At 36.9% G+C, this 144,179-nt stretch overlaps 2 long non-coding RNA genes across 2 annotated transcripts; one reads left to right on the forward strand and one right to left on the reverse strand.

The window, feature by feature from the left end:
- The first annotated feature begins 13,724 nt into the window (after positions 1-13,724).
- LOC141520428 (uncharacterized) lies at positions 13,725-112,002 on the forward strand. The gene is made up of 5 exons (XR_012477621.1): positions 13,725-13,848; positions 23,049-23,169; positions 32,681-32,769; positions 74,577-74,690; positions 111,839-112,002. It is a non-coding gene; the product is annotated as an uncharacterized LOC141520428 (long non-coding RNA).
- LOC141520429 (uncharacterized) lies at positions 16,813-26,743 on the reverse strand. The gene is made up of 3 exons (XR_012477622.1): positions 26,667-26,743; positions 21,178-21,253; positions 16,813-17,651 (listed from the first exon to the last, which is right to left on the reverse strand). It is a non-coding gene; the product is annotated as an uncharacterized LOC141520429 (long non-coding RNA).
- Positions 112,003-144,179: the final 32,177 nt, after the last annotated feature.

A 144,179-nucleotide genomic window follows, 5' to 3' on the forward strand; every position in this document is an offset into this window, starting at 1 on the left:
TAGTATAATCCTCTCTATATCATACATCTCTACTTTAATCTTATTATTTTAGAGCTAGTTGCCATCTGTAAAATGAGGAATTTGAACTAGATGATCTTTAATGTCCCTTCCAGTCTAACACCATGGGTCTGCACTAAAAGGATCAGAGCAGTTGCTAAAGTAAATAAGGCAAATTAGTCAATTATTTGGCCTTAACAAATCAACCAAAAAAAATTTCCAAATTTTTTTAAAAAAGGAATTGTAGAGTTAGAAGGGACATTAAAGATTATATAGTCTAACCTCCATACTTTATATTTGAAGAAGATTAAACCCAGAAAGATAAATAATTTGCCTCAAGGGGCAGCTAGGTGGCAAAGTGGATAGAGCACAGCCCTGGAGCCAGGAATACCTGAGTTCAAATGTGACCTCAGACACTTAACAGTTACCTAGCTGTGTGGCCTTGGGCAAGCCACTTAACCCTATTGCCTTGCAAAAACCTAAAAGAAAAAATAATTTGCCTCAAAATTAAATTCTGGATTTTTTTCCGATCTAGAAGTAATTTAATACCTCTCCCACATCAGTCCCATATATAAATTTAATAATTTAATAATATCATGGATATAAAGATAGTATGAAATACTGTTAGTTTATATAAACAGATTCTGCCAGCTGAGAGGCTGGTCTGAGAGAAAGCTTATTCTGATGGAATTTTTTTGTAGTGATCTCAGTAAGGATATAAAGGATTGTCTAGCAAGATATCCAGTGTCTAGGGAGCAGATGGCTTTCATTGATATGACTGTTGTGGAAGCATATTAAAAAACCTCTCTTTTTAGTTCAAATGAAAATATTAGGAAATACTATTTCTCCATTCTCTTCCCAGACTTTTTTCCCCTTAAGAAAATGTGTATAATTTGAAAAAGCAATTAAGCATTTTCAGAAAATGAATTGGGGGTAGAAAGGATTAGAGTATTGATCCTAGGATGATACCCTCCTTTTTTTTCTATTTTTTTTTAAGTTAGGATGTTCCCTTTTTGATTGCTTTAGGAAGACACATATGGTAAACAGTAAAGGAATAAATCAGTTGTTAAGTTATTGTTATCCAATTAGATGGAGGAGAATGCTGACCCCGAACTATGTTTTAAAATATTATGACTTTTTCCTTAAACAAGATTTCTATAAATGTTATCTCAAATTTTCCTGTGGTAAAAAGATGTCTGAAGGCACAGGGAAGTTATGGGAGATGGGAGTTGGGGAACATTTAGTTTGGATATTTCTCTCTTTAAACTGGAAATACTGAGATATGGAATACATTTATTACTTCCACATCATGGGGGCTAGGGGCATGGTGCCCCTCCAAGATCTAGAAAATCCACATAAAATTTTTCAACCTTCCCTTCATACCAGAGAAGAAGTTTGAATTATAATGATATTAAAAGATGAGATATGTTGATATTATATAGTACTATATATACATATATATATAATGCATTTTTCAGTTTCTCAAGTTTTTCTGTATTCTCTGCTGACCTTTGAACATCATCCGAAGCTTCTGCAAAACTCTTCCCAAATTCCTTCTTGATTTCTTTTACTGACTCACAATATATCAAAATTGTGATGAGGACAGTCACAATGTGGAAGGGATAACTGTATTGTTAAATTAATTTAAAAATTATTTCTGGAAGGTATGCCTAAAAACACAAAACAGAGGATTAATATTTTTTTCATCCAATCAACTCTCTTGAATCAATCAGAACTGGGTCCAAAATTTCACTGAGCATGGAGGGAGTGGGGTGGAGCGAATAGAGAACTGTGATGGGAAGCAAAGTTTTAGTAATAGAGGAATATATCAAACCTTTGGTCAGCCAGAGAGTTCCAAGTCCATGTAAGGAGGTGTCAGTACTTTTGCAAAGGTGTCACAGAATCAGAACTGGAAGGAAATCTAGATGTCTTATCATGCAAACCATATCTGAATAAGAATCTTCTCTATCACTGACTCACCTAATGAGTGGTTATCCAGTCTTTGCTTAAAGACCTCTAGTAGAGAAGGAATCTGCTCTTTTGGTTTTCTTAAAGAACAATTATCTAATGTGGATGAGTAGGAAAGCATCTAGGTGACCATAGATTTGTGTTTATCTGTCCCCTTTCTAGGTGTAAAGTGCTACATAAGCTACATATTGAGTTAGAAAACCACAAATTTTCTATATTGTAATGTACTTTCATTTATTTTAGGAAATATTTCCCAATTATATTTTAATTTGGTTTAGGCAATCCTCAAATATAAGTGATATCCCTTTCCTACAATACTAAATTTAGCACAGTGCTAATAAAATGCTTATTTGTTTAACTTCAGCAGCACTTGGCATAGTCCCTGCATGGCAGATCAGATTTCTGGTAAGGTATGTTTGAGAACTCAGAAATGACAAATAATCCCTTTCTTCTACTTTTGGGAAGACAGTTCAATAAGCAGAGATGTCTCCATAGATTAGCTAAGCAAGCTTTTGGGAAATATCATCCAGATAAATAAATATCACTATTCTTCCTCTTCTTGGAGGGACTGAGACAGTTGCTAGTTCTAGAAGGAATATGGTTGTTTCAGCACAAATGGTAGGAGTTTGAACTGATTGCTGGTTTGTTGGTTTGGTTTAGGAGAGAGAGAAATGCTGACCTGAATAAGAGTCAAAGGAACAAAAGAATGGAAAGGAAACTAGAAGTTGGACTGGGAGAATGGAGATTGGGGGTTGAGACAAGATGGATTTCTTTGGTTGTATGTTGCCTTTTGCTTCAGGGACCCTGTTGAGAGACTGTGCCCCAAACTAACTGAGACTGACCAAACTGTTCCTCTCCTGGAGATCTAAGACAGTAATATACTCTAGTTGCCTTCACCCTCTTCCTGAGATGGAACAGAATAGCTCCAAAGTTACTCCAATCTTAAGTCTGTTCATAATTCTGACTTTAATTAATACTTTTGAAGCTGAGTCACTCTAGACATAAAATTATGATTGATCATAAATGATTTTTGTTTATTTCATTATTTGAATACAGGGAATGAGAGAGAGAGAGAGAGAGAGAGAGAGAGAGAGAGAGAGAGAGAGAGAGAGAGAGAGCGCAAAGGGAACCTCTGCCCCTTGTTTAAATACTAGGGAATTTTGTCCTATCTAAGGGACTTCAAGCAAATGAGAGAGAATTTCAATGAGTTTTGATTTATCAATATTTGATAGACTTCCTGAGGCAGAGCAAAGCTGGATCCAGGATTTTTCTGCCCTCAGGCTAAAGAAAAAAAAAAAACCTTGCCAGCACTGGAAGAGTTTGGGTGAGTAAGAGACCAGAGCCTCAGGCAAATTCATTCTCTCCATTATTCCATGAGAAGGTTCATGTGCCCTTGAATGAGGGGGTGAGTAGAAGCTTGGACTAAGGGAAAGTTACAGCTAATCAAAGATTTGGGAAAGCATGACTTCCCCCATATTCAAAAAGTAACAGCTAGCTGGTTGGCCTATTTTTAAAACCTCAACCCTCATTCCTAGCTACGAGAATCTTAAGCCATAAACCAAAAACTATTATCAAACCACTGTCATTTCTGAGTGATAGTATAAAGCAAAATGGCCAGTTATCAATTATAACATGCAAAACATTTATAATAATATATTTTGCTATTATTATTTTTAAGGCATACTTTTGCTGTAGAAAAAGAATATTAAGTTAAGCACAGCTTTGTTCATATGTTTAATATAACAAAGAGTGAAAAACAGTTTTGTGTTTCTAATATTTTATAACCTAAAAACCTATATAAACCTATAAAAACCAAAGAGAATAAATATCATATATGACATTTCAGTCAATAGTTAATAAACATTTATTAAGAGCCTGCTGTATTTCAGGTACTGTGCTAGAAACTAAAATAGCAAAAGAGGCAGTCAGTCCCTTCCCTCAAGGCGTTCACAGTCTAATGGAGGAAGCCACAAGCAAATAAATATTTACAATATGAGCTATATATATAGTATGAACTGAATGCAGAGGATTGTATCAAGAAAGGGAAAGAAAAAAGAAAGATGATACAAAAGAAAGAAGGAGTCATGGACCATTGAAGGAAATTTCAGTGTTATTCATTGTCAAAAGAAGCAAGAAACCAAAAATGGCCTTGCCCTGCCCTATTTAAATTGTCAAATTAACTTGTGTATATGGTGTAATTACAAATTAATGGTCCTTTAAAGCTTGACCTCCAATTTATTTTTAGTTAAATGCTCATTTGGAGGAGGGTGGGAAGAGATTTCAGCTGTGATAATATTTCATTAGCACAGTGTAAAATGTTAAGACTTTAAGGATTCTGAAAGAATAATGTAAAAATAACAAGCCTGTTAATTAGAGTAAAGCATTCATGGGTATAGAAGAAGAGGAGACCCATTGAGAAAATGGGTATTCTAAGGAAACAATATTTGATAGTATAATTCTAGCAAAATTACTTAGCAGATGATATTTCTTAACTTTTATGTTTTTAAGATCCTTTAAAAAATTTTAAGTTTTAACAATGTCATAAGTGACAACAGTAAGGACCATCATATATGTATGTATGTATATATATATATATATATACACATATGTAAAGAGACAGTGACAAGAGTAAAGACCTTGAGGTAGAATGGTATTTAGTTTGAGAGTTTTATTAGACTAATTCCTAGCTTGAATTCTGACTCTACTACTGGCTAATCCCTTCTTTGTGGGCAAATAACTTTCCTCTGAACTTCGGTTTTCTCATCTTTAAAATGGGAATGATGAAACTTGAACTGCATACCTCACCAGTTCTTAGAAGGCATTAAAAAATAATAATATTAGAGGGCCTTAAGATTTCCAAAGTTCTTCTCATTTTTATCCTCACAACAACTCAAGGAAGTTGGTGCTATTATTACATCCAGTTTACAAATGAGAAAAGTAAGGCAGACAGAGGTTAAATGATTTACCCATGGTCAGTCACATACATGCCTGGGGCTGAATTTGAACTCACCTTCTTAAGTATGGGCGCTACATTCTCTACAGTGAGAAAAGCACTTTGTTGGTAAATCTTTAATAGTCAACTATGTTCAAAGAAAACCAACCTCTTGGAACCAAGATGTCAAGATAAGCAGTGACAATGAGATCCTATAGAACTGGGAAGCTAAGAAGGCCTGGGAACTTCCATTGGAATATTTAAGAATAGCAGAAAATAGGCAAGCTACTTGTTTATGAATAGTGAATATAAGAAACATTATTACACTGTATCTATTTATGGGAGAGTAAGCCTCTGGCTTACAAAGGGGAATATTTTGTTACTGTGGTTCATGCTACATAATTGAGTAAATGTCATTGCTAAGAGTTAATTGAGACCACTAACTGATAGTTAATGGGAAATATGCCAATAAGGGCTTATGTACTATAGTTTTAAGAATACAGATTCAGTTACTCCTATTACTTGGAGTAGCAGTTTCCCTATGGCAAACTCAACCTGATAGGTCAAGCTCAGATTAGGGAAGTATCTCAGAGGGGATACTAAAATAGGATCATAGTTCTAGAATTAAAGGAGATTTCAGAGACCAGACATTCCAACTTGCTAAATTTACAGATGAAGAAACTGAGACCCAGGAAATTGAGTTGCCCAGGCACTTAATCTCAGGTCATCCAAGTTCAAAACCAATACTCTTTCCATTGGACCATATTATGAGGGGGATTGAAGAGCTCTCCATGGGCATCTGTGTTGATCTTAATTCATGTTGAGTAAGGAGGTGAAATGATTGCATCTGCACTTTAGGAAAATCATGTTGGTGGCTGAATGAAGAAAGGATTACAGCAGTTAAAAAATTGAGGCAGGAAGACTCACCAGTAGGCCTTCACAATAGTTTAGGAATGAACTAATGAGGACCTGCCCTAGATAGGTGGTAGAATCAGAGAAAAGAGAGCATATTCAAGAGATATTTCAAAGTTGAAATCATCTGACCTTAACAACAAATTGGAAATAGAGGATAAGAGATATTTAGGAATCCAGGATGATTTCTAGGTTGCAAGTCTGAGAAATTTGGAGGACAGTGTTGACTTCTATAGTAAAAGGGAAGGTAGGGTTGGGGTTTAGGGGGCAAAATAATGAGTTCAGTTTGGGACATATTAAGTTTCAGATGTCTACTCAACATTCAATTCAAGATGTTTGCACAGATTAGGTGTCAGGAGAGTATTGGAATAGGATAGCTCAATTTGAGACTGCTCAGCATATTTTTTATTTGTTTCACTCAACAGTACTAAATTTGAGAATCATCATCAGAGAGATGGTAATTAAATCCATAAGAGATGATGGGATGAAAGAAGAAAAGGACCTAGGATAGAACCTTGAAGGATACCTATGGTAAGAGGGTATGATACCAACAAGAAAGACAGAGGAAAAGTTAAATAGGTAGGAGAAGAACCAGGAGACAGTGATGTTCCTAAAACCTAGAGAGAAAAGAGTATACTGAAGAAGAGGTGATCATTAGTATCAAAGACTGCTCAGGGGTAGAGAAAAATGAGGATTGAGAAGAGGCTATTAGATTTTGCAGTTAATAGATTATTAGTAACTCTGGAGAGAGCAGTTTCAGTTGAATGGTAAGGTCAGAAGTTGAATTATAAGACATTTAGAAGGGAATTCGAGGAGAGAAAGTAGGGCCCTTATTATATATGGTCTTTTTGAGAAGTTTAGCTACACTGGGCTAAAGAGATATAGTTAGAGGGAATGGAAGGATCAAGTGAGGATTTTTTTCAGGAAGGAGGAGACATGGGTATGTGTATAGACAGTAAAGAATGAGGCAATACAAGGAGAAAGAGCATAAAATAAATGAAAGAGTGGAGAGATCCACAGGGACAATCTTTTGGAAGAGATGAGATAAAATGTAATCACATGAACAAGTAGAGGGTTTAGCCTTGGTAAGGATTAAGGCCACTTTATCATGTGAGACAGAGATGAAGGAGAAGACACCTGAGTAAATAAGAGATGAGGAAGTGGAGAGAAGTAGGAATTCACAGTGAATATCCTTAATTTTTTCTTGAAAATATGAGGCAAGAGAGAGTAGGGGAAGGGAAGTGATGAGAAGATTGAGGAAGAATAAAGTTTTGAAAGAACTACTGTAGAAAATAGGATTTTCAGTTATAGCACCCTGTGTGACACCATTTGGGACTTGGCAAAGATATTGGAATAATTTGCCATTTCTTTTTCCAGTTCATTTTACAAATGAGAAAACTGAGGCAAACAGGGTTCAGTGACTTACCCAGGGTCTCCCAGCTAGTAAGTATCTGAGGCAAATTTGAATTTTAACTACAGAGTCATCATTCTCTCCTCTATGCCTCCTAGTTGCCTGTGGAGATGGGGATAATGAACTGATAAGAGACATATAGTAGACTGCCCAGCCTCAGTGGCAAACCAGTTGAGGTTGTGAAACATAAATTTGTAGTAGACCCAGTTAGAACAGTTGAGTGATTTTCTCCACTTTCTTTCAGCAGCAAGTATATAGGAGATGCTGTATGCTACTATGTTAATGGTGGGAATGATCAAAGGCTGCAGCTTGGTCAGAAGTAACAGGTAATATAAACACACACTACTCCTGCATTCTAGATAGTTAACTTCAGGAAATCATCACTCTCTTTTTTTTTTTAGGTTTTTTTTTTTTTTTTTGCAAGGCAAACAGGGTTAAGTGGCTTGCCCAAGGCCACACAGCTAGGTAATTATTGTGTCTGAGGCGGGATTTGAACTCAAGTACTCCTGACTCCAGGGCCAGTGCTCTAGCCACCCCAAAATCATCACTCTTATCCTTCTCTAGAAACAGTATCTGAGAACAAAAGAAGTATTCTGATAGAAGGTCTAGACTGGAGCTGACATTGTTATTGCTTTCTTTCCTCTGAAAGATTTTTTAAAATTATTTTTATTATGAACTTTAAAAAACCCTTATGTAAAACAAATTTTTATAATGAGTTCACAGTTTCATGTACAAGCCTATTTTCATATATGCAAGGTGTGTGTTGATTAAATCTACAATAAAAAGAAAATAAATAAAATGTTTAAAAGGAAGTAAACTAACAGAGAAGCAACTAGGTTTCATTCTTTGTTCTCTTTCTATAAACTGATTAAAATGCTTTTCCATCCTCTCTTCCTTCCCCAACCCCCGGGTTCTGCCTGTCAAATATTGCCTGAATTGGATGCTAGATAAGGGTACTGGTTTCTAACTGATGCTTATTCACTTTGACAATATGGCTAAATGTTACAACCATGCTGTAATTTGCCCCTGAGATTCATAGTTCTGGGTATTGGAGGGCTTGTAGCTACCTTCTTAAGTTCCATTCTATGTTCTTCCCCCCACACACACACACATGTATCTATATATCTATATATATATATATATGTTCTTCCCTACATATATACAATATATATGTATGTATGTTATCTATATACTGAATCTGTCTTCTGGGTCTGCGCAGATTTTATAATACCTTTACACTAGAAGCATTGATCATAGACAGATCTGTGGAAGTCCTTTTCCTTCCTTGCCTCAGGACTAATTAGGTAACAAAGTCTCCTCATCAATCCAATACTTCTCTACTATGCTCAAGTTCAGCAAGGAAAATTCCCTTGGCATTATCTTCTTCTAGAGATCTGAATGGGGCAGTTAGGTAGTACAGTGGATAGAGCACTCTAGGCCTGGAGTAGAGAAGACTCCTCATCTTCTTAAGTTCAAATTTGGCCTCAAACACTTATTAGCTGTATGACTCTGGGCAAGTCACTTAATCCTGTTTGTCTCCATTTCTCATTTGTAAAATGAGCTGGAGAAGGAAGGGCAAACGATTTCAGTATCGCCAAGAAAATCTCAAATGGGGTCACAAAGAGTTGAACTTGACTTAACAGAGATCTGGAATGTTCTAGGATCTGGAAACTCTCCCTAGTCCTCATGCTATTCTCTCTGTTTAGTTTTGCCAAAAGCAAACGAACAAGTTGGATGTTATGGTCAAATCTGTTTTAGTTCCTTCTATTTGCAAATTAGTTCCTTTTTTTTAGTTCTTCCTTTTGTCCTATTGCTCTAGACCATAACACTGGATGAAAAAATCTGTATGCCAACATAGGGTAGCTAAATAGTATAGTAGTTAGAATGCTGCACCTGGAGTTAGGAAGATTCATCTTCTGAGTACAAACCTGGCTTTGACACTTACTAGCTGTGTGACCAAGTAAAGTCACTTAATTTAGTTTGCATCAGTTCCTCATCTTCAAAATGAACTGGAGAAGAAAATGGCACCATTCCAGTATCTTTGCCAAGAAAACCCCAATAGGATCATGAAAAGTTGGACATGACTAAACCAACTGAAAAACAAAAAACATGCTACTGGACCTGGAGTCAAGAAGAACTGAGTTTAAATCTGGCCTCAGATACTCAATAGCTGGATAACCTTAGGCCAGTCTCTTAACCTCTATCTGCCTCAGTTATCTCATCTGTAAAATGGGGATAATAATAACATCCATCTACCCAGCTTGTTGTCAGGTTCAAATGAGATATTTGTAAAGGACTTAATAAAATCCTTTGTGCATAATGGGTAATTAATTAACGTTGTTCCCTCTCCTTCCCACTTTCTATAATAATTCCCTTTCCTCCCTCCCAAGTCCTCTTCCTATTTCTAACATTGAGCCCTCCAGATTCCTTTTTTCATTTTCCTTGTGGTTCCTGGTAGACTTTACACCAATTTCCTCTTTCTGGGCTTTCCTGGACTCTCAAATAATTGGCAGAATTGAAATAGAACAGAGGTATGTCCTCTGGATACAGCCATGATCCATTCACTTTCTCACTCTACCACAGCTGATGAGTTATCCCTAGTTAACTTTTTAGTCCAGCCTTCCCACAGCTGCAAAAAGATCTGGTCACATCACTTCCCTGTTTTAAAATTTTTCATTGATTTCCTGTTGCCTCTAGGATGAAATACAAATTCCATTGTTCTGGCATATGAGTCCCTTTACTATATGGCTTCAACCTGACTCTTCAGAGTTCTTTCACATTTGAATCCAATTGCTCTACATTTTAGCCAGATTATACTTCTCACTTTTCCCTGAACTTAACATGCTTTCTTCCACCTGTTTTGACCTAAAGAAACTCATAAAATTATTTACTAAAGCACAGGACCTCTGAATCACAGATCTTCTGAGTATACAGAGGTGTGCTGGAGCCAGATCAAACTGCTTGTGTGAGCCAATTGTTAAATTTTCAATATGAACACTTACATTTTGGAAATCAACATACAATAAAAATGAAGGCTTACTTTATTATTTTATTGATTTCTAGACTTAAGAAAGTGATGGGAAAATAATAATAATTCAGATTAAACTTAAAGTGTTAAATCAAATAAGAGAGGGGCAGAGACAAGATGGCTACAAGAAGGCAGCATTTCCCAAGAACTCTGACCTCCCCAAACCCCCACAAAACAAGTAAAGGATGGCTCTAGTCAAAATTCAGCGGGGCAAAACCCACAGAAAGACTGAGTGATACATTTTCCCAGTCCAAGATAACTTAGGAGTTCCATGGAAAAGGTATGTTTCACCAGGACCAAGGGTTGGAAAAAAGCCACAGCACAGCCCAGTGCAGCCCAGTGCAGCCCAGCCCAGCCCAGAAATCACCTGCAACAGTTTGAAGGGGTGGGGAGAGAACTCTGCTGCACCTGGGTGAGTGTGGAGTGAGGAGCAGTGGCTGCAGAATCTGCAGCGAGAATTGGGAGAAAGCAGCCTGCAACCCCAGAGACAGTAAGGGAAGTCTGCAGAGATTTCTCTGCTCTCCCTGGGGAAGGACTCTGCTGTTTGCCTACACTCAGATATTGCACTTTGGGCTTCCATACTAAATAACCAAGCTGGAGCTTTCCTTATAGCCCCAGGGCAGAGGGAAGTGGGGGGGGGGGGGCATCTACATATCAAAGCACAGGCTAGAGAGCATAAGACCTTGGAGGAATAAAGGTCCCAGTCGGGTGTCCCCCCCCCATAAAAACCCAAAGCCTTGTAAGTGTTGTAAATTAGTTTTGTGCTGAGGAAATGAGTAAACAACAGAAAAAGAAGAATCTGACCCCAGAGAATTACTTTAGTCCCATCAAAACACATACTCAGATGATGACAAAATCAAAGCTTCTATATACAAAACCTCCCAGCAAAATAGAAAATGGGCTCAGACTATGAATAAGCTCAAAAAAGACTTTGAAAAGCAATTAAAGGAGGTGGAGGAAAAATTTGGAAGAGAAATGAGAGCAATGCAGAAAAATCATGAAAACCAAATCAAAAGCTTGGTGAAAAATATACAAAAAAAAAATACTGAAGAAAATAATATGTTAAAAATATGTTATATGTTAAAAACCAGTTTAGGCCTAATGGAAAAAGCAAAACAAAAGGCAAATGAGGAGGAAAATGCCTTAAAAAGCAGAATTGGCCAACTGGAAAAGGAGATAAAGCTCTCTGAAGAAAATAACTCCTTCAAATGCAAAATGGAACTAAAGGAAGCTGATGACTTTGCAAGAAATCAGGAAGAAATAAAACTCTTACAAAAAAGCCAAAAATTAGAAGAAAATGTGAAATATCTCATTGGAAAAACAACCAATATTGAAAACAGATCCAGAAGAAATAATTTAAAAATTATTGGACTATCTGAAAGCCACAACAAGGAAAAGAGCCTAGACTTCATTTTTCAAGAAATAATACAGCAAAATTGCCCTGAGATCCTAGAAGCTGAGGGTAAAATAGAAATCGAGAGAATTCATTGATCACCCCCTGAAAGGGATCCCAAAAGAAAAACTTCCAGGAATATTATAGTCAAATTCCAAAACTCCCAAATCAAAGAGAAAAATCTAAAAGCTGCCAGAAACAGACAATTCAACTACCAAGGCTCCATAGTCAGGATTATACAGGATCTGGCAGCATCTACATTAAGGGCTCATAGGGATTGGAATATGATATTCCAGAAGGCAAAAGATCTTGGTTTACAACTGAGAATCAACTACCCAGCAAAACTGAACATCCTCTTTCATGGGAAAATATGGACTTTCAATGAAACAGGGGACTTTCAAACTTTCCTAGCAAGACGACCAGAGCTGAACAAAAAGTTTGATCTCCAAGTACAGGACTCCTGGTGGGAGTGGAAGAGAGGGACTAACTATGAGGAACTTGATGATGTTGAACTGTTTGTATTCCTGCATGGGAAGAAGAGATTGATAAATCATATGAACTTTCTCATTTATAAGAGCTGTTAGAATGAGCATATGTGGACAGGACATAGGAAGGAGTGGAATATAATGGTATGATGTGGTAAAGGGATGGAGTCAATGGGTGATGGGGAAAAGTGCTGGGAGGAAGGAAAAGGAGATGAAGAAGCTGAGAGATTTCACAAGAGTCAAGGAAAAGCTTTTTTCAATGGGGGGGGGAAGGCAAGGCGGAATGAGTGAGCCTTCATTCTCATCGGAAATGGCTCAGGGAGGAAATCTGTCTTGTCCTGGAGAAGGATGGGAGGAAAGGGACAGGATGAGGGGAATGGGGGAGAGAAGGAGTGAATAGGTGATAGAAGAGAGAGAAGATCAAGGGAGAGGGTACTCAGATGCAACACACTTTTGGACAGGGCCAGGATGAAAGGAGAGAGAGAATAGAATAAATGAGAGTGGGGAGAAATAGAGTGGAGGTACAGCTAGTAATAGCAACTAAGGGAAAAATACTGAAGCAACTTCTCTGGTGGACTTATGATAAAGAAAGCAGCTCACCCCAGAGAAAAGGCCATTGAAATCTGAACACAGACTGAAGTACATTTTCTCTCCTCTCTCTCTTTCTATTCTTGATGTTTCCCATCTTCTTGGGGGGATAGGGTGTTTATGTTTATTCTTATGTTTACTCTTATAACATTCAATTTACATCAATGTATGGCATGGAAACAATGTAGAGACTGTCAGACAGCCTTCTGTGGGGGGAAAGGGAGGAGGGGAGAAAAATTGTAGAATTCAGAGCTTTGCAAAAAATGATGGATACTTATTGTTATTGTATATAACTGGAAAAAAATAAAATGTTAAAATGTTAAAAAAATCAAATAAGAATGTGATTTTTGTGGACTTTTTTTAAAGAATACCAATACACTTCTGGATATTCTTTAATACTTTGGACAAGCAGATTAAGGGAGACAAGGTTACTCAAATGTATTTACATTTTCTACATACTACATCTACATTTTGGATACCTATCAATTGTAAGCCCTGGTACCTTTCTCTAGAGAGAGGAATTATGTTAACAAAACTCTATTGTAAAAATGTTCTCTTTTCATCTCCAACTATTGAAAACTTTTTCTTTTTTTCAAGGATGCCATTTCTTCATTGAACTCTTCTTTTACATTCCCCTATTTCCACTGGTCTTTCTATATTTAAATCTTCTGAATTTTGTCTTGTCAAGAAATTAAAATATATCCTTACTTTCCAGAACTAAGACCCAGAAAGCAACCTGTGCCCTGAACTTGGCATAACATCAATCCTTTGTGCTTATCCTCTAGATGATCTCATCCTCTAGCAAAATTATATAATCATTGCATTGCTTTGACCAGCACTAGGAGTTCTCTGAGCTTGGACAAGCACTGGACAAGTACCCATGTTCTGGTCATGAAGCCCTGCTATGATTCATTCCTGTCTCATTGTTGCTGCTGTTTCTCATTGTCATGGCTACAGCTCACTCCACAGTCATTAGTATTAAGATCTCCCTACATTCTGTTGGATCCCCCCACTAGGGGTGGGGTCCTGATAACATATGTTCTTGCTTGCAAGTTGTTTCCTTCACTTTCAAATTAAATTTCTGTTTGACTCCTGAATCTCCTGTCAAAGCCTGCTCTGTTCATCTATCCACAGGTTAGAGGTTGCTTTACTTGTGTACATATATATGTCATGTCTCCCCTTGTAATTTTCTTCAAAATTGTAGTTCTTCAAAATAGTTTAGTTTTCTCTATTTTCCCAGAATCTAGCACAAAGTATTCTCTTAAGATCCTTTTTTACTTTTTAAGTGTTTTCTTGATGCCCTTTTTAAAAGCCTTCATAAATGTTTATTTTTTTGTGTTGAAGATAACTTTATCAGGGAAAAATTTTTTTAAATTCCCTTTCAATATAGGATTAGACTAGAAAAAAATATCCTAAGTATTTGCTATTGTTGTAGAAGTGTGGTCTTATCAGACTCTTCATGACCTCATTTAGAGTTTTCATGGTAAAGATATCTGTGTGGTTTGCTGTTTCCTTCTCCACAGGTTTCCTTCTCCAGGGTCACACAGCTAGGAAGTGTGTGAAGCAGATTTGAATTCAAATATTCCTGACCCTTGCCCTGGTGCTTTATCCACTGCACCATCTGGCTGCACATCTTAAGTATACAATAAATATGCATGGAATGTTATCCCCATAAATAAAGGTCGTGGAATCACACAGGTTGTTTTAGACTCTAGACAACATTTTCTCAAGGGTTGGGAACTCTTCTAAGGCATATCCCAAATATTCATTCATTCATTCATTCATTCCCTTGTGAATCAAATCTGTGGAAGAGGAAGTTATGTTTAATATATTACAATGAGATAAGAAGCCTATGCAATCAACCTGGAAAATCTAGGATGGGGCACTCTTTGAATCAGGATCTTAACTCATGGGAATAGAAGTTGAGGAGAGGGGCGGCTAGGTGGTACAGTGGATAAAGCACTGGCCCTGGAGTCAGGAGTACCTGGGTTCAAATCCGATCTCAGACACTTAATAATTACCTAGCTGTGTGGCCTTGGGCAAGCCACTTAACCCCATTTGCCTTGCAAAAACTAAAAAAAAAAAAAAATAGAAGTTGAGGAGAAAGGGAGGTTGGCAATGTTCTTTGTGTTCTCTATTAGCACCTATCTCTTTATAATTTGATTACTAAAAATATAAATTTCATTTACTATTGAGAGGTGCAGCACGGCAAGTGGTTAGAGTACAAGACAGTTCTTACACTTACCAGCTGTGATCTAGCACCTCCTCTTTAACCTTCAGCTTCCTAATCTATTAATTAGAGATTACCCCCCTCCAGTATTTATCTCATATTAGGAGAATCAAATAAGATAACAAAATTTAATGAAGTATCTTGCAGTAGAGAGTCAAAGCTCTGTATAAATACTATTATAAAAGTATTATTGTTTTTTCAACTTTTGAAAAATTTAATAGTATTTTATTTTTTCCAAATTCATATAAAGGCAATTTTCAGCATTCATATATAGAAAGATTTTGAATTTCACTTTTTTCTCCCTCCTTTTCCTCCCCACTCTCCAAGATGGAGCTAATCTAGGTTATAAATATGTGCAGTTGTATAAAATATATTTCTACATTAGTCATGTTACACAAAAAGAAATAGAATGGGGCGGCTAGGTGGCAAAGTGGATAAAGCACCGGCCCTGGAGTCAGGAGTACCTGGATTCAAATCCAGTCTCAGACACTTAATAATTACCTAGCTGTGTGGCCTTGGGCAAGCCACTTAACCCCATTTGCCTTGCAAAAACTAAAAAACAAAACAAAACAAAAAAAAGAATAAAACAAAAGTAAAAACAGTATACTTCAATCTGCATTCACACTTCTCTGAATGTCAATAACTTTTTCTATCATGAGTCTTTTGGAATTATCTTGGATCATTACATTGCTGAGAAGAGCTAAGTCTATCAGAACTGATCTTCATACATTCTGTGTACAACATTCTCCTGGTTCTGTTCACTTCACTCAGCATCAGTTCATGTAAGTCTTTCTAGGTTTTTCTGAAATCTGCCTCACCATCATTTCTTTTAGAACAATAGTATTTCATTATATTCATAGATCACAATAATTTAACTATTTCCCCAATTGTAAGGCATTGCCTCAATTTAGAATTCTTTACCACCACAAAAAGAGCTTCTATAAGTATTTGTGTGTGTATTATATATATATAAATATAAATAAATATAAATATATAAATATATATAAATATAAATATATAAATATATATATATATGTCCTTTTCTATTTTTTTAATTATCTCTTTGGGATAAAGTATTGCTATTATCAATGGCAGACCTCTGCTTTGTGATGACCATACTCTACAGAGCACATATATCTGCTGTGGCTCACTCACCACTGATTATCAAATAAAGTCCAAACTCTTTTCATTGGTATTCAAGGCCCTCCACAATCTGTCAATAACTTATATAGCTTCTCCTTTGACAATATTTTCCTACCCTATGCTGTGAATAAATCAAACAAGTCACTGTTCCATGAACACTAGGGATTCCTGTATGGGCCTTTACGACATTCTTGAATCCTGAATTCCTTCCACTTGCCCAGCTCCTCCCAACTCCCCCCTCTTTTGCTATCTCTGTTATTGAAATCCTACCCATCCTTTAGGACCAGCTCAAATGCTACCTCTTCTCTGATTTTCCAACAAGGAAAATATGGTTCCCTAGTTAACAACCATTAAAGGATGCTGTTTGTGCCTTTCCAGTGTAGTTATCAAGTTCTATTCTTCATTATAATTATTTTTTCCATTATACATTCCTATTAGACTGTAAAAGCTCCTTGAAGACAAGAACTGTTTCTTAATTATTTTCATATCTCCCTCAATGCCTAGCAAGCTTAATACAAAGTACTAAAGAATCAATAAATGTTTGTTGAATGAATACCTGCATTGAAAATGAATGCAATATTTGCTTTAATGTTCTTGTTCAAATCTTTCTCATTAAAAAAAAAGTCCCTTGAAAATTTCATACTGTTAAAGTCCTTGAAAAATACTCTGTAGAGAATTTTTCAGATTTTTTTAAAAGATAGTTATATAAATCAATTTTCCTTCCTAACCCATTAGACTCTTATTTTCTTAGAGACCTAGAGGAAGGCTAGCAAAACAAACCAAAAGATAAGGGTTAAACTAAAGCATCCCTAACAGAAATCTGTTCTTTGTTATCCAAATAGTCACTTTTGGCAATGTTGCCTGATCCTTAGGTACTTACTACCTTTCTTTAGAAGCATCTCAGGCAACATTTAGAAAATTCTCTTTCTCTCACCATATCCTGACAAAGGCAGGGACAGGCAAGGCAAACAGCTTATGACATAACATTGAGGGGACTTAACAAGATTTCTTTTTAATATTACTTTTTATAAGTTCACATATTTTTCATTCAACTATTCAGGGGACATTTATTTTGTGATAAGCCAAATTGTATGTGTAACCCTCAAGAAAGCCCTCTGAAAGATACACTCATGTACAAAGTTCTCTTTGAGACGGTATTTATTCAAATACATCCTTTATGTGTCCATATCCATTGTACTCCTTTACTTGCCAAGTCCTACGATAAATGAGTTCAAAGTGAGAAGCTCTGAATAAAACAGAAGGGCAAAGAAATAACAAGGGATTATTTCAAATAGCGGTTCGTGGCACCTCTACTCAGTTGGCTACTCTCACACCTCCAAAGGAAACCATGAGTCAGCTCTCCTTTCCATTTTTCCTGTGTCTCCCACATGGGGAAGAAAGGGCATAGATAAGTTTAACTCATGGTGCTAGATCAGGAATTTGTCTTGCCTTATCAGCTTCTCTCACTTCTCACTCCAGCAGGGCAGAGAGCATTGATTATCTCAAATCCTGATGTTCTTTCCAAGGGCCCCAGCCATCAGCATATCCTTGTTGCTCAGGGTTACTGGTCAGGATTAAAATAAAAACCATTATTTGTAGATAATTTTACATCCAGGAAAAAAAAAGAAATTTTCTTTTTAAAAAATTTTTTATTTATTTAAGGTAATGTGGTTAAATGACTTGCCCAAAGTCACACAGCTAGGCAATTATTAAGTGTCTGAGGCTGAATTTGAACTCAGGTCCTCCTGACTCTGGGGCCAGTGCTCTATCCACTGAGCCATCTAACTTCCCCCAAATTTTCTTAATATAATATGAAAAAGGGGTGGCTAGGTGGTGTAGTGGATAAAGCACCGGCCCTGGAGTCAGGAGTACCTGGGTTCAAATCTGGTCTCAGACACTTAATAATTACCTAGCTGTGTGGGCTTGGGCAAGCCATTTAACCCATTTGCCTTGTAAAAACCTAAAATCTATACATATATATATGAAAAGGACATTTAATAAGGATATAGCATAGTTTCAATTAGGAACAGTTTTCCTATTTCTATTTTTGCCATAGTGACACATCAGTCAGATCACAGATCAAGCTTGAGAAGTGTTCAGGAAGCTGTCAATGGTTAGTTTCCCAGAGCAATTAGATTATGAAGGCAATTTTACTACCATTTAAAGAACAAAAAACTAAGATAATGGTAACTGGTCTCATCACTTCCTGGCAAATAAAGGGAGAAGAAATGGTAGCAGTAGTATATTATATTATATATTCTTGGACTCGAAGATCACTACCAGTGATGACTGCAGCCATGAAAATAAAAGATGTTTGCTCCTTGGAAGGAAAGTTATGGCAAATATGGACAGCATACTAAAAGGTAGAGACATCATCTTGTTGACAAAGTTCTGTGTAGACAAAACTTTTCCAGTAGTAACATATGACTGTGAGATTTTGACTTTATGGAAACCTGTTTGCCATTGAATCAGTGATTTTGAACTGGTGCTGGAGAAGACTTTTGAGAGTCCCTTGGACAGCAAAAAGACCAAATCATTCTATACTTAAAGAAATTAATTCAGACTATTCGTTGGAAGAATAAATACTGAAGTTGAAACTTCAGGCTCACTGTTTATTCACTTAAGATTAAAGAGACACAAAGCACAAGGTACCCAGAGATTCATTTATACCAGAAAAGATTAGCTGACATGTGAACAGTTGCCATTTCCAAATCAGAGTCAGAGAAGATGACCAGGGTGTGCTCTCTCATTCATCCCACATTTTTAATGAATTGCCAAATCTTGTCAATATCCCCTTCTACAAAAATCTCTCCCAAAGCCATCCCAGTTTATGTTCCCCATCATCTTTCACCTAAAATATCAAAATTAGCCTTCTATTTGAATTCCTTGCCTCAAGTCTCTCCAAGTTCCCATCCAGCCCCTTAAGACAGGGGTTCTTAATGTAGAATCCATAATACCGCTTTGAAAATATTTTGATAACTGTGTATTTCAAAATAATTGCTTTCCTTTGTAATCTCATGTATTTTATGTTATACATTTAAAAACATTATTCAGACAAGGGGTCCATAGACTGATTCCCTGCTATAAAGCAGTATTCTATCTTCTTTACATTTATCTTATTATACTAATTGATGTAATTATTATTGCTACTTGAAGTTCCTTGAGATCAGGTACTGATTTTTCTTTTCTTTTCTTTTCTTTTCTTTTCTTTTCTTTTTTTTTTTTGTACTCCCAGTGGTTAGTACAGTGTGTAGCATGTAATATGCCTTTAATAAATCCTTTTTTTTTTTTTGACTCACCTCATCCATTCAATAGGGAACCTTCCAGGATGGCTCTCCCAAATGTTCTAGGTCTGATCTGGAGTTGAGTTTGGAAGTAAATGAGATACTCACAGACTAACAATCAACAAAGGGAAAACAGCCTAATACTTACATGGAAAGGATTTTCAACAAGGATATGGCATTGATTCAGTTGGGTAAAATTTTCCCTGCCTCCATTTTTGTCATGGTGCATGTGTCAAACCTAAAGATGAAGCTGACTTCTGTTCTGACCTTTAGTACTAAGGCAACCAGAAAAGTCCTGCCAAGCAGTCACCTCTTAAGGAAAAACTATTTGTATAGGGATAGATTTACTTCTGGGATACATGATCACCAAGCTTCAAAATCTCTAGATGCAGCTACCATTTCTTTTCTCTCATATCTCTCCATCACACTTAATAATTAACATAATAGCTAGTATTTACTGTATATTGTAAAGGCTCAGTTGAAAAACAGAAAAATTGTCATTAAAGTTTGGAAAGTACTTTACAGATCTTATCTCCTTTTATTCTCACAATAACCCTGGGAGGTGCTGTTATCAAATCTAATCTACAGGTGAGGAAATTGAGACTGAAGAAGGTTAAATGATGCCCAATTTGAAGTCAGGTCTTCTTGAATCCAAGTTTGGAACTCTATCCACTGCTCCACTGTATGGTGCTGACCACCTCTAAGTAGGCACTTAGTACATGTTTATTAACTGACCTAACTGCCCCAAAACCACTCACAAATTTACTGCCTAAACCTGGGATTGACTCAGGGACCTTTTTATTTCAGTCAGTTATACTCAAAAAGGAAAAATGAAACCAAAAAAATTCTGTTTTACCAGTTTCAGCTTTTCCAAATTATACCTTTAATAAATCCTTTGCTGATTGACCCACCCTATCCATTCAATAGGGAGCTTTCCAAGATGCCTCTCCCAAATGTTCTAGGTGAGTTCTGACATAAGCAAGGTCTAGTTGAGTTGACCTAAATAGTTTTTAATTTTTTTTCATATATGACATGCTGCAGAATTTATATACAGGCTTCACAGACAAGTAGTCCAATGAGTAAGACTCTCAGGTTTCATGGGATTGAAGAAAGATTCAAAGCCTCCCTTCAAGGGAAAATAATAGGCTTGTGTATTTTAAATGTAGGGGACATGAGTAAGCCAATACCATACCCAGTCTACGATGCACAAATGCCCCAGCTTTAATCAGAATAGAATATAAATATGTTTACTATCTCTATTTTAGGCTTAAATTGGTGATATAATTAGGAAGAACTTTCAGGTCTTCTGATTATTTCCTCAAGATTTGTCTCATTTGATCATGCACCCTTTATCCACTTCTATTTCCTGATTCTGTAGGCTGGATGTTATAAAGGCCTAGTTGAAAAATAGAAAAATTGTCTTGTATTTTCATAACCCATTCCTAGGCTGTATACATACTTTTAATCATGATCATACCAGCTAGAATGACTCAAACTAAAATAGCACAAATAATAATTTCATATAGGTTCTTTCATGCAAATATGTTAGAAATATTTTGCCAACTTAATAATAGAGTTGTAGAGTCATATAGCGGCATCACAGAAGTAAATAATAGTGGATGCTAATAATTAGCCTAACGTATGGTCCAATGCAGCTGTCACAGTTAAGACTGCTTTCCCTTCTCCTTTAATCTTTCTGCCTTTACTCCCTTTTCTCTAGCTTTAATCTCACTGCAAAGTCACAGCTCAGGCTATGGTATTATAACCAGTAAAAAAAAAAATGGTATCTCGCATCTTTTCTCTTACCTTCATTTTTTTCTCTAAGTCAGTGATTTTCAATCTGGAAGTGGAGCACACTGTCACAACATACATTTGCCTCTTCCTAAAGAGATAGAGTATTGTAAATTTACTTTATTTATGAATAAATATAAATTAATTTATTTTTGAGAATTTTGCAACAAACCTCAAGGTCATCAGAGAAATCTTTGACTTTTACAAAATCAAGAGTACACCAAAGAAATTCATCACACTGAAACTACTCAGGAATTAGAGTTGACTCTGCTTACTATACTCTATATAGTACTAGTGATTTTTCCTCATCCCCACCTCCACTTAATAATAATAATAAGAAGAACATTTATATGGTCCTTTATGGTTTTCAAAGTGCTTTACAAATATCTCATCATATCCTTACAGCAACCAGAGGTAAATGGTAATATTATCCTCTTTTCTTCAGATGAGGAAACTGAGACACACAGAGGTTAAGTGATTTACCCAGGGTCACACAGCTAACAAATGTCTGGGGCTAAATTTGAACTTAGGGTTTTTTTGACTCCTGGTTCAAAGTTCTGACCACTGTGCCACCTGGCTGCATCTAAAGAGATTTCAGTAATTTTCTATACATCTATAATTAATATATTGTACCCATTTCATTATATCCATCAATAATCAACCTTCAGCAGCCAAGGCACTAAGAGTTCATTTCCAGTTTCTTGTCTAAGGCTCCTCTTGGAATTTTTTTCTGAACTGATTTTCCATATGCCACACATGACTAGAAAGTAGGCCTGCCCTCCAATCAAAACCCAGCATCCTCCTGAGCAGGATTATTTCAGAATCATTGAAAACTCCACTTCCTCAGGAATATTTGCAGGGAGTCTTTGCAGACAGAACTGTTTTTGTTAACTCACTCAGCTGCATCAACCAAGGTATTTCCTCAGTGTGTACACTACCTATGATAGTAGGTTGAGTAGATTTAGTTCCTTGGCTAGCATAGCTTTTTTGGTGTCCATTCTGCTTAAGTAGAGTGACCAACTCATCTGAGTGAAATTCATACCAAGAGCCCTTATGCTCTCTGTAGAGCAGTTCACTCAGCACAAGCAGTTACATTTTATGTGCCTTTTATTATTACATAAAAGTGATTAACTGGCCATTTATCACCAGGTTGAGATATCAAAACAATAAAAATGGACATAAAAAATTCTAAAACAGTCACACTTTTCCTGGTTCTCTGATAGCAAAAAGTTCAGAGCATATGCCTTTGTTATAAAATCTCAGAGTTGGATAAATACTTAGAGGTCATCTCTTTTGACCTCTATTTGAATGGGAATCAGCTCAATTCATTCCACCCAGCTTTCCCTTGAAGACCTTCAGGGATTGAGAACTCACCTTCTCCTGACTTTCGGTTTTTGGACAGTCCCATTTATTCTGTAGTCTTTACTATATGGTCCTCTGCCTCTTACTCCATTTCTATCTTTCCCCTTTGCATCTAAGCAGAATAAGTTGAATATATCTTTTCTATTACATGATAGCCTTTCAAATACTTGAATAACTATTATTCTTACTCTCCCCTTTCCCCTCAAATCTTTTCTTTTCCAAGCTATATGCTCCCTTTGTCTTCAACTTAACCTAGTTTGGTATATTTTCCAGTCTCTTCATTGACTCAGTCACTTTCAACTAGTTACATTCTAACTTGTCGCAAGTCTTCCTAAAATGTGATCCCCAGAGCTGAATACAATACCTTAGGTATCATCTGATCAGAACAGAATATGGAAGGATTATTCATAAAAATAAATATTTTACTTTAGTTATGTACTACCCAAATAGTTTTCTCTAGGTCCTTGCCTTCTAGCAAGGGGTTGAGCTCCTCTCTTTGTTGGTGGTTATGCTTTCTGATACAGAAACTTCCTCTTTCAACTTGAATCAAGAGACCCAGGATTTCCAGATTCTTCTTACTCTCAAGACTACCTCTAAGATTGAACATGTCCATCTGGGAATCACCATTCAAACACCTGCTATAAGGTATAAGAGGCAGTCCTTGTTCAAGTTTACTGAGCTGAGCCCTAGTTCTGGCTATGATATAGTCTTCAGCCACTAAATATGCTGCTGAGGTGGCTTGCCCAAAAATTCCCCCCCCCCAGTGGGATATTCAAGGCTCCCCCAAACAAGGGGTCCAATTCAATTACAATAAAAGAGGCCAAGGAGCTCTGGATTGAATATATATGTAGGTTAATAATCAAAACAATCAAAAATAATTGAATATTCACTTTGGGGCAGCTAAACAACGTATTGAAATTCTTGCAAAGACCCCCCCCATGGCAATTTTAGAACTCAGACAAAAGGAAGAGGAATTTTAGATTATGTTAGTGATTATATATGTAGTTTAATAATGAAAATAATCAAATACTCATATTGGGGCAATTTAGGGTGGCAGTTGAAAAACATATTGGAATTCCTACAAAGATATCCCAAACCCCTATGGTAATTATAGAAATCAGACAGGAGGAATTATTGACTATAACATAGTCAGGATGCTTTCTTTTGATTTGCCTTAATCTTGGTTTACACTATTTATAGTTATCATTGATAAGGACTCTAAATTATTATTATTATTATTATTATTATTATTATTATTATTATTATTATTATGGCTTTTACTGATAGGAAACCTACATCATGGCTATTACTATTTTAGGGGTACACATTGTTATGGCTTTCATAGACTTGTCATAGACTCTCACATGGAAGCATCTGAAGAGAATGACTTGGAAACAGTCTCTGCTTTTTAATTGCCATAGTACCTTAATCCCTTACCACTGGCATGGAATTGTAAAGAGAACTAAGGAACCAAAGAGGGTTTGTTGCATCATATCAAAGTGCCAAATCCTTTAGCTAGTTCCTCAACATGTGCAGCTCCTAGGACATACTCCTCATTCTTCCTTAACTAGAATGGGGGGAGGGGGATGTCCTTGTATTTTCTTTCCACTTCCATGTTCATCAATTCCAAAGTACTATTATATGATCATATTTTTTTATGATTCCATCTTTCCCTAGTCTTACTTCCCCTAATCTTCACTGTTGTTTTCAGTTCTTCAGTACTTAACCATATCCATCACCTCTGCTTCATTCAACCTCCTTCCTTAGTTATAAATTTTATTGAACCTGTTTAATTCTATATAACCCTCTATTCTTTGTTCCTTGACCTAGCAATGACTATGCCTTGTCAAATCTTACCCTGAATTTCTTCCCTCAATGGCTCAAGTACTACTGAAAAGAACTGGAGTCAGAAAATTTGGGTGGCAAAGATATTTTATTTAATCTCAACTGGATTCTCAGTGAAGCAAGACAATCTTTCTCCTTAATTGAGTCACTATCTTACTCACCACCAAAGTTATTCCAGATCTTCTTTTTTCCTTAGGCTTTCTCCCAACACTCCTGCACTTTAACCTCTGTACTGAAGAGCTTTCCTCAAACTCCACCAAGAAAATTGAGGGCAGTCACCCAAAATTCCCTTTTCTCTATTTCTCCCTAACATATATCCCTTCCAAAAAGTCATTTCTCCTATTTTCACTTGCAATCCAGTCTCTGATAAAGAGCTGGTCTTTTATTTGTAATCAAGGTCAAGTCCTCCACCTATAATCTTTAACCCATTCCTCAAACTCATCATATCCAAAAGAGAATTTATTATCTTTCATTGTTTTTTTCTGAAAGGTAGGTCCCACTTACCTCCCAGGGTTGTTGTGAACATCAAATAAGATAATATTTATAAAGCCCTTAGCATAGTGATTTGGCAAAGAGTAGGCACTTAATAAAATATTTGTTTCTTCCTTCAAACCTCTCTCCTTGCCACTGAGTTTGGGATGTACATGGATGACCTAATTCTAGTTCATGGTTTAATCTCTGAAGGTTAGACTAAACAGATAATGGTTATTTGCATAATAATTATTAAAGAATCTGAAGTTTATAATTCCAGTTATTCAAACCTAAGCCTCTTCTGTTCTCCCATGTAAGGAAGGCCTAACAATACGGAGAAAAAAACTACCCCCAAAGTCAAAGACATTGTGACTTCTTTCTGCTTGGTTTCATTCCTGGTCCTTTGTATAAGGAAGATATATTGGATAGGATATATCCAGTATCCCATATAGGAGGATACATCCAATCCAAAGTCTCAAAGGGGCTTTGAGACACACCATTCCACTTGTAAGGGGAAAAAAAAGGAAACAAAATCAATCAAGTTACTGTGTCCAATAATATATGCAACATTTCACAGTCAAGAAAAAGGTAATGACCTTCATTATCCATTGACCATGACTAAAGATGCCTTACTGCAAATTAATCTTCATTCAGTTGCCTGTTAGTATTTTTATTGTTTGTTTAAGCTATTGTGGTCATTGCATATATTTTCTTGTCATTCTCTTCTCATCACTCTGTATAAGTTCTTACAAAGAAATAAAATCTTTTTAAAATATCCTAGCTTTATTAGAAATAAATCAGATTCATGTGAGAAGGTGAACTTAGCAACTTTATAAGGAACAGAGTTCAGACCATGGAAAAAGATCCACAATCACAATCCTTAGTATGCATTTCACCTTAGTACAATAATTAATTACTTGGAGCGGTTGTTTATTTGAGACCCTATCACCTCTTTATGCCAGGGAATAATTAACTCAGTCAAAAAACTCTTACTCTTAGGCAATAAACTCAATGAACCATAAAATCTGCTATCATCAAAGTTGATTGCCCCCACTCTAAGCCTGCAAAGCCCAGTATTACATAAGAAGACACACTACTTGTAAATATTCGTATTCTATGATCTTAAGCACCTTATCCGAAAGCCTAGAATACTTTTATCAGAACCAATAAAATAAAATTGGAGCTTACCAGGCTCTCTTGATCTTTGTGGAAGGAAAACCAATTAATAAACATTTATCCAGGATCTTTCATACAATCTAAGGGCCAAACATACTTGAACTAATTTATTCACAAAATTATGATTTTAAATCCTCCCCAAGCAGTCCATACATTTTAGAATGGCCTGAAGAGGACAATCTTTTATGGAATCACAGATTTGGAGGAACCTCAGAAGCTGTGAGGAAGGGAGAAAATAAGCATTTGTATTAATGTCAGCACTCCCTAAGTTCTAAGTATTTTTACAAATTTTTATAAATATTATCTCAACCCTGTGTGGTAGGTGGTATTGTTATTCTCTTCTGAAGGTTAAAGAGACTAAAGTAAACAGAAATTAAGATACTTGCCCAGAATCAAACTAGTATATACAGCTGGATTTGAACTCAGGTCTCTTTGGACTTGAAGTCCAGCACTCTATCTGATGTTCCAGCAGCTACCTCCCCAATTACCTTGTCCACCTAAGCCTCAACAATAATCCCCTCTATGACACTGTTAACAAAAGTCCTGTCCATTATTTCTTCAAGCCTCCATTGAGGGGGAGGAGAAGAAATGTACTAACATTCATGGTAATCCATTCTATATTTTTAAGATTCTATTAAGGATTTTATTACCTCAAGGTAAGATCTGTTTCTCAGCCACTCCCTTGCAGTGTTTCTAATTCTGTCTCCTGGAGCCAAGCAGAACAATCTTATTCCTCTTGCACATGACAGACAGTCTGTTAAAAACAGCTATTAATCAGTAAATATTTATTAGGTACCTACTGAAAGTCAATAAACATGTATTAAATAGCTACTGTGTATCAGACTTTGTACTAAACTCTAAGCCATTGTAACCCTGCCTGATTTTCTCTTCTTCAGGCTGAACAGCTCCAGATCCTTCAACTTAGCTTTATATACCATAATAGAGAGACAGATGGCTCAATATATAAAGAATTAGACCTGGGCTCTTACTTACTAGTTCTGTCCCTCAATTTCCTTCTCTGTAAAATGGGAATAATAATAACACAACTCTCAGGTTGTTGTGAGGATAAAATAACATTTGTAAAATACTTTCCAAACCTTAAAGCACTATATAAATGATAATTATAACAAGTATTATTGTTTTCCTTAGGTATTTCACAATTTTACTCTTTTTATGTTATTATTAAATTATATAATTATATCACCGCATTTTGCAAAGTTTTTGTTCTTATTAGAATTCCTAGTCACTTCCTAACCTTAATTACCCTCCTATAGACAGTAACTAGTTCATGTCATACAAATAGTTGCAGGGTTGAGATGTGAATCCAAATCCTCTTGACCACCAAGTTTAGTGTCTTTTTCCACTGGAAATGCCCTTAGTATTTCTCCCAATGTAGTTATTGTGGTACCCCTGGTAGGTTGTGATGATTCTTATAATTTTTATGTATAAACCTTTTTAAAAATCTCTTTCAAGTTAACCCTCTCAATTTTTCAAATGAGGCTGCAATACAAAGGGGATGTAAGTGATGACCACACCTAGAGAAGTTAACAAAATTTTATTTGAGAACAAATAACAATGAGGAACAGTGGGCACACAGCATCCGTTGACATTAGTCTGAGGGCAGTACATAGTGGAGTGGCTTCAGATGGGTCAAAGTACCTGTACTCTGATCAAAGGTTCCAGGATATTTAACAAGCATATGTTTTGAAGATACTCTAATAGGATGAACAGCTAGATGGGGTGGAAGATAGAGCACCAGTCTGAAATCAGGAAGATCCAAGTTCAAATATACTATCTGTCCATAAAAATGTAAGCAAAAAAGAAAGTTAGTCACTGTCTTCAAAAAGACATTTTTTTATATTCTAAAGGCTCTAGACACTTATTAGCTACGTGACCTTAGGCTAATTACTTAACCATGTTTGCTCAGTTTCCTCATCTGCAAAATGAGCTGGAGAAGGAAACAATAAACCACTCCAGTGTCTTTGTCAAGAAAACCCCAAATATGGTCACAAAGAGCAGGATGTAACTGAAATAATTGAAGTACAATAGCAGAAACCTTCTTGGCTCTGATTTGTCTACCAAGATCCACCAAGACAAGTCAAATCAGGGCAATGAGCAGATTTAAAACATTTGTGGGGTAAGTGTTATTATTATCATCATTTTTACAGATGAGGAGGTTGAACCTTACAAAGATTAAGGGGCCTGTCCAGAGTCACATATCTAGTAAATGTATGAAGTTGAATTTTGAGGTCAGGTCTTATTGATTCCAAGTCAGTGTACTACCTACCTGTCCATAAAATACAAGCAAAAAAAGAAAGACAGTTGCTGTCTTCAAAAAGGCATTCTTTATATTCTAAAGGGGACAAATTATAAAAAGAGGTAGAAAACAGGTAGGAAAAGGTACCAGTGCAGGAACATTGTTGTGAAGTGCAGAGAATCAGAAGCTGAGCCAGTAAAAGGATGGAGAGCTGGACTGGGCCTTTCTCAAAAATGAGGGTTCTTGGATAAGTGGAAGAAAGGGGTTCCAGCAGCAAAAGGATCTTCTAGGTTGACAAGACCACAGGGGTGAAAGGGAACTTAAATGAACAAGGCATCAGAGTGTACCTGGAACTCTTGTGATGGTTTTGTATTTGAATACAACACCTCTGAACCTTTATTCCCCTCAGTCAATCAATTCTCCAGGATTGTTTCAAAAAATTTTAAATAAAGAGCACTGGCATATAGAAAAAAGAGTCAGAAGACCCAAGTTAGAGTTCCAGCTTTGTTGTATATTAGCAAAGCCAGGCAAATCACTTCAACAGGGTCATAGCTAGTAATTCTCATTTCTAGGAGAAATACAATAAAATATGGTTAGGGAAGCACCTTGAAAAGTATCCAAAACGGCTTTTTAGATAATGTCAGTTGAGGTGAGTTCTAAATTTTTGGGACACGGGGCTCTACAGGAAGAGGATTCCCAGAATGTTACTGCTAATAGCTTCCCTAGTGTGAAACCAAGATTATCTGATAGCTTTGTAATTTGATTATTTTGGGGTTTTGGTTTTTGTTTTTTAGGTTTTTGCAAGGCAATGGGGTTAAGTGACTTGCCCAAGATCACACAGTTAGGTAATTACTGAGTGTTTGAGGCTGCATTTGAACTCAGGACCTCCTAACTCCAGGGCTGGTGCCACCTAGCTGCCCTATGTAATTTAATTATTTAGTGCTGAATTTTGTTGTTTTTGCCTGCTGAAAAAAATATAAGCATAGTAAATGCCCTCCAAATTGTGGTAGTCTGGGACAGACAAAGTTTTGATTACTCTGTGCCCTGGTTACAGCTCTGTAGTCTACTTCTCTTGGCCATATTTCCCTTATCTGTAAAATGAGGGGGTAGAGTTACAGCTTTAAGGTCTTTCTAGATCTAACATTCTACATTTGAGCTGTCAGAAGTTGAATTAGATGATCTTTAAGGTCACTTCCAGCTCTAATATTCTGGGTTAGAGAAGTCAATGAGCAACTTAGTTAAGACAGAATTCTGAAAAGGATAACAGAGCTCTAACATATATGTCTATATGCATATAGACATATATGTATGTATGTATATAACACTTCATCCTTTTTAAATTTTACATTTATCTCATTTCACTTTTATTAGACACTATTATTTTATTTCATTTTCTCAATAACCCTGTGAAGTTGTTTTCTAAAAAGGCATTATTATCATATAGATTTGACATAAGAAAATTGAGACACAGAGACATTTATTTCTGTAATATCACAAAGAAGAGTGCAGTCTAACCACTTGTCCTTTGCTGTTTCTACTGGCTCATACATACTCAGTCCAGCTCCCCATATTAGCAACATCAAATGAATGTGAGCATGGATTACTGCTACAATCATAGAAAATTCATAGCTAAACAGTCCTCAGTCCTTTCCTTTCCATATTCCTTTAGAAATGACACTCCTCAGGTACCTGCTGCGAAAGCTAGACTTCATGATTGAAGAGAGAAGATGGCAGAAACTTGACAAGGATATAGATGAGGACCTAACACTAACAAGAAAGCAAAGCAGAAAAGATTGTAATCAAAAGTTAAAGTATAGCAGAACACTGCAGGGTCGGGAATGGTCCTTTGTGCTCTTGGCAACATGTGACCAAACTAGAGGCCAACACTAGAAAAGAATTAGACAGAGTGCTTTAAGTAATCAAATTGGCAGGACCAGAGCTCCTTTGGCAGACTGAAGGACTCCGGAAACAAAATGTGTTGCGACAAGCATTTGGGCAAAGTAAGGCATTAAAACAGCTGTTCAGATTGACCAAGATTGAGCCTTCTACTGCATTAAAGAAGAAGTGCAAGGATTTAAGCAAATACCCAGAGGTCCTTAGGCTCCCCTAAGGCTTTTTGTTTGCTTTTTTGTTCTTGTTTTTCTTTTGCTAGGGGAAAAAAAATTGGTTTATAATCTGATTATAATGTAACATTCAATTGAAACTAATTGGTAGATGTAACTTCTTCAAGTTTTAACAAGAATTTTTTTTTTATGAAAATACCCTATGAGGTGGTAAGATATTCTGTTTTGTTATTTGTTGTTTGGTCCTTTCAGTTGTATTCCGCACTTCATGGTTTTCTTGGCAGAGATACTGGAGTGGTTTTCCATTTCCTTCCCCAACCTCACTGGAGGATAGGGAAAACTGAGGCAAAAAGGGCTAAGTCATTCTATTATTATACATTTATCTCTTCCACATCATGACTCTAATCATTGTAGTTTCACTGTCTCTCCAGTCTGCATAAGAAATTAATAGGAATTTTGAGAGATTTTTACAGAAGGTCCCAGAAAAAATATTTTTACTAAACATTAACCTACATGTTGCCTATGACCAAATGTTTAAACCCCAAATTTACAATAAGGTACTATAAACACTCCATTAAAAAAAGAAAAGAGAAAATTCAGACTTCTATCGTTCAAAGAGAGGGGCAAAATTTTTTACATAGATTTTCCAGATCAAGGGGACTCTGCACTCCTAAACCTGAAGAGATAATTGTATTTATTTTATAAATGAGGAACCTGATACTCTGAGGGTTTAATTGCTCTACTATAAGTTAGAAAGTTCTAGGGTCAGAATTCAAATTGGTGACTTCTTATTCCAAGTTCTTGCCACTACCCCATGCAGTCAGTACCATCATTTTTCTGAGGGAATGACTAGACCTCAGGTTCTGATTTGTTAGGTTTAGATTAGATGTTATATTAATTTGCAATCTTTCAATAAAGGCCTTGAATAAATTAGCCCAAGAAATGTGGTGGCCAAGTTTAATGAGATTTCAGATTTATTAGACTCACATTAAAAAAGGCCTCTGGACCTAAATGGAGATTAAAAGTAGTACAAGATTTTTTTTTTCTAATTTCACATTTGGGAATCATGACCAGCATGCCAATCAAGTTGAGCAAAGGTGTTCATTTTGAGTAGCCCCAAATCCTTCAGGGAGAATTATATCAGTTTTCTCCAGATTCGGATAGCAAATAGAATACCCAAGAGAGGAAACTCTCTTGACCAAAATAGGTTGATACTTTCTCATCAACTTAAAGTTTTAGGAAGTTGCCTGGAACGAGTGATTTGCTCAGTCACACAACTAACACTAGAGGACTTGAATTCATGATTTAACTGACTTTTGTGCTCCAGAAAGTGAAAGGAATAAATTGAAAATTTATATTAGAATTTTGTCCAAAAGAAAAGGGAGGAAAAATGGGGAAATGATTTCGAAAGATGGATCTTAAAGTTGAAAGGAGAGAAATGGGGGGATGGAAAGAGGAAAAGCTGGAGCTGGTGTCTTTGTGTTTCCTTGAACTCTCTTGATGGAAATTATGATAAAAGCAAAGTGCCTGGTACTTTGGACCCAAACCCTCCCTATAGCACCTAGCTATAGGTGTTAAAGGGAGTGTTAAAGGGTGTTGTTCTTTCTCCTGCTCTTTCTCTTTTCCTCTTTTCTTTCCAAAACTTAACAGAGCTTAGTCCTATTCCCTTGGTTCAGATGGGGCCTTTTCTATTATTTGAAAATGGGCAGTAGTAGGTTAATCAAAAAAATTAATTTCTGTTAATGGATTAAGTAACCTAGATTCATTTCCAGGCTTGGTGAAGGCTAGAAGAGGTAAATTCAATGATGGAAATTTCAGATATTATGAAAAGTAGGAGAGGTATATTTCATATAAGACCACATAGGTGACTATTTACTGTGTGACCTAGTTATTACTGATTGCTTAACCCTCCTGAGAAGTCTGAAATTACTTCATTTGCTTAGAATGATGGGGCAACACACCACACAAAAAACTTTTTGAGGGAAGGGATCCTGTGTGAACCACACTTTTTAATCTCCCCAGCTTTAATATGTATGTGTTTGTTTTTTTAAAGAAAGAAAATAACTAACCACTATCATCTGCATATTCTATTCCCATGAGTTGATCCAGGTCTTTTATAGCTTTATCTCATGAATACTCAATTTTTGTGTGTGTTATATCTGCAAAATAAGGGAACTGAATTAAAGGATTTCTGATGTCAATCTCAGCTCTTCAATTTTATGATCCTTTTACCTCCATTTTGAAGCTTATAGACATAAGAGTTTGCCCAAGTCTGTGAAATAAAGAGGAATATAATACCTGTTGTCAAGGCCTACTGATTTCACCTTTGCAATATCTTTTCTAGGTACCTTTTTTCCTCTTCTGACACTATAACCTACTGAGGTCCATGCCTGCCTCAAGTCTCTGCGATTCAATCTCCATTCATCTACTAAGGTGATTTCCTAAAATGCAACTATGATCATGTCATCCCCATTAGTCATTAAACTCCAATGTCTCCCTGTTGCCTTTAGGATCAAATAAAAATGTTCTCTTTGGCATTCAAAGTTCTTCTTACCATAGTCCCCTCTTACCTTTCCCTTTTCCTTACACTTTAATTATTAACCCAGCATTTACTCTTTGATCCAGTGACACAGTCTTTGAGGCTGTTCCTCAAAAAAGAGATTCCATCCCTTGATTCTGGGCATTTTTTTCTCACTGTCATCATACCTGTAATACTCTTCTTCTACTCCAACTATAACCTCCATTGTTGTTGTTTGATCATTTCAATCATGTCAGATACTACATGACCATATTTGAGGCTTACTAGACAAAGATACTAGAGTGATTTGCCATTTCCTTCTCCAGCTCATTTTATAGATGTGGAAACTGAGGTAAACAGGGTTAAGTGACTTACCCAAGGTCACATAGCTAGTAAGTGTGAGACTGGAAGATGATTCAGGAAGATGTGTCTTCCTGACTGACTCCCGCTAGGACATTCTATTCACTGAGCCACCTAGTTGTCTCCACTGACCTTTCTGACTTCCTATAAGTTTTAACTAAATTTCCCTCTTCTGTAAGAAGCTTTCCTTAACCCTTCTTAATCCCAATGCTTTCTCTCTTTTATTTATCTTTTCTCCATTCTCTATATAGCTTGTTTTGATTTTTTGCATATTTTGCATATTGTCTCTTCTATTAGATTGTAAACTCCTTGAGGGCAAGAACTGTCTTTTGGGGAATATTTTAAAAGGAAATTCACTGGGTTTGGCACAAAGAAATGAATTTTATTTCTTTAACCCTTTTTTTTTTGTTTGTTTTTGCAAGGCAGTGGGGTTAAGTAACTTGCCCAAGGTCACACAGCTAGGTAATTATTAAGTGTCTGAGTTCAAATTTGAATTCAGGGCCAGTGGTCTCTCCACTGTGCCATCTAACTACCCCAATTTCTTCAACTCTTAAAGATTGTTAGGGCTCTTTTCATTGGCAGCTAGTAAAAGACATATTTAACAGTAGATTCTAATCTAGAGTACATGAACTATAAAACATATTTTAGATTTATATTATATGTAATATTAAATATAAGTGATTTATATGTATATGCAAACATACATATATATGTATATATATATTGTCAACCAGACAAAATCGGCCTTTAACTTGTGGATGGTCAGAGTGAAGCAGAACAAACCAGAGACAAGAGAGTCAGGTATTAAATATAAGTTTAAATTCAAAGTGTGGGAAATGGCTCTGGAAAACAGGTGACTCCTTATATCTTGACAATGCACACATGTATCATATATAGTTCAATATAATTGGTTTCTTTTGAAATCCTATGTATTTTATTTTATGTATTTATAAACATTATTCTAAGAAGTGGCCCATAAATTTTGATAGACTGTCAAAGGAGACTATGACATCAAACAAAAGTTAAGAACTCCAGACCAGATGAACACAATCCTTGACTTCTCTCCATAATCATTAGCAGCTGGTTTAAAGTCCAAGTTTGTCAAACAGGTTTACAAGAATATTTAAAACAGGGAGTTGCCACCTTTGTTTATCTCATCAGGTACAATACAACCTGTTACTCCAAAACAACTTCACCAATTCAGATAAGTATAGGAAAAAAAGCTTTTCTGTATCAAATTGGAGGTTATTGCATGGTGCAAGAAGAGTACAGTGAGCCCTTAGAATAAAGAGAACTTCCTGTTCTTAGTTACAAACCTCTAAAGCCTCAAGTCAGTGCCCACTGCCCCTGAGCTTGGGAATAGTTAAAAATTCAGTTGAAATTCTCAGTCTTTATCTTTGAGAAAGTCATAAGAAGAAAGTATGATTTATATATCCCATCACAAGCCAGGACTCTAGAGAGGCTCCAGAGAGCCTGAATATTATTCTTGCCCTGATTACCTGAAGCCTTGGTGTCCAAACATTTTTGACAATGTACTCCAGTAGAAAATAATTATTTATTGCATATTCCCATTATACATATATATATATATATATACATATATTCACTTATTTGCATATGTACTATTATACTAATAACCATACATATTATAAACGTGCAAAAGTAGAAAGCTTTTAAAAGGATGAAATAAAAGTGAAATGATATTTGATTCAAAGGTCAATGGGGAGTCACTGCAGTTTACTGAATAGAGGAGTGAGGAAGTCAGATCTATGCTTTAGGAAAATCACATTGGTGATTCTATGGGAGATAGGTTGATGAGGAGAGAGAACTAAGACAGGGAGAACAATTGAAAAACTAAACACTCTGGGTGAAAGATGATACAGGATTGAACTGGGTTAATGGTTATGTTATCAGAAAAACCCCCAACAGATACAGGAGATATGTAGAGACAGAAATGACAAAATTTTGGCAATTGATTGGATATGTGGGGTGAGGACAAGTGAAGAGTCAAGAAAATTAGTAAGAAAGATTGTGAACCTGGGTAACCAGAAGGATGATAGCATTCTCAATAGAAATAGAGAAGTTCAGAAGACAGGGATTGATTGATTATCACTCCATGAAGTAATTGCCCAGTCCTCATTTTGTAGACAACTGACCTAGAGAAAGATATATTTTACTTTCTATGCCTTAGTTTCCCCTTCTGAAAAACAGGACTATTATTAGGAAAATAGATTGAGAACTGAGAGGTACCTTAGAAGTCATATAGTTCAACTCCTTCATTTTATAGATGGGAAAACTGAGGTCCAGAGAATTTAAGTGGCTTAGGTTGGTAATTGCTAGGAGAATAACCTGAGAACCTGGGTCTTCTGACTATAAAACCATTACTCTTCCTCTATCTTGTATTGCTTCTTAATTGTATAATTACCCCCTTGCCTTCAGGGGATTAGAAGTTTCAGGCATAGTGCCAAAAATTTAAAACCATTAGCCTTCCCCACACCCCCTGAGTTTCACATTTACAGATTGAGGAATACTTGCAAGCCCTTTGGGTTATCTCCACAGAGATGCTCCAGAGACTTTCCTCTAGGTCTAAGATGGTAAAGATTCTAATAGTTTTTATTTCTATTCAAATTCCACATTTATTAAAGGCTTACAATGGGCAAAGGTTCTGAGAATATAAAGATGAAAACAATAGCAAATACCTTGCCCCGGGGACCTTATAATCTACTGGAGACTGGAGGAGAAAGAATATGACAAGTATACAAATAGCTGTGATACAAAATAAAAAGTAATAAAAGACAAGTGTGAGGTGCAGAAAATCTGCCATATGAAAATTTGAGAGTCACATAGGCATACAAGAAAGGAATGGCATGCTGAGGCAGTTGTAAAAGTAGAGAGAAGACAGGAAAACTACATCTTCAAAGAAAAAAAGGGCCAAGCATGGTGGCACACTTTTATAAATCCCTGTTACTAGGGAGCCTAAGACTGGTGAATCACTTGAACTCAGGATCTCTGAGGTGCAAGAGGGCTAAAGTCCATAATGAGTCCAGTCCTAGGCATAGTGAGGATATGGTGGGGTGGCATCTACCAGACTGCTTGAAGAGGGAAAAACCAACTCATGTCAGAAATTGAGCAGGTCAAAGCTCCCCTTCAACTCAGCAATGGGACAGGGACCATCAATAGCTTCTGCCCCAATCAGAAAGAGAAGATGAGATAGAATTTGGGCAGTTAGGTGGTACAGTGGATAAGAGTGCCAGGTCTAGAATGAAAAAGACCTGAGTTCAAATCTAACCTCAAACACTTATTCCCTGTATGACCCTGACAAGTCATTAAACCTTTATTCACTTCACTTTCCTCATCTTAAAATGAGAACAATAACAGCACTTACTTCACGGGGTTATTGTGCCACTCAAATAAAATCATAATTATAAAACACTTAGCACAAAGTAAGCCTATATAAATGGTAGCTATTACTATTATTTTTCATAATTTCAGGCCATGGGGTTGGAGTATAGGAAGGTTTTTTCCCTAATGTTTCTGAAAAAAGGGGAGAGGAAATAGGGAATTTATTCCAGAAAGGAATAAAAGAGCTTAGAAAATAATGTTTGAGGGCAGCTAGGTGGTGTAGTGGATAAAGCACCAGCCCTGGAGTCAGGAGTACCTGGGTTCAAATCCAGTCTCAGACACTTAATAATTACCTAGCTGTGTGGCCTTGGGCAAGCCACTTAACCCTATTTGCCTTGCAAAAACCTAAAAAAAAAAATAATTAAATAATGTTTGTTTGTTCATAGTTGTGCTTAGAGTTGGCACTTCTCAACTTCCAATATGTCAGTAATCCAGCAATTTGGGGTTCATATAGGATCCCATTGCCATGAGCTGGTTGCAAACAAAGGTGGTCATTTCTCAGATTGTGAATAGAGAAGTAGATATGAGTCATTGCTGAAGGTTAAGATAGAAACTAATTTTGTTCCAGGGTCTTCCTTGTTACTCACATTGTTCAGTTATTTCAGTTCTGTCCAACTCTTCATGACCCCATTTGGGTTTTTTTTGGGGGGTGGGGGGCAAAGATATGAGAGAGGCTTGCCATTTCCTTTTCCAGTTTATTTACAGATGAGAAAACTGAAGCAAACAGGATTTGATTGGATTTGAACTCAAGATGAGTCTGCCTAACTCTGGACCTGGTACTCTATCCACTTGGCCATCTAGTTGACCCAGAGGACCTTTTCTAAGACCACCATAATACCAACCAAAAGATATTGTAGGGACTTAAATGGAAGAGGAGAGTAGCTACTTTCAGACCGCAACCTTGGTCCCCTAGCTCTCCTTATCAATTCTGGCAGCAAGTCCATTTGTCAAATTGTAGAAGATCAAGTCATTTCCCTCTTTTAATCTTAAATTTCTAATTATTTCTGAATATATCCCAATCTTCTTTGCCTATCAAGGCATCTCTTGTAACAAAGAATAAACTAGGTGGGGGGTGGGGGGAGAAGCATGTTAAGCAAACTGACAAATCTATCAAATGAGTGACAGCATTTGCAGTGTTCTACATTCACAGCCCCCCTCTTCTGCAAAGAAAGGTTCGTCTTCTTTTCTTTTCTTGAAAGACAAATTCAGTCATTATAATGACGTAGCTTTCCTTATCTATTTTTGTTTATTAATAGGACATTAAAAATATCATAGAATCATCGAACTAGTTGATATTTTAACCTCATTCCCAAATGAATTGGTCAAAAGAGGGATAATATTATTTTGTTCAGTCATTCTTCAATTATGTCTGACTCTTTGTACCTCTTTGCTGGTTTTCTTGGCAAAGATACTGCAGAGGTTTTCCATTTCCTTCTTCAGCCCATTTTACAGCTGAGAAAACTGAGGCAATTAGGGTTAAATGACTTGCCCAGGGTCAAACAGCTAGGAAATGTCTGAGGCCAGATTTGAATCCAGGAAAATGGCTGACTTTAGACTCAACACTCTATCCACTGAATCACTAGCAGGGGCTGCTAGGTGGCACAGTAGATAGAGCACTGGCCCTGGAATCAGGAGGACCTAAGTTCATTGTGTCTAGGTGTGTGACCTTGGGCAAGTCACTTAACCCTGTTACTTCGCAAAAATCAAAAAAGAAAGAAAAAGAAAAGAAAAAGAAAGCACCCTTTTACTATAACCACACTTTTCTTGGGAATCTCTCAAACACAAAGCTAGTTCTAGTAATGTGTGTATCAATCTCATCATCAATATGTACATCCCTGAAAGTATACTGCCAAGGTAAGTGAATTTATCTACAGCTTTCAACATTTCTCCTTTTACTATAACCAATTTTTAAAACTATTAAAGATATCATAAGTTGGCTACTCTCATTCTTCACATTTCAGCTTCAGTAGTGGGGGGGGCGGGGAACTTCCCATTTTGCAAAAATAGAATCTCAAAGGAAGTTTAGGAAGAAGACAGAGGAGATAATCAGCCTAAAAGGTTTCTCAGAGGCTACAGAAGTCGACTATGGCAGAGCTAGAATAGGTTTCAGGATTTCTTTGCTACTTTGTTTTCTTAGGTAGGCACAGCAGCTCTATGTTCAAACTACTTGTGTGCAAGACATCTAATTTCTCTGTATTTCATTTTTTGCATCTGTGAAATGGGATACTGGGCTAGACAGTCACTAAAATCCCTTCTGATTGATTAGCCTATTCTAGTGTAACCACAGAAACTGAGACTTTTTCTGTATTGTATTCATATTCTTTTGCAAAATTCAGGACAATACTAGACATGCAATATGTATTTATTAAATATTTGTCAATTTGTTATAACCTATTTATAGCATTATAGAAATACCACAGCACTGGCAGTCAGCAAACATGAGTTTGAGTCACAGCCCTGATCCTTGGTAAAGTTTACTTGGTAAACTTCTATGAGTTTTATTTTCTTCATTATAAAATGAGAGGTTTGTACTGAGCTTTGAGTTGTTTTCTAGTTCTGAGGCATTGACTTGAGCCTCCAAAATGGTAATCAGAGGATAAGAAAGCTGGTTTATCATATATACATATTAACATGAAACTGATCTTTGCCCCTAAAATCCAATTTATTATTTTCTAGTGAGATCATTTTTTTTCAAAAGAATGAATCTCCAAGGTTTTAACCAAATATAGAGCCTATGATTTATGAATGTTTATTTCAGCAAAGCAAGGCATCTCCTTCTCATTGTCAAGGTACTCAAAAAACAATAGCAATTCAAATTTATGTAATAGTTTAAGTTTTGCATAGTAATTTCCTCATAATTTTCTAAGGCAAGTAATTAAATATCATGTTCATTTTATCTGTGATCAGCATGTAGTAAGTCTTCCCATGCATTACTTTCCTTCCCTCCAAAAGGGGTGGGGTGGAGAAACTGGAGTAATCTCTGAGGATAAAGAGGCACCAGAACCCATGGGGAATTTAGTGTGGTGAAAGCTATTCCCCCTAACTTTTCACTCAGTTATGATTCAATTCCCTATCCAAATGACCCTTTTGGATCTATACTCAGGGTCTACGTTCAAGTTACTGTGAAATTACATTGTAAATGCATTGAAATGATGGGAATTCAGCTAAACTTGGAAAAAATTGTAAAACAGGAAAAGAGGAGGAGGGAGATAAGAGGAGGAGGAAGAAAGGGAAGGAGGAAGAAAAGAAGAGAAAGGGAGAGAGAGAGAGAGAGAGAGAGAGAGAGAGAGAGAGAGAGAGAGAGAGAATAGAAACAGGCTTTACAATTTAGAATTGCTTTGCATGGCTGCCAATCTACTAGACCTCGTTGGTTTTCTCCTTACTGCCAATCTTTATCCCTAAGTTGTGCATCTAACTGGTCAACTTCCCTTACCTACAAAACTAAGTTTATTATATTTTATAGAAAATGTAAGAAATGTAAGAGATAGGATAGATTAGCAATATGTGATTTTTTACCTTACATGTTTAGAACCTAAGTCCTTTATGAAATGTGACTCCATTGCATTCTCCATGAACTCTTCCCCAGCCCCCACTCAATGACACTTCCTTTTCTATGGATCTGGTTGCTGTTAACACACCACTTAGATTGCACAGCCCAGCAGAACAAATAGTGTAGCTAGAAAAAACATGGTAATGTCCAATTGTGAGTAAAATGAGGCAGTTATGTGATTTTTCTCTGAGTCATACAGCTAGTATCTAAGGCAGAATTTAAACTCAGGTCTTCCTGATTTCAGGCCGATACTCTTTTTTTTCAGTCTCTTCAATTATAAAATGAAGACAACAGTGACATCTATTTCACAGGATAGTGAGGATCAGATGAGATATGTAAAGCATTTAGTACAGTGTCTGGCAAACAGTAGGCACTTAATAAATATTTATATCTTTCTTTCTCCTCTCCTTTAACCCCCACCTTTAGGACTTCCAAGTTTTCCCCATTATCAGAGCAGCTGACTTCTCTTATGTTATCTCCTTCAACTAGAGTGTGCTCCTTGAAAACAGGACTTAGGTCAATTTTTTTTCTTTGTGTATTCATGTTTCTAGGCACATGGTAAAAGCTTAATAAACTTTCTTTTCTTCTTTCTGTCAATAAGTAATTTGCATTTCTTTGGAAGAAAACCCCAGCTGTTTATACATGCATGCATGCATACATACATATAGATACATATATGTGTGTATATCTATCTATCTATCTATATGAAATACCTTTAGGTATTTGTCTACTGGGAACAGATTTTGGTCTTACATATTTGCCTCCTATCATTTTTCAAAGCCAGCTCTCTCTCATGGAGTTAGTCACCAATTGATTAAGATTTTGGCCTCCACAATTTAGGAATGCTTTCTCCTAAAAATGAGTAGGGATTACAATCTGTGCTGGTCAGAGGAGGACCCCTACCAATAATCACACATCTTTTGAAGTATCAAAGTAAGCTCTCTCCCATAGTGCTGACAAGTTGTAAGGTGCCAGTATTTTATTAAATTTCTCTACAACCTCTTCTTGCTATCTGTTAAGGGTTCTTGCTCATTGAGAGAAAATAATATCATTTCCAGACCAGATGGAGATAACTTCAAACTCCTTGTCTCCAGTACTTTCATTCTAGGCACATAGCAGAGCCTTCACTCACCCTGTGCAGAGTGTCTGTGACAAAAAATGATTTAAGCCATTCCTCTAGAATCCTAGTTTTAATTCATTGTTGGCATCTCTGAAATGGTTTTGGTTGAACGTCTGAGATGAATGAGTCACCTCACTCCTTCTCTTTGTTCTATTTCCCATATATTTTTAAAACTTGAATGTTTCTGGGCTAATGGTTCATATATCCTTCCAACCTTGATAACAGGCAAGTCATTCTGTAAAACATATTGAGAAACTAATGAACTTTCATTCTGGGAGAAGTAAACAAAAGGAAATAATATATATGCATATGTATCTGTACAGACATAGTGCTGTGAGCAAAGAATTGCTAAATAAAGCCACAGTTGTAATTAAATAGGAAAAGATACCAAATCAACCAATCATCCATTTATACTAAAGTTTCTAGTTGGAAGTAGAGGGGGAAAATATTTGCTGTGCCAATAAAGAATCATTGGAAATATATGTATGTATCGTGTGTGTGTGTGTGTGTGTGTGTGTGTATACAAATCCCTAGAATCCCTTCATATATCACATACATATATAAATACAAACAAGAAAGTTTTCTGGGTCAATAAGGGATGTGTATATGTGTGTGCATGTAATATTCTCATACATATATGTAGCTGTGGGATATAGAATATAGCTGAATATATTTCTATATATGTTATTTATAATAGTATATTGAAGCTATATATACATAGCACATACGTGGGAACATACACAAATACACACAAACTGTATACAAGTATGAATATATATCCTTTTGGGGCCCATTTTTATCTCTGTTGATATGTGAGATATATGTATGTCTGTGTGCACAAATATATATATATATATAATCCTATATATTATATTACATACCTATATTGCACATAGGGTATATATATATATATATATGGCTATTATAATATGTTTTATATAATATATATTATATAGTTGTAATTTATCTTGTACTATACCATTTTTATACATACAAGTTTTCTATGTATCCAATAATCTCAACCATAGATTGAGGGCATGTAAGATAGATAAGGGATATGTATAGGAATTTTTACATACATACATTTTTAAACACACATATCCTTAACTGACCCAACAATTTTTTGTGTGTATTTATATATATATATATATAACCTCAGCACTTTAAGAAAATATGAGGCAAATTTTTTTTTCTTCTTTTCAACAATTTGGTGGTTCTACTATATCAAGTAGATTAGAATAAGTTACCCTCATGAAACTACAATACATGTACTGGTAACAAAGCTTAATCTCTCAAAAATCTTCATTGATTCCTTACTATCTATGAAATAATTTTCATCTTCCTTTGCTTACTATGCAAGATTCCCTAAAATATGGCATAATTCTGCCTTTCTTATTTTACTATTATTCCTCCTTCATCATCATCATCTTCATCTTACTAGTAGTTATATAACACTTTAAGATTTGCCAAGTGCTATACAAATATCTCATTTTATCTTCATACATGAAATGACTTGTCCAATTAATGACGAATATAATTAAGGACTAAGGCAGGATTTGAATTCAGATTCTCCTTATTTCAGGTACTCTATCATTGTGCCACCTACCTAGCTATTTATAATGCATATTTTGAACAAAGTATTCTTCAGCTAAGCTAGAAGAAACTGTTCTTTCCTCTCTCAAACATATGCTATACTTTCTCATATTTATGCATTTATTCATCTTGTTGTCTCTGTCTGAAATGACCTCCTTCTCTCTCTATGCCAGATGAATTCAATTCAAATTTTACAACCTACCTCAAATAACATTCCTTCTGAAGCTTTTCCAGATTCCCCAACCCTCTACGCCAAGCTCATCAAACTTAACAGGATACTGTGCTTTTCTTTCCTTTTCTTTTTTAAATGTTTTATTTATTCATTTTTCCAACTATTTGCAAAGATAGTTTTCAACAGTTTCTTTTTGGAAAGGTTTTGAGTTTCACATTTTTCTTCTCCCTTCCTCCCTCCTCTCCCTGACAGAAAGCATATATCTATATATCTAATATATATAACTATGTTAAACATGTTTCCATATTAATCATGTTGTTAAAGAAGAATCAAATCAAAAAGGGGAAAACATGAGAGGGAAAAATACATAATTTTTAAATAATTTTTTATAAAATAAATTTTCAAAATAGAAAATAGTAAGCTTTGGTCTGCATTTCAAGACTCTATGGTTCCTTCTTTGTATGTAGATAGTATTTTTCTATCACAAGTCTTTTAGAATTATTTTTGATTATTATACTGCTGAGAAGAGTAAGTCCACCACAGTCGATCATCATACAATGTTGCTGTTGGTGTGTACAATGTTTTCTGGTTCTGCTCACCTCACACAGCATTAGTTCATGCTGTGTCAGGTTTTTCTAAAGTCTTGTCCCTCATGATTTCTTATAGAACAATAGTACTCCTTCACATCCATATGCCACAATTTGTTTAGCAATTCCCCCAATTGATGGGTATCCCCTCAATTTCCAATTCCTTGCCACTATAAAAAGAGCTGCTGTAAATATTTTTGTTCATGTAGGGCCTTACCCCTTTTTTGTTATACAAACCTAGTAGTGGTATTGCTGGATTAAAGGGCATGCAAAGTTTTATTGCCCTTTGGATGTAGTTCCAAATTCCTTTCTAGAAAGGAACATATTAGAGTCCATTTTCTCATATCCCCTCCAACATTTATCATTTTTCTTTTTTTGTCAAATTGACCAATCTGATAGGTATAAGGTGTGAGTTGTTGTAATTTGTATTTCTCCAATCAATAATGATTTAGAGTATTTTTCATATGACTATGAATAGTTTTAATTTCTTTATCTGAGAACTGTCTGTTCATATCCTTTGACCATTTGTCAATTGGGAAATGACTATTTAGAAATATATTTTAGAAATATTTTAGAAAAATACTAGTTGTTAAAACTGTTTCCCAACTAACTGCATTTTAATCTGTTGTATTGGTTTAATTTGTGTAAAAACTTTGATACTGTACTTTTCAATACAATGGATTTGTGACTGGACTTCTTACCAAGCCAGGGGCATTTTGTCTGCTGCTGTGTTGGTGAAGATTGACTTTTGCAGAGAAAATGTTGAGCAAGACCCTAGTAACTGCTAAAAGGACTTATGGTTCTGAAAAAGCTTCTTCAAGGAGAGAAACATGGATCTAGAGACATTTTTTTAGAGCAATACATGTGGAAAGAGAAGCTAGAGACATGTAGGGGAAACTGGCTCCTCCATAGTTTCCTGATTTCCAGTTTGTCTCTATACAGACTTTAGGGAGAGAACTTTCCTTTGAGCCCTAGCTCTTGTTTGAACCACAATCTCAACTGACTCATAGATGAAGAGCTCATTTACTCATGTATTCATTGATATATTCTAATCTTCATGGATTTCTGAATCAGAAATAAATTCTTGATTGAATGGTTTTGTTTTTGTTGTCTGTCATGCTTTATTTTGACTAGTGTTTGGTAGGAAGGGTCTCAGATAACAATTGTAAATTGAGGGCTACTCTCCTCCTTAAGAGTATCAGGGGGGCGGCTAGGTGGCATAATGGTTAAAGCACTGGCCTTGGAGTCAGGAGTACCTAGGTTCAAATCTGACCTCAGACACTTAATAATTACCTAGCTGTGTGGCCTTGGGCAAGCCACTTAACCCCATTTGCCTTGCAAAAAAAAAAAAAGTAACCAGGAAAGTAGGTTTACTTCAAAATTTGTCCTACCACTAAACTAGAGATATTTGAGGGATGGCAGAAGGATATAATTCCCGCCTGATACTGCTGGTGGAGACTGCAGGAAAGAGAGTCTAGCCTGTATGCCCTTTCCCTCAGTTAGAATGCTGGAGACCTTGGTTCTCCTCTTCTCCCCAGAATTGGTCCAAACCTTATATATCTGTTCTCCTTAGATACTAAACTCATTTAGTATAAAGACTTAACTATAAACATAGAATCAATTTAAAAACTACTTGAAGCAACTAACAACTTTAGCCAAGTTGCAGGATATAAAATAAATCCACATAAATCATCAACATTTCCATATATTACCAACAAAACACAATACCAAGAGATAGAAACAAAAATTCCATTTAAAATAACTATTAACAATACAAAATATTTGTGAAGACAAACCTAGTAACTACATGAATCCAATTATAAAACATATTTCACACAAATAAAATCAGAACTAAAAAATTGGAAAATTGTCAATTGCTCGTGGGTAGGCCAAGCTAGTATAATAAAAATGACAATTCTACCTAAATTTATCTATTCATTCACTGCCATACCAATCTAACTACCAAAAGAAATTTTTACAGAGCTAGAAAAAGTAACAACAAAATTCATCTGATAGAAGAAAAGGTCAAGAATATCAATGGAAAGGGGTGGCTAGGTGGCACAGTGGATAAAACACCAGACCTGGAGTCAGGAATACCTGGGTTCAAATTCGGTCTCAGACACTTAATAATTATCTAGCTGTGTGGCCTTGGGCAAGCCACTTAACCCCATTTGCCTTGCAAAAACCTAAAAAAAAAAAGAATATCAATGGAATGATAAAAAAATATATAAAGGAAGGTGGCCTAGTGAAACAGATATAAAACTGTATAATAAAAACTATATATAAAATCAGATATAAAACTATATATAAAGCAGATATTAAGACTATATAATATATATGGCAATCATCAAAACTATTTTGTACTAGCTAAGAAATAGAGTGGTAGATCAGTAGAATAGATTAGGTACAAAAGAAACAATAGTAAATGCTTATAGTAATCTCCTGTTTAATAAACCCAGTGATTCTAGTTTCCATGATATGAACTCATGATATGACAAAAACTTCTGGGAAAACTTGAAAATAGTATGACAGAAACTAGGCTTAGACCAACATCTCACAACTTATACCAAGAAAAGATCAAAATGGATACAAGTTTTAGAAATAAAGGAAGATACTATAAGCCAGTTAGGAGAACAAGAAATAATTTATCTGTCAAATCTATAAAGTGAAGAATTTATGACCAAACAAGAGATAGAGAACATTATGAATGCAAATAGATAATTTTTATTACATTCAAATGAAACTTTTTTTGCACAAACAAAAGCAATGCAACCAAAAATAAAAGGAAAGCAGAATGCTGTGGAACAATTTTTATAGCCAATGTTTCTGATAAAGGTCTGATTTGTAAAATACATAAAGAACTGAAACAAATTTAAAAAAATACAAATCATTTCCCAATCGATAAATTGTCAAAGGATAGGAACAGGCAATTTTCAGATGAAGAAATTAAAGCTATCTTTATTCATATGGGAAACTATGCTCTAAATCACTATTAATTATAGAAATACAAATTAAAACAACTCTGAGGTATCACTTCACTCCTATCAGATTGACTAATATGACACAAAATGGAAATGATAAATTTTGGAGGGGATGTGGGAAAACTGGGACACTAATGTTTTGTTTGCAGAACTGATCCAATCATTTTGGAGAACAATAAGACTGTGCATGCCCTTTGATCCAACTATACCATTACAAATATCCCTAAGAGATCATAAAAAAGGGGAAAAGACCCACATGCATAAAAATATTTATAGCAACTCATTTCCTAGTGACAAAGAATTAGAAATTGAGGGGATGCCCATTAATTGAGGAATGGCCAAACAAGTTGTGGCATATGATTGTGATGAAGTACAATAGTACTTCTATAGTTCTATAAGAAATCATGAGCAGACAAATTTCAGAAAAATCTGGAAGGACTTGCATAAACTGATACTGAGTGAAGTGAGTAGAACCAGGAGAATTTGTACAAAGTAAGAGCAATACAGTGTGATGATGAACTGTGCTGGCTTAGCTCTTCTCAATAATATAGTGACCAAAGATAATTTCAAAAAACTTGTGAAGGAAAATGCTATCCACATCCAGAGAAAGAACTGTGGAATCTGAATGCAGACCAAAGCACACTATTTTCACTTTTTTAATTGATTTTTTTCTCATGGTTTTTTCTCCTTTTATTTTCTGATTCTTCTTTCACAATATGACTAATAAGGAATTATGCTTAACATGAATGTACCTTTATAACCTATTTCAAATTACTTGTTATCTTGGGAAGAAGGAAGGGAAAGTAGAGGGAGAAAAAAATTCAAACTCAAAAATCTTACAAAAATGAATGTTTAAAACTATATTAACATGTAGTTGGAAAAATGAAATACTAGTAACTGAAAAAAATTAGGATAATAGGCAATAAAGCCTGAGTATTAATCCTGACTTGGAAAATTACTAGCTCTGTGACCTTAGGCAAATTACAAAACTTCCCTTAGCATCACTTTCTTTATCTGGAAACTGAGTTTAATAATCTTATCTGCTTCACAAAGTAGTTGTGATCAAATGAAATAATACATAGAGTTAGAGAAGCATTAATTGTTGTTGTTGTTATTATTATTATTAACCAGACAAGTGTTCTTTTTCAAGTCCCTCTTTCTGTTCAGATTTCTTTCTTTTTTTTTTTTAGGTTTTTTTGCAAGGCAAACGGGGTTAAATGGCTTGCCCAAGGCCACACAGCTAGGTAATTATTAAGTGTCTGAGACAGGATTTGAATTCAGGTACTCTTGACTTCAGGGCCGGTGCTTTGTTCACTGCGCCACCTAGCTGCCCCCTGTTCAGATTTCTTTCAGATTTCTAGTGAACCTATTACATTGTATTCCTTCATCAGATGGGATGATAGAATGTAAACTGCTTGAGGGCAGGTAGTTTCATTTTTGTCTTTATATCTCTCACACCTAATACAGTACCAGATACAGAGTAGATGTTTCACAGATTTTTATGAATGTAATTAATTTATTGATTGAAACCTCCTAGCTGAAATATTAAGAGCCAGGAGTTGTAGAGATAAGGGGCCCATTGGTTCAATCAGTCAACCAATGGGAAATTACTAAGGACCATCCATGTGCTAGGAGCTAGAATACAGAGTCAAAAATCAAACATTCAAGGAGCTCACAATATATTAGGGGAGATTAGATAGCTAGTTAGTTAAGAGACAAACACATATACAGATATACACATTATTTTGTATTCACTCAACATATATATTCTGTATTGTATAATGATAAATTATACATATTATATTTAATTATTTATATAATTATAACATATAAGAAGTTAATTATAAGGTAGTAAGGGAAGACACTATGTATTAAAGGATCAGGAAGGGCATCATGTAGAAAAGGTGATCCTGGAGATATTTTTTCTTCTGTCTTTGCAAGGCAATAAGGGTTAAGTGACTTGCCCAAGGTCACACAGCTAGTATCAAATGTCTGAGAACAGATTTGGATTGAGGTCCTCCTGACTCCAGGGCCTAAAGGCAGTTGGAAATTCTGTGAGGCAGAGGTAAAGAAGGATTCCAAGAATGGGGTATTTTAAGAATCAGAGAGGGGGGATGGCTAGGTGGCGTAGTGGATAAAGCACCGGCCCTGGAGTCAGGAGTACCTGGGTTCAAATCCGATCTTAGACACTTAATAATTACCTAGCTGTGTGGCCTTGGGCAAGCCACTTAACCCCATTTTCCTTGTTAAAAAAAAAAGAATCAGAGAGGAATTACAGGTTGAGTGATTTGTAGAATGCACGAAAGGGAGAAATTGGGTAGAAATGTTAGAAAGGTAGAAAAGGGTCAAAGTTGTTAAGGGTTTTAAATGCCAAACAGTGGAATTTATACTTTATCCTAGGGGGGGTGGCTAGGTGGCACAGTGCATAGAGCACCAGCCCTTGGAGTCAGGAGTACCTGAATTTAAATCCAACCTCAGACACTTAATAATTACCTAGCTGTGTGGCCTTGGGCAAGCCACTTAACCCTATTTGCCTTGCAAAAAAAACTAAAATAAATAAATATATTTTATCCTAGAAGCAATAAGTTTATTGAGCAGGAAAGTATCATGGTTAGGTCTGAGCTTAAGGAAAAACATTTTGACCACTAAGTGGAGAATGGATTAGATAGAAAGGGACATCCATTTTGAAATATTCTAAAGGCAGCTGGTAATATAGAACTGAATGTCAGGAGAGAGACTGAGACTGGTATATGAATATGTAAGTCATCTGGACAGAGAAAACAGAAGCCTATGGTTCATATGTGAATACCAGAAGACTATAGAGGGAAGAGAAGACAGTTTAGAACACAGAGACCCTGATATGGATGAAGATTCAGCAAAGGAGAAGGTGAGAGTGTATCTAGGAGGATAGCAGCCATGTCAAGCTTCATGAAGACTGAGAAAAGACCATTAACTTGGCACAATTAAGAGATCACTGGGAACTTTGAAAGAAAAGTTTTAGTAGAATGATGTATTTATTTAAATGATGCAGAAAGCCAGCTTGCAAAGGTTGAAGAATGAGTATGGATGAGAAAGTAGAAATGAGTGTATAAGGTATTTTTCTACAAGATTGGTTAAGAAAGGAAGAGTCGACATAGAATAAAGGTTTGTGTGGATGATAGGTCTAATGAAGGTTTTATTAAAGAAGACTAGGACATATTTGAGGCAGTAAGGGATGAATCAGTTAATAGAGAATGAAAATTAGAACTAGAAAAAGGATGGTTAAGGGGACAATATGCTGAGGAAGACAGGAGAGTATGGAGAAAAAAAGGAACATATAGAGGAATTGTCCTTGGCAAAGAGAAAGGTCCAATCAATCTATTATCAGAGCATGGAAGAAAAGAGAATAGAAAAGGAAGAAGAAAAAGCAAGAAAAGAGGAGAAAGACGAAATCTATAAATGATTAAAACTACAGTGAGAAACAGCTCAATTGGTGAAAGCAGGACCTGTATCTGGAGAGCAGTCAAACCCACTCTAGGAGATTTGTCACCATGATCCCATATAAAACCTGATCAGATGCAGTTTCTCTCTTCTAACTAAATTTTTCTGTTTTTTCACCAAGACAGATTATGATTTCTTAATTACCCATATATATGGAAATAGCATAAATATCACACCAGTTTCAGGAAACTGTGCTTAGTGATGTTTTTTGTCCTTCATTATTGAAGAAGACCATGACATCAGGCAGGTGATGCCATGACAAGCACTTGAATTGGATTAGAGTTGAGGGGTGCTGTGCTAAGCCACTAACCTCACTTTCTCCTCCAGAGCCATCTGGATCCAATGGTCAGATGTGAATCAGGATTACTAAAATGGCCCTGGTGTGGTGCAATCAGGATTAAGTAATTTGCCCAAGGTCACACAGCTAGTAAGTGGCTAGTGTCTGGTACTAGATTCAAACTCCTATCCTCCTGACTCCAAGGTCAGTGCTCTACCCACTGTGATACCTAACTGCCATCAGTAAATTTTAAATCGACTCCTTGTCCTCTTGGTTCTTTTCAGTAGATACTCCAGGTGACCCTGGAAGAGATACTTCTGGGGTTTTTTTTTGTTTTTTTTTTTTAGGTTTTTGCAAGGCAGATGGGGTTAAGAGGCTTGCCCAAGGCCACACAGCTAGGTAATTATTAAGTGTCTGAGATCGGATTTGAACCCAGATACTCCTGACTCCAGGTGCTTTATCCACCATGCCACCTAGCTGCCCTGGAGAGATACTTCTGTCTATTAGATAAGTGATTATTTTTATAATCAAATAGGCATCTAAAGTTTGATCTAACTTTAGTTACATCCAACTTAGGAACTAATACCATATTCTTGTTGATCAAAAACTCAGACATATAATAACAATAATAGCATTTACATAGTGTTTTATGATTTGCAAGTCACTTTATAAATATTATAAATACTAATCACCTATAACATGCAAGGTACTATGCTAGAAAAATAAAATAATTTCTGTCCTCAAGAAGCTTATGTTCTTAGAAATATATTGTTCATGACTGCTTATATAAACTTATCAAATAGCTTGTCTTCTCCTTGGGGGAGGGAGAAAGAAGAAAACACTTTTTAGCTCAAAAATTTTTTTAAACATGTTAAAATTTATTTTTATATATAATTGGGGAAAAATAATTTTTTTAGGGTTTTTTTTTCAAGGCAAATAGGGTTAAATGGCTTGCCCAAGGCCACACGGCTAGGCAATTATTAAGTGTCTGAGGTCGGATTTGAACTCAGGTACTCCTGACTCCAGGGCCGGTGCTCTATCCATTGCACCACCTAGCTGCCCCTCAAAAAATAATTTTTTTTAAAAGAAACATGTTCTGCTGGGGGGTCACATGTCCATAAACAAATAAATACAAGATAATTTAAGAAAAGCAAGGATCCTAATAAATAAGAGATAAAGGTGAAAATAAAATAAATAAAATAAAATAAAATAAAAATTATTATAGTAACACCTACATAATCTTTAAGATTTTCAAAACATATAATCTCATTAAAAAATATAATCTCATTAAACCCTCACAACACCTTGTTGAAAAGGTACTATTGACTCTTTTTACAGACTAAGGTTTAGAAATCTTAAATGACTTGCCCATGGCTATATAGCATGTCAATATTAGAGATGAAAAATCAAACTTAAGGCTTCTTAACTCCAAGTATAGCAAGTATGTCATGCACTACATAAAGAAAGCTGTAAATAGGAGGCAGCAGGTAAACTCTGGAGAAGCAGTTTAGAATGGTGAAGAAAACACTAAACTTAGAATTCGGTGACCTGATTCAATTACTAGCTAGCACATTTGCTAACTATATTTCTACAGAGGAGTCCCTTAATCTCTCTGAATATTAGTTTCTTCGAAAACCTTAAAGTATCAAGTAAATATGAGTTATTACTATTGTGTTGTAAGCCAGCCTTATTGTTCCATATCCCAGTACTCTATAAAAGTTATAGAATAGACCAAGTAATTGATTAGATCTTATCTATAGCCCCAGTCATTCAAAGTTATCCTTAGGCACAAGTTTGTTTTGTGGGGAGATTGACAAATACAATGTGGCTCTTGGCAAATAAAACCAACACACTGAAATGTTTCCCTAAAAAAGGCATCTACACATTATGTGCTTGATGGTGCTGGTGAATGATTGCTCCAGGAACAGAGATCTCTTTTCTTTCCTCTGATCTCACTCTTCCTTTTTGTATTTCTTTACTCTTGAGAACTTCCCTCTTTTAGATTTTTCACACACTTTCAAAAGACAAGTATTCTAAACCTAGAGAACTGTGTTCTTCTCTACTTCAGTGGACCTTATGTGTTTTTTTTTCCAATTTAGACAGACTACAAACTACTCCCACCTTCCTGGGTTCACCATCCTCTGCAGATCACAATTCCTCTCTAATTCTTGTCCATGCTCTCATCATGGCCTTTTCAGATGATATATCTCCTGGATATATGTGCATGAGATGAAAAATGTACTGCTCCCTACTTATACCCACTATACATCTTTCCACTGCCTTTGGGTGATCCACCTCTTGAAGGGTAGTTTACAATAAGGGAATACAACAACAACCCTTAGGTCTATTGACTCCACTGGTTAGCTCCCTAGTGACCTTGTATTTTGTTTCTAGGAAGTGGGGATAAAAAGTGGAAGCAGAGCAAAAATTTATTTTAGATATCAATAATTTCTTTCTTTTTTCCTTTAGTTTATGTTTCTTCTTAGCTGGATGCCTAATACATTCCAAGTTCCTTTTAAGATTTCTATCTATAATTTTTTTACTTTCCAGTCCTCAATGCATCTTTAGGGTTGACTGATATCTGGAAGAAATAATAATACCAACCAAAAGATAATCCGTCAGGCAGGGATATTTTGGGTTAATATTATTCCCAGCTAACTTGAAGAGGGTCTAAAATACAGAAATCTCATTACCATCAGAGACATATAGAATAATGAAATGAATTCTCTCTCAAAAACAGCAGGGCTGGGGAGCCTACAAGGATCTTGTTCTTCTCTAATAAGCAACTTTGTAAGGTCTGGAGGAATTGGCACAAACTGGTCTGAGTTTCTTCTCAGCATGTAGGATAACTCTAAACCAAGCAAACACTTCAAAAATGGTGATGAGCAGGAGGACAGTTTATGCTGATAGTAAGTAGGAAAAATAAAAGACAAGTTGAAGGCAATAATATGAAAAAAGGTATGAAAGGAATTACTCAATGGCAGACAGCTCTGAAATTGTTCTAATATGCTAAAAGCTGTTGAGACTAGAGTAATTCAGAAAAAAATTAGAACTGTATTCTAAAGTAATATTAAAGAGGGTTGAATAGGGGTGGAAGAGTCATTGGCCTCACTCCAGTTTAGTCAGCCAGATTTCCAGGGAGCAATCTGGGACAAGGTGACTTCCTCTTGGGACTTATAAAACATAGAAAATTATCATTATCACCACTATCAAAACATCTTTTTTTTGTAGGTTTTATTTTTATTTTTTTGCAAGGCAATGGGGTTAAGTGGCTTGCCCAAGGCCACACAGCTAGGTAATTACTAAGTGTCTAAGGCAGGATTTGAACGCAGGTTCTCCTGACTCCAGGTGCTCTATCCACTGTACCACCTAGCCACCTCTCAAAAACATCTCAAGATAGACTAAGCATTAAGCAAGTCAGAAGGCTGGAGAGGCTGAGATGAAATGGGTTGGGTTGGAATGGGACGGAGGAGTGTGGAGAAGACTGTTGTAGGCATTATGTGAAGCTAATTAAATAAATAAATTATTTTAATTCCTATAAAACAACAAGCCAGAGCATAGTCCTCTTCTCCCTTGTTGCACAAATAATTCTGCAAGGAATTTGGCAAGGAATGTTTAAATAAAATATGTAAAAACTGTAAAAATCAAATTGCAAGATTATAATAATAAAATAGCATAATTTATGGAGTATTTTAAAATTTGCAAAGCACTTTACAGATATTATCTCATTTGATCTTCATAAGAATCTAGGAGATTAGGTGTTATTGCTATCCCCATTTTACAGATGAGGAAACTGAAGCAGACAGCTGTTTAGTATCTTGTCTAAAGTCACATAGCTAGTAAATGTGAGTTTTGACAATGTCCTTGGTTGGGACTTGTCTTTTCTGTCTTTGGTGTGACACTCCATTTTGGACAGTTTGGACAGAGGTGGAAAGAGCAAAGCCTTTACCCAATTGGATATGATCCTTGATGTCATTCTCTAGACATTGAAGTATTTCCTGACAATTGGGTAACTCAGAAAAAAAGATAACCTTCACAAATAATTTCCATATTCAAAGAAATATATTTGGATGTAAATCACAGTTCATCCTCTTGATTTTCTCTCATGGTTCCTCACAGAATGTCTCCTGTTTTAGGGGACTGCTTCAATTTCTCTTGACATCACAAAAATAGCCAAGAAAAAATGTGGACTGTCCATTTTATTTTTCTCATGGTACAGTAATATTTTCATTCAGAAATTATACTAGTGTAAATTAATTGCTATAACAAGGAGACTAAAAGAGCCCAGAAAGCACTTTAGTCAGAATAAATCTGACTTACTTGCCAAATGGAAAGAGATGACTGCCAAAAGCAACAGTAGGTTATAATATAAACCTGTCTGTAAAATCTTATGGAAAAGAATGATGGACAATTATGAGAAATATCATTTCATAAAGCAGAGAAAAGCAATGGTGGATAAAACCATTTGAAGGAAAGCTTGGCAAGATAACCAGCTAAGCAAAGTCTTATCAAGGGCATTCAGGAATAAAATTAGAATGAAGACTACAAACAGAAGAAAAATGGAAAAAATTTGCCCAAAAACCATTTCAGGGATATGCATTTTTCTTTTCATCAAGGACAATAGAAACACCACACTTGAACCCTAATATCCAGTTCCTGAGATAGTTATAGATAAAAATGTCATTTGGGAGAACAAATATTGGGAAAATAGATGAATAGAATCAAATGTTGTAGAGGAGATCCTTGGTGGAGATGATACAATAGTGAGGGTATTGATAGAAAAATATACAACATATCTGAAAGACATGGAAAATAATTTCAAGACTTAGAATCAAAATTCTTTCCGAGGATAATCAGTGAATTGAAGGCATCTTCAACAAGGGTACAGATGGAAAATAAGCATGCTGAATAAACATTCAACAAATGAGGACAGCTTTACAAAATGTCTCCTTATGGGTTTTTGTTAAAAACAAGAGCAAAGTATATATACATGTATACATACATATATGTACATATATACACACAATTATTCCTTCCACATCCTTGGGATTAGGGGCATGACACCCCTGTCCCAATCCCTCCCCAAATCTGGAAAATCCAGGTAAAATTTTTTGGCTCTCTCTTCATACCAGAGAAGTCTGAATTATTGTATTAAAAGATAAAATATGTTGATACTATACAATGTTATACATATATACATTTCTGAATTTCTAAACTTTTTCTTTTTCATCTGTTGGCCTTCATATGTCATCTATAGTTTCCACAAAGATCCCAAAAAATTCCCATTTAATTTCTTATACTGTGACACACACATACACACACACACACACACACACACACACACACGTGATTCAGAACTCCTTGAAAAATATTATGACAGGAAATAAATCCATTCAATGATCCTTTAATAAATACTAAGCAAGAAATACAACAGGACCAAAAACCCATGTTCTCAGGTTAACTCACAACTCTAGACTCTAGCTTTGAGATGGTATTACCACACAAATTCACTTTTCTGTGAACTGCTAATAGGCTGGTCTTCATCATTTTCCAGCTAAGGAAATCCTCTCTTCTCTAATCAAACAAATTTACAAGTTCTTAAGGTTACTTTAATTTACAACCCCCCATAATAGAACATTGAGAAGTGTTTCACTGTTAATTTGCACAGAGAAAAGTAAAGGTTATCAGACACTATAAACCAAACCTCACCTGTTATTCATTTATTAGCATACTATATTGTCTAATCAAATTGTAGCCATCCAGAGCTCACCGGAAAACAATCAAGTGGAGTCTAGGCAAAGCAAGCAAATTTAGTCAACTCATCACTTGCCAGTATTCTTTTTAGTCTAGTCTCAGCTTCTCTTCTTAAAAAATAGTACAAAGATGATTTTACCCTTTTTTCCTTCCCCCTCACAGACACTTCTGAAAGGCTTTACTTTTTAAGTTTACCTGCCTTTGAAGAGCATACCTGGAAAGGAAGCTCCTGTAATACAACTGAGGTTGATTTTCTCAACCAATCAGAAATCATGTAACTAAAGTTTTCTGTCAGTTGAGTGCTCCAGCAGCTTCTTATTAATACATTCTTCTCTTTTTTTCTCTCTTTAAAATTTTTTTTCTTATTTAAGGAAATGGGGTTAAGTGACTTGCCCAAGGTCACATAGGCAATTATTAAGTATCTGAGGCTAGATTTGAGCTCAAGTCCCCCTGATTCCAGGGCTGGTGCTCCACCCACTGTACCACCTAGATGCTCTTCTGTCAGAATTGCTTTTGATCCCCAGTTACTACTTCAGAATTCATTTATCAGGTTCTTCACTTGGTTTCAGCTTCTCCTCTCTTTCAATAGTTTAAATCAGAGCCTCCTGGCATTCAGGGATTCACCTTTTGCTTAAAAGGTCACAACTCATCAAATATCTCCTATGAAATTAACAATTTTTTATTAAATCATAATTTTGCCAGTCTCCAAGTAGTTATGTTTTTTATGTTGATTTTTTTTTAAGGTTTATCCATTTCAACCTTAAAATTAAAAATAAACTGAAGAACCACAAAACCCTGTTGCTTAAAATCTGACCATGGTCTACCATTTCATTCTGCATTCTTGAGCCTATTTTTTTCTTCAGGCTCATATTTTTCTCAGTTTTCTAAAAATAAAACTTTTTTCTCAGCCCCCTTTAGACCATCAATTTGGTCACATATAAATTAGTATTCAAAGAAATGTGTATTTATATTTATGATGTAATTGATTTTCACTACCAAAGTACTCAAATCCCATCTAAAAATTGTGTTTTGTCATACACATAATCATTTCTTTTAGCCATCTATGAGAGTGGAAATAGCTTGTGTCTTTTATAAATTGTTTAAATTTTTTATTTAATTTATTTTAGTTTAATTGATTTAATTTTTTTTACAAATATACCTTTTAATACTAAATTTTTTCATATGAAAGGACAATAATTTAAAAGGGAAATATCTTAGATAACCATAAAAAGAATCACATTGCATATCAACCACATGATAGGACTGAATTCAGTAACTTACCTCAACTATTAGTACAATTGATTGAGAGACTATTATTCAAGCTTCCTTAGATTAGTAAAATTATCAGAACTTTTAATGAGCTCTTTTTTTACATTTCATCTCACTTTTGTAATGTCCAAATACAAAAGTCTTCCAGCAAAGCAGCCAAATTGAATTAAACCTTTCTCTCCAATGTACCTTCTCTTTTTCTCTGTTGTCTTTTCTTATAGATACTAATACTACCATGGAGCCAGAGAATGACACTATCATTGTAAATGCAATCTATCAGGACCTTTTGAAACTTATAGGTCACCTACTTTAAGAGAGAAAACACAAAAGAGAAGCAATGACCTACCTAGACAGGACTATACTTATGGCTGAATGGAGCCATCCTCAACTATCCTGGATGAGCAAAATCATTTTCTAATTTGGAATCTGGAAAGAAACATTTCAAGGCTCAGGGGCAGTTAGCCCTTTAGTATATCCCCTAAATTTCAGACGAGAAATAAATTTGGGAACCATCTATCACTGCAAGTTTCTCAGACATCAGCTTTTTTAGCTCAGCAACCAATAAGAGAACTCTTCATCTCCACACAGTGCAAAACCTTCAGCAATGAGTCATAAGTGGATGGAAGAAGGCTACCTTCCCCCCTTCCTCCTTCCAGATTTTCTTTGATTTTTAGAAATAAAGTACAGTGACTTCATGAGGAAGAAGAGAAGCAGCTTTTTTATAAATACCTTTTCTATCTTAATGATAATCATACCTGTAACTGTGAATCCAAGTATAGTATGTTTGTTTTACTGTATTGTGAAAAAAAGTTAAAACAATCTTTACAGAAATTTTCATTTTTCTTCTGTTTTTCTCCTTTTATATTTTACCATTAAATGACATCTAGTTTTACCTTCTAATGATTCTCTTTGCTTTATGAAGTAATGCTATCTACAGTTGTTATAAATGAATGAAAAGAAAAACCTGCTAGAGAGAGAAAATTGTGCATTTTATTCACGAACCTTGCAAGATACACCTTACAAGGTAAAGGTACTTCACCTGGGGTGAAGTACAAATTAGTCTTCAAAGTCAGGTAAATTATGGTCTTCAGAAACTCTTTCTCCTCCCTCTTGGATGTTCATAGTCTCTCAGAGTTTGAGTTACAATGTAAGAGGTCCACCCATTCCATGACATGCCCCTAATTTGATCCCCTCCCACATCATACTATGCATGTTATGCTAAAGAACCCCAATCCTCACAGGGTGTGTGTGAGTTAATATTCAATTACCTAATTGTGCAAACTCAGTAGCATTAGGTCAAGATCTCTAGGTCACTCTTGGCCAGTTGAGAATCTTGGGGTTTGGTATCCCTGAAATGGGATTAGGAAAACTCTTCCAGTCTTGTGATTGGCTGGGCCATTCCCCCTTTGTAATGGATTCCCTAAGGGCTCCCCTCCACACCCTGTGAAGACCATCACCCTACATTTCTGGCTATAGTCTTCCATCAAACTTCTCCATAAGATTTTACAAGTGAATTTATATTCTAAATCTATGTTGCTTTTGGCTCTGCTATCTCTCTCTGCTTGGGAAGTTAGTTGAGTTTACTGACTAATATATTTTTTAGCCTCTTGATCTCCTTGTTAGCACAATTATTCTTATCTATTTTTCCTCATCAATAACTGGTCTAAACAGGTCGAGATTGATCTATTTTAATTACATTTAATCAATATTGACAAATCTTTTTTTCATTTTTTATTCTTCTACTTCTGTATAAATTTCCATATTTGCTCTAACAAGTTTGAGGTTTGATTGTACACAGACAACTGATTCAGAAATGACTCCCACATTGGCAATGAGTCATTTCCTGTCTGTTATAACTATAATCAAATTCATTTTTGGTGATTTTATTATATACTCATATTCAGCACCTATGAGTTATTCTCTAAAATAAATAATTCAAAAATATAAGGATATGAGACTTCTGTGTAATCTACACTCAATTAATCAATCAACAAGCATTTATTTTGTTTCCAGTACTGTGAATATACAAAGACAAAAAATGATAGTCATTATCCTTAAGGAATTCAAATTCTATTGAAAAAACACAAATAGATGCAAAGTATCTACCATGTGAATACAAAATAATCTGTAGTGAGAGAAATTATTATTTCTCTCTCTTCTATTAATAATCAATTATTAAATTAGGACCAGGATTTTTTTTTCAGAACCTATTCAGTCTCTTAAAGATCTTGTTGATAGATGAATTTCTGCCAACCCCACAAGTTTTTCTATCCTAGGCGGGAGTCCCTTATCTCCCCCTTCCCCCAGAACCTTCAAAGAATTTAATCTAAGGTGAATTCTGGCTCATTGTGTTCTACTCAGGTTTAGGTGGGGGATATATCCTTTGTCTAGATTGCCTGAGGCTAGGAGTATTATGGAAGCAAGAGTGATAAGTTTCATCTCTTCCAGCCCCTCATTAGAATGGGTTCATCTCTCATTAAAATATTTATTCTTCTTATTTCTTGTCAAACCAATCCTAGTTGATTGCCACCCTCAGGAATACCTACTTTTCCAAGAGCATATAAACCTTGAGTGGGTTCCTTAAGGGATCTTTGGCATTTGAGAGGGGCAATGATTAATAAAATGGCAATAATTACTAAAATGATTAAGACAAAGAAACTATGTCTCTTGAACTTTTTTATATATATCACAGTGGGCTGAGGAGAGAGGTGCTAACTGCTAGGAAGATCACAAAAAGTATGATGTAGGGTAGGAGGCAACATTTGAGCTGAACTTTGAAGGAAGTTAGGCATTCTAAGGAGAAAAGTGAGGAGGAATTGGATTCTAGGCATAGGACAGCCTGTTCAAAGACAGAAAATAGAATCTTGTATATGAAGAATAGGAATAGAAAGTTTGCCTTTTGGTTGAATTCTAGAGTGTGTGAAGCGTAGTAAACCGTAATGTATAAACTGGAGTCAAATTACTGAAAGCTTTAAATACATGTCATGGAAGTTTGTATTTGATCCTAGAGGCAATAAGATGAAGATAATGGAGTTTCTTGAGCAGTGGAAAGACATGGTCATGCCTCAGAAGTATCAGTATGGTAACTGTCTTGAGGATTGATTAGAAAAGGGAGAGAATTGAGGCAGGGAAACCAATTAGGAGGTTATTATAGTAGTGTAGAGAGGTCATGAGAGATTGAATTAGTATGGTGTGAGTGGAGAGGTGACAGATGCAAGAGCTTTTGTGGAAATGAGATCTGGCAACTGATTAGACATGTGAAGTAAGGGATGACTTGTGAACCTGAGCACCTAGAAGGATGATAGTACCAAGGAGCCTGCTGGTAAATATTTAAGAACTTGCTCTCTGAAAGAAAAATAGACTTTAATCTGCATTATTAAAATATTCTGCATCACTTTTTTTTTTTAGGTTTTTGCAAAGCAATGGGGTTAAATGGCTTGCCCAAGGCCATAAAGCTAGGTAATATTAAGTGTCTGAGGTCAAATTTGAACTCAGGTACTCCTGACTCCAGGGCCAGTGCTCTCTCTAGCCACCCCTTCATCACTTTCTTAGCTTAGTTTTTGTTGAGTTTCAGTCTTGATTCCATTTGGAGTTTTCCTGACAAAAACACTGAAGTGGTTTTGCTGTTTTCTTCTCTTTACCATGCATAAAGAATTGAACCAAACAAGGTTAAGTGACTTGCCCAGGATCAAGAATTGAGTCAAAACAAGGTTAAGCAACTTGCCCAGGGTCAAACAACTAGTTCAGATTTGAATTAGGTCCTCCTAACTCCAAGGTACAAAATCCACATCCACCACCTAGCTACTTAGACAATCAAAAAAATTGTATAGTATTGACTGATTTCTGAGATGTAAATGATAGTTCCAGGACACCCTTAGTATTAACCTTAACAGAAATAAAGAAGTTTGGAAGTTTTTGGCCTCTTTCATTCCATCTTCCTAATTCATATTTTCCAAAATCTTTGCCATCATCCCCACTTACTCCTATCTTTTCACCGAAGTCACTAAATATCAAAGTATATTTTGATTTTTATCATTTTTCATAAAATTTCTATATTTTTCAGTCTCTACAACAGATACCTAAATCACAAATGATCTTTTTGAAAACATTTAACACAAAAATGCAAGATGACCAAATGTCCATGAAATTATATTCCTTGTTGGATTTGATCATGCAACAAAACCAACTCCATCAATTTTTCTCCTTCTCAATGAACAACTTGTATGAAGACCTTGTATTTAGCTGGGTCTTCCTTTATAGTTCTGGTTTCCTTTACATGAAGAAAGAGAAAGAAAAACTAGAGAAGGAATTCAGGAATCAGATCACAAACCTGACACAGAGGTAAGAAATAATAATGATGAGACACATCAAATATCTAGACATAGTATAGATTTCTCTTCCTGCCATAGGTGGAAGAGTAATTTTATCCTTCAAAAAGCAGAAGAACCAATAAGAGAGAATTCTATCATATTCTTATGTATTTTATTCTCACTGTGAAGTACTAGATCCTGGGGATGAAAATAATGGGGACCCTGTTGGGGAAGTGACCAGTCCAACCAAAGTATATGATAGAGAAAGGTTCATCTAAACCTAACAAACATGAGCAACTAGATTTGGAGAAAGGAGATTTCAAAGACTTCAGAGGAAAGATGGGTAATAGCCTATGGAGAAAAATGCTTCAGGGGAGTCAGTGTTAGAGGAATGGGGAACTCAAGAACAAGATACTGAAGACTCTTCAAAACTGAATGAGATTTGTTTGAAGAGACGATTATGGATGCAACTAAGATTTTTAAAAATAAATGTACAGAAGATATGAGGAAGGCCAAGTAACAAAAAATGAATACTGACAGGAATGCTAAATGAATTTTTTGAAGCTTGTCAAAAGAAGCTAAGAACAAAAAAGAATGCTTTTCCTGTTTTTAACTATATTGAGAGAAAAATGAGGATTACAAGATAGAATAAAACCTTTGCTAAGGAAGAAACTAAGATAATTGATAACAAAGTGGAAAACTGAAGTGCTTGCTCAATTCTCATTATGTTTCTTTTTTCCCTGAAAAGAATGACCTTTACATTGCAAATGTATGATAATGCAAAAGAATGAAAAAAGATTAACAGGAATTTGATACCCTAGGTAAGTAAGGAGATAGTTAAAGAGCACCTAGCTAACTTTAATGAATTTAAGTTACCTGGCCTATTTTCAGTTCTGAAAACACTAGTACATGTAGTTACTGAACCACTATTAGTGATATTTGAAAGATCATGAGAAAAGGAAGATTGGAAAAGGGCAGAGAATTTTAAACAGGAAGACTTGTCTTCCTGCAAACTATAGGTCTGTGAGCTTGACTTTGATTCCTGGAAAAATTCTGGAATGGACCGTTGAAGAGATTGCCCCCCCCATAGAACAGCAGGGCCCCCCCCCCACCTCAGCCCCATGGCAGAAGGGGGTGCTTATAGTCATTCACAGACCAAGAGCCTCTCACACTGAGACCCTTGTGGGAGTGTCCCAAAAGCTCAGGAAAGAATGGCTATGGAAAGCCAGCATGGTTTCTTCAAAAATAGGTCTTGCTGAAGTTGGCGACAAGAGCCGATCCTGTCTTGGGCGCTCTCTCATAAAACTTCTACACGAAGGACTCTAACTAAATTTTCGAGAGACAGAACCCACAGAAGGACCCAGTGAGTAAGTTCTCCTACTCAAGGTAACCTGGAAAAGAGCAGAAAGGCTCTGTTCCCCCAGGCTGTAGGGCCAGCCCACCAGAGGGGTAGCCTGCCAGAGCGAAAGAACTTCAGTCTCCCAGAGGCAGTCCTAGGATACTGCGTGTCCATGGCTCCCAGCAGCAGGGGAGTTTCCTGACCTCCGCCCCAGGCAGCATCAGGCACAAATTGGGGGAACAGCGGGGGACCTCTGCCAGAGTGAGCAGGTGAAACCCAGGGCACACAGCAAGCAGCAGTGTGGCCATGTTTTTCCATATTTTTCCACCGTTGCCATTGCTGATCGCAACTCCCTCCTTTCTTATTTCTCCACTACCATGTACTCTATTTTCTCTCTCCTCTCACTCTGACTCTGCTGTAGGGTCATTGACTGGCTCAGCATACAGATCCGTAGTCCTGGGGCCAAGAAGCCCTGAGCCCCCATACCACCCCTTAAGCCCAGCATCCACCTGGCCTCATGGTCCTGGGCAGCCCTTCCAATCCCAGCCCCTTGCAAGAAGTAAGAAAGAAAATGTGTTATATCTAACCAGTCTCCCCCCATGGTCCATGTGTGCCTTAGGGCACACAGCGAGCAGCAGTGTGGCCGAGGCAGTCCTGATCCAGGAAACAGAAGCAGGCGAAGCAGGTAAGCAGGAACTCCCAGGACATGAGCCCACTGAACCTAGGGAGAGGAGTGAAAAGAGAGACTGCAAACACTGTCCTTTGCCCCTTGAACAAGACTCTGGGGCTCCGAATACATTCAGATCCTGATCCCAGTCTAGGCCCCCCCATAGAACAGCAGGGCCCCCCCCCCACCTCAGCCCCATGGCAGAAGGGGGTGCTTATAGTCATTCACAGACCAAGAGCCCTCACACTGAGACCCTTGTGGGAGTGTCCCAAAAGCTCAGGAAGCACCCCCAAAACAGGCTAAGGCTGGGAAAATGAGCAAGCAGAGAAACAACAGGAACACCATTAAGAAATATTTTGGGGGCGGCTAGGTGGCATAGTGGATAAAGCACTGGCCTTGGAGTTAGAAGTACCTGGGTTCAAATCCGGTCTCAGACACTTAATAATTACCTAGCTGTGTGGCCTTGGGCAAGCCACTTAAACCCATTTGCCTTGCAAAAAATCTAAAAAAAAATATTTTGCCTGTGAGCCCAAGAAGGATCAATATAGTCAGTCTGAAGATGAGGAAGCACAAGCTCCTGCATCTAAAGACTTCAAAGAAAACAGAAATTAGGCTCAGGCTATGACAGAGCTCAAAAAGGACTTTGAAAATCAAATGAGGGAGTTAGAAGAAAAACTGGGAAAAGAAATGAGAGAGATGCAGGAAAAACATGAAAATGAAGTCAGCAGCTTAGATGAAGCACAGGAGAAAGCTGAATTTGAAGATAAATATGGTGTAAAAATGGAGTCAATAGAAAAAAGTGAAATGTAGTGGGAGAAAGAAAAAGGAGAGGGGGAATAGGCCAAGATATTTCATATAAGATTTTTCTTTATAACAATGAGCTATTGCAATGATATGGAAGGCGGGGAAGGCAAGGAGGAATGAGGGAATCTTCGCTCTCATCAGAGGTGGCTAGGAGAGGAAACAGCATATATACTGAATGGGGTATAGACATCTGGAGTAAGAAGGAGGGGGGGGACAGGGGGAAGGGGTGGCAATATGAATGAAGGAGGAGAGGATGGACCATGGCGGGGAGTGGTCAGATATAATGCATTTTCTTTTTTACTTCTTGCAAGGGGCTGATATTGGATGGCCTGTCTGAGACCATAGGGCCAGGTGGATGTTGGGCCTAAGGGGTGGTATGGGAGCTCGGGGCCTCTTGGCCCCAGAGCCAGGCATCTGTCTGCTGGGCCATTCAGCTACCCTACAGCAGAGTCAGAGTGAAAGGAGAGAGAAAATATAGTACATGGTAGTGGAGAAATAAAAAAGGAGGGAGTTGCGATCAGCAATGGCAATGGTGGAAAAAATATGGAAGTAACTTTTGTGATGGACTTATCATAAAGAATGTGATCCACCCGCGACAGGGTTGGTGTTGTTGGAACACAGACTAAAGCACATTTATTATTATTATTATTATTATTATTATTATTATTATTATTATTATTTTTTGGGGGGTGCAGAGCAAATGGGGCTGGGTGGCCTGCCTGGGGCCGCATAGCAGGGTGATTGTTGGGTGTCTGATACCAGATTCAGACCCAGGTGCTCCTGGCTCAAAGGCCAGTGCTCTGTCTGCCACTCAGCTACCCCTACTATTATTACTATTTTATTTTATTTTAGGTCTTTTTTTTCTTTTTTTTTGGTTTATGCAGGGCAGTGGGGTTGGGGTGGCTTGCATGTCACACAGCTGGGTGATTGTTGGGTGTATGGGGCTGGATATGGGCTTGGGTGCTCCTGGCTCCAGGGCTGGTGCTCCATTCACTGTGCCACCTGGTCATACCTACAATTATTGCTGTTATTTTCTTTTTATTTTAATTTTAATTTTTTTTCTCTCCCCTTTATCGCTCAAGTCAGTCTATATTTTGGGGGGGGTATTTTGTTTACTCTTAAACAGGAATATTTTATTAATGTATAAAAAATTGTACAAAATGAGAATAAATATTAAATTAAAAAAATAGGTCTTGCTTAGACTAACCGTATTTCCTTTTTTTGGACTATATTACTAAGGTGGTAGAAAAGGTGAATATGGTGCTAGAAGATTGGTGTCCCTCACCATTTAAGAATGAGAGTTGATGAAAGTGAATGAATTCACATTTTAGCCCTGGAGTTTTAAAACCACTCAGGATTTATTATTCAACTTTACAGATTAAAATTTTTCTCCTCCTGGAGAAATAGTAATCTGTTTGAAGACAAGTTGAGTAACAAAGGATTTGGCAAGGTACCTAAGGGAAAAGAGTGTGAAAAGAAGCCAGGAAACCTGGTTGAGTTGAGTGAAAGAGGGAAAGGAGAGACAGTCATGAGGATCCACTTAGACTCAAGTGAGTCTGGCCACACAGCAGAGAGGCCCATGTTTCTCTAGTAGCACATGGCTCTAACTTAGAAAGAGAAAGAGAGGGGCAGCTAGGTGGCACAGTGGATAAAGCATTGGCTCTGGAGTTGGGAGTATCTGGGTTCAAACCCGGTCTCAGACACTTAATAATTACCTAAATGTGTGGCTTTGGGCAAGCCACTTAACCTCATTTGCCTTGCAAAAAAATCCTAATTAAAAAAAAAGAGAGAGAAATCACAGGGAGAAGAGCAAGCTTCTTTCTAATACACTTCTGTGGAGAGTTGGACAAAGGTGATGCTTGGGGAGTGGTCCAATCAATACCTAGCTCCAGGTATTCCCCATTCAGCAAGCTACATGATGGTTTTTCCTATCCCAAAGTGTGTGACCTTTAAGTCTGATGTATTTCCTGTGGAAGATGATTGTCAGGCCTGTGTAAGCTTGGCCAAAGTCAGATTGAATTTCAAAAGTATCCCCACAATATAGACATTAACAGTGCAAAAGATTACAAAATTTGTTTTCAATTACAATGTTCCTTTTATGCCCTTGATTCTACTAGAGTGGCGAAAGTTTACCTAAGTATTTGTCCTTCATTCTTGAAGAAGACCACAACATTGGGGAGGTGATACAATGACAAGTACAAGAATTGGGATTTGAGTGAGGGGAGGCTGTGTTTAGTCACCAACCTCACTTTCTCCCCCTGAGCCATCTGGGTCCAATAGCCAGATAGGAATCAGTACTGGAGATGACCCTGAATAAGAGGCAGTTAGAGTTAAGTAACTTGTCCAAGGCCAGACAGCTAGAAAGTGTCAAGTGTCTGAAGCTGGATTTGAACTTCAGTCCTCTCCTCTCCCATCATCCTGACTCCAAGGCCAGTATTTTATCCATTGCACCACCTAGCTGAGGAGATAATACCTCTCAGAACTGTCTTGTAACCGAGATGAATTTTCTCAGTTTAATGTTCCTTTTCCATTCTGGAACATGGAATTCAAAGATATGCAATTTTCTTTATTTTTTGTTAGTTCCAGATAACTAGATATAGATTTTAGTCCAAAACATTTCAGTTTTTGATTTGATGTTTTATTTTTTCTGAGGATATTTCTTTTCTCAGTTGTTCTTATTCCCCAATTGCATTTCTAATAAGAACCCTGACTAGTCCATTGTTTTTTTAAATTTTTATTTATTTAAGGCAATGGGGTTAAGTGACTTGCCCAAGGTCATGCAGCTAGGAAATTAGTGTCTGAGGCCACATTTGAACTCATGTCCTCCTGACTCCAGGGCCGATGCTCTATCCACTGAGTGAAACTTGCTGCCTCATTTATCATTGGTTTTAAAGACAAAGTAAACAAAAGAAAGTAAATAAACATCTTCCAATATCCAGAAGAAAAGATTTCTAGCTTCCCAAAAAGTTTATTGGAGGAAAGGAAATAAAGAATTACTTGGGGGTCTATAATCTGGGGATTTAGACACCAAATCCCTGATAGGCCCAAGCAACCTCACTCTGTTGTGTTGGTTGCTTTTGAATACACTTCTAATCTCTCCTATCTATTTAGCTTTTCACAGCTTCTCTTCCAGCTCCATATAGCTTCCTACAACTTCCCTTTCTCCAGTGCCATGATTGCTCTGCCTGTGCTATCAGTAGCAAGGTTTCTCTTTAAATCTCTCCTCTAGAACAATTGCGCTGAATTTTAAAAGTCACCCTAAGATATCATCATTCTTCATTAAATATTGTTCCTCCCTTTTTTTATTCACTCAAGTGACTATTCTAGGAATTAGGAGGCGATTGTCCCATTATCCTCTCCCTTTCTCAGACCTTATCTCGAATTTTGTATTTTGTTCTGAACACTATAGTTTAAGAAAGATATTCAAATTCTAAAGAATGTTCAAAGAAGGGAAATCAGGATGGTAAGAAACCTTGAATCTGTGTCATATGAGAATTAGCAAGAAAGTATTCCTGGTTTGGGGTGATATTTCTGTGACAAGTATCTTTACTAAATCTTAATAAATACTCTTTTAAAAAACTAATTTAACTCTTGCTGATTGATAATGAGGAGCATAATAGAGGGGGACCTATGGGCTAAAGTACTAGAAATTCCAAACCACTCAGATTACCCCTAAAATCCTGAAGAGAGTAATAAGTCAGCTGCCCACTGGAGACTTCATGGTCCAATTAAGTTGGCAGTTGGGAGAATGAACTGAGAGAGGGTGGTAGAGTAGAATTTTAGAGAGCTTGTGTTCCTGGCATAGTTGTTGAGGACTCTGGGTCACCTCCATACCTCAATAAGGCATTGATGTAGAACTTTGTAGAGAATAACTTTCATATACACCAACACACATTTATTCAGTTATTTAAATCAAGATTTTAACTACTTTCTTGATCCATTACTGTAAGTCCATTATGGGGCAGCTAGGTGGTACAATGGATAGAGCAACAGTCCTGGAATCAGGAGACCTGAGTTCAAATTTGGCCTCAGACACTTAATAACTACCTCACTGTGTGACTTTGGGCAAGTTACTTAACCCCATTGCATTTAAAAAAAAAATGATCTTAATAGGACTGAAAAATGAAGTTATAGGGATCTTAGAATCAGGATTATAAACTGGTTTGTGCAGTCAACCAGTTCAATATGGAAGTCTGAGAAGCCAGAAAATCTGGTGCATAACCTCAAGGAGGGATTTGAATTTGGAACTGGGACTGAGTTCTATGGGAACCAAACAAGACTATAACCTTTCCCCTCCTCAGAGTATGAGGCAATTCAGGAAGGAAAATTATGCTGCCTATCTGTTGGACAGAGTAAATTTATGTATTTGTGATCCTAATACCTTGGAAGCAAATATTGCTTCATAAAAGAATATGTTATCTTACAACAATTGTTAGAGGAAGATATTATTATCCTAATTTTATAAGTAAGGAAAACTGAGGCTGAGAGAGATTATGAGACTTGCCAAAGATCACATCCCTATCTGAATTCAAGATTTCTTGATTCCAAGTCCAGTACTTTATCTACTGCTACAGAATTCTTTCCTATAGTCCTTTTTTTAAAAAAATACCTGTATTCTATATAGGGCCAGAATTTGGTGTGTCAGATTGAGAGTCCCCAGAGTAAGAAAAACCGAAATTAGTACCTGAGGATGACAGCTTATCACAATATTTCACTGTGGCAAAAATGACCTCTGTCTACAGGAATCAGGTGGAGTATAGAGGAGTGGATTTGGGTGTGAGGACTCAAATTCAAAAGCCATCTCCACAGATGACAGATCTCGGGCAAATGACTGACTCTCCAGGAATGAGTTTCCTTACCTTACTGAGTTTCATGGTGGAGGAGAGTGGATTCAGTGATCTCTAAGGTCCCTTTCTAGCTCTAAATTTATAATCTACAATTTCATGTTTAATGACATCATACAAAGAATGATAGTTTTTTTCCTTCTAGACTTAGGGAGGAAAACTATGATCCTTAAGTTCAAATCCTGTTTCATATTAAGTTTATTCAACAACAACACACTGTCAAGTTAATTTCTCCCTGAATATAAAAAGAATGGCACCATAATTTTAGTTTGTTTTGCTCTTATCCCAGGTCCATATCAGCATTTTCTCCAAACAGCTAAAATCATGAAAAAGTGGTTCTGTCTGCTTTCACCATCTTCACCATCAAGAAACCTCTTCTGATTACCCATCTTGTTCAAGGAGCTGTCCATAGTTCCTGTCTTCAGGCATTGGTGTCCTGATGTCTGTTAATATGTTATAGCAAAATCCCCACTTTAGCGTTGCTATATATTGATGTCATGGTTGATTGTTCCTCCAATAGCCTACAGCTTGATCCCCACCTAATTACTCTTTCCCTGACTCTGTCCATGCTAAACTTCCATCCTCATTCTCACTTGCCCAAACCCTATGCCTACTATTTCTCTCGGTTTTGTCATCTCCCTTAGCATTGACCCTTGCTCTCATTCCTCTGACCCCATCCTTCCACCCTGTCCCAGCTCTCTTGGCAGGCTGCACTATATACTCCAATTTTCCTCACCCTGACTCTAATGTGATCAGCTCTACACTGTCACCTGTGTGCAGGGCAATTCTGATATGTTTTCTGTGTGCCTCTGCCTCCTCAAGCCTACTGCATCATCTCCTGACCATCCTTCCCCAGAAAATAAAATATATCCCATTTATAACTTGCACTCATGGTTATGGAACCAGTTAGGCATGGTATCCTTTGCTTATACAGAACTTCAGTTCTGTATAAGCAGTTTCCAGTCTGGGTGTTTTCATCTTTCTTTTCTTAGATCCCCCAGATAACCAATCAGTCTAATCACTCTAGTCTTAGCTCTAATCATTCACAAATAGAAGGTACTGAGAAAACTGAGAGAAGACTATAGAGAAACCCTGGATTTGGTGGAATGCATATGAGATGAAGGATGAAGAAGAGGGGCAGAGTTTTCTTACCTGATGTAGGGGCAGTTAGAATTTGGAAAATGATAAGAGAGAAGAATTTGGAGGCAGGAAAACCTCATTTCAAGTCCCACCTCAGTCATGCATTCGATGTCTGATCCTAACAAATCACTTAATTTTTGTGTACAAAATGAACTTGTTGAATAACTAGGTGGTGTGATGAATAGAGTGCCCAGCCTGGAGTCAGAAAGACTCATCTTCCTGAGTTCAAATCTGGCCTCAGATGCTTACTGGCTTGGGTGACTCTGGGAAAGTCACTTAATCCAATTTACTTCAGTTCATCATCTGTAAAATGAAAAAGGAAATAGCAAAACAGTGTCTTTGCCAAGAAATTCCCAAATGAGGTCACAAATAATCAGACACAACCGAAAAGAATTGAACAACAAAAATAAAATGGAGATAATAATAGTATAGAACTCAGGGGGTATTGTGAGAAGCCATTCCCAATCTTCCTTAATTCTAGTGCCTTCCCTCAGTTGATTATCTCCAACTTATTTTATATCTGTCATGTTTATAAATAGTTGTTTGCACATTATTTCCTCCATTAGACCCAAACTTCTTGATACCAGATACTGACTTTTATTTATTTATTTATTCATCTTCCATATGCACATATAGATTTTTAAGTTACAAAATTTCTTCCCACTCTCCCCTCCCACTCCCCTCCCCTCAGCAGTGAACAGTCAGGTTAGCATTGTACATACATATTTTTGTTAAGCATGTTTACAGATTAGTCACAATCCCTATGAGTAATTAAGATAAAGGGAAAGAAATACATAAGAGATAATTTTTATAAAGTGTTCATCAGATTTGGAGGGGTTTTTTTGTTTTTTTTATTCCTCTGGATAGGGATAACATTGTCCATAACCTGTCTAATATGTTTGTCCTAGCTCTCTAAACTGCTGAGAGGAGCTGCTTCCATTAAGGTTGTTCATCTCACAATGTTATTGTTAATGTGTACATTGTTCTCTTGGTTCTGCTCCATTTGCTCAACAACAGATCCAGTAAGTCATTCTATGCTTCTCTAGAGTCCAACCATTTCTGTCTTTATAGAACAATAGTATTCCATAGTATTCATGTACCATAACTTGTTTAACCATTCCCCAATTGATGGCCATCCCCTCAATTTTCAATTCTTTGCTACTACAAAAAGAGTTGCTATGAATATTTTGGAATATGGGGAACTTTTCCCATTTTTTTTATGATTTCTTCTGAATATAGGCCTAGAATTGGAAATGCTGGGTCAAAGAGAAAACATTTTTTCAATAAATATTTATTGACTGACTGACTGCCTGACTTAAATGTCAGCTATTAATACTACTAATATTCCTTCACAGAGAAAGTCATTTTACATAGAACTGACTTGAACACTCATTTTTAAAATTTATTTTGCTTATGTTGAATTACTCTTTAAAGCCCTAAGACTATCTCTTTTTTTGGAGTTTTATCCAGGTCCCCTCAATAACCACTGATGTCCTCCAAATTCAACACCCTCTTCTCCCTCAATACTATTTCACTTAGTGATCTCATCAACTCTTGTAAATTCAATTGTCATCTTTATGATAATGATTCTCAGATCTATTTATCTAGCCCCATTTCTTCTCACCATCACACATATCCAGTTGCCTGTTGGATATCCCTAACTGGATATTCTATGGATATTCATTCAAAACTGAATTCACTGAATTCATGTCTTTCTTCCCCAAACCTTTGCCTTTCCCTAATTTCCCTATTCCTGTGAAGGGCACCAGCATCCTTCTAGTTAACCAAGCACACAAAATAATTATTTCTTTGACACCTAACTTTCTCCTACCCCAATCTAATCATTTGCCAAATTCTATTGAATCTATTTTTGCAGCTTCTTTCATATACCTCCTTTTCTCTTTTGAAACTTCTATGTGAGAAGTAGGAACTGCCCCACTGGGGATCCAACTAGCTAGGTCCAGTTGGCTACTGCACCTCCTTCTTACCTTCCTCCCTCCCTCCCTCCCTTCCTTCCTTCCTTCCTTCCTTCCTTCTCCTGCCTTTGGTCCTGTCTTCCTCTCTCCCTCTGTCCATGTACAATTTTTACTAATAGGTGCTCTGGCCAAAGGAATGTAAATTTTAATCACTGAAATCTGGAGTTTATGACTAGAATTCTTTCTCTTTTTTTTTTTGGCTTTTTTTTTTTTAGAATTCTTTCTTAAGTCATTGTCCTTAAACCCAAATGACTCTGGCTCTCACTGATTGGCCAACATTAGTTCCAAATCCAAATCTCACTTATGTGGACACTGATGGCACACAGTCATATATAAATAGCAATTGTTTCTATTTTGACTAGAAATCCTGATTTTCTTCCCCTCCCAGATTGATTTTTTTTTGACTAGATAAAAGAGTCCTTTTTCACTTCATTTCTTACTTAGCCTTAATCACTGAATGGGCATTGCCTCAGTCAACTGATGATGAAGATGAGAAAGGGTGGTGTAGTCTTTGAAAAGTTGGGAATGAATTCCACATATTGACTGACTCAGAAATATAGGGACATGAAAGTTTATTACATATTATTGTGATTTAAAAGTAATAACTAAAGAATTACTAAATTAAGCAGTAATAAGGGCTAGATCTCTTAAGGAAATCTAGTAAAAGGTAAGAGAGAAAATAAGTAGACTATTGCAAGATTATAAGCAGCAGACAGGGAGTTCAGCAAAGCAAAAAAGAAAAATTACAGGTACAATTGTGGTGGGTTGACATGTGTATCCAGAGAAAGAATTGTCGAGTTTGAACAAAGACCAAAGAGTATTACCTTTAATTTAAAAAAAAATTATCATATGATTTTGCTGTCTCTTACACTTTATTTTTCTTTCTTAAGGATATGATTTCTCTCTCATCACATTCAACTTAGATCAATGTACCATGGAAATAATGTAAAGATTAACATACTGCCTTCTGTGGGGAATGGGGGGAGGGAAGCGAGATTAGGGGAAAAGTTGTAAAATTCAAAATAAATAAATAACTTTTAAGAAAGAGAGTGGTGGGTTGATCAGCAGCAGCCATCATCATTTATCATAGACAGAGAGCAGCATAGAGAAAATAGAGAAAATTATAAGATGATGTAACCAGGATTGAATCAGTCAGGGAAGTTTCATTAAAATAGAGATCTTGCAACTGGGCTGGATCAGCAGCAGTCATCTGGGTTAAAGGTTTAGTAGAGAAAATAGGGACAGTTGCAAGGTTATTGAAATCAAGCTGATCAGCCATGAAATTTAGTAAAGTAGAGAAGATAATTAGGGACAGTTGCAAGGTGAGATGGATCAGCAAGAACCAACAAGAAGGGAATGGGAGCAGCTAGGGTGGCACAATAAATAGCCCTGGAGTCAGGAGGAGCTGAGTTCACTTAATAATTACCTAGCTGTGTGACCTTGGGCAAGTCACTTAACCCCACTGCCTTGCAAAAAAAAAGTAAGGGAATGGTTTATACAAGGGAGCAGGATATAGTGTTGGGAAAAGGGTAAGGGAGGAGTTAACTGAAAGAGTTGAGGTAATTCCTATTATTTCAGTAGTACATCTCGGTATCCCCTTTCAGGGGCATAGCCTTTGGAATAAGTTTAGGGAAATATTTGGGTATTTACATTGCAACACCCCTTTTTGATGAAATAGCCTTTGGTTCACCAAATATTTTTATCTGAATATCAAAATATACTGGATGGGAGGTCAATCTCCCCTTCTATTAAGATAGCTTTTGGTGTAGAGTTTACAGGTGGTCCGCAATGGGAGCTATTTATCTATATAATAATGGGATGGAAATCAGACACCCACAGGATATGCAAAGCCAAGAATGAAGGAAATCATATTTGGCATAACATCTTTCTTTGATATTTCCTCTACTACACTGAGATCTGGGAAAGAACTTAACTTTAAAAAGTCAGGGTCTCCCACTACATCCAGTGCCACTTCTAGTCATCCTGATCAATATATTGCCACTGGACCCAGATGGCTCCAGAGGAGAGAGTGAAGTTGGTGACTTTAAATTTTGGTGACATTTTGGTTGGTGACATTTAAATTCAATTCACTTGCAGGTCATGGCATCATCTTTCTGAGGTAAACAAAGGATAAACAACAATACCATCCTTGGTACAAGTCTTCATCACCCAGAATGAGACTATAATTGTGTGAAGTCTCCCTCGATTTCAGTGAGTCTTCCTTTTTTTCCCAAAGCAAGAGTTGCAAAGTTTCTACTTCCAGAAGGTCAGGTGGTAACAAAGATTAGACAGCATTGTGCTGATTGAGGCCCATTTTTTGAAGGATACGGAATTATCTCTCTTCTTTGATAGGGTAAGACTGAATCTGAATAATTATGCAAATAATTTTGAAAAAAGCTTTGAGATTGGCTAGAGGCTTGTGGGAAGATTGTAAGCCCAGCTATCTACTTTTTTCCCCATCTAAGATTTTATTATTCTCCACATTGCAAATCCAACTGTGCCCAAAGATAATATATCTCCTTACTCTGAACTTTCACTGACTTTCCTCCATGCCTGGAATTCTCTTCCTCTCTACTTCATCATTTCCCTGAATTCCTTTAAACCTCAACTAGAATCATACTTTCTACAAGAAGCATTTCCTGGTCCTCCTTAACCTAGTGTCTTACCTCTGAGATTATCTCCAATTAGATAAATTATATATCTTGTTTATACACAGTTGTTTTAGAGAAGAAAATGGCAAATGACTCTAGTATGTATGCCAAGAAAACCCCAAATGGGGTCACAAAGAGTTTTTACACAAGTAAAATGATTGAACATCAGCACAAAATTGTTTGCATGTTGTCATAAATTCCTTGAGAATAGGCAATGTTTTTGTCTCTCTTTGTATTTAGCATTTAGCACTGTCTTTGGCATGTAGTAGATACTTAAGTAACATTTGTTGACTTGGTTTGAAATAAAAGAATGTGTACAATCCTCCCCCTAAAGTCCTATTCTTATGTATTGTCTTCCTTTGTTAATATAATAATTATTATAAACTATTTTCCTGGTCAAAGGTTGATGTTTTTCTTAGCTATTGTGAGGAATGGAATGTGTCCTCTTTAGACTTTGAGAGGAAGACTTGTCCTGCCATTTTTAATCCCTTTATAATTTGAAAAGAAAATCTTGTCTGGCCTTCCTTACATCTAGAAAGAATCAGTCCACCTTTAGACTACAAAAACAAGTATTCACTCTGCCCTCTTTGTACTTAAACTCAAAAAAATGTTACTTCCTTCAAGGAAAATAGCATTGTAGAAGTATGGTCAGCTGAAATCAAGTAATAGAATGGTTTCCAGGCAAGTTTAAGATTTTGTCTACTTTTAATGTATATTCTGTTCCTCTTCTTTATTACTGTATAAATTTTCTGATCTCCCTCAGATCAAGATCTTTCTGAGATGGTCTCTATTAGAAAATGGTGGTGGGTAATTCCCAGAGAAATAAAACTTTGTATCTAATCTATTTTTCTTTATTGTTTTTATGTTATTTTATCTCTGTTTTAAGATTCTAATTTTAGGTTAACACCTTATGGGCAAATTCTAGATTTCTAAAGGCTATGTCAGTGAAATAGAAAACTTGAGAAAGTCCTTCTGAACTAGAAAGACTTTAAGTATGAACTAGTACTTCTAATCATTGAGGACCAACCAGAATAAATATGGAGAATGCCATGACCAGGATGATTAATTTTGTTGACTTTAGCAGTTCTCTTAAATCATAGAGAGTATTGGGTAAATTGGAAAGAGAGTATATGAGAATTTCACATGCTTCTTTTAAATAGGAAACCTGAAGGGTAACTGTATGGGGAGAACAGGGCTTCGTCTCTGGGTTCTGGTATGGGAGAAATATTTTCTATCTGTAGGAATCACAGTCCCTGAGTTGATTGAGTCCTTTGAAGTATTGAGTTTCTACCTTCTGGATACTGTCACTATTATTCACTTCTCCCACCCCAACTCTGTCCCTACTTCCATAGAAAAATGTGGGCAAGACTGTCTTCACTATCTATTCATGACACTTACCATGGTGGGACTTGAACTTCTTCCCTCCAAAGTTTTGTTGTTTTTTTTTGCCCAGGTGCTTTCTAGCTTTCCTTCTAGATAGGAAATACAGTAACACTCTTCAATCGCCCTATTACTGACAAACTGTATTATATTAGGCTTTTATTGAAATGACCAAAATGTGGGCCAGCTTCAATATAAGTTGCATTTCTATAATGAAATCATTTTGAAAGAAGATAAGAAAAATAATTATACAAAATTATCATATTAAAATATATTGAACTGTTTGGGAGAAATCTGCCATTTTTTTTCTAAAAGTAAATATTTCAAGTTTGTGGAGTTTATTGGCCATTACAGTATAATGAATATTCTGCCCTTATAGAGCATATCTCCTGACACCTCTGCCTCAAGAGTTGGGCTATGCTGAGAAGATAACCTTTGGGGAAAGAAGTATTCTCCCAGCTATCTATGTTAGTTCCTCTCACTCCTTTATTCACCCACCTGTCCTTTCCTCAGCAGTTCCCTCTCCCCAACAACCACATTCCATCCCTGCTATAAAATGGTGAAATTAGTATTTCATTCACAAGCAGTGGTATGAAATGAATACTGGGCTTGGGATATACATGACCTGAGTTCTAATCCTATCTTGCATTCTGACTATCTGTGTGGTTTCTCACCCTTGATTTCTTCACCTCCAAAGTATGGATAATAATAGCTCTTATGTCAGTAGTTGTTATGATGATCAAATGAGTTATGTAAAATGCTATATTGGAGTTAGTGAATATGATTATGATTATTATAGTTTCTTCCTCCCTCTCCACTCTTCCCTTCCATCTCAACCATAATCTCCCCACCATCTTCATCACAATCTTGGCAGACACCTTATTGTTACCCACTACTATTACATTTTGGAAGCAGTTTTTGGGATCCCATAATTTTAACCAGCTCTTCAAAGCTGAAGAGTCTAGTATTTATGTATCATTTCCATTTGACCTTCCTTCTCATCCCCCTCTTCCCTACTTTTCACAACATTCTGCCTGTTTAAGGAGTAGAGTTGATGAGAGCTTGTTCAAGGAAAGATCCTTGTTGTTTCTGGTACCAAGAAGAGTCACATGAGGTTCCAGATTCCATTTATGGAGATGACCCTGGAATCTGAAGGATAGAAAAATTGACCCTTGGAGACATTGTGGTTACATAACATCATTGTTCTTATCTTTTTTCTTGATTGGGACTCTATCATACTATGCTGACAATTCAGAAAGCTCTTCTTTGTTACAAATGTAGAAACGTGGTTGTTCTAAATTCCACTAATCAATTTTGTCATTTATTTTAATTCTTTTTATCCGGGTTTTGAAAATAAAGTTACAATAAAAAGAGAAAGCCATGGCAATCTGGAACATTTGCTATCAGTTTGGATAAATGAGTTCATTAGCTGCTTACTATGTGTGATAGTTTTGATGTAACTGGCATTTAGGAGGGAGTCAAGCCTTTAAATATATAGCTTGGAATACCTTTTTCCCATTAAAGGAAGAATGACAAGGAGAAGTGATATGACATGACATCAGGAAGTGATATCTTGACAAGCATGTGAATTGGATTTGAGTGAAGGGTCATCAGCCTCACTTTCTCCTCCAGAGCCATCTAGTCCAGTGGCCACATATGAATCAGGACAACTGGAGATGGCTCTAGATCTGAGGTAATCAGGGTGAAGTGACTTGCCAAAGGTCACTCAGCTAGTAAAAGCCAAATGTCTGAGACTGGTTTCAAACTCCTGTTCTCTTGACTCCAAGACCAGTGCTCTATCCAATGTGCCATCTGGTTGCCCTTGACAAGGAGTATAGTTTAAATCTAAAAAAATTATTCTCACTAGATAGCAATATCTGGCTAACCTCATGAGCCCAGACTCTTGCTTCCCTTCCTGGCAGCAGTCAAAGCTTCTGGACTAAGGAGATTCTAGCCTCTTGATTCCTGACTCCCTGGGAAATACATCTAGATAGAGTCCTTATGGACAAACATAATGTACATGCGCAATATTCACACAGCCTTTCCACTTGGAAATCCCACGATTGAATAGAAATGAGCACTCCTATCCCTCTCTTCTAACTACTTTGTAACACTGGAATTCAAACACCATAGAGTGACACTTGCAGTTGTGAGGAGCAACACAGAATCATCCATATCTCCTTTTCCCACTCCCACATACCCCAGTTTTAGCTCTACTACAATTGTAACAAGTATTTTTTCAGAGCCTATAATAAGTCAGGTGAAGGGAAAGTACAAAGAATGAAACAATGCCTCTTGACAATAAAGAACTAGCATGGCCCTTTCTTTTTTTTTATTATTATATAAATATTTTATTTGTTTTCCAAATATACAATAGTAGTTTCTACCTATCATTGTTAGATAAGGTTTTGAATTTTACACATTTTTCCCCCACCCTCCCTTCCCAACACCCTCCTCCTCAACAGAAGGCAGTCTGATAATCTTTACATTGTTTCCAAGTTATACATTGATCAAAAGTGAATGTGCTGAGAGAGAAAAATCATAAAGGATGGTCCTTTCTTAGAGAGTCTAGCAGTTGGAGTCAGAAAGACCTAAATTCAAATCTTAGCCCAGAGACACTACTTATAGAATCCTTTTACCTTTCTTAACCTCTTAACCTTTCTATGTCTCAATTCCCTCTTCTGAAAAATGGATACAATAATAGCACCTGATTCCCAGGACTGTGAGAATCAAACAAATTAACATATATAAAGCACTTTTCAAATTTTAAAGTGTTATAGTATTGCTGGCTATAATAATGATATAAATGATGATGATGATAATAATAATGATAATTATGATTCACACAAGAAATATACATAAAATATATCAGGCATAAATATAAAGTATGATATTTTAAAAGCCTTAGTATGTTTTTAACTATTAAAGCTTAAAGATTTTTGATATACCTTGCAAATATATATATTAGTTTATATGTTATTATATATATTTTTATATAATATGATTTAGGGATCTCCTATATATACATATAGGTCATTTTCATATTAGTCCATAATATTATATTGTGTGTATGATATATAATATGTATGTGTGTTTATATATGTGTATGTGCACACAAAGAACTTAATATATACTGTGTAGATATTAAATGTTATGGTATATGTATATGTATATACACATATGAATGTAATAGTATACTTGTTCTATGTATCTCTTGTACATAAAATACATGTGTGTCTATGTACACTCACATGTATGTATGTGTAGATATACGTGTGTGTGTGTGTGTGTGTGTGTGTGTGTGTGTGTTGAATACAAGGTGTTTTAGGAAGGAGGACATTAATAGTTGAGGGACTAAGGAAAGCCTTCATGTAGAAGTTGGTGGGGACTGAACTGCATTTTGTAGGAAGAGAGAGATTCTATGAGGTGGAGATAAGAAGGGACTGTGTCCCAGTGTTGGGACCCTGACTGTCTCTGCAAAGGCACAAATAAAGGAGACTGAGTTTCATGAGGAGGAACCAAAAAAGGCCAGTTTGGCTGGATTGGAGAGTGCAAGAAAGGAATCAATGTTCAGGGAGGCTGGAAAGATAGAATGGGGTGAGGTTGTAAAGAGCTTTACAATTTAAATAGAGGAGAATCACATCATCATATTTGTGCTTAAGGAAAATAACTTTGTTAACAGTGTATAAGATGGACTAGAATGGTGAGAGACTTGAGGCAGGGAGACTAATTAGGAGACTGTTGTAATAATATTGGTAAAAGGTGATGAGTCCCTAAACTATGGACAAGTGGGAAGCAGAACTTGCATCCTGGGAGAATGAAAAAGCTATTCAGGGAGGGGGTACTCAAGTCTCCCTCTCTCATTATCCACTTTGATAATTTGGATAATGATGTTCTCTTCAATCTAAAGGTTCAGAGGAAGGGAGGAAGATTTGATGGAAGCTTGCAAACACCAAATATGCAAGAAGTATCTGCCTCTCTTGTATTATCAGCAATGGCAGCATCTGGCACAGGGCCCTTTACCCCATGTGTGGGCTGATACAAAAGCTATTGCTGCTGGGGAAGTCATTGAGTCTTAAGTCATAACTGTGCAGTATTATGAGCCACACTCTGGCTTTATGTCAATCTAGATTTGATGAAACAGTGTCATCTAAATGCAGACTGATATGATTGTTTCATACAGAGAATTCAAGTGAATGAAGAATGTCCATTGTCCAAACTCTGACATGAAGTTAGGTGATAAAACTGCAGAGTTTGTTACATTGATGTATATACATTAGGACATATGTGTGTGTGTGTGTGTGTGTGTATACATATACATATATATGAATATATATGGATATATTTTGTGTGAGTGTGTATGTTTGAGAAAGAAATAGAGACAGAGAAAGACAGAGACAGAGACAGAGACAGAGACAGAGACAGAGACAGAGACAGAGTAAATGGACAATGAGTTGGGCTCAGAATGAAATAAGAGGAAGAGAGGACAGATTGCTTTGGGGAAATTTCAAGGTTCTTCATTGTCCCCCACTTCCATTCTGAGGGCAGCTAGATGGGCTATGGATAAAATACTAGACCTGGAATCAGGAAGATTCCTCTTTCTGAGTTCAAATCTGACCTCCAATACTCACTAGTTGTATGGACATGTCACTTTACTCTGTTTGCCTCTGTTTCCTCATTTTAAAAATGAACTGCAAAAGGAAATGGCAAACCACTCCAATATCTTTACCAAGAAAATCCCAAATGGGGTCAGACACAATTGAAAATAGTAATCACCATTCTCCCTGAAACAAAGACCCAAGTATTTTAGAGTTGTGAAACAATATGAGGCAGTTAGGAGACACAATGATTAAAGCACTATGCCTAGAGTCAGACAAGTCATTTAAACTGTTTATTTCAGTTTCCTCGTCTGTAAAATGGGGTAATAACATCAGTCTTCCCAGGGTTGTTGAGAGAACAAATAAAATAATTGTAAAATACTTAGCATAGTGTCTATATGCAGCAGGAACTACTAAATGTTAGTTATTATTATTTTACTTTTATTATTATTTTTATTTAGTGAATAGAAAACCTGTATTCAAGAACCAACTCTTACAATACTGACTATATGACTTTAACAAATTACTTAACCTCTCACAGTGTTTCAGACAACTCTAAGGCTATAAATCACAGTAGTTACAGATTTGCAAGGGTAAAAAGTAGTTCCCTCTAAAAGTGAAGTCTTAGCTCTGGCCAAATAAAAAATTCTTCTGTGTTGTTCAGAGTCATGGAACACAACAGTCTCTGAAGAATTAAAAATGAGTTATCAGAGATATCATGCAAGAGTATACAGAATGCCATTAAAGATACATGAGTGAAAAAGAAGATGGACTGCTCACACAGCACAGTGAGGGATAATGAAGATGTATTCCAAGAGTGTCCTGGTGATTTCAAGAGAAAATGAGACAGTCCTTTAGCATGTTGAGTGTATTCAGGAGTGTGCTGGAGCAGCTCAAACTAGTTTCTTAGCGCTGATTGTTGAATTTTCACGGTGAGCATTTGCACCTCAGAAATTGGCAAAGGCTTAATTTATTGTTTATTGATTGTCTAGATTTAAGAAAGTGATGATATAAAGACTAACAGACTGCCTTCTGTGGGGGTGGGGGAGGGAAGCAAGATTGGGGAGAAATTGTAAAATTCAAAATAAATCTTTCTTTAATAAAATAAATAAATAAATAGATTTTTTAAGAGTGACTTAAAAAATGCAGATTAGATTTAAAAGTTTGCCATGTGGAGCAACTAGGTGGCACAGTGGATGCAGCACCAGGAGTCAGGACCTGAGTTCAAATCCCACCACAGACACTTGATAATTACCTAGCTGTGTGGCCTTGGCCAAGTCACTTAACCCCACTGCCTTGCAAAAAGCAAAAAACAAAAGTTTATCATGTATATCATATGATTGCGGTTGTGAGAACTAGTCGTTAAACTAGTTTGGTGAACTTATGGGAGGACATGGATAAGTGTTAAGTAGTTTGGACAGGTATGGCTGGGTTCCAATTTATATCACATTATCACCTATGGTCTGGGAAGTAGATGGGGCCCTCTCCTAGGGCTATGGCTTTGGTTTCAAGTGGACATGGTTTCAGTCCTATGAGGAATCTGGCCCCAAGAGAGGAGTTTCAGACTTTTTTCTCTGGTTCATTATGCCACCTGATGCCTTAGAGAAATCTCTTAAATAGATGTCCCTTTTGGAAAAGTTATTCCATGTACAAAATAGGACAACTATTTATTTCCTCACAAGAAAAGGAATGATTAAAAATCTAAAGACTCAGGAAGTTTGAATTGACAACTATTAAAAGACTCAAAGTTCAAATTGACAAATACCCTACCATCTCAGAGGACTTATAGTAGCCAATAAACACATCCAAAATTGCATATTACTCATCACTTTCATTATATTTTCCTGTGGTGAAGCACTCCCGAACAACTGAAAGTCCAGATTTTATGACCAGCCTGGTCATGACTTGGAGTCTAGGATTCCCGAATGATCCAATTTCTTATTGGAGATTATCTCCTTCTAAAAATGCTGTAGTTGCAAAAGGCACCTTCAATGCCAGTCAACATCTAGACTTGGGAACTCTTGAGCTAATGAGATAGTCCCCAAGTTTAGAAACAGTCATGTTGCTATTTAGTCATCTGTGTTCAGGTGAAAAAAAAAAAAAGCAAAGCAGAAGAGCCAGTTGGGGACTTGAGGGCCAATTTTAGGCTCACACCAGCCAGCACATGTAATAATTGCTAGGCTTGGGTAACTGTCCTAGTTATTTTGTGGGAGGAGAGAAATCCCCTCACTGCCAAGGGAAATTCAATGGAGAGAGTTCATAGAATTCTTAAGTCATATAATCAGGTGCAAAGAAGAGAGGGACAGATTTTTGCTGTCTTCATTTAAACCTAGAGAATGGATATTTTACCCTCTTCACTTAAACCTACAGAGTCTTTTTGGTTCAGTCATCAAATACTCTTTGACACACTGCCTATGGCCTTTTCCTGGGACCAACAGAATAACTAGGAGCCTCTGGTTTACCAGGCCCTTTAGTAAGGGACCAAAACACAGATTTCATCATGGGAACATGGTCCTTGAGATGGTACAAATTCTCCAGAAGTAAAAGCACATACTTCTCTCTAGGGCTAACATGTGCATGCCTGACTCCATAAAAAGAAGCCCTAGTTCAAGAGATTGACTCCAATAAAGTGGGAGGGAATACTCAAATAAATGAGAATACATATCTACTTGAGAGTATGGATATTCTTATTGCATTGAGAGAGCACAGACCACTACAGCATCATAGATGTTCCCTAACTATTACCAATCTACCATGTGAAACTGAAAGTCAGTTTTGGGCCATAATAACTCAGGAATTCTTCCAATGTGTAAAAAACTGAACTATCTCTTTCTATCTGTCTTCAAAGTCAGATGGACTTATGACTCAGAAGGTAAACAGGTAAATTGAACTTGCATACAAAAGATTGACAACCTTGTCCTTCAGCCTTTTTGTGTTGTTCTTACTAGCAAAGAGTGAATCAAGAACTATTGTGAGTTGTTTGAACAAAGGAGCATCAGTATCCCCATCTTCCACTCTGTTGTCCTCTTTCTCTGAACATATGGTGTTTCTGTTTCTTTTCTTTCTTTTACTTGATTTTAGGAGAATGAATATTCTAAGTTGGAGGGTCAGTGAATTTGGAAGATACATTAGATGACTCCCAAGGTCAAGAGGTATCTCAGTCTCACATGTTCACTATATGTGTGCCTCATGTCTTTGTACTTTAAATATGAGTTCAATCTTCCATGAGATTGTCTGTGCAGAGGAGAAAGTTCACTTTCAGTTTGGAGGACATTTTTCTAACTTCGGCCTTACTATGCTTCAGAGTAATGACTCTCTGGAATAGCTAATTAATGTCAGCTGGTTGATTGGTATGGTGACCACACAAGATAGGGGCTTGAGATAAGTCATTCCAGAACACAACCCATCAGAATTACTCCTAGAACCCTAAAATGACAATAGTTAATCATTTTCTGATTCCCAAATTGCCAATGGGAGTGAGAACTGAGATAGTGAGCTCAGAGAGCATGTTACAGTTGTGTCTGAGAGTCATGGTTCAATGTAACTATACCTGGATCCACCTAATAATGAACCACATAAAACTGTGACCTTTTAAAGTTAGGATAGTAGTCCCTTTCATTCAAAACAGAGTTATATATAATAGCAACTCACCTTCACATGGAATTTCTAGAGTTTGTAGGGGTCATTCTTCACAAAAACCCTATAGACAATAGTACATTATGAATAAGAAAACTGAACCTAAGGGGATTGTCTAAGGTCATACAATTAGAAATGTGAGAGTCCAGATTTAAACTCAAATCTCTTAATTACAAATCCAGCACTTTTTTCACCACTTTATTGTTTTTTCTCATAGAAAGAAACAAAATAAGCATTTGACAGGTTTATGAACTAGACTGTGTAATTTTTTAAAAAACTTACATTTTCCTTATTTCCCTTCTATTGTCTAGCACCGTTGGCAATTACTCAAAGCTGAGTTAGGTTCCAATCTATAATCCCAGTCCCTGGAAAAGTTGAATTCATCACCTTTTCAGAAGTTGAAGCTTTTCCATTTGAACTAAAGGTTGCAAATCTCTTCAGATGACATCCCATAAGGTGCAAAGGAACATTTCCTGGGATCACTGGAATGGAGAGAAATGTTAATGGCTTTGATGCAATAGAAGTAGATAAAGTCCTTTGCTCCCCCTTTTGGAAATGTGAGGAAAGAATTTTCAAATTATTCTAGCCTTTGGATCATTTAAAAAGAGAAACCTCAGGGTGGCTAAGTGGTGCAGTAGATAGAGCACTGGCCCTGGAGTCAGGAGTACCTGAGTTCAAATCTGGCCTCAGACACTTAATAATTACCTAGCTGTGTGGCCTTGGGCAAACCACTTAACCCTATTTTCCTTGCAAATATAAAAAAGAGAAACCTCATCATTTTTTCTTTAACAATTCCAATAGTTTTTTACTTCCCTCTTTCCAAATCAGGAAGGATTCCTTCCTTGAAGGAAGGGCCAAGGACAAAAGCTAGGAGCTCTTGATAGATCTATTTGAAGGGATTAGAGATTCATTTAAAAGGAGAACTTTCTTTCCCCATCCCTGAAGGGTAAAACATTGATCAAAGAAAGACTGTCTCTAGGGTACTTTGGGACACCTATGACCAATTGAGGCATGGAATCCTTGAAGGGAATGGGTCAAAGAGGGATTGAACTACTTGTTCTACTTTTTTTTTTGCAAGGCATTGGGGTTAAGTGACTTCCCCAAGGTCACACAGCTAAGTAATTATTAAGTGTCTGAGACCAGATTTGAACTCAGGTCCTCCTGACTCCAGAGCTGGTGCTTTAAGCATTGCACCCCCTAGCGCTCCAAGACATTATATTAACTGAAATAGAATGTCAATTCTAAACTGTGTATCTATGTTTCATTATATTTTGAAATCTTCCTTGTTCAAGATTCCTATAAATGTAACTTTTCTAAATATCTTACAATAGAAACATGTCTTGAAGGATTCTAATAGTTTGGATGCTTCTCACTCAAGCAGGACAATGTCTGAATTTATATTAATGTTTTAGATCACTGGACTTGGGAGTCAGGAAGATCTAAGTTTAAATCAGGACTCAGCAAACTTACTAGCTGTGTGGGAAGTCACTTAACTTTTTTCTATCTCTTTATCTTAATAAAGATAATTTTTCTTAATAAAGATAAGAAGAAGAAGGGAATAGACATTTATGTAGGGCCTACTCTGTACCAGGCAATCTACTTTTACAAATATTATCTTATTTGATCCTCACATAAACAATCCTGTGCAGTTGTTGCCATTATTATCCCCATTTTACAGATGAAGAAACTGATATAGAAAAAGTTAAGTGAGCTGCTCAGGGTCACACAGCAATTTTCTGTAACTGTTTTTTGAACTTAGAAATTCCTAATTCCGTGTCTGAAATTCTATCCACTGTACCACTGGCTAATAATAGCACCTATTCCCCAATAGGTGCTTTAAGGAAAAGGTAATATTTCTCAAATATTTTGCAAACCTTCAAGAATTACATAAATACTAGTTATTATCTTCATGCTTAAAATTCAATAGTCTTAATATTTTTTCAATGTCATAAAGTCCTCAGAATTCTGGGTACTTTGGTGAATTTAGGCTTGCAAATCTAACCTGGAAACTTCATTAAAAAAGATTTGTCTTTCTCTTTATTACTTCTTCTGGTTTTGTTTGCCCATGAAGAACATGCTCTAGAGAGATATATAACCAAATGATAGCATCTGGCTTTTCTAGAGTTAACACAATCTTATGGAGATAAAAAAGGAGGCAGACACCAAACCTGTGGTCTACTCTGCTGCCAAGAAAGCAGCAAGGAAGATTGGCAGCAAAGGAATCATCAGAAAGAATGAAGATGAATCAGAATTCACTGCTCCCCTCACCTACACTTCTTCATTGCCCTGACTGAATTCCCTCAAGACTCAGCTCAAATAAAAACCTCTACAAGAGGCCTTTCTCAGTCTTCTAGATCCTCTTTCCCTCTGAAATTGCTTTACACTAGCTCTGTATGAGTCCTATACTTATGTAAATATTTACAAGTTTTCTCCCCATCAGAATATAAACTTCTTGAAGGCAGGGACTGTTTTTACTATTCTTGATATCCTCATTGTACCAATGCCTGGTACAACGTAGCAATTTCTTTTTAAAAAAAAAACTAGGCATAGGGGCAGCTAGGTGGCACAGTGGATAGAGCACCGGCCCTGGAGTCAGGAGTACCTGAGTTCAAATCTGGTCTCAGACACTTAATAATTACCTAGCTGTGTGGTCTTGGGCAAGCCACTTAACCCCATTTGCCTTGCAAAAACTAAAAAATAAAACTAAAAAAAGAAATCTAGGTATAGTCTGGGTTTTTTTTGCAAGGCATTGGGGTTAAGTGACTTTCCCAAGCTAGGCAATTATTAAGTGTCTGAGGTTGGATTTGAACTCATATCCTCCTGATTCCAGGGCCGGTGCTCTATACACCGCGCCACCTAGCTGCCCCAATTTCCTAATAAATATTTGTTGACTATTGTCTGGAAAGACACCTCAGTGGAGGGAAAAATTAGCTCTCTGACAGTAACTTTTATCCATTACAGAACTTAATAGAATTCTAAACCTGGAAAGAAGACTTAGAAGACAGGTCATCCAGAGGGAAATTCACCATCTCTCTTTGCTCTTTGACCAGCATGGTCCTCCAAACCCCTGACAATGACCCACCCTAGGGAAAAAGTACTGTCAAAAATACTGCTCTCACCGACCTTATCAGATTCATTCACCATAAAAATCCCTTTGGTGCTTCCTGTGCCTCAGATCTGGGCCATTTGGCACCAGAACACACATACAGGCCTCCCTCAGAGAAAACATACAGCACTGGGGCTTCCATACACACAGACATGAAGAGAAAAATTCCCAGGAACAGCTGAACTTAGCACTCAAACTATTCTGCTGTAACAAGCTCCTGTCTGTCTTCTTTCTTCCTCTTCCAACACTGTGGTTATGCTTCAGCAATATCATCAGGGTTAGTCTCAAATAATATAGGAAAAAATCTTGTCTCTCTCTGGATTTCTGCATTAGATATGGGTAAACACAGCATGGGAGAGAGGCTGGTGCATAACAAATGACTATTGATTATAGCCACTGCCTTGCTGTCTCCACAGCTCAACTGCCCTAGCTCCCCTTGCTGCACTAAACAGGGTATTCATACTACTAGAAAACCAGAGCTGTTAAGGAAAATGCAAATCAAAAGTGATATAACTTGCCCTAAGTCACGTGACTATTTAGTGAAAAACCACAATTAGAGCTTATGTTTCTATGTCTATCCAACCAGTTCTCAAAGTTCTGAATGGTTAAAGAAATAAAAATGAATCAAAGAGAAAGGCTTTCCAAACCCTTTTTCCCCAAAGGCTCTGTGCTGTGATCTTTATTGGAGAGTAGTTTTTGTTTTGTTGAGGACAGTTTCCTAACTTCAATCAGCCTGCTGCCTAATCTTTCATCTAAATTTCTACATTTAGGATGGGAATAATACAATTGTAACAATATAGTTGAAATTCTTATATGGTTTAGCAAAAATTACCACAAAATTTTAATAAACCACTGTTCTTTGCCTCATTACTCACCTATTTAGGCTTGGTCTGATAGTAATTACACCTTACTTTTATCCAATGCTTTTAGCATTTCAAAGTAGTTTCCAGTCTGTTTTGAAGTTCTCTGCTTTCTGCTTAAACACTCTGACTTTTAGGAATGCCAAAGACCATTATACCTAATCTGCCTCTTGTACTCTGATTAGTACAAATAATTCAAGAAAAAAAAATAAGTCCAAGGTGACTACAGTAATGAAAAGTGCTATAAAATGTCTCCTCTTCAGGTCAGTGATTTCAGCATTAACTTAAGTAAACCTTATCCTTTCCAATCATCCTTCTCTGAACCGATGATCCTCAGTTTCCTCATATTTTCTTTTTTTTTTAGGTTTTTTTACAAGACAATGGGGTTAAATGGCTTGCCCAAGGCCACACAGCTAGGTAATTATTAAGTGTCTGAGGCCAGATTTGAACTCAGGTACTCCTGACTCCAGGGTCAGTGCTCTATCCACTGCACCATCTAGCTGCCCCAGTTTCTTTATATTTTCTTCTCTAATTGCTGATGCTAACATTTCCAATACAATATTGAATAGTAGTGGTGATAATGGGCATCCGTGTGTCATCCCTGATCTTATTGGGAATGCCTCTAGCCTCTCCCCATTGAGTATAATGCTTGTTGATGGTTTCAGATAGATACTGCTAATTATTTTAAGGAACAGTCCATTTATTCCTACACTCTCTAGTGTTTTTAATAGGAATGGATGCTGTATTTTGTCAAAAGCTTTTTCAGCATCTATTGATATGATCATATGGTTTCTGATAGGTTTGTTATTGATATAATTGAGTATACTAACAGTTTTCCTAATATTGAACCAACCCTGCATTCCTGGAATAAATCCTACTTGATCATAATGTATTATCCTAGTGATGACTTGTAGTCGTTTTGCTAAGATTTTATTTAGGATTTTTGCATCTATATTCATCAGGGAAATAGGTCTATAATTTTCTCTCTCTGTTTTAACTCTTCCTGGTTTAGGTAGCAGTACCATATTGGTTTCATAGAAAGAGTTAGGCAGAGTTCCATCTTTCCCTATTTTTCCAAAGAGTTTATATAGGATTGGAACCAATTGTTCCTTAAATGTTTGGTAGAATTAACTTGTGAATCCATCAGGCCCTGGAGATTTTTTTTTAGGGAGTTCACTAATGGCTTGTTGAATTTCTTTTTTCTGAGATAGGGTTGTTCAGGTATTTAATCTCTTCTTCATTTAACCTGGGCAACTTATATTTTTGTAAATATTCATCCATTTCACTTAGATTATCAAATTTATTGGCATAAAGTTGGGCAAAATAATTTCGAATTATTACTTTAATTTCCTCCTCATTGGTGGTGAGTTCACCTTTTTCATTTATAATACTGTCAATTTGGTTTTCTTCTTCCTTTTTTTTTAATCAAATTGACCAGAGGTTTATCAATTTTATTGGTTTTTTCATAACACCAACTTTTGGTTGTATTTATTAATTCAATAGTTTTTTTGCTTTCAGTTTTATTAATTTCTCCTTTGATTTTTAAAATTTCCTTATATTTTCAATGAAGAGTTGGACTTAATGATGTATAAGATCCCTTCCAACTCTAAAAGTGATTACCTGATTCTTGATAACTTTCTTCCTTGCCAAAAGTAGCAATTAGATTGTAAATATCCTGAAGGGCAGGATTCCTGTCTTATTCATCTTTATGTTGCCTACAGCAAAATGCCTTCAACTAATAGTTGGCCTATATAAACTTGTCATGGTTGAACTGAGAGAAAAGTGAATCCTGCAGCTTCTCTAATTAATAATGAACTTTGTTTCCTATCAATGAAAATCATCTCATGAATGAGATTAGTATTGCCATGTTTCTATTCAATATCTTGGTTAATCTTTTAGTTAGACTTGGCACCTTTTACAAGAAAGGATGGGGTTAGCAATTAGGTATTTACCTGATGAGACAACTAATGTATTCTATATCTAAAATTGAAAACTGATATTAGATTCACAGGAGCTGGGACAGTATGCTCATTTCCTGTATCCAGGCTTGTAGGTGCCCTAAATTTAGTTGAAGGGAATCTGGCTTATAACAAAAAAGGTTAGATTCTCTGTATCCTACTCTTCAGTTTACCTAGGGCCCAAGGGTTGATTTTACATGTAGTTTAGGTCCTGACTAGTATTGCCAGTAACATTCCCACAGAAAAATAGGAGTAAAAATATATTTAGTGTAAAGTATAAATCAGGCATTGTAAAGATAATTTATTCCTACAGACATAAGTACAAAATATATAAGACTAATAATACACATTATTAGAATAACTATGACAGGATTCAGTCATTTATAGCTATTTTTATAGGCTACTTTAAAGCTGATACTTAAATCCTATCAGAACAAAAAGCAATTTGCAAGGCTGCTAATTAGATATTTTGTGTTTCACCTTGATTTTGCACTGTCCAAAAAATTACTGGTATATGTCTTCTAGTAAAAATGCTAGATATAAGATAATTACAATACCAGTGGCCATTCTTTATTTAATTTATGAGGTAGTTGCTAGAGTTTCCTCTCCAGTCACCATTCAGTTTTGACCTGATGGTTCACATAATCTTACAACTCACACAACTACCTCCAGGTCTGGATACATCCTTCTTGCTATAGGTATTTAGATCAGGAAAGAACAAACACAAATCCAGACTCAGACTTGCCTGGGTAGGACATATGCTTTAGATGCCCAATACTTACTACCACATGGAAGCCCTATTTGTATATGTATAGTATTACTACTTTCTTAGGTGAACATTTTGTTTATTGAAAGGGACAGAAAAAGAATATTTATGTGTGAAAAACAGAGAAAAGCAGCTTGGGAAGAAATACAGTTCTGAGGATCTGAGAGAAAACATCTCTTTCAATAAAAGTATCTACAGGATCTAAGTGAAAGCATTCAGAGACAAAATTATTCATTGATATTAGAGATAGCTATAATGCATTGTTTCCTAATAGTTAATTTAAATATGATTGTCATCAGAACTTAAAAGTTACTACTAGGAAACTCTAAAACTGTTTTTTGTGAGATTATAGAATCATGGTCTATAGAATATGGATTATTTGTCATAGTCCAGTATTGTGTTATGGCCTAAGGAGTTGTTGACCTTATCATCAGCCCAGCTGTTACAACCTAGAATCTTCCAGGTCTTTCCATGGACTCTGCAGTTGAATTCTTTTATGCATTATCTCCCCCAATTTGAGTTCCTTGAGAACAGATATTCCCTGGATTGTTCTATTATGTCTCCATCACTTAGCATAATGTTTGGAACACAATAAGTGCTTGAATTTTTTTTTAATGCATTCGTTTATACCTGACAGAGATGTGACTTTGAGATTTCTCAACCTAGAAATAGATCACTACTCATGAAAAGGCCCTAATTTTAGACATTGAATGTTAGATCAAGGGTTAGTGATCAATGAAACTGAATGAAGGGCAAGAGTTCAGAGAAGCCCCTAAGAGAAGCTACTTACATACTCTAGGACATCAGAAGCCATCAAAGCTGAGAGGCTGATAGAAACTGTCACCAATTCAGCTACTGATGTCGGGAGATGATCTGATTGGAGATAAGTTTTGCTGCTTGAAAGAGCTGATTGGTGGAAAAGGGGGTCCTGAGCTGCCTAGGCACTTGCTTTCTAAGGTCAACAACAGTTTGAGAAAGAAGAAACCCCTTAAAGGTTTGTGTCTATTGCTCTTTATGATTCTCTGGATCAAATAAAAGGGAAATCTCAAAATCTATAGAGGGCAAGACCTGAACAGCTTTGCAGGCCCTAGAATTAAAGGGAACTGATTTTCATTGAAACATTGTCATTCTCCCTTAATGACTAGCAAGGGGAGCTGACCCGGAAGCTCTGCAGATCTGAAGGCTGCAGTTGTCAGATAAAATCATTTAATACTGCTCCAGTGGCCCCAAGAATAGCAAAGAAATTACTTTGTCCAGCAGGGAAGCATCAATGCTCAGAAGCAAGGCAGGTGATACATGGTGCAAACTATTCCCTAAAGAGTCCACAGACATGTAAGCCTGCAGCCTAGAGTAGTGATTTTCCCTGGGCACATGAGTTTCCCTTTTTATGTGCTTCACTAATAGGTTTCTGTGTGTGCTTGTCTAACCCATATTGGGAGAGTAGGACCCAGGGTATGAATAGACTATAATATTTTGATTATTTTTACTTTCTTGTCTTCTTATTAACAAATGTTAAAATTATTTTTAGTTTTTGTCTCCTTTGTAAATAATTGTTTCATGTTTGAGTTAATGGCATCATTTTAACATATGTGTGCATACACATATGTGTGTGTGTGTGTGTGTGTGTGGAAATGTGAAATATTTTGATTAGAACTCAAGAAATACAGAGGAAATCAGTATGAGTGCATCCCTATACCAGAATTACCCCTCAAAGTAATTCATAGCCATGTGGCTATCCCTTCTAGGGAACTAACCTTACCTTCTGGAATGGGTAAAGGTTGATGGTGAGTAAGTCAACCCCAGATCAAGAGGGAAAGGAAAAAGAGAATATAAAGGAAAAGGGAAAGCAGGAGAAAGAGCAAGGGAGAAAAAAGGGACAGAGGAGAAAGAGGAGGGGAGAGAGAGAGAAGGGAAGAGAAAGAAGGAAAGCTGGAAATGCAAATGACCGAGAAAAATGAAAGAGAGAGAGAATTAAATTGTGATAAAGGTTGGTGGCAAATTCCTTCTATCTAGTGCAAGTAGGAAAAAGTCTCATTGCTGACATATATTAAGAGATTAACATAGCAAGATCTTATCTGCTACCTATTTTATGAAGTCTACACTTTGAGATTTTTGAGTATAGCTACTGGTGGAGGGGGATGAAAGGATAAGAATGAAACAATCCTTGATTTACTCAAAATGGACCAAAAAGAATGATTTGGAGCAGAGTTGTAAAACTTCTGCACCCATAACATAACCTGACTAAAATTTAACAGGAAAATATTTAATAGAATAATAAAACTACAATACACCATAATGTTAATTTATGATTTTCTAAGTCAATATGTGGCCTGGAGGGGTCTGTTTTTATTTGATTTTGACAGACATTGGTAATTTCAGTTGCTATTTGATTCAATCTAGGCTTAGATGGACAAAGTATTCACTAAGTTATTATTGAAAAAAGCAGGGTGGGAGGCAGCTAGGTGGCACAGTGGATAAAGCACCGGCCCTGGTGTCAGGAGTACCTGGTTTCAAATCTGGTCTCAGACACTCAATAATTGCCTAGCTGTGTAGCCTTGGGCAAGCCACCTAACCTAGTCTGCCCTTGCAAAAACCTTAAAAAAAAAGAGAGAGAGAATATCTTTTTTGGCAGATTTTAAAATAAGGAAGCAAAAAAGAAAGAGGCAATTAATACAGGTTAAATGCCAATTATTTGGCAAGTAAGGAATTAAAGACCTCCCTGAAATGCTTATAAGTTTTTTTCCTCCTAGAATTCTACATGTGAAATGTTAGTTAAGATTGCACAGGCAATTGAAAATAAACTTCATCTTTAAAAAAGCAATAAACACCTTATTTATTAAGATAGCAATGTATAAATGTTTGTATGTGTGTGCATATATTCTATAGCAAGCAATGTAATCCATTTATATTCCTGAGTAAGGAAAGATAGTACTTGTTTCAAAATTTTAAGAAGCAAAATCAACTTTATACACACAGTAAAAAGAGATATAATAATATAGAGAAAAAAACCTTACAGAAAGCATTGAAGAGGTTAAAGTTTTTTCCTGCCCTAAAATACCCATGCCTTTTCTTTGAATGATGCTTTAAGATACTAAGGTTAAAATGTTCTCAAAAGAAGAATTTCTAACTTAGAGGGAACTGTTAATAATCTGGAAATCACAAAGGCAAGCCTTTGTCCTTAGATAAGTTTGATTATACTGAGGGGAGTGATATGGGTAATTTAGTTGATAAGAAACGAATGCTATGAATAAGTCTACCTTCATATTAGAAAGAGCCTTGGATTTGGTATCAGAGGACATTGATCCTAATCTTGACTGTTCTGCTTACCTGTGTGACCTTGGACAAATTACTTTATCTCTGGTCTTTATTGTCCTCTTCCAACTATAAATGTATATGGTGATCCACATTGTTTCTCATTACTGATCAATGTTTTCTGTAATGCTTGTTCTCTGTAATACTATAGCCCTGAGTATGTACATAATGTTATAGTTTTGCTTCTTGAAGCTTTCTAACCTGACTGATGCAAAAACAGAGGCAAATCAGAGTACTACAGTGACTAAAGAGCCCTGTCTTTATCACTACTTGCTGCTAAGTAGTAAGGTTACTTAGGTCATACATAACCTTTATTGGTTTACCCATCTCAAAGAGTTGTTTTTTTGAGAAAAAAAACCCTTTAAAGCTTAAGATTCTATGTGAACATAAGTTGTTACTATTGTTAGAACAACAATATAACAGGGGTTAGCTAATCAATTATTACCTTCTTGACCTAGCCATGCATTGTGACCCCATGTGGAATGGCACTTTGGCCCTTTGCTAAAAGACATCATGAAGACCAGAGCTTCTTGGATACTTCCCTAAAATCACATAATGGGTGACTGGCACCTGAGCCCAAAGTCCCCCAATTGGTAGGATTTCAAGGAAGTCTCTTCTCTTCTTTAAATGTATTGCTTAGGACTTTGCCAGCTTTCCCTTGAACTTCTAGTGTGATAGGGGCAGTGGGGGAAATTTTCTCTCCTCTTCATAGATGCAATGATGGATATGAAAACAATGGTTTGTCTAAGTGAACTCAAAACTAGATCTCAAGTCCTTGTCTGCCTCTACTACTTTATATTTCTTTCCCCAAGCCTAAGTCTGAGATGGACTTTTCAACCTTAATGGATGCTTTGTAAGTCTAAACAATTTAGAGTTCCTGAAGTTTTGCTAGCAAGGAAACTATAGCAAAAAGGACTAAGAAAATATAAGCCATGTCCTGGCTTATCAGGGAATCCAGACTTGTGAGATGCCCAAACAATTCAGGTTAGAGGAAAAAAGTGAAATAACTCTTCAGCAGACCCACCAAATGTCTTTATCTTTCAAGGAGGATTATAATCACAGTGGTCAGTTATCATTTTATGTTTTAAATATTTGTTCAAAAAGATCATACTCATTCTTTTGAAGAAAACCCTACCTAGACACGAGCCATATTTCATCTCTAACTAAAAGAGTTTCCCAATGAGGTGAGGGCAATACATACAAGATAAGCCTGACCCTTTCTTTTTTTGGAGGTTGGGATCCCCCAGGATTGAAAGTAGTCTGATGTTTTACCATAAGACTTGAGTTAAATGCAAGAGTCCCTTGTGAGAAGAGAGGGCTGTAATAAAAAAGAAGAAGAAAGAGAAGGAAGAGGAGGAGGGAGGGAGGATGGAGAGGAGAGGGGAGGACAAAGAGGAAGAGGAAGGGAAAATAATGAGAAGTACAATTGTATGGGATGTTGGACCTATATCACGACTGTACACCCATACACCTAAAATCAATGTTCCTGGGCTGGCTAGGTGGCACAGTGGATAGAGCACCGGCCCTGGAGTCAGGAGTACCTGGGTTCAAATCCTGCCTCAGACATTTAATAATTACCTAGCTGTGTGGCCTTGGGCAAGCCACTTAACCCCATTGCCTTGCAAAAACTAAAAAAAAAAAAAAAAATCAATGTCCCTTCTTCCCACCTCTAATAATCAGTTTATTTAAGGGCTGGGGATCCAGATTCATAATCATTTACCTAGGAAACTCTTAGTAAGAAAACTTTTTATCAATGTATCTCAGCAGCTATTTGGAAAGTTATAATCTTAGAAAATTTCTTAGGATACTGAGAGGCTAAGTGACTTTCCCAAAGACAAAGCCATTGTGGGTCAGATATGGCACTTGACCCCAAGAGTTCTTGATTTCAAGCCTGACTCTTATTTACTATACCAGGCTACTTCTCAATGCCTGACTTATTGTGATCCAATCCCTCCTTCTTTTCTCCTCCGAATAAGATGTTCTACACATTGTAAGTGCTAAACAAAGAGTGCTAATTGGAAGTTTGATCAATGTAATATTATTAGGGAGGGAAATATTTTTTAAAGGGTATTGAGTTTATTGTATCTTGTAGATATGGAAGAGGAGGTTAGGGAAAGTCATAGATTTTAGAAACCTCAACACTTAGAGGGTAAATACCTATCAGGGAAGTTGTCCAATACTATCCCCCAATTCTTACCCCTTAGTGATATTCTTTCTTTCAGCACTCCTCTTTCCCTTCCTCCACTCTATGACCTGTCTCTTAATAGCCCTTTCCTGTTTTCGAGCCAGCAGTTTTTTCTGAAACCCTGCTACTATCCAGATGAAGAGGATTAAGATGTTAACAATCCTCCAGTCACCAAGCAAAGAATAAGCAGCAATTAACCTCTATTCCACAGAAGGATTTTGTCTATGGAGCCTCACTTGCTTCCCTTAGTAGTGATTGGAGTTCTTCGTCACAAAAGGGTTTAATTAACTGAAATTTTTTAAGCCCCATACTTCTCCTCTTCCAGGAAATGACTGGTTCATTACACTTGAAATAAATGTAAGGAATAAGACAAGCAGTTCCTTGTCCCATTTCCTGCTCCTTGTTCCATTAAAATACCAAAAGAGTTATTTTACATAGGTGTTCTCTTTCTGGGATTGTAAGAATAGAGGCTGGTTTCAGAATTCTTAAAATGAACAAGATGAAGAGATTATTATCTACCCACACATACATGATCACCCTTTGAAGAAAGTGCTGAGAAGGAAAGGTGAGATCCTTACTTAATGATATGTAGATTTATTATCCTGCTCAGAGTCTTGAGAAAATAACCAAGCTCTTTTAAGAAAAAATTAATTTTATTCTATTCTGGTCAGCTTGGCTACATTTCCCCCACAGGGCCCCAGTGTACTTTTGGGGTTTGTAAGCCGTCTCTTTCTCTGTCATTGATTCAAGCCCCTGCCAGTTGAGTCCCCCCATTTGTTAGTGATGATTTGCTAGTACCATAGTTTAATTTAATCACTTAATTATGGTCATTGTTTACAAAGGGATAGCTATTTCAAAGACATAGCAAGGACAAAGTACAAACGTCTCTCAATACCTACATGACATACTCTTCTCTAAACTACTTTGGTCTTTAGGGATGGATCAGACTTAGCTCAGTTTCTACCTAGGTTCCATCAAGTTCCAAATTGTCATTTCGTTTCTTTTTCTTTTTTAGTTTTTGCAAGACAATGGAGTTAAGTGACTTGCCCAAGGTCACACAGCTAGATAATTATTAAGTGTCTGAGGTTGGATTTGAATTCAGGTACTCCTGATTCCAGGGCCCGTGCTCTATTCACTGCACCACCTAACTGCCCCTGCTGCCCCCAAATTGTCATTTCTGCCAGATGAGTTCTTCCCCTGGGTTGGGATCCTGAAGGTTCCTCCTGAAGAGTATTTCTTGCTCCTCTGGGCAACAATGCTAGTTGCAAAGCCTGGTCTGAATTATGATTCCCAGATTCCTATGGTTCATTCTCTTGATTAAATGAAAGATAGCATTTCCTGAAATTAGAGCAGAAAAGAATGAATGAAAGGCCCATTTTTTTGAGGGGCAGAAGGCCTACAGGTCTTCCCTCTTATTACATGATCTCTCACCAAAGTGAGTGAAGGAGTACACTTAATTTCCTAGATGTGAATGCAACAAAGAGAAGCAAAGAATAAGTCACTAAAGGTAAAAATTTTTTTTATTATTTTAATTAATTAATTTAAAAAATTTAATGCCTCTAAAGTCAAAGAGCCTCCCCCAACTATGCCCAAAGGGCATAAAACTGTGCATACCCATTGATCTAAGAATGCCACTATTTGGTCTGTATACCAAAGGGATCATAAAAAAAAAAGGGAAGGACCACATGTACAAAAATATTTATAGTAGCTCTATTTATAGTGGCAAAGAATTGGAAATTCAGGAGATGGCCCAACAAATTGTGGTATATGTATGTGATGGAGTACCATTGTTCTTTAAGAAATTCTGAGGGGGCAGCTAGGTGGTGCAGTGGATAGAGCACTTGCCCTGGAGTCAGGAGGACCTGAGATCAAATCTAAAGACACTTAATAATTGTCTAACTGTGTGACCTTGACCAAGTCACTCTTAACCCCATTGCCTTCAATAAAAAAAATTTTTTTTAAAAGAAAGAAATCCTGGCCTCAAATGCTTAATAATTGCCTAGCTAGTCTAGCTATGTGACCTTGGGCACATCCCTTAACCCCATTACTTAAATAAATAAAATTTAAAAAATAAAAAAATCATGAGTGAGGCAGTTAGGTGGTACAGTGGATAAAGCACTGGCCCTGGAGTCAGGAGGACCAGAGGTCAAATCCAGTCTCAGACACTTAATAATTAGTTTAGCTGTATGACCTTAGGCAAGTTACCTAACCCCATTACCTTGCAAAAAAGAAAAAGAAGAAATCATGAGTGGGCAAACTTAAGAAAAGCCTAGAAAGAACTGCATAAACTGATGCTGAGTGAAGAAAACAGAACCAGGAGAACCTTGTGTGATGATTTACTATGATGAACTTAGCTCCCCTCAGTAGTTCAGTAATCAAGGACTAAAGACTTGAATTGGAAAATCCCATCCATATCCAGAGAAAAAACTATGGAGTCTGATTTCAGACTAAAATATGATATTTTCACTTGTTTAAAACTTACTTTATGTGTTTTCTTTCTTTCCTGTGTTTTTTCCCTTTTAGTTCTGATTCTTCTTTCACAACATGACTAATATATTAAACATGATTGTACATGTATAATCTATATAAGATTACATACTATCATGGGGAGGGGAGAGGGAAGGGAGAGTGGTAAAAAAATATGGAACTCAGGGCGGCTAGGTGGCACAGTGGATAGAGTACTGGCCCTGGAGTCAGGAGTACCTGAGTTCAAATCTGGCCTCAGACACTTAATAATTACCTAGCCATGTGGCCTTGGGCAAGCCACTTAACCCCACTGCCTTGGAAAAAAACCTAAAAAAAAAAAAGTGGAACTCAAAAGCTTGCAAAAAGGAATGCTGAAAACTATCTTTGCATGTAATTTGAAAAATAAAATAATTTTTTTAAAAAAAAAAAGCAGAGGGGGCAGCTAGGTGGCACAGTGGATAAAGCACCAGCCCTGGAGTCAAGAGTACCTGGGTTCAAATCCGGTCTCAGACACTTAATAATTACCTAGCTGTGTGGTCTTGGGCAAGCCACTTAACCCCATTTGCCTTGCAAAAACCTAAAAAAAAAAAAAAGCAGAAAGCTTCATCTTTTTTTTTTGGCAAAAGAATGGGGTTAGGTGACTTGCCCAAGGTTACATAGCTAGGTAATTATTAAGTGTCTGAGGTCACATTTGAACTCAGGTCCTCCTGATTCCAGGGCCTGTGCTCTAGCCACTGCCCCACCTAGCTGACCCAAGCCTTACCTCTTTTACCAAATGGGTTACCCTACCACACCATTTATATGTCCACATCTATTTCATAGTCTCTCCAAGGCACTTTCCTTATTCCTTATGCAACATCACAATTATCCTGCAAGCAATCTCTTAGAGTCCTCCATGTGGAGAGACACCAACTGAGGAAGCTAATGGGATCTGCATAGGCACTAGACTCCAGTTGTATTTATTCACCTTTTTCCTCTTCCTCCCTTACCCCATTGGGGGAAAAGGAAGAAAGGAAGGAAGAAAGAAAAGAAAAGCTCTTGAGACAGATTTCAAGTCAAGAAAAACAAATCCCCACATTGACTGTGTCCAAAAAATTTGTCTCAATATGTACCCTATGTCTGTCATGCCTGTCAGGTGGATGAAACTCATGTTTCATCATGAGTTTTCTGGAATGGCTAGTTTTTGTTCTTAAGTCTTTCAAAAGTTGTCTTTATAATGTTATTGTTATTGTATAAACTGTTCTCCAACAAGTCTCCTTCTGGGGCCTAATGGGCTGGAAAGAAGTAATTTTCCAAATTTATTTGAGATTTTTTTTTCTTCAAACCCAAATATATAGAATGGACTAGTGAAAAGAATACTAGATTTGGAGTTCAAGAATTTGAGTTCAAATCTAGAGCCTCCTACTTAATGATCAGGTCACTCAACATCTCTGGGGCTCACAGAATTCCCAGGTCATTAAAGTTTGGAAATGGCCTCTGAGATCATAGAGTCTAATTTTAATTTCCTATCTATTGTGATGTTTAAAAGTTGGAGAGGCACAATTTCTGAGTAATTAGTCACTTTATTAATAATGCTAGAATCTAGAATGCCAAAGACTCTTATGGCACTAGGCTCATAGTTTATATGCCCATGGAAGAGGAATGTTTTTGAAGATGACAATCAATTCTGATTGGCTAACAGCTTAATGAGAGGTGGACTTCAAAACAAAAGTGAGCTCACTCCAGTAAGGAGAGGCTAAGAGTGACATCATGTCACTCTTGAACAAAGACTAGATTATTTCTATTCCCAGACCACCCTCAATCTTGAGTCATCTGGACAAAGACTCAAACCTGAGTTAGTTGGGTGGGGGAACAATACCCAGGATGAGGAGAATGTTTATCCTATCTGTACTGCCCATCTTGAAAAAACCCAGGGTCTCTCCATTGATTATTAATAGGAGGCAGAAATAATCCAAACTTTTACTATAAAGACTAAATGATCTCCAAGATCCCTTCTACTTCTAAATCCTATGATCTTCTTGTATATTATAAGTGATAGACTCAGTCCTAAGTAATCAAATGAGAAAATATTTTTAAGATACTTAGCTCATCCTGGTTTAATAAATGCTTATTCCTTTCCCCTTTCCTCTAGTAATGAATAGCTGGTGTAAGGGTTGCTGCCACACTGCTACCCAATGTGAACTTATTTGGCCCTGGCTTCAGTTCCCTGTAGAGTTTAAAATATGGGTCTGAACCTTTCCAGCCACTCTAGTGATCTTAAATCTGGACACCTAGTAGGGAGTTTGGTAAATATTTTTTGATTCAAGTCGAGTTCCAGAGAAATTCTCTTCTTAGGGTTCAGGTAAAAGCTTGACAAATCTTTTTAAGAAAATGTTGACAAGGGAGGCTACTGCTGAGAAATAGGCCAACTGCCTATCTGAACTTAGAGGGAATTCACAGCTCACAAAGGTTGATATTGTCAGTGGCTGACAGTGCTGGAAACCTCCTCACTTTATATCCAGCTATGTTTTCCTTGTGGTTAATTGCTTTGCATTTTCGACTTCCTCCAGTTGCTGCCACTCTTCTTGTATGACAACACTGGGCCTGCCTACAAGAAGTTAACCTTCAGGTTGTCATCCAGGTGATTTCTCAACTTGAGCCCAGACTCCTGTTTACTGGCACATAATTCTTTGTTTTGACAATTGTGTTGGAGTATTTTAACGGCTGGCTGGCTGTGGCAGGGTTTGTTTGACCATGTTTTGAAAAGTGACTTCCACACTTGTGTTGGTGATTGGCGAGGTGCTGTGGGGTGGTGAAGGTGAAGCATGATGTACTGAACTCATCTGAATTCCTTGGTTGATTTATTTTCTGTGGTTTCCTGCTGCTCTGTGCATCCATAGGCAAGGAGTAAAATGTTGTTTGCTATGTCCACAGAGCCAGGGTTTGTGGTACATTTTTTTTCCCTCCGAAACTGTCCTACTTGAAATAGCCAGGTTTCTTCCAATGACTCATGATGCAATGATGACTAATAGAAAGTTACATGTCATTTGTCCAACAGCATGCCTAAAGAGTGGTCTATTTTAGCAGAACCCCTTATGATCAGTTCAGCATGAGACTAACCTGTTGGAGGCTGGGATGGATTCAGACTTTTTTCATGCTTCAGTTCAGTTTCAGAATGAAAGGAGACACTCATAGACCATCTAACAGTCAACAGGAAGTGGTGTCCTTTGCTATAACAGAGAAAAGAGATACAAAAAAGATACAGAATTCATTTGGTTGAGTTTGGCTATGCTAATGTACCTGTCAGATCTGAAACAGCCCTTGATTCCTGTTCCTGGCTTTTGTACATAGGCTACAGACCTTTGTCCTTCTAGCATGACCTCTCACCCAAGTGAGTAAAGGAGAGTCGAATGGCCTAAATTAAGGCAGTTAAATCTCCAGGAAGATTTCAAAAAGGAAAAACTAGCCTAGTCTGAAAGATGTTACTACCCTATCTGGGGTTCTGGCCTCCCCACCTTAGGGCAGCTAGGTATTGCAATGGATAGAGCACTGGTCTTGGAATCAGAAGGACAGGACTTTGAATACAACTTCTAACACTTAAGTGACCTTGAGCAAGTCACTTAACCCTGATTGCCTCACATCCAAGACCATCTCCAGTTGTCCTAACTCATATCTGGCCACTGGAGCCAGATAGCTTTGGAGGAGAAAGTGAGATTGATGACTTTTTTTTGACCCCCTCAGTCAAATCCAATTCACACATGTTTGTCATGGTATCACCTTCCTGATGTTGGTGTCTTCTTCTAAAATGAAAGACAAACAAAACAAACTTTCTTCCCCAAACTTAGAAAATTTGAATTTCTGTTCTATAGGTTTTTACCACAATCTGGTGGTCAGTCAAAGCAGGTATACTCTGGAGGGAGAAAGGTGGCAACTGCTTACTAGAAATCCTAAAAAAAGCATCACTTTCTTTCCCAATATAAGCCTGCCTGCATGAGGTAGATAAAGGTAAAAAGACAATGAACCCTAATCTGCTGCTTTCTGATTGTTTCAGCAGGAAAGAGTAAGAGAGCCAGATCAGGCTCCTTCATGATTGCTGTGTTAGGGTTTGATTACTAGGGTGGCTTTCCCTTCCTGTCTCTATTTGTGTCCATATTTGTCTCTGGGAAAAGTTCCATATGCCAGACTGAGCTAGGTTTGGGGGTCTTGTTTTTGCAGAGCTGATACAGTCATCTACAGCAAAGCTCCTTCTCTGAAGGTCTTAAGACATGGACAGTACAATAAGACTGGAAGATGACAGTTGTATGTCAAAATTAGAAACAAGGGCAACTGTAATGACACGTTCTCTATTCTCTTGTGTATCCTTATATCACAAGACCCTGGAAGCCTTAGGACTCTGATATGGATAAATCAAACTCCAAATATGTAAGGACCTCATTAAGGGATGGAGGGGAGGTAGAACTAATGTTGCCTAGGAGAACATTCAAGATCTTGGTCTGGTCTGAACAGAGGTTCACACTCCCTGGCATTCTGCACTTTCCTGATGTCCCACAGGATAGCTCAAAAATTTCCAGTGTTTTGCAAGAGTAGCATTAGTTGACTTTAGAGTTTTACTCCCATCTTGATTCAAATCTAGAGAAATTCTTCACTGTTATTTCTGGAAACTCTGTACCTTGGACTATCATCTCTGGAGATTCTGCCCTCAGGTTTGACAGCATGGAAATGGTCTTGGTAAACTGAAATTTTAAATTTTTTTAGCTATTACTATTAGCTGAGTACCCTTAAGAAAGCATCCATGACCTTGGTACTAATTAGAATATAAACATTCAGTTAAAGCTGGATCATCCTGAGACAGCTGTTCATCTCCTTGCAATTTATTTGTCATGTTGCTTCCTGTTATAGGAAAACCTCAGAAATGTAGCTGTAAAAGTAGAGGGGGCTATACTTTCTAGGTCCTACCCATTGGGATCTCTAGATTACATGATACATTGAGGGCCCTGCCATCTGGATCTCTGGACTATCTTGACCATTAGAGAGGTCTTAGGAATGGTAAGCTAAACAGTACCAGAAAAAGAATTAAAAGAGCCAAAAGGACGTTTTATAGAATGACTGGACAACCAGAGCAAAACCACTATAGAAACTTCTGACTACCCTAGTGAATCTAGATCACTATCAGTCCTAAGCAAAGCAAGTATAGGAGATTGGATAATAGCTGGAATTACAGTTCCTTCACTTGGTTTGTGACTCAAAGAGCAATGGAAGGACCACTGATAAGTTAAAGGTCACAACATTTTAGAAACAATGACATGTAGAATTTTAAAAAGTAGAATTAATAGAATAAAACAAACCCTATTAAGTGCATTTATGGGCATGAGTTGTGGTCTGATCAACATAGTGAAGTTAGGGATTATAGATATTTGTCTTGAATACTACCCTGGTAGCCAAGCAAATGTTCTCTATAAGAATGCCTTTTTAGAAATATGCTTTTAATTGATGTTTTTTTTATATCAGCAGTTTCCCCCGATGTGCCTCCCTTTTCCCCTCCCAGAGATGCATCCCAAAAAACAGAAGTATTTTAAAGAAAAAAAAAAGAAAAAAAAAGTTAAAAACAGGAAAGGAATCAGAATAACTGATCAACAAATCAAAAAGTGGAAAAAGGAGGATTCTGGGAAGATGGTAAAAAAATTCTAAGTTCTCCAGATTCCTTCCACAAACAAGACAAAAATGCTTCTCAGGGTGAATGTAGAAGGCAAAAAGAAGAGTTGGGGCAGAATTGTGGTCTTCCCCAAAGAAAGATCCTGGGAGAGAGATTTGGCCCAAATAAAGTCTAAACACCCTCAGGATAGCTCTGCTGAAACTGTAAGAAGAGAACCCTGGGGAGGCTGGGTTGGGGGATAGTCTCAGCCACAGGAATTTTTGACTGTAGAGTCCAATGAGTTCTATGTATAGGAAAAGAGTGAGATAACCCCTGCTGACAAGGGATACCAGGCCCAACTGGTCTGCCCAGGCTCAATCACCCCCTGAAAAGGGACCAGCATACACTGGGTTAGTGTAGTCGGAGTGGTACCAAGATGCTGCTAGCTGTGGGTACTTGCAGGAGAACTCAATTCTTGGTCTAGGCTCCAGGCCAGAGGGGAGAACTGGAGGGTTCTCAGGGAATAAGGACATTTTCAGCACAGCTGTGGCGTGGAGGGGCAAAGTAGTACAGATGCTGGGCCCAGGACAAAGCTCAAAAAATATGAGTAAGAAGGACCTGAAGCCAGAGGTACTAGCTCTCACAACCCAGGACTAAAGGTGTATATAATAACAAACTGCTGAAAAAAACCGAGCTGACAAAGGAGTCCTCAGAGGAGGATACTGAAGCTAAAAAGGCCTCTTTCTGTCCAAAGAATAATGTCAAATGATCACCTGCCCAAAAAGAATTCATAGAACTCATAAAAGACTTTAAAAATCCAATAAGAAAGATTGAAGAAATTTTTTTTAAAAATAAGAACAATCCAAGAAAAACAAGATTATGAAAAGTCAACCAATTAGAAAAGGTAGTCTAGATTCTTTTTTTAATTGATATTTTATTTTATTTTATTTTTCCAGTTACATGATATTGTGAGAAAATGCTGATGGTTAAGTTTCTACGGGCTGTATTAGAACAATATATACTATAAAAACAGCTACCTCTGGGTGTTTGAAGAGACCCATATGGTACACAATATACATAGGAAAACAGAAGGGGAGGGGGAGGGGAGCTCTATTTCTAACAATATGAAAGTTTTTCAACATTTGTTCACTTGCATATTTATGTTTTTTTAGCATCCTCCCCTCCCCTCAGCAATGAACAATATGGTAAAATTTGTACATGTACATTTATGCTTAACATGTTTACATATTAATCATTTTGTGTATGAGGAATTAAGACCAAGGGGAAAAGAAAAAAATCATGGGATAGGTAGGAAAAATATAAGAAAAATTTTAAAGTGAATATAGTATCCAATCAGATTCTGTGATTTTTTTTATCTTTTTGTTTTTGTTTTCCTCTGGATATGAATGCTGTTGTCCATAACAGGTCTCCCCGGGTTGTCCTAGAGCTCTAAACTACTGAGAGGAGCTGCATACATCATGGTTGAGATCCAGATTTTTATGCAAGAAAAATGACTCTTTGAAAATTAGAATTGGGCAAGGGACATCAGTGAAGCTTTGAGATCAGGAAATAAAACAAAATATAAAGGATGGGAAAAAATTGAAGAGAGTGTGAAACATTTCATATGAAAAACAACTGTTCTGGAGAACAGACCGAGAAAAAAAATCTGAAAGTTATGATTAAAAAAAAGAATCTTGATACAATAATATAAGAAATAATTAAAATTGTCCTGAAGTGCTAGAACAAGACAGGAAAGTAGAAACAGAGAAAAGTCACTGCTCAACCCCCTGAAAGAGATCCTAGGAAGAAATACAGAAGAATAACATAACCAAATTCAAAAATCCCAGATTAAGGATGAAATATTACCAGCAACAATTAAAATAAACAATTCAAATAGAGTAGTCACAATTAGAATTACACAAACCTAGCAGTGACTACATTAAAAGACTATAGGTCTTGGAACACTATATATTGAAGAGCAAAAGAAAAAGCATCATACCCAGCAAAGATAAGAATAATCCTGAGTAAAAAAAAAAAATCTAAAAAATACAGGCAAAATATTATACTTGTGGAAATCCAATATCTGCAAATGAATGGGATAAGAATATCTTCTCATATCTCTTCTTTTTATCCAAGCTTGTTTTTTATAATTTCATAACATTCAATTTTGATTATTTTTAATGCAGTGTTTTCTGTTTGCATTATTGTAGTTGTGTATATTGTTTTTATTGATTCTGTTTAGTTCACTCAACGTTAGTTCATGTAACTCTTTCTATGCCTCTCTGAATGTCATTACAGCATGATAATATTCCATTACACTCATGTGCCACAATTTTTTTAACCATTTCCCACTTGGATGGGCATCAATTTTGCTTTCAATTCTTTGCTATCACAAAAAAGTTTATTGTCAATATTTTGATATAAATGATGACTTTCTTCTTATCAGTGGGCTTCTGGATGCCTTTTATAGGAATGTACTCAGTGTTCACAAAGAATGAAAAATAATCCATACATTAATTAAGTTTATCTGAATCTGAAGTCAGATACATTGGGATAAAATTTGGGGTGGTCATTGGACACATATGGTCAGGGATTCACAGCTATGAAGAATGAACACTGAAACAATATTTACGAAAACATATATGCCATAGATACAAAAAAATCTTATAACAAATCTTTTCATAAGCAAAAGCTTGGAAACTGGGGGAATGACTAAACAAATTTTAGTATATAAATATAATGGATTATTATATTGAACCATAAGAAATAATGAAAATTGATAGTTTTAGAAGAAACTGGAGAAAAGTTTTATGAAGTGGTACAGAATAAAGAGAGCAGAACTAGTTAGGATCATACAATGACAATATTATAAAGAAAAAAAACTTTGAAAGACTTTACAACTCTGAACAATGCAGTGACAATCACAGATTCCAGAAAACTGAAGATGACCTCCTCCCAGAGAGGTGACTGACTCAAAATGCCAAGTGAGTCATACATATTTGGTCATGACCAATGTGAAAATTTAGGTTGCTTTTTTTTTGACTATGCATAATTCTTATGAAGATTTTATTTTTCATTGTTTTTATTGTGCAATAGAGAAGGGAGGGAGTGGGAAGTGGAAAAAAAATACAGATTCTTTCATCAGAAAAGAAAAAAGAGAAAAGGAAAAGGGAAAATGATCCCTGAGCACTGGGTATGTTTCTCTGGTGTTTTCGGTTTCAGGTTCACTACTAACACCTGCCAACATAAATGCTAACAACTGAAACAGTGTTTGAAGGATTCTGAAAGTAGAGCTTTGGCCTTTCCTTACACACAAAAAGTACAGTAAAGAGTCTTACATGAACAACAAAAATCCTATTCATTTTTCTTACTTTTAAAATCTATACCATGAGGTCAGAAGCCAAACATAAAATTTAACTTTTAAAGCAGTCCTTAGGCTGTGAAAAAGACATTCTGATCTGTCCACAAGGCATTGAATTAGAGAGGATGTGATTTTTAAAGATAGCTATTTTTACCTAGGAACATTTTGTCAAACAATGGAGGTGGCTAGAGACTGATAATACTTAGGAATTCACAGTCAATGATGAGCAAAAATCCATAGGGTCTTTTTTTTTTGGCAAAAACTAGTAAAAAATCATAGATAGCACATATGTTTCAGTTTTTCCTTGATTAAAATCAAGCAAAGAATAAAATTTATATGTATACAAAACATTTATAAATGTCAACCTCAATGAGAAGGCAACTAATGGAGCAAAAATTGTGCTCTTTAGTAGGGAAAAGAAGTTTCAAATGAGATTTCAGGTTACAAGGGCTGGGGAGTCAGGAAAGAGGGTTGGACTCAGTGTTCTTATTATTTGGGCTAAAGAACAGGGGGCCCCCAGTGCAAAGGATTTGAGACATTTTACTGTTTCACTTAGTAAATTGTTTTGCATAACAACTGAGAGATCACAGAGAAAGCTTGAAAATCCTGGAAGTGATACATACAGTCTGATCAGCCTCAGGCAAGTCATAGGTCTGGGAATGGGCAGCAGATATGCTTCAGTCAGCTGCTTTTGACAAGAAATTCATTGACATGGGGGCAGCGAGGTGGTGCAGTGGATAGAGCACTGGCCCTGAAGTCAGGAGGATCTGAGTTCAAATCCAGCCTCAGACACTTTATAATTGCCTAGCTGTGTGACCTTGGGTAAGTCACTTGACCCCATTGTCTTAAATTTTTTAAAAAAGAAATTCATTTATATAATAATAACAGCTAGGTTTTATATAGCAATTTAAGAATGGCAAAACACTTAACAAATATTTTATCCTCATAACAATATTAGAAGGTGCTATTCTTTATCCCCATTTTACTGATGAAGAACTTGAGGCGGAGGGTGTTAATTCTTACCCAAGATCAGTGTTTGAGATTGGATCTCAAATCAGTCCTCTTGACTCTAGGTCAAGCATTCTATGATATAATACTGAGCAGGATACCAATATACTTTTTATAACTGCTAATAAAAAATATATTTAAAAAAAGATACTTTGTTGACCAGTTTTGACAGAAAGCAACTAGTCCCTAAAAATTTATTAAGGTCACACTATGAGTCAAGGCTGTACTAAATGCTGAGATTATATTACATGTCTTCAAGGAGCTAACAATCTAATGGGGGTGGAGGGGTAGACAACTCACAAAAGGTAAGTGAAAGGAGAAGATGCTTAGCCTAAGGCATTCATCCAAAGGAGTATTGCCTAGTGGGAAATGAAGAGAAGCTAGAATGGTTTCTTTAATAAAATAAACCAATAAAACAGAGATTTTAGTTTTTAATTACTTTTCACTAGGAATGAGAAGAAATATGTCTTTCTCTTAAAGTACTTAACAATTGGGGAAGGAGCACCTCTTATCCAAAGTAAAATTATATGTATTATTGTTGACTTGTAAAAGTTAAGATAATGAAAATATATCTATTTTAAAAACTATTCCAGTCTGGTTTCTTCCTGAGTAGAATGATCTCATAATTCAAATAAAACTAGCTTTTGCCCTTTTAGTGATTTGTCTTAGAAAGGTAGAGGTTCAGTTGATTAAATAAAATCATCCACTGATTGTATTAGAAAACAGGAAGGCTATTATCAACTGCTCTTTCGGGTGATATTTTAAGACAATGAAAGTTTATTATTATTATTATTATTTTTTAGGTTTTTGCAAGGCAACCAGGTTAAGTAGCTTGCCCAAGGCCACACAGCTAGGTAATTATTAAGTGTCTGAGGCTGGATTTGAACCCAGGTACTCCTAATTCCAGGGCCAGTGCTTTATCCATTACGTCACCTAGATGCCCCTATAGTTTTCATCCATAAAGAAAGTGTACCATACCAAAGGCTTTGGGACAGGGATAACAATATGAAAGAAGGAAGAGGAAACAAGCTACTTTGAGAGAGAAAAAATGATCAGTGAATCTGTAATGAAGGGATGGGGAGTTATTTTGAGAGATCTGACCATCTGAAATTGGAGGTGGGGATGGGGTAGAATTCCCTTAATTAATTAATTAATTAATTACCTTAATTCTCTTAACTCCCTTAAGGGAGTTCTCATTTACTTATTAATTTTTAGTCTGTCTTTGTCCCTGTGAATGTGAAGCTCAGCCTTTCTCCAGGGTTGGAAATTTAGAGCCATATTCTGTCCACACAGACGTAAGGTCTATTTTAATAACTATATCTTAGAATTTCTTTCACTTTTGAGATGGATCAGCAGGCAAGTTTTTTTTAAAAAGGCTAGGAAAAGGCTAGTCAACACACCATAAAATATTAAAAGAACAAGAGAAAGGTCTCCGGCATGTTTGGCATATCTTTTAGGAGAATTTATGGAATATCATGAAACAGAAATATACAAATTGAGATGTTCTGACTGGGTTATAACTTGTATCAGTAGAAAGATTGCCTCTGTTGATGAACTCAATATTCTTCTCATCAAATCTTCCCAAACTTTTATTGCTATTTTGGTTCAACCTAGAAGTCTCTGTTTTGTAATCTGAATATCAGTTTCCAGTTTATCATCATTACAAGTCCCAGTCAACTTGTACTTCATTTTTTACTACCAGATACTTATCTCCTAAGGAAAATTTGAACATTCCTGAGATTCTACTAAATACTACCATAAATTAGCCTTTTTGGTGCCACCTACAAGAAATGGGAAATCTCTGACCAAGAGGAAGTATTGGTCTGGCAAAAAAAATCACAGGCAGGGACTCAAAATTCAATAAATCTAGTAGCTTTTTAGGGGTGAATTAATTAAATGTTTGACCAAATATAGCCCATGAATGAAGTTATAAATATCCAAATGGCCCTTAGCAGAAAAAAGGTCCCTAGCCCTACTTCTACCAAAGTCTCCTCTGCACTCATCTTTATTTATGTTCTAATAAGCTGATTTAGCAGCAGAATATTAATTTTACTTAACACCCTTTTCCTTCAGGGTCAGAGTTTTGACTGATGTTCCTTCAAGGTTAGTGTAGCTACCCCAACCCCTGTTAAATCCTATGCCTTTCCTCTATTAATTATTTACCATTTTCCCTGTATATATATAGACATATATATATATATATATATATATATATATATATATATATATATATATAGCTTGATTGGAAACTCTCTGAGGGCAGGGACAATCTTTTGCTTCTCCTTTTGCCTCCTCCACTCCCACTTAAAACAGTGGCTGGCACACAATATACACTTAGTAAATGTTTATTGATTTGATTAATAGACAGCAATATGACAAGATAATCTGATAAGAATGTGTCATAAGAGCTTGAAGAGACTGGTATTTATTTAATATTTGTTCCAACTTTCTCTTATTCTAGGGGAGGAAACTAAGACTCATAGAGGTAAAATGATTCTTCACTTCAAGATCATGCAACAAAATGGAGGCACTTCAAATCCCATGGTCTCTCATCTGTCCCAAGTTGTCTCCCTAAGGATCAAAACTCAAAAAGTTCACTTACTTCAAACAATACTTTAAGCAATAAACAGGTATGAAATGCCACCTTGCATTTGACTTATATTTCTTTATTTCCTGACTGTGTGGGTACCCATTCAGCTCCAAAGAGGGTTGGACCTGGGAGTTGCTTAGTTGCCTGGGCTGAGAGCCAGGGAAATTAGTTGTATTACATCAGAGTTGCTAATCTTGGTTGTCATTGTTTGCAAGAGGAGGGGCAGTTTATTACTTCCTTGAGTACAAAGCTGGGTAAATAATAGTTATTTCTACTCTATAGATCCCTGTTGGGGCAAAGAAAATATTCAATATACTGAGAAATGAAGTCTCATAGAAACCTATGGGACAAAGAGACTGGAATGATGGAGATTCGGAGAGGTTTCTAGTTAGACCTGTCTTTAGTGTTCTCCTGGAACTCTGCACCTTACCTTTATCTACTGCTTTCCTGAATGTGGAGTGAAGTCTCAGAGCTGATCAAACCTGGCCAGAGTTAGGAGGTACTCTGAGTGAGGAGGAGACTCAAAGTTGGAACAGAACCCTGGGTGAAGTTAGATCAGGTTGTACTTTAGGTGATGGTTAGATTAGATGACCTCTGTAGTCCCTTTCAAATTACAAGATTCTGTGAATGTTAATTTTGGAACTAGACCCAGATCAACAACATCTGGATATACTTCACTACTAGAAGGGAAACATGCTACTTTATCGATTTAGAATTCTAAGAGGTCTTAGAGACCATCTGATACAACTTCTCATTTTAAATATGAGGAATCTGAGGCTCAGAGAGGATGTTCAACTTTCCCAAGGAACACAATAGCTAATAAGTGCCAATGGTAGGATTTGAAACCAAGTCATCCTAACTCCAAGTTCAGTACTATCTTTTGATGTGTTTGGCTCTTTTTGGTAAAATAAAGGGAGCATTCCCATCTTTTAAGCTTATAAAGGACAGCATTTCTATGTGGAAAAGACAGGTTTTCAAGAATTAAATTCTAGTAGTACATTGTAAAATGAATACAGATCTTTTGGACCACAGTTCTCAGCAGCATCAGAAAAGTAACTAACTCTTCCTTCTAATGCATATTTGATTATTTCAAAGTCCTTAATGCATAGCAGCATTGCCCTTACCAGGGAAAGTTTGTATTTAATAGCAGTTTTAGGACTGAGAACTCCTGCTTCTGTGTTTAACTCCCTAATCCCTGTATTAGTTTGACCCTCTCCATCTCTGAAAAAATAAATGCCTTTGTGGTTGATAAAATGTCTGTGTAAAAATCACCAGGTCTTTCTTAATGCTTCTGCCCCTCATATGTCTAGGTATGAACATCTACTCACTTCTTTGGCCAATACTGTACTTATTCCACTGAGCAGTTTGTAGCTCATGACTATAGGGGGAAAAATACAGTGGAACCCCATCAATCACTTGACTTCACTTTCTTCATCTGTAAAATGAGAAGGTCGGACTGGATGACCCATCATCCCTTTCAGTTCTAGAACTATGATCTTCAGATTATTGAATTGACTAAAGTCATATAAAACTTTGACATCATGATATTATGACAAGAGTAGTTAAATTTGGAGTCAGAAGACCTGAGTTCAAACCTTGGCAAGACCATTTAATACTTTTGTGATCTTTGATCTCTTTTCATCTTAGAGGGAATGTTCATCTTCATGTCTTTAAAATGAGATAGAGTAGATGACCTCCAAGTTCCCTTCCAATTCAGCACTTCTGATCCAATAATTCTTTGCTTTCTGTCTTAGATTTGAGGCTGAAAACTTTCCCCAAATCCTGACTTTCAGGACAAGGGACGCCATTGACTCTGAATGAGCACAGTGGGACAAGAGAAGATCCTTGACTCTATCTCCCAAATTCTTAATCCTGGAGACACTGCCTTACACATTGTAGGAGAAGGGAATTTTTTTAAGGTTTCTGAAACAAGTTTTCCCTTCCTGCCTAAGTTTATTTTCAGTCCTATTTTCTATCTATGTACATTAGACTCTGGAGACAGGATGTATCTGTCTGCTCACTGCTGTATCTTCAAACCAGAAATCAAGAAGGATGCTGAATCTCTAATACTTATTTTAAAATCTTAAAATATTTAAGATTATTTCAATGAAAAGAATATTAGGTTGGAGGTCAGAAGATATAGTCTTGAACTCTTACTCATCACTTAATCTCTCTAAATCTCAATCTTCCCAACCAAAAAATCAGTATATTTATACTTATACTAACTACTTAATAATTGTTGTGAGAAAGTCACTTTGTAAACTAAATAGAAGCTTATCTATAAGAGGGTTATGAATTTGCTGCCAACTCATGTAGGAGAGGTGGGGAATTTTTTTGGAAGTGAGATAGAGGAGCAGCTAAATGGCATAGTGAATAAAGTGCCAGGCCTGGAATCAGAAAGACTCTTTCTAAGTTGAAATCTAAACTCTGACACTTACCCTTTGCTTTTGTGTCATCTCATAGTTCTAGAAGTTAGAAGATTCTGGCAGCAGGCAACCTGCCCACATGAGCTTGTTCTGGGACCCCTCCTCCCACTACATCATTACTAGGTAGTAGAGGAGTATAGTATATGTTTTTTGCTTTGTTAACAAGGATCTACCAAAAAGAAAAGATCCAGAAGGAGAAATAAAATGAAGTTAAGATTAAAACAGCCAAGTTCATATAGAGAAAATTAATAGCAGTTTTGGGATTGATGACTCCTGCCCCTGTGTTCAGCTCCCTAATCACTATACTAGTTTGCCCCTCTCCCATTCTGAAAAAATACATGTCTTTGAGTTTGATAAAATGCCTGTTTAAAAATAGCCAGGTCTTTCTTAATGCTTCTGCCCCCCCTCATGTGTCTAGGTATGAACATCTGCTGACTGCTTTGGCAAATACTGTACTTATTCCACTGAGCAGATTTGGTTTCCATTCCGACTGACACTCCTACCAAAGTTGTCAGCTCTAGAACTGTGGTAAAGTCTCTCCCATTGGAAGATTTGAACAATCCAGACTGAGGGTTTAGAAGTGGAGCACATGGAACCTTTGTTTGAGAGTGACTGAGGGGATATCTCAGCAAGTTTCCATTCTTTTTACATTCCATCTGATAGAATATTTTGCCCTCACTGTTCTCCTGATTTCACCTGCTGCCTCACCTGTGAATTCTGCCACTAATTTGTGGAAGAAGATACAGGGGTAGTGAAAAATACATTGGACATGGATTGACTATGTTCAAAGAAGTTATTTAACCTCTCAAGGCCTCTGTTATCTGTAAAATGGGGTTAAAAATACTTGAACTAACTCACACAAGTATTGTGAGGAAAGTGCTTATAAGTGCTATAAAAAATTGAGCTGCTCTGGCCATTCATGGGACCTGGTCCCCATTGGTCCTCCTTGGTCTGACCAAACCTTGGAGGGGTTTAACTCAGCAGACAGTCAGGGCCAGCAAAGTCTGAAACTAAATCTCACCAGAATAAGAGCTAATGGGAGTATGGCACATAATTTTGGCAGGCTAAGACAATTTTGAATCACTCTGGGTGGTACCAGAAATGACACATAGACAAATAGAGTAAAGATGTAGAGTGTGTGTGGGGGAGGGAGGTAAAAAAGTAGCATAGACTGACATTCTAGGATACCCTTCTAGGATAGGTGAAAAAAAAAGACCAATTATAAAACCCTGGAGTCATACTTCCTCTGATCTGGGATTTGGGAACTAAGGGAGAACCATCAAATATAGTCCATAAATAAAGACTTTCTAAGAAGTTGAGGCTGGACCAAGAGAAAGTCTTTTCATGAGAACAGGAACTGGTGACTTATCTGGACTTTGTACCTTCCCCAAAGCTTCATATAGTGCTCTATAAGCAAAAAATGTTTATTTAATCTTTGTTATAAGGAGATTCTGGGGGAGAGATGAGTGGGGATGATGCCAAGAGAAAGTTGGATCCATATGTCTAGAGTGGAGTCCTGCCATCTGATTTACAGAGATGTTGATAGTAGGGGGTTATATTATTCATTCAAGAAGTGACTTGGGGAGATGGGGAAACAATTCAAGGGAAAAATAGAAGGAAAAATTTATAAATATACTGTTAAGCCAAGGAAATGCTAATGGGGTCATTGGGAGCAGTGCCTTCCATCATGACAGCTCTGACAGCCCCATAGTCCTATTTGCCTAGTATTTTTTCCCCCAAATGCCATGAAGTATTGCCCTTCAATTAGAGAATGGCTGAATAAATTATGGTATATGAATGGCAAAGAATACTGTTGTGTCATAAAAAATGATAAAAGGATGAGTTCAGAGAAATCTGAGAAGACTTCTATGAACTGACAGAGTGAAGGTGACCAGAATGATGTATATGATAACAACAATATTGTAAAGACAAACAACTGTGAAAGAATCTGACCAATGCAATGATCAATTCATCAGGATTCCAAAGGACTGATAATAAACTCTATTACCCCACCTTCAGATAGAGAAACAATGGATTCAGTACAGAATGATACATATAGTTTTGGACATGCAAGTTGTGAAAATTTATTTTTTTTTTACTTTGCTTATTTTATTAGAGTATTTTGTTCTATTGGGGAAAGATGGAAATAAAAAAAAGATAAACGCTCTTTAATTGAAAACTTAAATAAGACAAAGGGGGAAAAAGCCAAATACCTTGAGGTGGAAAGTGTTTTAGAAGGGGGAGGGAGGATTTGCCTAGAGCCTTTTCCTTCCCCAAAGCTTTTCTCTCCCTATTCAGCTCTGCACTCCAGATTATAGCAATAAAGAACAAGTCTGCCTGAGGACTTTGTCATGTTTATCTTTGAATAACATACTCCAAGTTTAATTTATTTTCGTTATAATGTTATGAATATACTGGTTACCATAGTATGAATTATGATGGTTGTTATTCTGTCCATTATTTTTCATATACTGAAGTACTCTAAGTTCACATTATCCCCATTTTATTGATCAGAGAGCTAAGGTCCTGAAGGGTAAGTAAAGAGCAGGAACTAGGAATTTTTCATGTTCAAGCAGACTAAAATAAAGTATGTTCCCAGGTGGACCAAGGGCCAAGATACTTCCCTTTTGGAGTAGACAGAGACTCCAGATCACTACCAAGGCTGCTGTTAGGGATATTACCATGTTTGGGACAGAAAGCAAGGTGTAACTACACTATACCTGGAATAAGTAGAATTTTTTCCCTGAGTTCAAATCTGGCCTCAGCCAGCTACTATCTGTGTGACACTGGCCAAGTCCCTTTACCCTGTTTGCCTCAGTTTTCTCATTTGTAAAATGAACTGCAGCAAGAATGCAAACCACTCCAGGATCTTTGCCAAGAAAATCCCAGATGGGGTCACAAAGAATCAGATACAACAACAGCAATATTATAAAAGAGTTCACTCCAGCTCATTATCTAGGAACTTCCAATTTCAATTATTATTCTTGCTAACTAAGTACTTAGCTCTGTTGTTTGTACACTGTTGAGGAACTTCAAATGTTATTGAAGCCCTCCATATTTAACACACTGGAGCAAAGTTCTAGTTATCTTTCCCTAATTACTGTTCTGGGTAAGTGACTTGCTCAAAAAAAAAAAAATAGAATGTCAATGATAGGACTTCCAGTTGAATCTGAAGCATTGGACACAGTCCAGTTCTCTACCTCTCCATATCCATACAGTCTTCCTCCCACCTCCATCTCCCTTCACCTCTCAAGATGCTGACCCAGCATATTTTGAGATAGCTTCCTATGTATAGAAATGCCATGTTCCTTGGCCAAGGTAAGTAATGTCAGTCTGTTTGGCCTCCTCCAGTTTTGGCCTACAGCCTGTGCAGCAGCTTCTTTCTACAGAGGAAGAGAAATAACTGTGAATTCTCTATTGTACCTCTTGAAGCCAGGCCAGGAAACAAGGACATGCTCTATCCCAGAATAAATATTAGTTCAAGGGCCAATTGTGTGTCCATGGGTGGCATCCCTTACACATTTCCTCTTCAGTTAATGTTAGCTGAGGGTGAGCTTGACTGAGTCTCAAAGAAAATCAGTAGTCTCTAATGAGATTGTAAAGGGGGGGGGAGAACAGAGACACTGGGGCCACTAACCCAAGGTGCAACAGGAAAGTTAAGGAACAAGGAGTTGAATGATACTATTAACTCTCATATTCTTTGAATCTATGAAGACTTTAGATTGAGTGTAGAAATAGGACCAGTTTTTAGAGGAGAAAGGGAGATGAAAGGGTTTATCCAAATTCCTGTCATTCATGAATCACTTATGAATTCAACCAATGATTATTATTGATTATATTTGCAAAGTTATTTTCAGTCAAAGACTATGTTCAGTCACAAAGGAACTGAGTGAATTTATATTAGAGAAAGGAGAGTAGGGATGAGGCATGCACCCATAGAAATATAAAACAAATTAGAATGGGTTAAGTGTATAGGATTTATGAGACAACTAGGTGGTACAGTGGCTTTAGTACCTGGCCTGAAGTTAGAAAGCCTCATCTTTCTAAGTTCAATTATGTCTCCAGATATTTACTTGTTGTGTGACCCCAGTCAAGTCACTTAACCTTGTTTGCCTCAGTTTCCTCATCTGTAAAATGAGTTGGAAAAGGAAATGGCAAACCACTCCAGTACCTTTGCTAAGAAAACCTCAGATGGGGTCACAAAGAGTAGGATATAACTGAAATAATTATATAACAACATCAACATAGGAAAAGTCAGAGTGACTTGTGAGATTTGAGAAAGAAGGGGATCAGTTCCAGCTGGGGGGAAATCATGGAAGGTTTTCATTTGTATTACTAAATATGTGTGTGTTTATTTATATAGTAGGTACATGTATATAAATGAAATATATCTCATTTATATTACTTTATGTGTATATATATCTCATACATACAGATACACACATTCCCCCTTGCCTGAAAGCCTCTAGTCCAACTTATCCTTACAGGGAAATTTAGGTTTCTAGAAGGTACCTGACAGCTTCCTCCTACATGGATGCCCTGTTCGGTATTACTTCCTCAATATCAGTTGACAGTTGACAACAAGCAGCCTGGAATCAAGCAAAGGTCATAACTGGTCAATTCTATCTTCAGATATTGCCTAATCTCAGGAAAAATTAAACACAAAGAAACAGAGATACTATGCTTTTGTAGACAGCTGGTAGACAGGTAAGGAAGATAAGGCTTCTGGATAAGGAGGTCATTGCCCTTTTCCCACCTTGGAAATAATTGCTAGTCTTCTAGGAGAAGAAAGTAAAGAGGTAGAAAGAAAATGATTCTTTGTGAGGGACATTATAAATGAATGTCAGAGTAATAGTAGGAGGTGGGAAACATGGAGGATTAGACTCTTTACTCTTTAAACTGAAAAAGGGGAAGAGACAAAGTGAGAGACAGAGACAGAGACACACATACAGACAAAGAGACGGAGAGGAGAGAGAGACAGAGAGCATGACAATAAAAGTCAGGGAATTTGATACTGAGCACCATAATTAGAGGGAAGAGTTGGATAGAGTTTATATGCAAAATAGTTGGATAGAGTTGATATGCAAAACAGAGACCAAATATTGACTTAAAAGTTATGATTATACTGTCTAAGCTGACCTCCTCTGCCTGAATGCCCAGGTTTGTTAGATTTCACTCCTCCATTGGGTTCTCTGGTGTCCTAAAGGTAGTTTGGGATATTTAGGATCTGTAATTGATTCCAGCTCCCACTAATGATATGTCCTCAAGTGTAATGTGATGGGTCCCCTATACCCCAACTAACCTCTGTCAGATTAGCTTCAAAGGTATAATAATGAATATATATATATATATATATATATATTCCAAAGCACATGACTGTCATAATTCCCCTCCTGTTCTTATCCCCATATCACCTAAATTTCTAGGGAGAAGAAAGGGATTAGGGTCATAATTCAGCTTAATTCTGATATGGCATAGCTCCAGTTCCAAGTCCAAAACCTCCCTTGGACTGGAGTCCCAGGCATTCTGATTTCTCAAGGTTCCTTACTAGGCTAGCTGGTTATAACATCCTGCTTGCAATCCAGACTCTTAAGGTTGGCAAGGTTTGAACTTCCAGTGGGGATTACCACCTGCACCTGAAACTGAAAAGGACAAATAAAAAACAACAGCCTCAGACATGGGTATTTTAAGGAGAGAGGAGGGAAAGGTAATTCTCCCCTCTTCTTCTTGTTTCAGTTCATGGTCCTAGGCTGTGGGTGAACTGGGTTTGATATTCACCTTCTTAAATAGAGCGGGAAAGAACATGAAAGAGAAAAAAGCAATACTTATCCCAGTTGGTCAGTTTTAAAGATGCAGCTTCTTACAGCTATGCAGACAATTGAAAAAGATAAGAAAACTATTATGAGTTTTAGGGTGTCTCCTCCCAGAAACAGAGTACCTCAATATTAGGAAATCTGGGCAAATTCCAAACCTCCATTACACATAAACACACACACACACACACACACACACACACACACACACACATTCCATATCCATAAGTTATTTAATGGAAGGAAATACAAATTACACATTGAGATTGGGTATTGCTCTCTGAGAAAAATAAGAAGAAAGATATGTAGCTGACAGAAGTGTTAAAAGGTTAGATTGGACTGTCCAGTGCTGACTTCTGAATGGGAATACTAAAGAATACAGATTCCTCAATATTTATGATGTCATAATTAAAGTTTATGAAGTATATGGCTTAAACCAATATAAAAAAAGCAGAAATAAAGCAGCTTCCCTTTCATACACTAATAACAATAAAAACAATAATGAATAGAGGAAATATGAATAAAAGATAAAGGCCTAAATGGTAACTAAATGCTATTCTGAATTAGTTCAAAAAATAAATTATTATAACAGTTATACAAAAGATGATGATAATGAAGCAATATCCCAAAACTTTGGGGATGCAGTTAAAGCAGTTCTCAGAAGAAAACTATATCTGAAGATATATTAACAAAATAGAAAGAGGATCAATAGCCTTAGTATACAATCTAAAAAGCTAAAAATAAACAAATTAGAAACTCCAAAATAAATACAAAAGAAGAAATATTGAAAATTAGAGGAGAAATGAATAGTTGAAAATAAAAAGAATGTAGAATTGATGAACAAAAGCAAGAGCTCATTTTTTTATGGAATACTAACAAAATCAATAAACCATTACCCAAACTGATTAAGAAAAATAGAGAGAGGAATAGCAAATGGCCAAAATAAAAAACGAACAAAGGGAATTCACAACAGAGAGGATAAAAAAGGAATTACTAGAAAATGCTATGCACAATTATATACCAGCAAAATGGAGAATTCAAAGCTATTTAGTTATTCATAAATTTTAAAATACTTAAAATAAGAAATTGAGAGCTTCAGCATCTGAATTTTGTGAAAAAGAAATTGAGAAAGTCATCAATGGATTGCCAAATGAGGGAAAAACCCCCAGCTCCCAAAGATTTACAAATGAAATTTTATCCAACTTAAAAGAACAATTAATAGCTATGCTACAAATCTTATTCTCAAAAAATATAGAAATAGAAGGAACCCTGTCAAACATTTTTTTAATGGAACAATATGTAGAGATTAGGTCAGGTAGACTATCCAATCCAAATATTTGCTTAATTTCCATTTTAAGGAACTATACATTTATTTGACAGTAAATGTGATGTCAGAGACCTGGTATGCCTCTGAATCTAAGTGGAAAAAAATTACTCGCTTAAAGTATATTGCAGGGGCAGCTAGGTGGCACAATGGATAAAGCACCGGCCCTGGAGTCAGGAGTACCTGGGTTCAAATCTGACCTCAGACACTTAATAATTACCTAGCTGTGTGGCCTTGGACAAGCCACTTAACCCCATTTGCCTTGCAAAAAAAAAAAACAAACCCTAAAGTATATTGCAATCTTAGTCATTTAAAGATGTTATTTCATTTGAATTTTCAGGGTGTTGATTCATATTTTTCATACCTATGTGGTATGACCCATTTTCTATGGAATATTATCATGCTAGTTTTACTACAAAAATAACTTCTAAGAAACTAAAATGCACCTACTTTAATTTATCAGTAACTGATTGGCAAAATCAGTAGGCATGTCATCTGTTATTAAAGAATAAGATAGGGTGGCTAGGTGGTGCAGTGGATAAAGCACTGGCCCTGGAGTCAGGAGTACGAGGGTTCAAATCCAGTCTCAGACACCTAGCCGTGTGGCCTTGGGCAAGCCACTTAACCCCATTTGCCTTGCAAAAACCTAAAAAAAAAAAGAATAAGGTAACTCTAGATTCCCCATGTCTCTGGGGAAGCTTCTGGCACCTGATCTTCAGAAAAATTATCCACTCTACATAGGTGGCAAATGTCATCTAAGAACATCTCCACTGAGTGTCACATCCATGAGCCAGAGTTCTGGGAAGTCTTGAGAGGAGGATCATGACCACTCTACAAACTTGTTCCTTTATGCTTGAGGGGAACTTGACAGATCATGGGATGGAAAGCCAGAAGGAACCTTAGAAATCACCCAGAGAAATCCAGGAGGCAGCTGGTAGTTCAATGATAGAGCCCTGGACTGGAGTAATATTAGGAGATATGGGCAGACTCCAGACCTCTGTTATGACCTGCCTCGGGATACTTCCTACCTGTGTGACCCTAGGCAAGTCACTTACTCTCTCATTGCCTTTCAGAAGAATCTACTAGAGAAGGAAATGGAAAACCACTCCAGTAACTTTGTCAAGAAAAACCCAGATGGGGTCATGAAGAGTCAGAGATGACTGAAAAATGACTGACTAATGTAGAAATCCAAACTCCTCATTTAATAAATGAGGGATTTGAGACCCAGAAGAGAGAAACAACTTACCCAAGGTCACAATGACAATAAATAACTGTGGAAAGATTTAGACTGAGTTATCCTGTTTATCCTGTAGGTACCTTTTTTGTATATAGCTAGTTGTGTGTTGTCTCCTTCATAGAATTTTTGAGTTCCTCAAATAAGGGGTTGGTTTTGTTGTTCAATGTAACCCAATATATAGTGGTTGACAGTAGAGGAACAGAAAAGATAATAAGCATTTTATAGTTCTGAAGTACCTTTACAAACATTATTTCATCTGAACCTCAAAATCACCTTGCAAAGTAGGTGTTACTATTATATCTATTTTACAGTTGAGTAAATTGAGAGAAACAGAGGTTAAGTGATTTAAATATGGTCACATGGCTATTAATCATTTGAGACTCTATTTGAACTTAGATCTTCCTGACTCCAGACCCACTGCCTTATCCATTGGCCTATCAGAATGTAGTGGTAGCAGCAGCAGTAGTAGCTATTGTCATTTGATAAATTTATATTGACTATTAACTAGATCTTATTACTATACCATGCTTCTTCTCAAGACTGAAGGGCATATGAGAAGAATGGGTGTTTTTAGAAATAGTAGTAGTAGCCACAGAAGTGCAGCAACAGCAATAGTAGTAGTCACTTAATAAATCTTTATTGACTACTGACTAAATAATGCTTCCTCTCCAGACTTAAAGGCATGGGGGAAGCAATGATGTTCTTTCAGATTCAGAAAAGAAAACCAGCAGAGCAACTGCTCTCAAAGTGCCCTTAAGGGCTTATAGAAAAAGATGAAAGTGGAAAAAAGAAGATTGTGCCAAATCTCCATAATCTTAACTCCATATCCCTCACATTCCCTTTCCTCCACTACCACAGGAAGCATTCTGGTTCAGGTCCCCTTCACTGATGCAATTGGTTTCCCGGGTTCCATTTTCTCTCCTCTCCAATGCAACCAGCATATCAATGCTGATATGTGTAGGTCTTTCCATGTGACTCCTACTCTAGTTTCTCATTGCCTCTAGGATAAAATACAAACTCCTTAGCCTAGAATTTAAAGCTCCCCCACAGTCTAACTCTGAACTAACTTTCTGGTTTTATTTCATACTGTTTCTTTTCACAAATTCTATGTACCAACCAATATTGGACTTCTAGAGATTTCCTGAATTTGACATTTGATGTCTTGCCCCTTTGCACAAGCCAAACGCATGCCCAAAATATACATCTCCCCCATCAATGCCTCTTAGAATCCTCATCTTTCTTGAAGGCTGAACTCAGATGTCACTTCCTCAAGATTTACTGCCCAGTTTTTGGGTCACATAGACACAAATGATACTGCCAGAAAGAATCTATAAAGTTTTTCTAAAGCTTATAATGTCTTGTGCAAACAAGATCTAAGAGTACATAGTTTGTGATTTCCTTGCTGTTCTCTATGGAAGAAAAAGTTGCAGAATAGAAAAGTGATCGAAGAAGTAAGCATCTGGCTAAGAAAGTGGTACCTGATAATTAAATGTGTATTTATGTACTATTATTTCAAATACAAATAACAGACATTCATTGTCCTTCATTGGGGAATGGCTTAACAAACCAGTGGTATATGTATGTCATGGAACACTATTGTTCTATTAGAAACCAGGAGGAATGGGAATTCAGGGAAACCTGGAAGGATTTGCATGAACTGATGCTGAGAGAGATGAGCAGAACCAGAAGAACATTGTACACCCTAACAGCTAGGGGCTATGATCAACCTTGATGGACTTGCTCATTGTATCAGTGCAACAACCAAAGAGAATTTTGGACTATCTGCAATGGAGAATACCATCTGTATCCAGAGAAAGAATTATGGACTTTGAACAAAGACCAGACTATTACCTTCAAATTAGGGGAAAAAATGTTGTCTTATGTAATTTTACTATCTCATACTTTATTTTTCTTCCTTAAGGATATGATTTCTCTGCCATCACATTCAACTGAGATCAATGTATACCATGGAAACAATGTAAAGACTAACAGAATGCCTCCTGGGGGGGGGGGAGGGAAGCAAGAATGGGGGGAAAAATAGTAAAACTAAAAATAAATAAAATCTTTCTTAAAAAAACCCCAGACATTCATGACCAGGGATAGAGTCTCCTTGACAAGAACTGATAAAAATACATTTCCAGTCACAAAGGTTTTAAGCTAAAAAAGAAAGGAGAGGGAGAAGAGTACCTATGAATGTCCACCAAGCTAGATAATATAGAGTAGTTGAAATGTTTAAAGAATAATAGCTCTTGAAGCCTCCAGAAATTCACAAAAAATAAAATCCAAGAAAATTAAATATTAAATATTTAACACCTGCAGTTTTCAGATATCTAAATACAAATACACAAAAACCTATAAAAAATAAACTAGAGGAGCGGCTAGGTGGTGCAGTGGATAGAGCACCGGCCCTGGAGTCAGGAGTAACTGAGTTCAAATCCAACCTCAGACACTTAATAATTACCTAGCTGTGTGGCCTTGGGCAAGTCACTTAAACCCCATTGCCTTACAAAAAAAAGATAAATAAATAATAAACTAGAGACTCTAAAACAAATGAGTAAATTTGACCTCATAGTTCATTAAGATTTGGCAGGATAAAATATAACTGTAAGTATTTATTTTATTTAGAAGAAAAGATCAGAGTGGGAGTAGGTCAAAGAGGGGAAAGAGTAGTACTATATATATAGTAGGAAAGTATAGCTATCTTAGCAAATTTATAAAACAGAAGGGAAAGACATGTTGGAGAGTTCTATTTGAATAAAGATCAATGGTGGCAGAAAACAGTAGTATTATTGTTCTTGAAGAAAACCACAGAAAACCAAAAGAGATCATTGATGAGTTAAGGAAAAAGATCACAAACTCATGTTGTAGTGATGGTGGCTTAAAGAAAATGGCTATATCCTAGCACTCTACCAAAAAGCAGAACACAATTTTTGACACAATTTAATGACAATTTTCTCTTTCAAAAGGTAGAAAAACCAAACTTCTTTTCTGATTTTGATGCTCAGTAATGGAAATTATTTTTTAAATTTATTTATTTATTTTGAATTTTACAATTTTCCTCCTAATCTCACTTCCCTCCCCCTCCCTCCCACAGAAGGTAGCCTGTTAGTCTTTACTTTGTTTCCATGGTATACATTGATCTAAGTTGAATGTGATGAGAGAGAAATCATATCCTTAAGGAAGAAAAATAAAGTATAAAAGATAGCAAAATTACATAATAAGATAATTATTCTTTTAATAAATTAAATTATTTTAATTAATGGTAATAATCTTTGGTCTTTGTTCAAACTCCACAATTCTTTCTCTGGATACAGATGGTAGTCTCCATCACAGATACATCAAAATTGTGCCTGATTGCTGGACTGATGGAATGAGCAAGTCCATTAAGGTTGATCATCACCCCCATGTTGCTGTTAGGGCGTACAGTGTTTTTCTGGTTCTGCTCATCTCTCAGCATCAGTTCATGCAAATCCTTCCAGGCTTCCCTGAATTCCCATCCTTCCTGGTTTCTAATAGAACAATAGTGTTCCATAAGGATGGAAATTATAAATGACAGTAACCTTTGGAGTAAGTGACCAGTCTAACCTTCAGTTTGTTAAATGAAGGAGAAGAAAAGCTAGGTATAAATTCAGAAAAAAGATAGCTAGGATCCCATGGGCTAACATTTTTCATTGTCTTATTTTTAGAGAGGCAGCATAGTTCAATAGATGGAATTGGCCTCTAAAGTCAGGATGACTGTCTTGGTTTCAAGTCCTGACTTACCCATATTAGCTATTAAACCCTGGAAAATTACTTGAGCTCTTAGGGCTCTAGGCATCTCTCTAAGGCTATAAATTGGAAAGAAGAACTTACCTCATCTTGGAGACCCCTCCCTATCTTTTTTTAATTGTTGTCTTTTATTTTTACAACATTGTTGCTTTTTAATATATTCCTCTTCACTTCTGATCCAGAGAGCTATAGAATAAAAAAAAGTTAATAAAAACTAACCAAAACATTAATGATGCCTGACAATATGTGTAGCACTCTACACTAATAAGTTTTTAGAGCTTTTCTTCAGGGCCAAGTTAAATCCCCTGGAATGAAGTTCATCAGCCTCAACAGAGCTGCATCTTCATTTCCTGGCATTAACAATTCACCCTGATTGTTCCCCAGTTTACTATCAGTAAGTCTTGGGAAGAGATAGGAAAATAACCTGGGCTTAATTGAGCCACAAAGAGGTTATGTGACTTGCCGAAGGTCACTCAGGTGGTAAATGGCACTACAGACCTTGACCCTATGTCCCTTGACCCCAGAGTCAGTGCATTGGACACAAATTCAGGCTTCATTACCTCTCACCTAAATTTTTGCCACAGCCTCCTAATTGATCTCTCTGCTTCAAGTCTTTCTCCACTTCAGTCTATCCTTTGAACAGCTTCCAAAGCACAGATAGGACCATCTCCCCCCAAGTCCAATCTCAATAAATTCTATTAATTCTCCATTGCCTCTAGAATCAAATATAAATACTTGATTATCTTTTAACAATCTTGTCCTAGTCTATCCTTACAGTCTTATTTTTCTACTGCCCCTACTCTGTAGTCTGGGCTCCAGCCAAAGTTCCCCTTCTTTTCCTTCTTCATATATAACATTCCATTTCCCCTCTCTGTCAAGTATTATCTATTTGTACACACACACACACACACACACACACACACACACACACACTTATGTGATCTGAGTCTGACACACGTATGAACTTACTCTCTACATGGAAGATAACAGTGGGTTTGCTTTCAGGAGACTGATAATGACCTGGAAGGAAAGTGCCTTGGAAGACCTGTGGAATATACATAGATAGTCTGTAACCCGTTATGGTTTACCTTTAGCCTTACCATTGTTTGTGTCTTGGGGAGCCCAGTGGCTTTTGCTCACAATGTCTCCAAGAGGTAGAATGAATGACCTTAGAGCCTTCTTCTCCTCTTAAGCTACATTGCTCCCTGAGAAATTGGTCTTTGGTCCTTGACCTTTTCATTTGTTCTTTTCCTGTACAGGTGAAGGGAGTAGAGTCTTGGACCTTGTTTGGGAAAGTGAGTCACAGGTCTCCAGGAATCAGAATCCTAGTCAAGGTGTATATATCAGGTGTATATATCTCAGGACTGCTAAAATTCAGTGTAGACTGAAGCTGATGAAGAAAATGATGAACAAGAAAAATGACTGTTTAAGCTATATTACTTGGGACGGGGCAAGAGAAAGATCCAAGAAAGAATAGGACCATTATCTGGAGTAGATTAGATGTTAACAATGTAGAGAAGGCAGCAGCTGCTTGGGCTTATTTTGCTTCTGTTTCTCTGCTATAAAGGATTATGTTCAGATAGGAAAACCCAGAACTAAAATTTTGTTTAAAAGGAGAATAAGGACTTGATATCAAAGGTAAGAAAGGAGAAAGTAAGAGATCATCTTGATGCCCTAGATGTGTTCAGTCACTAGACCAGATGAATCAGTCCTTAAGGGACTGATTACTGATAGGATTATTGAATCACTGTGAGTGATGCTTGAAAGCCTTAGAGATCCAAAAAGTACTGCAGCACTGGGCACAAGGGACAAGGGCAAATGTCTTGATTTAAAAAAAAATTAAAACCAAAGTGTATGAAATCTGTGAACCACAAAGGCCAATGAAGTTGACTTTAACTCTTGGGGAAAATCTAAATTAAATGACATGGTTAGTGCCTCTCCAGAAAAGGAAAAAGAAACCAATGTAGTTTCATCAAGAATGAGTCATGATTGATTAATATAATTTCTTTTTTTTTTTTTTGAGACTTATTAGACTAGCCAAGGGGATGCTATGGTGAGAGTTTACCTAGATTTCAGCAAGCACTGGGTGAATCCTTTCTTGCTAGTCTTCTCTAAAAGCTCAGTTAATTAATGATTATTTATTAAGGGCCTCTTTTGTGTTAAACACTATGCTGGGTTTTGGGGGTGCAAATACAATGAATGAAACACTCCCTATATGCAAGGAATTTACATTCTAAATGGGGACACAATTAGATCATTTATAAATGCAGCAGGTAGGCTCTGGCTTGTCTTACTGGCTTCATCTCCCAACAGGGCTCCAAGATGTGATCCTGAGAAGGTGGAGTGCCTCTCTTCTTTAAAACCATTACTTGGGGCAGCTAGGTGGCACAGTGGATAGAGCACCAGCCCTGGAATCAGGAGTACCTGAGTTCAAATCCAACCTCAGACACTTAATAATTACCTAGCTGTTTGGCCTTGGACAAGCCACTTAACCCTATTGCCCAGCAAAAAAAAAAGCAAAACCCATTACTTGATCTCCAACCTGCTGTGTTCCCTGGACTATTAGGGGGGCACCAGTGATTAGTACTCTCAGTTCCAATTGATACCTCAATGTCAATTAGCTTTTACAAAAGAATAGTTACTTTAAATATATGGCAAGAACATACAACCATTTTTTAAACAACACGCTGGGGACACTAATCTCCTCTACACCACTTTGAACTGAGAGAGGGGTGAAATTAAACTCATAATTTTGATCAGTAGGACTTACTGTATGGTCATATCATATCTCCAAATATGATGTTCGTATATATAACATTGACCCTACCACATCTGTATGGAGATATGACATGACCATCGGGTGAGTCCTTCTGCTGGGCTGGGGTCCCAAAGGTCATTCCTAAAGATTACTCCTTGGGGAATTGATGCTTCACTGGTTACAAAACCTGACCAGGATTCTAACTTCTAGAGACCTATGACTAATTTTCCCAATCAAGGTCCAAGATTCCACTCCCTTCACTTGTACAGGAAAAAGATAAATGAAAAGGCCAAGGACCAAGGACCAATTTCTCAGAGCATCATGTAGCTTCAAAGGAGAAGAAGGTTCTAAGGCCATTCATCTGACCACATGATCTTTCACCAGATATTGTGAGCAAAAACCACTGGGTTCCCCAAGATACAAACAGTGGAAAGGCCATAGCTAAACCATAACAGGTTACAGACTGTATATTCTACAGGTCTTACAAAACACTATCCTTACAGGTCATTATGAATCTCCTGAGAGCAGACTCACTGGTATCTTCCATGTAGAGAGGTTGCATCAACTGAGTAAGTTCATGCATGTACACATAGATGGTATTTGACAGAGAGGGGAGGATGGAATGTTATATATGAGAAAGGAGAAGAAAGTGACTTTGACTGGATCCCAGACTTCAAAGTAGAAAGAGTGGGGAGTAATGTACAATAAGACTGGAGGGATAGACTGGACAAGATTGGGAAGAGCTTTAAAAGGTAAACAAGTATTTATATTTCATTCTAGAGCAATGGGGAATCAATGGAGTGTATGGGGGGGATGGTAAAATCTGTTTTTTGGAAGTTGTTCAAAGCATAGACTGAAGTGGGGAAAGACTTTAGGAGACTATTACAATAATTTAGGTGAGAGGTGATGATGCCTAAAGTTGGGTATTCAAAGCACTGACTCTGAAGATAAAAAGACAACTTCAAGGCTTGTAATGCCATTCTCCCCTCCTCTTTTTTCCCCCCTCCCCACCCCTCTCCTCTCCTCTCCTTTTCCTGTTTCTCTACTTCTCTACTCTTTCTGTCTTTCTATTTTGTATGTATGTATCTCTTCCCTCCTGTCCCCTTTCCTTCTCTCCTCCTCCTTCTCTCTCTTCATCTCTCTCTCTCTCTCTCTCTCTCTCTCTCTCCCCTCCCCCTTTCTTCTCCCTTTATTTCTCTCCTCTCCCCACTTTCCTCTCTTCTCTCCTCCTCTTCCTGTCTTTGCACTATTCTGTTTCTCTTTGTTTTCCTATCTCTCTGTGATTCTCTTTCTCTTTCTCCTCCTACCTTCATGACTCTATTTCTCTTTATGTCTTTATTTGTCTGTCTGTCTTTCTCCCCTCTCTCATCTCCCCTCTCTTTTCTTCTCCCTGAAGAAAGAGAAAATGTCCTTTGTAATTGAAAGGCTATTTTTGTTTAAATGGTATTCCTAAAAGTGGTCCCTTCTTATTTCCCCTCCTTGGGCTCCCTATGAACTTAGGGATAACCTTTAACTGCTCAGTTGTTACAGCATTATAGGAGTATAATTGTGGCTGAGTGTGCCTCTGTCCCCTCTTACCAGGAACCAGCCAGGTCCTGCAGATGGGCTTTCCCAAGCAGATGGGTATAGAAAAACAAGTGAAGTCCCTGCTGTTATGTCCTTGATTGGATGCTGCTTATAGAAAGGGAAAGGAGGGAGGACGATTAAGGAGCTTGTGGTCCTAGAGTCTCTGCATCTGTCCTTGTAAGAACTGTTCACTTCAGCATCATCTTTTCTCAAGGGCAACTGAAACTATTGCAGACAGTGAAATTAAACAATGGCACAAAGTCTATGGAAAATTACAGATGCACAGAGGATATGAAAAGGACGTCTTTGCTGGGCTAAGGATTTGGCTCTTACCGAGAAAGAATGTGGCACACAGGAAAGAGAACTGGATTTAGAGTCAGAGGACCTGTGCTGAGTTCCCATTCTGCAACCTTTGGGTGGTCATTTCACCTCAAAATGAGAGCGTTGAATCAGATGTAACTGAAGGGTTTTTTGGTTGTTGAGTTGTTTTTCAGTCCTATCCAATTTTTGTGACTCCATTTGGGGTTTTCTTGGCAAAGATCCTAAAGTGGTTGGCAGTTTTCTTTCTCCAGCTCTTTTTACAAATGAGGAAACTGAGGCAAAAGTGACTTGTCCAGGGTCATTGATTCCATAATTCCCTCAGTCAGGGTACTGCCAGTCCTGGCAAGTCCTGCCTGTTGGTGGTTTATAGTCTAGGATTTTGTTATTCTGTGAAGTATTCTGTGATTCCTCCAACCAATACATCCTCATATGAATGCTGTCATCTTTCTCCTTTCTCCTTTTACCATATGTGTATTATCTATTTAGTTAGTGCATATCCACAATGGTTTGTCTAAATGTGGCTCCCGAGGATGCTTTGATCAAGATCTCAGGAATCCTCACCAACCCTCTCCAAATACTAACAATGGGGTGTGCCTGAAAGGGTTACCAAGCCACTCCTGCATTAGCAGCCTAATTCTAGATGTGTGTGACCTCAGGGAAAGTTGTTCTTTTCCAGTTGGGAAGGGGAGGGAATGTTAATTAGTTTTTCTTTGGGTGTATTTTTAAAGACATTGGCTTTGTTAATCTATAATGGCATCTCCCCTTATGGGGGGAGGAGTGGAAACAACTGGGATTAAGTATATGAGGCAGAATTTGAACTCAAGTCCTCCATACTCTCTAATTATTCCTGTAATGGCATCTCTTGTTTAGTTCTGGGTAATATCAATATTATTCCAATTATCAGTAGATAATCTGCATTTACATTATTCCACATACATGATATCTACCTCCCCCCACCCAGTAAGTCAAATGTAAGATCAGAATAATTATATGGAGTCCCTACATCCCATTCTGTGATAGAAGCACATAATGTTGTCTTTAAAGCAGTCTCTCACTATATTTTGCTTTGGTTTTTAAGGCTTATTTCCATTTACAAACTGCTGAGGTCAAGGGAGCACTCGAAAACAAACTAAGAAAGAATATGCATCTTAATTTCCTTCTACAGAACAGGGAAAAAGGAGCTTACCAGGGAGAACATCTGTTAACTTCTGTAGGAGGCATACAAAAATAATTCTCAGAGGCTAAGAGAATTATCAGTCTTAGAGGATGAAGGACTAGTGCTTTAAAGGCGATCCAGGCCAACATCCTCCTATGTTGCCTGTGAGTATGCCAATGGCCAGAGAGGAGAAGGGCTTAGTAATATAGAACCAGGATTTATATCTTGGGCATCTGAGAGGAGTTTGAGGGTCACTTGTACTAAGTATCTCTGCCCTGAAATTTTCAAATAGTAAATACACAAAGCACCCTTCTCCCTCCCCCACCCCCCAGCCCCAGCCTCCTTTTTCGCTGAAATCTTAGGTAGAAGTAAATTCCACCAGAATTATAGCTTCCCCAAGACAAATAATTTTTTTTTAAAAACTAACATTTTTTAGCATCATGGACCCCTTTGATAGTCTGGTAAGGTCTATAAACTCAGAATAATGTTTTAAAAGTATAAAATGACTTCTATAAAAGATAAAATTATCAAAATGGTTTATTTTTTAAAAAAATAAAGTTAAGAACAATTAGATCATCTGTTTCTTTCAATTTAAAAAATTTTAATTTAAAGAATAATAAAAAAATGATCTATTCCTAAGGTCCCTTCTAATAGTCTATAAACTTCTCCCCAAATGATATATGTAGAAAATAGATGCTTACTATATAAATATTATTGTATATTAATGATATAATCCTACATGTATGTACATATGTACATTACATATATAATATCTATATCTGTAAGGCCCTGCAATAGGTGTTGGGGGTACAAAACAAAGACAAAATTTTCCCTTACTTCAAATAAGGGATAATCTATTGCCTAGGGGAGGTATAAGAGTAAGGATAAAATCATGTGTTCCAGCCTAGAACCATAAGATTCTTCTCATTGTAAGAAACTGCTATTCTCTCAGTGGAGAGAATGATAACCCAATGCCACATGTTTATATGATAGGCAGTGTCTAAGATAATATATGTATGAATGTAGACAGGTGTATGTATGTATATATGTGTATATACACATATATAATAGAGCTTATGATAAGTACAGGAGCTTTGCAACTTACTTCCTGCTTCAAGAGAGGATGCATAAGGTTAAAGACCATCTTTGGGGAGAATCCCAAAGAGAGAGAGAGAAAAGGCTTTAGAAAATTGTCATCTAGAGGAACTGGAACCTCAACAGGTTCTTGATTTCCAGCTTGGCTCCCTAAAGACTTTGGAGAATTTTTCTTTGGATAAGATAAATACCTCAGGGCGGCTAGGTGGGGAAGTGGATAAAGCACCAGCCCTGGAGTCAGGTTCAAATCCAATCTCAGACACTTAATAATTACTTAGCTGTGTGGCCTTGGGCAAGCCACTTAACCTCATTTGCCTTGCAAAAAAAAAAAGATAAATACCTCTTTTTCTCCTAGCTGGGCTGAGATATCTTATTCCCAGTCAGAAATCTCATTCATTGTATGCTTTATTTAGTAATATTCTAGATTTCTGTTTGCTATTTGCTTGAATAAATGGGTTTACTCACTATTCAATATTTGAGATGGATTTTTTGGTAATAATGTATTTTGTGGAAAAGAATCAAACTTGTATTTAACCTTGGTATTCTCTCTTTTGAGGGATAGCAACCTGGAAAACCACTTGAATCTATGAGGGAAAAAATTCCCCCCAGAATATCAATACTTAGATGTAGTTCTTGTTTGGCACCCCCTTTCTGAAAACAGCAGAGTAAATAAGTTTCATGACCCTGATCCCCTCTGGGAAGGAATCAAAGTCTCCTCCTAGGTATTCCCTTTCCTCCCATTTTTCATTTCTTAAATCAATAAAAAAGAATCTAATTTTCCCTATTCCTCATTTATTTGAATCAAGGGAGCCTCTGTGAGGAATCTTATACAATTAGTCTAAGTAAGCATGTTCTTGGTTTCTTAGTCTCTTCCTAGAATTCCTGTTTGTCTTTCTTCCTTTCCATTTTATTCTCATACCATGATTTTACCGTTGTTATTGAGTCATTTCAGTCAGGTCTAACTCTTTGTGACCCCATTTGGGGTTTTCTTGGCAAAGATACTGGAGTGGTTTGCTATTTCCTTCTCCAGTTTATTTTATAGTTGAGGAAACTGAGGCAAACAGGATTAAGTAACTTGCCAGGGTTACACAGCTAACAAGTGTCTGAGGCTGGATTTGAACTCAAGATGAGGAGTCTTACTAACTAGGCCCAGTTATCTACTATACCATCTAGGTACCCTCATGTCATAATAGACCCCCAAAATTAACAGATTAGAATTATTTAAAATTTAAAAAAAACACATATTTTCCTGAGAAGAAGTATTATGTTTAGATGGATTTCTCTGTACAAATATCTTGTTCAGCACCAAGCATTAATCAATATTTGGTAAATGTTTTGGCAATAATAGTTCTCTAAATATTCTCTGGCCCTGTCTACCTTCACTAATAATCACTTAGTGCTTAGTGTTAGTCTTTCCCATATCTCTTGAATAAAGAAGCACTTTCATGCCTAAGGATCTAAGAAAGATCCACTATCAACAGAAATTCCCATTAAAATAAAGAAAAAAATAGCTAAAAAAGACAGAGTTTTCTAAACATCTTTTAAAAGTCATGTCCAGGAGTCCTTGCTGATTTATTTTCAATTCTGGTTATGATAGACCATGTACATGACTTATTTCTATCCTCTCTACATGGGTTAATAGCTGAACCTCTGGACACAGGCTAGTCCCTGTGCTGGACTTGGTCAGTACAGGATTGATGTTATTTTAATGTTTATTACAGAATTCATCATTGTTATTATAACAGGACATGTAATATAATGATCATAGTGGAATGAATATAAATTGTTCCTAAATATAGGCTGTTCCACTAAAATGAGATCTCTCACGTACATACATACGTACATACATACACACATTTACACATATATGTACACAATTTTGTATTGGATTTGCTAAATATCTACCATATATGTAAGACACTATATAAGCTATAGACTAAAGGGATTCTTAACTTGAGTCTGGGATCCGTGTTTGGGTGTGTGTGTGTGTGTGTGTGTGTGTGTGTGTATATAAATAATATATATTCCATCAAAATACACTTCCTTTTTAATCTTTTTTACTCGTGTATTTTATGAATTTAAAAACATTCTGAGAAGGGGTTCATAGACTTTTCCAGATAGCTAAAAGGGTCTGTGACACAAAAGTGACTCCTCCCTTTTCTAGAGATACAAAGAAAAAAGAAAACAAATAAATCACTGCCCTCAAGAAAGACAGACTGACACTGCAGAAAAGGTTGGACTTTGAGGCAAGAAGTCCTCTGTTCAGATTGTACATCTGCCTCTTACTAAGGGCAAGTAACTAGCCTTTCTTATAGTTTGTGGTTTTTCCTCCTCCATAAAATGGGGAAAATGATAAGGTGTCACAGGATGGTTATGATTTTCAAATAAGATAATGTATTTAAAGCACTTTGCAAAATTGAAAATACCATATAAATGTCTATAATCATTATATGGAGTTTACCAGTCTAGTGGGGAATTAACATGTGTAGATTAAAAAGTACAAGGGAATTAGAGGGAAAGGGAGGGAGGGAGGGAGGGGGAGAGAGAAAAAGAGAGAGACAGAGAGAGACAGAGACAGAAAGACACACACACACACACACACACACACACACACACACACAAATACAAACACACACACAGAAACAAGCAATTGGGGTGGGGGAGGAGCACTAAAGAAGGAGGTATTCTGAGCTTTGGGCTGCAGGGAGCACCAGACCTGAGTCTAGAGAGAAGTTAGGGATTTTAAGAGGTGAGCTGAGGAGGGAATACCTTTCAACAATAGGTGATAGTCTATCAAAGGAGACAGAATTCTAGTTTGAAGAAACAAAAACAGATAAATTTAGTTGGGATGTGAGGTATTGGAGGGAGGAGTAAAGTGATGTTTTGTCACGAGTTCTCAGAAAAGACTATGACTTCAGGGAGGTGATGCCATGAGAAACATGTGAACTGGATTTGAGTGAGGGGAGCTGTACTGTCACCAGCCTCACTTTCTCCTCCAGAGTCGCCTGGGTCCAGTCACCAGATATGGATCAGGATGAATGGAGGTGGCCTGGATGTGAGGCAGTCAGGGTGAAGTGACTCCCCCAAAGTCAGATAGCTACTAAGTGTCCATTGTCTGACCATACCTGCCAAACTTTACCTAAATCTGGCAAATATAAAAACTGTGCATGACTTGGCAGGTATGGTCAGAAATCTCATGGGAGATTTCATCCCTTTCTCCCACCATTAGGGACAGCTGCAAAAGAAAGCAGTTCCACTAAGGTATCATAGAAAAAGTAGATGAACCTGGATACTGAGAGATGGGAGTTAAGGGAAACATCTTTTCTCTAGAAAATATAAAAGTAACCTTAGAGGTCAAAGAAATGGAGCTCCATGATTGTTTAAATAGATGTAGACAGTCTAAAGTTTATTCAGCAAAGGGGTAGGGTTGGGGGGGAACAGCCAGGTGGTACTCCTGGAGTCAAGAGGACCCGAATTTAAATTTGACCTCAGACACTTAATTGAGCAAGTCACTTACCCCCATTGCCTATCAAAAACAAAACAACAGAGGAAACTCACTGATTCTATACTGAAGAAAACCTTCACTAATGTTGAGATTTCTAACACCTTCAAAATATGCAGATGCAGGGGCAGCTAGGTGGTGCAGTGGATAGAACATGGCCCTGGAGTCAGGAATACCTGAGTTCAAGTCTGACCTCAGACACTTAATAATTATCTAGCTGTGTGGCCTTGGGTGAGTCACTTAACCCCATTTGCCTTGCAAAATCCTAAAAACAAAACAAAACATGCTGATTCGATTAATCTTAAAGAAAACATCCCCACTGAAACAAAAACAGATCTTTGACAATTTCTAGTCTCCAAACCTAATTTTGAACTCCAAGGTTAGCATATTCTTTCCCTAAATCACCAGATGTCCACTGGTGATATGGTGGCTGGTCTGGGTCCTGTGAGCATGGCTTTCTAGAAGTCAGTGGTTGCACTGGTGAATACAGGAACATTCTGTGTTGACCTGCCCCATAGTTGGGAGCAGCCTCTTTCCATTGGCTGTGGGACCAGAATTGTCTGTCTTTAAAATCTACCTGACCTAGGTAGGCAGTTTCTTTTTCCTCCAATGTTCAGAGTTAAGAACTCATTCACTCATGGCTGGGGTACCATACAGTGATCTGAGAAAGAGCCTGAGGGCCACCTTCCTTCCCATACCTTCTCACCCCAGTGACCCCAAGAAATGGACTCTGAGTTCTGCTCTTGTTTTGTCTTTTTCAGTTCTAGGTTCAGAGACTAGTTCTAGGAGCTCAAGCAATGGAACAATAGAGTCCAAGATTCTAGACAAATTCCTGCCACAATGGAAGTACAATTAAATAAAATAAACCAATATGTTTACTGTGCCTGATATGTCCTGCACCTGTGGACCACCACCACTCCAATGAAAGGCATTAAATTCTCTGAAGTCTTTGTCAATAAATATTAAGCAACTACCACATGTCAGACCCTGTACTAAGTGCCAGGATCAAAGAAAGTCAAAAGAAGGTTGCTGTCTTCAAGTAGTTCACAATCCACTGGGGGGAGGAAAAGAACATATAAAAAAGAAACTAAAACATGTGTGTGTGTGTGTGTGTGTTTGTGGGTGAATGAGTGTGGATATGGGTATGTATTAGTATGAGTGTGTGTGTGTGTGTGTGTGTGTGTGAGTGGGTATTATGTGGGTATGTGCGTATGTGTAAGTGACTGTGTATGTGTTTGTGAGTGAGTGAGTGTGGGTGTGAGTGTAGATAGGTGTGTGTGTATATGTGTAGGTGTGGGTGTGAGTGGGTATGTGTGTGTATTTTGTAGGTGTGTGTATGTAGGTGTGAGTATGGGTGTGGGTGTAGGTGGGTATGTGTGTGTGTGTGTGTGTGTATAATAGGAAGTGTTGTTGGTAGGTGAAAAAATGAGGAGATAGCTGCTCTGGGCTGCTGCCTTAAGTAAAGAATTTTGGAGGAGTTCTCTGATGTCTAACCTTTACCCTTCACTCTCTCTAGTCAGAGGAAGGAGGCCCCAGGGACAATGGCCCATGAGGAGGTATGATTTGGAGTGGAGTCAAGTTGACTGTTTCATTTATTTGAATTCTGCTGCCTTTTAGTATTGTTTCCTTGAGGTCATTGTATATATTATTCTCTTGGTTCTGCTTTTGTAGCTTGTCTTGAGTGATCATACAAAGTCTGACTGTAACTCAATTTGTTCACTCCTAGAAAAACAGATCTTAAAACACCTCTTCCTTTCCCCCACCATTACTCACCATGCCCACTAGTTTCCCTTTCTAGTTTTTAAACAGAGAGATCAAAAAAATCTATCAGTAGAAGGATTAGAGGAAGATTTACCCAAACAAAAATAGTAAGGTCATTTTAAATATTTAGAATTCTCTATTTAACTTTCCAAAACAGTCATGAAAAATAAATTCAGAAAATGTAGGAAGGGTCAACTAGATCCTCTGCTCAAAGGAATTTAGAAGGACCTCATAAGGTTAGCTAGTCCAAATATTCTCAAAATTTAAGAGTATATCCCACCTTTTAGCTCTTCCGGGCTGCATTGTCCTAACAAAAACTTGTCAAGGGTCACATAGAGAATTTAATATTTATTTGTGACTGTAATGTAACATATTATTCATGGGTAATGGGAGTCAATACCAAGTTGCATGAATGGGCTTTGAGGATCACATGCATTATTAGAGAGAGATGGGCCTGATGTTGGCTTCATTATTTCAGATTCTGTTTTGGGACCACATAAGCTACTCTTAGGCCATTGAACAATTAACAAGACTTAGGTTACTTAGTCCTAACATAGTAAAAATGTACAACAAGGATATAGTAGCTTTCATAGATCCCCTTCATGTGGAAATACATCTGGTCATCTGATCTGGGTGTGGTGCCTTCTGTGATTTTGGAAGGGCACTGACCTCATGGGGGTAGAATCCTTTTATGTTCCTAAGTGACCAGAAAGTCCACCCTTATTGGTTTTAATCCTAGCATGTTACTTTAAAATCTGCCTCCCAGTTTCAACTTGTGAAATCTAGTTCTGCCTTTAGTAGAGCAACATGGAACAAAACTCATCCTTTCTCAGATAAGTCCTTCAAAAATACCTTTTTTTTCCTGCTATAAGATTAAACATTTCCAATTCATCCAGGAAGTTTCTCTTACAGCAGAGTTTTGAGTGTTCTCATCATTTTCTTTCTTTTTTTTTTTGTAAGGCAATGGGGTCACACAGCTAGGGAATTATTGAATGTCTGGGATCGGATTTGAATTCAGGTCCTGCAGACTCCAGGGCTGGTGCTTTATCCACTGTGCCACCCAGCTGCCACTGTTCTCATTACTTTTATCAATGTCTTCTGTATCCTGAATTCTGTTTGCCAATGACCTTTCTGATATGGATGAACCTGGGCGCAATATTCTAATCAGATAAGGGCATGATAGGGCCATCATCTGCCTTAGGGTGAACACTATATTTCTAAGAACATGGAAGATTTTTTTCCCCCAACTGCTTAGCACAATATTTGGAACACAGTAGGATTTAAAAAATGTTATTGATTGATTGATTTTTGGCAGCCTTGTCACACTGTTGAATCATCTTGAGCTGTCAGTTTCTTGGTCTTTTTCTCTGACAAACTCTCATCTTGTTCTTGTCTGACTGATTTTTTTTTTAAGAACAAGTCCAGGGTATTAAATTCATCACACATGCCCAGAATTTAGCATAATTTCTTTTTTTTAATTTAGCATAATTTCTAGCACATAATAAGAGGTTAAATTTTTTTTTCATTCATGTTAGATTTTTTTATGTTAGATTTTCCCCTAATATCATTATATGCAAAATCTCTTTGGTTCTAGGCCCCAAGATAGTTGCTTTCTTTCCTGGTTTGTCATCTGAAAAAATCTGAGAAGTCTTTCTTCTATATTGGAGTCATTGATAAAAATGCTAAAGAAGGCCAAGGACGGATTCTGCAATACAGACTTCCTTTTAGTTTAAACTGACCTGGTACTCGGCAGCCAAGTTGTGTCAGAGGCAGGGGACTAAGGAGAGGTCAATCAGTTCTTTTCACAGAAAAGCACTGGTAACTATGGTCCTTGACTTCCTGGTCAATAGTCAAGGTGGGGAGGGGGCCCCTTCTCTCCACCTGGTGAAAGCATGAAGCAGTCTGACCAGACAGACCTTTAGGTGCCATAGGGAAAGGGAACCTGGGTCTTTCTGGCTGAGGTGCTCTGATGAAACAAAGGTAGGCTGCTTTGTAGAGCTAAGTGGCAAAGGGAGCAATCAAGAGACCTAGGTCAAGAGACTGAATTTTTAAACTCGGAATGATAATTTGCAGGAAAGCCTGCCAGCTTTGTAGTTTTTCTTCAGTTAGACTATCTCCTAGGTGCTAACTTCGATTATAGAAGTTAGCAACATTGGCTCCCACGCAGGTGACTTTGAAGTATCTTGCTGGCTAATGGATTGACAACTAGCCTCTGGTGGTCTGCCCTTCATCTTTCTTTCATTCTCTGGTACTGATCCATAATGCTAGTTCTACCCAACCTGCACTTTAAAGAGATCATCTTCTCCATTTCTGTTTAGTGGTGCAGAAAGCTGTTGGCATGTCATTTTCCAGTTTTTCCTCAGTTTTTATGGGGAGATCAGAGAAGTCCTGATCAGGTCACAGAGGGGGTGGGTGTCCTCAGTTTATCAGTTAACAGTGACCATCAGTCTCTAGAATAGTCTCCTTGCGATGTATTTGGCCCTTTGATGCTCCCAGGGCAAAACAAAGTTGAGACGGGCCTACATGAGCTATTCTATGAAACAATGGTCAGGCATGGAAGCCATTTGTTTCCTCTCAAATTTGAACTGCCTTGGCCATGGAGAGGAGTGTTTCCTCTCTTAGCTGACATGCTGAGGCTGGAAAATTGCAGGTGATTTTGTTGAGTACTCATGGCCAGAATCACCTTCTCAAAAGCAAAAAGTTGTCATTTTTTTGTTTCCAGATTAAAGTACTGCTAATCTAAAGTGTCTAACTGCCTTCCCTACTTGCATCTAAGAATCAGCTGCAGGGAGTCCTGAGCAGTAGCCCGGTCCAAGATGATCTCAATGAACAGCAGCTTTGCACTCCCTTTTATAGACATTTTAGTTAAGACAGCTGAAAGTGAGAAGCTTCCAGGAAGGGCAAGGTTTGAAAACAATGATTAATGGACTCATTTGGTAAATTATTCACTAGCACACAATGCACCGAGCACAGGAAGAGGCAACATGGGTAGCAGGCAGAACACTGGATTAGGAATAATTCTTTTTCAGGAACAGAATATTAAAATTGAAAGAGACCTTAGGGATCTTCTAGGCCAACCTCAGTCTGATCCATGAACTCTCTGACTAGTTATTCAGTCTCTACTTGTACCCTACCAATGATAAGGAACTCACTTCCCATTGTCAGCCCATACCGTTTTTTAAGTAGTTCTGGTTATTAGGAAGCTTTTGCTTATATTGAAATGAAATATAGGTCACTAGGTGGCATGGTGGTAGAGCCTGAACCCTGGAGTTAGAAGACTGAATTCAAATCTAGCTTCAGATACTTACTAGCTGTTTAACCCTTAGGCAAGTCATTTAATCTGTTTGCTCATCTGTAAAATGGGGTTGATAATAATAGATTCTACTTACCACTGTTGTAGTGAGGATCAAATGTGATATTTGTGAAGTACTTAACTTGGTAAAGACACGTGTTTGTTCCTTTCCCCCTTCTCTATACAATCAAAACAAGCCTAATTTGTCATCTACGTCTACAAATCATGTCTTCAAAGAAAATATCTCTAGTTCATCAATTATTTAATTCTGAGTTCCCTTGTTACTTTGCCTGGTTTCTCCTTTGACACCCCAGAAATCTGGCAGGTGAGTTAAACCACCACCATCATCTTGACTACCATCTCCCTTCCAGTCCTGATGGAAACAGGACCCTGAATGCAAGTGTCTTGGGAATAGAAGACCTGCAGCCTAGTATTTGCAACCATCATGGTGGGAAGCAGGTGTGGAGTTACAGACTAACCCTTCTGCAGGTGCTAAAACCACAACTTTTGAAGACCCAGGAAAGAAAGTTCTCGCAAGCAAAGTCTTTGGCACTCTCTAATTGTTCATCTTCAAAAATATCATTTTATCAGTGGAAATGACATGAAAGAAAAAGCATTACCATCTGCTTTGCAGCTTCATCCTAAGCACCATGGGACTATCTATCTGACTTGCAGCTAAAACCTTCCAGATGTGTTGTCTTCCCTCATTAGTACCTGAACTCCCTGAGATCAGGGATCTTCTTACCTGTCTATTTCTATCTTCAGCATTTATTATAAGGCTTTTGCACTGAATAGGCTCTTCATAAATGCTTCATTCATTCATTATAGTACTAATCCATTTATTTTGTTCAATTTAGATTCTGTGTTTCTATGAAAGCTGCCAGAGCAGTAACTTCAGATTTCTACACTTGAGCAAAATACAACAAATCATGTTTGAGAAAAGCAGATGAAGAGAAACCCAGTTGTAGAGGTGGGAAAGTTTGAATGGAAGTGAGTGAGGAAAGAGGTCATAACCCTTCAACGGATAACTTTTAATTTTAATTAATTATTCCTATTAATTAATTAAGGTGCTAAGTTTAATTGGTTCTCTACTTGAAGAATTACAAATGCTATCTAAAACCCTAGGGCAGAATCTCAACTGCCTTGCCATAGTTATGACTGAACAGAACATTAGATTGTAAGTTCTTGAGGGCAGGGACTGTCATTTGCTTCTTTTTGTAATCTTTTTATAACTGTATCTACAGTACCTCTAGCATGCAGTAGGCATTTAATAAATGCTTATTGGTTATTTGTTTAAACATAGCCTAATTCTGTATTAACTTAGGCAGCTAGGTGACTCAGTGGATAGTGTATTGAAGACCTGAGTTTAAATCCAGCTTCAGATACTTACCGTGTGATCTTTAGCAAATAATTAATTTTCCTGTACCTCAGTTTCCTCATATGTAAAATGAAAATAATAATAGACCCTATCTTCTAGGATTCTTGTGTGAATAAGAAAGATAATATTTGTTAAACATATTGCAAATGTAAAGCAATAGTAAATGCTACTTATTATTATTGGCAGGATGGTGACCCCGTGGATAGAGCAGTGAACCTGGAGTCAGGAAATCCTGAGTTCAAATCCAGCCTCAGTCACTTACTAGCTATGTGAACTTGGATAAGTAAGTCACTTAAACCTGTTTCCTTCAATTTCCTCATCTGTAAAATGAGATGAAGAAGTCAATGGCAAACCACTCCAGTATCTTTGCCAAGAAAACTTCAAAAGGGACCATGAAGAGTCAGAAGTAAATGAAAAGGAGTACCTAACAATAAGTTATTGTTATAAATATTAACTTTTTTTCAGCAGCCCAGCCAAACACTGTCACAAAACCCTTGAAAATCATCTGTCTTTGTTTTCCTTAAAACCAGTTACAGAGTACAGCTTATCCAGAAGATAATCATGCATTATCTTTGTGCCTTAGGAGATAATGCAAATTTTTCCAGAGCAAAAATTTAAGGTAGAAGGGATTAAATGGTGAAGTACACTCCCCTCATAGAAATCCATCTAGATAAAAATTTGCCCAGTTTGGAGAATATAATTACAATAACCAGGTCTGTATCATTCCAACCTTAAAATATAATTGACTCCTACATCTACCATGTTCTTTTCCTTGGGTAGTTAGGTGGCACAGTGGATAGTGCTCTGGCCTTGGA

The sequence above is a fragment of the Macrotis lagotis genome, chromosome 4 (assembly GCF_037893015.1).
Source record: "Macrotis lagotis isolate mMagLag1 chromosome 4, bilby.v1.9.chrom.fasta, whole genome shotgun sequence".
Taxonomy (NCBI): domain Eukaryota; kingdom Metazoa; phylum Chordata; class Mammalia; order Peramelemorphia; family Peramelidae; genus Macrotis; species Macrotis lagotis.